At 46.4% G+C, this 123,641-nt stretch overlaps 2 protein-coding genes and 2 pseudogenes across 6 annotated transcripts; all 4 read right to left on the bottom strand.

The window, feature by feature from the left end:
* Positions 1–7,038: 7,038 nt before the first annotated feature.
* PACS1 (phosphofurin acidic cluster sorting protein 1) lies at positions 7,039–106,295 on the bottom strand. Of its 3 annotated transcripts, none has more exons than XM_016119344.2 (24): positions 105,946–106,295; positions 41,220–41,307; positions 32,953–33,042; positions 32,114–32,239; positions 29,547–29,691; positions 29,253–29,344; positions 29,080–29,160; positions 26,377–26,436; positions 25,389–25,549; positions 24,983–25,076; positions 20,550–20,630; positions 19,377–19,492; positions 19,065–19,200; positions 17,739–17,843; positions 16,933–17,039; positions 16,198–16,352; positions 15,953–16,063; positions 15,122–15,224; positions 14,652–14,694; positions 12,653–12,695; positions 12,232–12,367; positions 9,845–10,071; positions 8,523–8,642; positions 7,039–8,396 (listed from the first exon to the last, which is right to left on the bottom strand). In XM_016119344.2, exons 1-24 carry the CDS (start codon positions 106,293–106,295, stop codon positions 8,281–8,283), a joined length of 2,886 nt encoding a protein of 961 aa, XP_015974830.1. In that variant the 3' UTR covers positions 7,039–8,280. The 3 variants fall into 3 exon arrangements, with proteins under 3 accessions (XP_015974830.1, XP_015974831.2, XP_015974832.1); XM_016119345.2 differs by lacking the exon at positions 105,946–106,295 and adding an exon at positions 96,897–101,516 and having other exon boundaries at positions 8,281–8,396; XM_016119346.2 differs by lacking the exon at positions 105,946–106,295 and adding an exon at positions 98,116–101,516 and having other exon boundaries at positions 8,281–8,396.
* On the bottom strand, positions 45,292–45,410 carry LOC118603556 (annotated as a pseudogene).
* Positions 106,296–107,934: 1,639 nt separating the features above from the next.
* On the bottom strand, positions 107,935–121,714 carry SF3B2 (splicing factor 3b subunit 2). Of its 3 annotated transcripts, none has more exons than XM_016119459.2 (22): positions 121,519–121,714; positions 121,315–121,361; positions 120,925–121,002; positions 119,894–120,142; positions 119,457–119,507; positions 118,459–118,576; positions 118,065–118,165; positions 117,612–117,708; positions 117,342–117,433; positions 116,769–116,984; positions 116,485–116,622; positions 116,216–116,296; positions 115,808–116,035; positions 114,727–114,876; positions 113,963–114,052; positions 113,743–113,850; positions 112,906–113,013; positions 112,485–112,627; positions 112,296–112,397; positions 108,810–108,909; positions 108,527–108,712; positions 107,935–108,181 (listed from the first exon to the last, which is right to left on the bottom strand). In XM_016119459.2, exons 1-22 carry the CDS (start codon positions 121,649–121,651, stop codon positions 108,110–108,112), a joined length of 2,688 nt encoding a protein of 895 aa, XP_015974945.1. In that variant the 5' UTR covers positions 121,652–121,714; the 3' UTR covers positions 107,935–108,109. The 3 variants fall into 3 exon arrangements, with proteins under 3 accessions (XP_015974945.1, XP_015974946.1, XP_015974944.1); XM_016119460.2 differs by having other exon boundaries at positions 119,457–119,504; positions 121,315–121,364; positions 121,519–121,683; XM_016119458.2 differs by having other exon boundaries at positions 121,315–121,364; positions 121,519–121,682.
* LOC118603381 lies at positions 115,098–115,216 on the bottom strand (annotated as a pseudogene).
* Positions 121,715–123,641: the final 1,927 nt, after the last annotated feature.

Below are 123,641 nucleotides of genomic sequence, written 5' to 3'. Positions count from 1 at the left end.
CCAGGGAGACGGCCCGGAGTCCACAGCGAGGCATCGGGCATTTATTGACATTTATTGAGGGAGGTGTCACTTTCCGAGCGCTCGCTGTGTGTCAGGCGCTTGGTGCCTTAAGCGGGTTCACTCACGGAATGCTCGCAGAGGCCTCGCGAGGTGGGCACTGGTGTTAGCCCCTTCTCGCAGATGCGACCACCCAACTCCTTCGGAGCTGTTCTGACCCTGTAGGGGGGGTTCACGACATCTCAGGGCTGCTTCTTGGGGGGAAGGGACCGAGGCTGCTTAAGGGAGAAAGGAATGGCACGAGACAGCTGATCATCTGCCGAAACGAAGACTCAGGCTCTTGTGGCTGAGCACCACAACAAATGCTGTTGACCTGATGGTCGAGACAAGGTGATGATGTCATTCGGGGCTCAGATGAAATGTCACCTCTTCAGGGAGCCCTTCCTTGATTCCTGACTCCCCATGTAGAGCGACCCCCTCCAGTGCATCTGAGGCGCCCATTTAATGATCTCTGCGAACACTTTCCCTGTGGCTTTTCTGCCCCCTCCTTGGAATGCAGGCCCGCACCCTGCCTGGCTTGTTCACACCCAGAATAGCCCCTGGGCAGCCAGGTAGCAGCGCTCAGTAAATGTTCATTTTTAAAAACTGTCAGAAAGGGGCACCTGTTGGCCTTGTTAGGTCTCTGCCAGGTCCAGGTTCTGATCTGGTGTTCCGCAGCTCGGGATTTGTGGCTACCTTGGCACTGCCTCCACTGCTTCTAGGTCAGTGTCACTAGTGAGTGGCAGCGGGGTATCTACCCCAAAGGACAAAACGTGCAGAGCGAGACACTAGTCCCCAGGGCCCTGAGTGTTCCTCGTGAGTCAGGATGGGCCCCGCCTCAGATTCCAGCAGCCTCAGCATTCTGGTGGAGGCGAGAACCTCCTCGGCATCATCTCTGACAGAGATGGTCCAGCACCCCTAGCTCAAGTACGTCCTGTGACAGGGCATTAGAATGTTTTTTCGGAGACCCAGAAGTACCTTCCTACAGTGCTCCCCTCACCAAACTGAGGCTCCATGTTCAGGAAGAACAGTCTTCTCCCTTTTGCCAATAAAGACATTTGGAGACCATGGTGGTCTTCTTCCTGTGTAGGTGGACGGTCCCTGCCTCAGTTGCCTGGTCCTTCTCCATCCTGATTTCTCTTTTCTGGGTGTAGTTTAGTGTGTCAGTCCAGACACTGGTACTCAGCCTAGTGCCCAGGGATCCAGCAGGGCGTGAACTGTACAGATCACAGAGGGATGGGCCCCTCTTGATGAGCTTGGACAGCCACTGCACCGTGTCCGCTCAGGGTCAGCTTGTCAGCTAAGACTCCAGATTGTGTGCATCCCAGTTATATCCAGTAAAGTCCTCCTCCCCAATACTGTGTTTCCCCCCAGTGATATATATAAAGGTAGCTAATACAGTCCTTTGGTGCAAAATCAAAAGGATTCTACACGTTACAATGAAATACTGTTATTTCCCTGACCACTGTCCTCAGCCATGCAGCTCCACTGCCCAGAAGCACCTGTTACCAGTTTCCGTGTCCACCTGTTATGTCATTGCATCAGTGCAGAACTTGTGTCTATCCTTGTCAATTTCATCTGGTCCTTTTCCTCCAGGGCCTTGAAGATTGGAGTCTTTTGCCTTTGGGGTCTCTGTTTTTTTTTTTTTTTTTTCTTTTTAGCCCTGGTGCTGGCCCTGCCTCCCAGAGGCGCTCCTGGCTGTGGTGTGCTAAGACTGCCTCCGTACTCAGTCTCCATCAGCCCATGACTGCACTCCGAAAGGAAAGAGAGTCTGGAGCCCAGAGCACCTTTGTCATTCTTGATGAGGCTGGCTTTCAGAATCTCTCTTGAAGGAATTTTGTTAGAAGGCTCTCCTTTTAGAGACTGGGATTCGGTGGTACCAGGTTGTGTCCTGGGCATCTCTTATTTTCAAACTTTGGAAAATAAAAAAATAAAAAATAAAACTTTGGCAGTGCCCGTGATGTGCCCCTGCATTATTTTACAAGTAAGGAAACTGAGGTGCAGAGAAGGGAAGGCAGCTGCATGAGGTGAGAGCCTGCTATTCCTGGGGAGCCCAGGCTCCCAGTGACCACTATGTCTTTCCCTAATCTAGAGTCCAGGTCATTTTGTCCCAGTGTGTGAGGTAGACTGATGGTAAGGAGTAGAGGTCAAGAGAACCAACTCAAAATGCTTGCTTGTCACACCTACGAAAGCAGTGCTAATAGCCTTAGGCAGTTTCACCCAGGGTCACTGAACACACTAACACCTGTGTGGCACATGCACACCTACCTCCACGAGCGTGTTTGTAGGCTCGCGTAGTGCAAACCACACATGGCGAAAGGCAAACACATCCACAGCCCCTGCTTTCTCCCCTTGTGCATTCTAAGGAGCACATTCCTTTTATCGTCTTTTTCCAGGTAAATGGAAAGATCATTTTTTAATCTTCTTTTGTGACTTTTGCTGGGTTCTTGCTCTCTGTAGGCTTTGTGGTTTCTCTGAGATTCTCTTTAGGCAGCTGGCCTGGTCCTCCCTGCATGCCAGGCAGAGGGAGGGCCGGCTGGTTCTCAGGCTCTTATCTTGCTTTCAGCACTTGACCTTGCATGTGTTCAAAGCTTTTCAACCACCAGCTTTTTATCTTGTCGCTGAGGATTGTACTGTGAGCCTCCGGGAAAGACTGACTTCATCCACTCTGTTTTCCCCATCCCCCACCTTCCGGCAGCTGCTGGTCTCGTTCCAAGCTGCCGATGGGTGCTCAGTTAACAGAGTAAAGGAAGGAGCCCATGCTCAGTGGTGATTCAGCCCCTTATGCTGTTTTCTGCAGAGCTCATCAGCTTGACCCCGCCCGCCCCAAGCCCGGGGAAGTTGTTCTTGCTACTTTTAATGTTGTTTTCTCTCTGAAAATCACTCCCACTGCTCCCACTCTTCTCCTTGGATCCTCGGAAGCACACATCCCACCCAAGTCTGCTTTCTTAAATAATTCTTTTTCCCCTGGCTAGCTTCACTCATTTTCTTTGAAGCGATTGGGGTGGCGGGGGTGGGAGGAGCACTTTTCCCAAGCAGATCATCTCCCTTGGAATGTCGGCGAGTTCACCCATAAACACGGGAGTGGAGGCTCCTGAGAGAGCATTTCTCCCCAAGTGATGCACAGCTCACCCTCTTCCTGAGGGGCCCGTGGCACTGTGAACACTTCTGGCTGTCAGTTCTTTCTGCCACTGAACCACGAAGCGACTCTGCGCTGAGCTCCCCTGAGAGGCTCACGATTCCTGTCCAGCAGCCACATGGCAAAGCTGCGCCATCTTTTCCTCATGGCTTCCCAGCGGGACTAGCAGGGGCCCTGATGGCTCAGTGGGAGGGCGCGCAGGCTTTGGGGTCAGACCAAGCTCAGTTCAAGGCCATATCCCTCCACCTGCCAGGCGTGCAGACTTAGGCTTGCTGTTACTTCATCTGTTTCCTCATCTGTAGAATGAAGTTCCTAATACCTCCCTTGTTGGGTCCTCGAGAGAATGGAATAGGTAACAAAGTTCAGATCTTGACATTTTGCCTTGTACATAATGGACGCTATGGCTTAATAGTTATTTATTATCACCATCAAGCTCACTATTGGACAGATCCTGTGCTAGTGAGTGAAGAGTGGGGAGAAGAAATATGAAATATAAGGGCAATCTCTGCTTATGGTGGTGCTGGAGAGAAAACACATTCAGAATGAAAGCGAGCCACAAGCGAACGAGGCAGCAGAAGAGAAAGACGAGCCTGAACAAGACGAGTGCTGAGCTGCCTGGTGCCGGCGGTAGTTACCCTGTGTTAGCGGTCCCCAATGTTTTCGGCACCAGGGACCGGTGCTCCTACGAGAATCTAATGCCTGCCTGATGATCTGAGGTGGAGCTGAGGCGGTGCTGGTGCTGATGGCGGCCGCGAATACAGATGAGGTCTCACTCGCCTGTCACTCAGCTTTGTGGGCTGGCCCCGGGTTGGGGGGGGGTGGGGAAGGGGTGGCAGTTGGAGACTCCTGCCCTCCGTGGTCAGGATGGAGGGAGCTCAGCCCAGCAGGGGCCGATCTCATCCTCCCCCTGCAGTCAGCTCTCCATCCAGCCGGGTTCATTCTGCTAAGCTCCATCCAGACCTATATATATATTCAACTCCAGTTGGACGCCCACCTTTGAATAGCACACACACACACACACACCCCTCGCCCAAACCCACCATCTCCCACCCAGATTTCCTCTAGGGAGGTCCCTTTGACCCCCTTTCCTAACCAGCCACCTACACTTACTGATGCCACCTCCTAAGTAGGACTCCTGCCTCCATTTCCCCACCTCTTCTACCCTCGCCTCTGTCAACATCTGCACCAAAATGCCATCCCTCTGCCTTTGGAGAACATTCCTGGCAGCCCCGTGGGCAGGTCTGCTGGGTCTGGCACCCACTCTCAGTGACCAGGTGGGCGAGTGGTCCCAGGCATAAATCTTCCACATGGGTCGCCTCATGTTTGGGGCCTTTAAACCACTCCTGCACGGCCCCCTATCCCCTTCTTCCTCTTTGCTGAGTATGAGTCTTTCTTCTTCTGGGTCCTATGAGAAAACTCGGGTGTCCTTTGGGCTGTGGCCTCACAGTGTCTGAGTGGCAAGTGTGGATTAGGGACCCCCTTCCAGCCGCAGGAGGGCAATTTGTTCTCTGTCACAAACGTGTGCCGATGATGTCGAGGACATAGCAAGAGAAAAAAAAATTAAGTTCCTGTTTTCTTGGGACTTACATTCTAATGAGAAGAAACAAAGAATAATTCATGCCACGGAGTGAGAAGTGCTGAGAAAAACTAAGATGGGTGGCAGCAAAGGGAGGAGCTGGTTTGGACAGCTTGAACAGAGAAGGCCTCTTTGAGGCGACAGCTCAGCCAAGACATGAATGAGGGAATAAGCCCCGTGGACATAAGGGCAGGAGCAGGATGGGCAGGGGGAGGGTCTTGTGCAAAGGCCCTGAAGCAGAATGTGCCTGGTGTGGCAAGGCTGTGGGGGCCACCGAGTGAGAGCCGTGGACAGAGATAACCATGCAGACCTCGGGGGTCGGATCTGGGAGGCCTGGAGGATTGTGATGAGGGCTCTGGATTCTATTCCTAGCAGGATGGGAAGCCCTTGGACAGTGTGGGTCAGTAACTTAACATTTTAAAATGTGCTCGCTGGCTTTTGTGTGGACAGACTACAGGGGGAGCCGGTGGAAGCGGAGATAATGAGGAGGCTGTGGGAAAGTCCCGACGAGGAGCAGGAGTGGCGGTGAGAGCGGAGAGGGGCTGGAGTCTGGACCCGGCTGAAGGGAAAGGTGGCGGGATGTGCTGGCGGGCTGGTCCCCGGCTGAGGGAAGGTCAAGGATGATTCCAGTTTCTGGCCTCCGCGACCGAAGAACGAAGAACGGAGAGAGAAGTCCGTGCGCAGGAAGCGTTTCCCACCGCGGGGCTGAGGGGGGAGGAGGCCGGAGGCCAGGCCCCCCTCGTTGACCAGCGTCCCAAGGCTGGGCGGACGGGAGGACAGGGCAGGGAGGCAAAGAAAGAGCGGCCCGTGGAGTGGGAGGAGACAATGTGCTGTCTCAAGGCCGGGTGGAGAAGGCAGTTCCAGCGGGGAGTAGGTGCGCCCAGGGCTACTGGCGGGCCGAGCGAGCAAACAGACCCTGCGTTGGGCACCCCGGGTCATCGTGACCTTGGCAAGAGAACTTCCCACGGACTTGTGAGGAAAAAAGCCTGAAGGAGTGGGAGGAAGCGGAGACGGGGGAACGAACACCTCTTTCTCAGAGTTCAGCTCTAAGGGAAGGGAACGGAGACTCAGGGCGGCAGCCAGATGGGATCGTGGGTCGGGGATCCATTACTGGGGGTGTGTGAGAGACCCGGGAGAGAGCGGACACGTGGTGTGGGAAAGGGGGGGCAAGCGCAGGAGCGAAGCCCTGGGGGTGGGAGCCAGGGAGGGCGCCGATGGCCACAGACGATGGCCGCAGACGGGACCGGGACCCAGAGGCCCTGGAGACAGAAGCCGGAAGGCGGGCGGTCTTTTCGGTTCCGAGCTGGAACTTGAGAGGGCAAGGAGCTGGGACCCAAGTCTGCTTGCTCCAAACCCTTCCCACTCGCGATTCCCCTGCTGTCACGGCGCCGGGAAGGTTTCCGGGGTGCAGGTTCGCTCTGGCCGGGGTCACCCGCGTCCTCTCCAACCACCCAGACGCAAGCCGAGGTGCCTCCTCACCCACCAGTCTGCACGCCTCCTTCGGTAACTTTCGTGTGGCTTGCATTCTGGGACTCTTCCGCAGACCTCACTGGACTGTCCCCTTGGGAGGCAGGCATTAATTCCATTATCCTCGCTAAGAGCTGGCACAGGGCCACACCCCGGGGTCCCAGAGCCTCCCTCTGCCAGATCATCTGACCACAGGGCTTTGGGAGCCAGTGACAGCCTGCCCCACTTGGCTGCCCACCCCTCCATGGCTGTGCCCTGCAGGGTGAGAATGCCAAGCCCCACAAACCAACCCCCACCGCTGGGTCCTTCACGGGAGGCGTGGCGTGCAGGGCTTTCTCCCGGAAGCAGGTGCCAGGGCTGTCTCCCGTCTCTCAGGTTACGGGCAGACGGGGCGGCCAGCTCAGTGAGGGACCCGGCAGCCCCGCTCCCTCCACCTGCAGAGGCAGAGAGCCCTTCGGCCTCAGACCTCACCACCCTCCAGGAACTACGGCAGGACAGCAGCCTAGCAGACGGAGAGAAGCCAGGTTCTAATTTTCAATCAGAAGAGTGTCCCTAATGTGTCCCTGCCTTGGGAGGTGGGGTTTTGGGGTGGCACATCCCAAGGAAAAATGGGACTTCAGTGTGGGAATGATGATCTTTTTCTGATTCTACTTGGTTCCTACTGGGCCTGACACCTTCGTGCCTGTTCCTATGATTAAGAAAAACGGGAATTTGCTCCGTTCCAGCCAGTTCCTAACAGATGAGTGGAGCTGGCTGCGTAGCGCTGAGGGGTAGGGGCCGGACGGATCTTGTGTCAATGAGCGGCACAGAGGCCCAAGGCTTGCTGGTCGGTAAGAAATCACCAGTTTATTGAATGAAAAATCCAGCATCCACTCAGCCCCTCCCACTCCGCCCCTCTCTCCGGCCGGGACAGTAGCCCGGCCCCGAGATGCGCTGGACAGCAGGGCTGAGCCGTGGGTGAAAACTGGGAGTTTGGAGGGAGTATGGAGAATGAGAAAGACACTTTTCAAAATGAAGTTCTGTGCAAAACTTCTAGAAGGGGTGAAAGGGCAATGGAAATTTCTGGAGGTGCTGGCGGGAGGAGGGCTGCAGCCGGGATCCTGACCCAGTGTGCTTAGCCTCTCCTGAGAAGGCTGATGGTCAAGGCTGAGGAGGGGCTCAGACCCCCAAGTCCGTGGTGAGAGGAAGGGCATGGCGCCTGCAGGAGGGCGACCGGACTCCGGGCCCAGGAGTGAGGAGGGGCAGGACAGACTAGGGAGAAGGAGACGAACGGACGTGGTGGGAACAGGGGGGCAGGGGGGCGAGGGGGCTGGGGGGCCACGGACGATATACTGGTGGAGATCTGTCTCCCATCTCTCCGGAGTCCAGAGTTGCAGGAAGAGGCAGACGGTGCTGGGTGGCGGGGTGGGAGCCAGAGGGAGGGGAATCAATAACAAGGAGGAGCCACAAGGACAGGGACCGATGCCCAGACGCGTCACGTGGAACCACCGAGAGCCTGGCCGTGCAGAGAACCAACGAAACGCTCAGGACACACACGTCTACAGGGGACCTGCCGGTGGGCAGAAGCCTCGCGCGGGAGACCAGGAAGACCCCTCCGTCATAGAAGCACACAGCATGGGCACGGAAACGCTGCCCCAGGGAGGGGAGCTGCCCCCAGGACCGTGGAGCGGAGGGGGTCCTGAGGGCTGTAGAAAACGGGAGGGGGAGGGCCAGGATTCCAGCTTGCCCATTTCCAGGAAGGGAACCAGCGCCACGTGGGAGAGAGGTTGGAAGTCGGGTGACGGAAGGCCCGGAGGACTCCGTTCCAGGGACTGGTGCCAGCAGGCAACATCAACATGCCCCACGCCTGGATCGGGAGGGAGGGGGCTGCCCAGTGATGGGACTGAGCAGTGGGGAGGGGACGTGTCCCCAGCGGCAGTGTCCTTCAGGACTGGGCGAGGGAGATGCAGGCCCCAGGGCCAGGAAAGGGGATGCTGGGCCCGGGCCTGCTGGCCTCCCCCTGCCTGCAGGCGGTGAGGCTGGTGGCAGTGCCAGGAGGGAGAGTGGCCAGGAGACGGTGCCCTCAGGTGGCCTTGCTGCCACTGAACAGTCCCACTGGAAAGTGCTTGACATGGGTGGGCCACTGGGCCGCTAGCTGGAAGAACTTGATGTCACTCCACTCGACTCCATCGATGGACACTGGGGAAGACGGGAAGGGGAGGGCATGACCAGGACCGCTAAGGCCACCTTTCCAGGGTCCCTGGGGGGGCATGGCCTCCCTGCCCCCATAGTCCCTTGTCCCCTCCCCCCTGCCCGTGCCCGCACCTCTCAGCATGGTCTGCTGCTGCTTGGCAGAGCAGATGAGGCGGCTGATGCCTTCGATGACCTGGCTCTTAGAATCCACCTCCTTTTCTCGAGGTTTCTTGCTCAGGAAGATGGTGGGAACTGAAAAGCAAGCAGGAATGCCATCTGTTCCGGCCCCTGGTAAAGCGGCCATCCCTCTCCCCCCCCAGCCCACTGCTCCCTCTTCCTGCGGGCGGGGGAGGTGATCTGCAGAAGCTGACCCTTCCTCCTGATCCCAGGGGCTTCGAGTTCCTGCCCTGCCAGCACTGCTCCCCCCACCCCCTGGGCCTCCACATCTTCATTTGTGTAACAAGGGCCAGGGACCAGAGGGTCTCTGAGGTCCCTTCTGGCAGCCCGTGGGGCGCTCGCGGGCCATGGGGGGATGTGCCTGCTGCCGCCAGGAGGCGGGCGCGCAGCGTGTGTCCCAGCTCTCCCCGAGGGGCACTCCTGTTCCACGCCCGCTTGGGGAGAGGCAAGGACGGAGGGCACCGCCCCGGGCCAGTCTCTGGGGTGCAGCTGCAGGTTTTGGTTGCGGGCCTGGCACAAGGGATGACCATAAAGCGGCCCAGCTGCCTTGGGAGAGCAGAGGAGGGAGGGTCCGCAGTCAAAGGAAGCCCCCTTCCTGAGGGCTGGGGAGCTGGTGGTGCTGCGAGGGCCCTGGGGCGCCCCAGCTGGCCGCTGCAGGCACCCTGCCAGATCTGCGTGTTTACAACCCGAACCGAGAGCAGCGAGTGCGGCCCCTGCCTGGGCCTGGTGGCGGGGGACTCCTGCCAGAGCGCAGGCCCCAGGGCCCCCCGCAACTCCACCTCTGGTCCTGAAGCTGCTCCTCTTATCTGGAATGGGCTGTATTGCCCTCAATTCTTAGAAAACAACTATGCCCTTTTGCTCACGAAGGCCTGAGTGGCCTCCAGGGCTGGGTGTGAATGTGCTGCTCCATGCGGCCAGAGTGACCATGGGCTGTGGCATGGAGATGTCCTCTTCCATCAGTCCATCCCTGAGGGCAGCAACCAGAAAGGGCCCCTTCCTGACAGCAGCACTAACTGCCTCGGTCCCTGAGGTGCCGCTGCTCACAGGCAGGGACCAGTGACTCGCTGGGGACCCCGGTTTCCTCTGTTACAGGAGGAATGGCCTCGTCCCACAAGGTGAGGCAGGACCCCCACGGGACCCCAAGCTGGACCACATGATGCTTGTGCTGTCTCACCCTCATCCGAGGTCCCCCAGCAGCAGATTCCATCCCAGACCCTGAGAGAGGAAGCGGGGAGGTCCGGTGGCCCCGACCGTCCCTGGCCTCAGATGTCAGTTACCTTTCTTGTTCTTCTCTTTGGTGACCACGGTCATTGCCATGGTGCCGGAAAGCTGGGCCTCCCCACCGTGGGGCAGGCGGGAAACCTGCACCGAGCGGAACACGCTCTTGAGGGTGTTCTTGGAGCTGGCGTCTCTCTTGTCGCCTTCCCTCCTCCGCTCCCCGGGGTGGCCTAGCCAGTAGTCCACCTGGAGGCCAATCACGTCCCCATAGGGACTGCTGGGGCTCCTGGAAAGGGGCAACAAGAACGGAGAGTCGGCTCTGCCCTCAGCCCCCAGCTACAGGGCCAGAGACGGGTGGTGGAGTGGGGACCGCCAGGCTCTGGGAGGGGCGAGGAGAGGTGGCGGGCTAAGTGGCCCCAGGTTCCTGCTCGTCTCACAGGATTGGTTTGAGTTAAGACTGAGAGTCCGGCTGATCTGAGGACAAAGCCAGGGGCAGGAAAAGACCCGAATCACTGTGAGGGAACCAAATAGTCACAGGAGACAAGGGAAAACGAGCAGCTTTATGAGGGAAAGGATAGCAGTATGCGTCTGCACACGCGTCCACGCACACGCGCGCACACGCGTCCACACACACGCACATGAGTCCGCACACACGCACACACGAGTCTGCACACGCGCGCGCACACACACCCAGCAAGCAGGGCCAAAGCGAAAGGCAGCAGAGGGGCGGGGGGCGGGGCGGAGCTGGCAGCTCCTCGGCTGGCTGACCTGCGACTTTCCCTTATTCATGGCACTTCTAGCTCGGGGATAATTTTAGCTCCGAGGGGAAAAAGAGTGGATGTTTTCTTGAAAGGAGGTGTCAGACACAATAGGTACACAGGCTACAGAAGTCATGTGACGTTGCGCTTTCTGCCTGGTTCAGCGGTTCCATGAACTACCAGCTTAAACCGGCTGAGAATGGAGGTTGAGGTGAGGGCTGGTGCCCGGGCCCCCAGGGAGCCTGGAACCCAAGGCGCAGGGGCCACGCCTGGCTGTGCGGGCTTTCCTCCTTTCCCTGCACGGCCCTTAGAGAAGGGGAAGCGAACAGGAGGAGAGAGGGCAGGGAGGACAAGGGCGGGGACCCCAGCTCTAAGGCAGGCTTCTCGCCGCCCTGGAATACTTCGCCATATTCTCTAGGAACCACGACGACGTCACTGTCGGTTCTGGCGAAGCCCCAGCCAGGGAGAGAGGCGAAGGCAGCAGACACGGAGGGAGGGGACGCGGGAGCTCCCGCCTGTCCCTGCCCCACCGCGGTCCCTTCCGCCTTCCGGCCTCGGTGGGACAGCTGCCTCTAGACGCCTCCCCGCCCACCTGATCTCACCTTTGGATACTTCAGATCTTAAACAGCTCCCCTCCCCCTCACACTGCCTGACACTACCTTCCACAGCACCTCCCGCCGTCTACGGTTCCACCTTCTGTGTTGCTTCGGCCTTGCCCGGGCCCCGGAGGCTGAGCGCCAGCACGGGGCACGGCCCGTCTCATTCGCGGCGACGGCTCCGCTGCGCTGAGGGCAGACTGGATGCGGGAACCGGGCGGCGCCGTCTGCGCGCCCCGCACCAACAAGCACAACACGCCCATCTAAGCCTCGCGACAAAACCGACCCGGCCGCTTCACCTCGGCTTTCACAGAGTGAAAAATCAAGCTGGGTGGCGTGTCCAAGGGACAGACTCTTTGACTGACCCAACTTCAGTCAGGCTCCTGAACCTTCTTCAGGCTCGTCTGTGAACTTCCTTATAAATTCCAGTTTTGGCAAGAACCCAGCTAAGACAGCTAGCGAGACCCCCCACCCCCCTAATCTGATCACCCTGGACATCTATCTGATCAGGTTCCTCCTCCTCCAGCACCCCCAGGATGTCTGACACCCTGGCTTGCCTTCGGCACGAGTCCTACTGGGCTAGCTTAGCCAGACCCCCCCTCCCCCGTGATGCTTTCTCGCAGTGACTTTCCATCCACTGAATCCCACCACTCCTTGGCTGTAAATCCCCACTTGCTTATGCTGTATTTGGAGTTGAGCCCCAAATACCTATCGCGATAGCCCCCCCACCCCCCGGAATAAAGCCTCCCTTACTGTGCCTTAACAAGTGTCACTGTCACACAGAACCTCGGCTCAGACTCAGGTGTGCCTCCCACACTCCTGCCTCCTGCCATGCCGGGCAGTCCCACGACAAGACACACACACGGCACGTTCCAGGTCACCGACGGCCCCTCATTCAACCTTCTAGCTCTGTGAGGCAGGGCGGACGGGGCTGTTCGATGACTTGCCCGGCTAGTGGCCTAAGTCTCTGAGCTCTAACCACCACGCGACCACCTAAACCCAGGGCACTGTGCTCTGCGGTGCCACAGGCGGCAGGGAAATGAGTCGGGTGCTGGGCCCTGATGGAAAGACAGGTCCTGGGGACAGTCTTACCCCACGACGGCGAGGGCACTGCTCATGGACGGGGAGGACGGAGGGGTGGCCATGGCATCTCGGCTCAGCCCTGAGCTGGAAGGCGGTGATGTGGAGGGCACAGTAAGGCTGACCACAGGCGAGTCATCTCCATCACCTGTCAGGGGACAGTCAGCCAGAGGAGGCAGAGGACCCACTGGTGGCGAGGAGTCGAGGCATCCCTCTGTCTCGGCAGCAGCCTGCTCTCTGCTGGGTCTCAGATGCCCACTCTCGGCCCCTGCCACCACTTGGCCCAGGGAGTGAGGGCGCCCACAGTCGCCCTGCCCAGACTCTGACTTAACCTAGGACACCCAAAGTCTTTGCTTTCTGGCTGGCTGGACTGGAGGAGAGATCGGGGAGGCACCGCCCTCAGTCTACGGAAGCAAAGGGGCCGCGGTCTCACCTGTAGCGGAAGGAGAGTCTTCGACCAGACCCACCTTCACCACCTGGGAGGAAAGAAGAGCCGGCATTAGGTCCTCGCACCGAAGCTGCACAACTAGAAGCAGACGGCCGGGTGCAGCAGCCGTCGCCGCACGTTGCTTGGGCGGAGGCTTTTGAAACCTCTGTGAATCCAGTCAGCCCAGATCTTTGACAGACGGAAAAATAAACGAAGTTCCAAAAAAAGAGGTGAGGGCACAGGAGACCCTGTGGCCCTTCGCGCGGGATGAGGGCACGGCCACCTCAAAGGCAGGAACTTCCATGTCCTGATCTCCTTTCTTCTAAGATCACACGGCAGGAGGCCAACTTCTCATGTCGGAGAGAAAAATGAGGAGCCGCTGTGGGAAAGCGCGGGACACGGGTGTGGCAGGGAGGAGCTCTGTGCCGAGCGGACGCACAGCTGGAGGACACCAGCGAGGCAGGGGCCCACGCACACCCCCTGTGAGGCAGTGGCGTGGACTCCAGCTCCCCGAGGAACTTTAAATGTCTCAGAGAATTCTGGGAAGGACAGAGGGTGCCCTCGAGTGGCCAGCAAAGGGCACGGCTAGACAGACTATTTGAAAGTCACGGCTGTGGCAAGTGAAGTCCTGCGATCGGGCAGGCCCACGGCCTAGCACCTGGCAGAGGCTCGGCAGAGCTGGAGGGTCAGGGAAGGTGGGCCCTGGGGACTGGTGTGAAGTGGGGATCATGCGCAGACAGTCCCCTTAAGGCTGACTGCTCAGGGTACAAACTGCTGTTCCCTGAAATTTGTCCCAAGTTTTCTAGGCATCCTGAGTTTCGATGCCGGGAAGCAACACGTTGACGCTGAGCGTCCTGGATGCGCCCCCTTGCTCCCCTGGCGTTCCATGAGGCTGCCGGCTGCTTTGTTCCTTTAAATTAAGTTTTTATTTTTTTTTCTCTCTCTCTCGGCTGTGAGGCCAGAGTAGGCAATGATCCACGGCTCCGTAAAGATGTTAGCCCCATTTGGCTAATGCGGACTAACTGAACCAGCCAGATGGCAGGCTCTGCAAAGCATGTACAAGAAGGGGCAAGAGAATTTCCCCAGGCTCAGGCATCTCTCAAGATCACTCAAGATATCCAGAATCTGGGACAAGCAGAACACAGGGCCAGGGAAAGCTGGGCTCCTCACTCGCACATGCCCTTCCCCCCAAAAGCTAGGAGGGATCCTTGAGATTATAGGAAAAGACACAAGCTCATTTGGAAAGAAAATCTGCTCATCTCACACATGGGAATCTGAGGTTTGGCCACATTTCCATGGTGTGATCTGGCCCCAGCAGGGTGTCAGCCCTGTCCCCTTGGGGCTTCCTCTCTTGGTCAGTCTCTGTCTTGTGGCCCAGCTACCGCCAAAAGAAACAAAGGCCAGCACCACCAAACACCAAGGACATCCACAAGGCGTCCCCTTCATTTTCAAAATCCACTAGTATAGTGACTGTTCCTTGTCTAAATAGAAGGAGAAAAAACAGACCCTTATTCTCAGCGGTCTGACCCTAAAGATGGAAACAGATACTTCTCTCCACAGTATCACCAGCCATTATTTCTGAGCAGCTTTCTTTTTCCCTGGCGCCTGCAGAAGCCATGCTCTGGACACCACTCCCTAGGCCAAGGCACCGGGTTCAGGTGAGATGCCGGCGATGATCTGGGAAGGGGCCATAACTCGGCAAAGGGGGACACTCAAAGGAGCAACCCAGCACGCCTCTGGGCGCAGCGTTTCGTCACCTCGGCGCTACTGACATGTGGGGCCAAATCCTCCTCTGTGGTGGGGGCCGTCCTGTGCGCAGCGGGATGTTTAGCAGCGCCCCCGGTCTCTACCCACTAGATGCCAGGAGCACCCCCACTCCAGACAGTGCCAGATGTCCCCTGGGGGAGAATCGCCTCGGGATGAGAACCGCTGTCTGGATGAGTCTTTCACGCGTGTGGCGGGGAGGACAGGACGGGTGGGGCAGAGGACGAGGGTCAGTACTCACGCCAATGAAGGGGATGAACTTCTGATAGGAGTCTTCATCAGGGCTGTTGGGAGATAGGAAAGTTTCACGGTGGGCGAGACAGTGTGGAGAGCTGGGGACGCGGGTTTTTCATATTTTATTGTGGCTTTAAGGGAGTCCAGGTACTAAATGACACCTTCTCGTCACGTCACCTCATCATGTCATGTTTCAGGGTGACATGAAGAGCCACAGAATCAAGCAAAAGACCCGATTCTGCACACTACGTCCCCTGCTCCCGAGTCTGCACTTCGGGCCCTGGGATGGGCGCCTCCGTACTGAGGCCCCGGGCGACAGGGCGGGCCTGGATGGGAGGCAGGAGAAGCACGGTCTCCCTGCCTCCCGTATTCTCCTAGGTCTCCGCGCAGGGAAAGGGGGAGGAAGGACAAGGCGAAAAGCAAGAGTGACCAGCCCACCCCGCCTAGTTTTATGCCATCTGCCCAAGTCAGACTTACAACTTGTGCCTGCAGGTCAGCATGGCCTCAGCCACCGGAAGCTGGTGTGTCACGCCCGCCCCGTTGACATACTGCATCACCCGCCCCACCACGTCCAGTTGCTCTGCAGAAAAACGAGACGACTGCTGATTGATGCCAGCAGGCAAACCTGGCAACCTGCTTAGAGACCCGCGGGAAGACCCGAAAGTGGAGGCGGAGAGAGGGTTCTACAGATCGGCTGGTTCTGAACGCACCACGTCACGAACCAAAGCGTTGTCCACCCCCTTCCGCCTCTGCTGGCAGCGCCTCCCGGCCCCGCTCTTTGCCAGGCTAACCACACCTGTTGCTGACACTGACTTCGGAACCTAGGGGAACCCGTCTACTCCACCGGTCTGTGCCCATCTCTTCCTTCAAGGTCTGAGGAAGTACCTGCTACCTCTCAGCCCTGCAGAGCTCAAGCTGGCTCCAAAGCCTGCCACTTTCCTCTGTATTTCAGAAGACACGGCCAGCGTAGTCTGGTTCGTTTATCAACAGATTACTTAGGAACGACTGCCTGCTTCTTACATGTGATCTGAATTAGGCATGGCCTCCGCAGCGCCCCCTCGTGGCTCTCCTCCTTCCCACACGTACGGGAGCAGAGCACAGGGCAGACGGAAAAGATCCAGCGCGGAAGGCTGAACTTAACGGCCTCCTCTTAACAAACACCGATGCGATGAACACGCGCGGTGGGTGCGGGAGCTGGCGGCACAGGGCGGAAGAGCAGCATGCGCCCCCCGCCCCCTCCTTCAGCCGGGACCGGCTCTCCACGAACCGGGCGGCACTCTGTCTCAGCCCCCTCCCAGGGCTCATTACCTGACACTGGGGGCTCCGAGCGGCTGAACAGGTCTCTCCAGCCAGAATCAAGGAAGTTGCTGCTGTATCTACTGTCCACGGAGCCCAAGTATTTGGCCACAGGGTGAGAACCTGGTAGGGGGGAACCAGAAAAGGCACACTGCTTAAGGGACGGACTGACGGCCAGGCCTTGGTCTCCCCGACTGTGCCGTCCGAGGACCTAACCCCGCCACCCTGCGTCAGCGGTGGGATCTGCGCATCTTTACCGAGGGGGATGATGAGGAAGCGCATGTAGCCAAGCCAGTCGGAGGTTTTGCTGGCCAGCGACTTGACGAAGAACCGGAGGATGGAGCTCAGGTATGTCTGGCCGCCCAGTGCCGCCACCTTCACTGGCCTTGGCATGGAAGAGTTGCAGTTGCAGCTGGGGAGCAAAGGGACAGTCACAACCACTTTCAGGAGGTTCGCCAGCAGCCTGCTCGGAGGAAGGCCCCAAGCTCAGTCTTGATCTCAACAACCCGCAGGGGAAAAACAAACTAATCAAATAACACAGAGAGAGGCAATAATGCACAGTGCTTCTGCAGTCCGGAGAGAAATGCAGGACCGGACGGGGCAGGCCACGGTCCAGAGGAGGGAGCTGGCTAAGGCTCAGGGGGGACGACCCGCACAGTACGGCTAGAGGAACAGCAGTGAAAGGACTTTGTCACACCCTGGGTTCTCTCTTCCCAGCTTTCTTCATCATAGGTTTAAGAAGTTGAGGCAAGTGACGGTGTGACAGAATCCAGGCGGGGAGCCAAGGAGGGCAGGAAGCTGACATTTTCTAAGCCCTGACCCCCTGGGGCCAGCAGGGATACCCGAGCACCACGGCCTGCCACAGTGTGACTGCGCACTGACTGCAGACCCTTGGTCTGACGAGGTCAGGAGGTCCTGTCACCGTTTGGAAGTCAAGGTGAGAGGATGAGGTGAGAGGAATCCCAGAGGGAAGAGAGAAGCCGAGCTCTTACTAGCGCTGGATACGCGTGAGCAGGGCGGACAGCACGGCCTGGACCTCCACGGTGGAGCAGGTGCACACGACAGGCTTCCGCTGGTCTTGCAGCAGCTCCGCCACATACTGGAAGCGGCGAAGAAAGGGGCAGGGACACAGGTGAGGCCGCACGGCAGGGACTCTGCTCCCCCAAAGATGCCAAGAGGGCAGGCAGGGTCCAGCTCAAACTGCAGGGCCCCATCCTGTCCTTCAGGCCACAGCTGAGCAAAGGCCAGGTTACTGGCTGGACCCTGTGAAATGTGCTAACCAGGAAATGGGGGAGGCTGAGGAACCTTTAGATTCTCACGTCGCCGCTGTAGCCCACGCTGGAGAAGAGCGACTCTGGCACCAGGACCTAACTGAGTGGATAGCAGTGAGTGGGGCAGGCGGGGCATTGCTCTGTCCCTTCCGAACTGTCTATGTGGAAACTACGGGCAGGCACTGGATTTCCCAGCCCTCTGTGCTTCTCAAGGTGCCTTCCTTCTGTGATGCTGCCTGACACACAAAACCACCCTGCAAAGGGGTAGGACAGATGAACTGTTGCTTTTCTACAGATGAGGAAACTGAGATGCAGAAAGGTAGTGACTGAAGGTCGCATAGGCTGGAAAATCACAGATCTGGGACTAGAGCCCACAGGTACGGGCTTCTTTCAGGGTGGAAGGGGCTTGAGGCCAGGGGATCATTTTCCTTCTATTTCCCCACGCCCCACTTCTCGAATCGCCCACCCTGGGGGTCTCTTGCTCTCCAGAACCTCTCCTCCCTCGCCCCGCCATCTCCGATGTTTACCTGGCCCTGCCAATCAGTGGTGTTCACAAGAATGACGTTTTCTGGGAGGGCTGCATCTGATACCAGGATCTGATTCAGCTGGTCGTATACTACCTTTCTCGGAATCTGCAGGGACAAAGGGGCTGTTAGGCAGTCCCTAGGAAGCTGGAGGGTGGGGCTGGGTGGGCTAGCGAGTAGGGAATTCCTGGAGCAGCGGTATACGGAGAGCGATGAGGAATCTGGGGCGGAGACCGAGCATCCCGTTGGCAGGCCAAACTGGAGAGGAGGACAAAGAGAAAGCAGAGTCCTTGGAGAATGCACACATCCCCCCGAGAACAAAGCCACAGCAGTCGTCCTGTAGGGGAGGGCAGACAAAGCTAGAGACGCAGCAAGCATCTCATGAAGGGTATGAGGCAGGGCACAGCGGGAGAGGCGGCATGGAAGGACCAGGAGAGGAGGAGGGAGAGAACGGTGAGCAGGTGCTCGCAGGAGCGAAAATGAGGGCAACGGGGAGAGAACTAATGAGAATGGCAGCGAGCACGGCGCGGGGGGGGGGGGGGCTGCTGTACAGGGAAGGAGGCATTCCAGGAATGGTGATTAACAAGAAGGACAATGCCTCGCCCCAGGCTCTGGGCTATTCTAGTCTCTGGTTCATTTTCAGCTAGGTAATAGCGTCAAACTCAGGAAGCCACACTGACACAAACTTTCTTCCCGATGATATTTATCAGGAAATGAACAGGCTTGCTGTTAACTCTAGAACAGTAGCTGCGCGAGGTGTGTCAGTTCAGGGAAAGTCCCTCCCCTAACCCCTGGTACCACTGGCCTTCAGAATGAAGACTCAGTCCCCCAGGTCCCGTTTCCTCTGCACCTCTCTCTAGGACACTGAGATCTTTCAATCAGATATGTTACTGCTGCTGATGTGCCAGCCTGAAATGGGAACAGCAGCAGGCCCACGGCGGCACGAGAGGTGTCAGAGCGCAGGCTGGGGACGTCCAGTGAGACTCTGATGGCTGCTGTCCCCCAGAACCAGCCACTGCACAGTCCCCGCACTAACACCTAACGGAGGCAGAGGAAGCAAAACCAACCAGAAGGCATGGAATTGCCACCTGGGGTTGACGGCAGGCCAGGACAACGCTGGCATTCCTCACTCCCTCCCCGGGTCCCCACAGATCAGCCCCACAGCCAAGGCCACGTGAGTGGTAAATAACAAGCGCGCTAGACTGCGCCATCGAGGCTGCTTTCAAGACTTTGAGTCATAGCATTTCCGAGCATCCTCCTTTCCTCCCACCTGACTGCCCAAGGAAGACAACAACCCGGAAGCCGAGGCCCAGGGCCGCTCAGAGGTACCTGCGCGCTGTGGCCCAGGTCGGGCGAGCGCTCGCTGTCCGAGCTGTTGGTCCTCTCGCTCAGGGGCTTGGAGAGCTGCCGCTCCTTCAGGGGTGTGCTCCGCTTCTGCCGTGGGGTGTGCGCCCCTTCCACCTTGCTGCGGATGTGTGCGGAGGGGGTGGTGAGACAGCCCCTCGGACCCCAAGCTCCGCCGGCCCACTCTTCCCTGCCAAGAGCCTCTGCTAGGCGTGGTCGCCGCCTTGTACCGTCTACTTGGCTTCCTTCGCTCCAGTCCCCCGCCCTGTGTTTGGAGTTTCTCCCCGTCTGGAGTACCTGGGCGAGGCGGAGCCTTGGAGATCCGTTTTGCTGGACTTCATGGGAGTTTTGACTTTCTCTGGCACAACCAGACTTGTGCTCCCATCTCCAAACATGTCCTGGTCGGTGATCTCCTGCCACGGAGGGAAGGAAGCAGTGCGGTTACTGCTCAGGTTACTGCTCACTCGGTGCCGCCAGGAGCCCTGCAGAGCCCTGCTGGGGCCGCCGCCACCATGAGGCGAGTCAGCCACGCGCGCTCCCTGGAGCTCCTGTCTCGCCCGGCGAGGACAGTCACTTTAACTGAGCGCGCCCACCGTCCACACTGTCTCTCGCTGTTCAGTCTGTTCGCTGCATTTATGAACTCTGTCAACACACAGACCTGATGATCTGGCTTGTCTTAGGCGGGAAGGGGAGAGTGTTGGTCAGGAAATAACGTGACTGAACTTCATTTTGAAACGGCCACTGTGCAGTATGGACAGAAATGGGTTCATCCGGTTCCACTGGATGAACTTCGACATATCCCACAGAGCCCAGCTCAGATGCCCCGCTGTCAGAATCGCTCTGCCCCTCCCTGGGCCTCTAGACGGGGCGTGCGCAGGCTTCCTTTCCCCTGGAGGGCGCCACCTGGGTGGCAGAGACCTCTGCTCTCACGTGTGCATCTTTAGGGCTCGGCGCACACAGCCAGCTGCCCAGTGTATGTGTGTGGAGTTCACTGCAATTAAACTGGCACCCCAGCCAGTCCGTTCCACGTCACCAGGGTTTGGCCCGCGCTCCTGGGCCGCTCCAGCACCTCTGAGAGGAAGGAGTTGCCCGGTAATCCCTCGGACACTGACCGCTGTGGCTGACTGGCCAGGGTAAGAGCAACATGGGGAGATAAGGGTCCTCATCTCTCAGAAGTAAATGAGGGTGACAGATAGTGAGCAATTACCCAAATTAGCATTTAAACAGTTCTAACCAAAGGGCAGAATGGGGACATTTCTGGTTTGCTAATTTGGGGGAATAATCTGGTCTTCGGAGTAGGTTACATTCCACAGGTAAGGATTTCAAGAGAAAGAGAACACAGGGCCTTCACAAATCTACAAATTTAGGCAAAATTTCCAGTGTGGTCCTGAGGGTCTTTTTGCCTTTATTTCTAATAAAGGTACAGAAGCTATTTTAAACGGCTGAAACAGGAGACTGAACCATACATACCAGAGTGTCTGTTTCAGTCAAGCTGTCATCTTGATTTTTAATCCAAGCAGATTTGACTTTTTCTAGAGCAGCCAATTCCATCTGCAAAAATTATAATAATTAGTCATCACTAATCTAAATAACTACCACTAACTTGTTTTCTAGGTCCCTAAGAAACTTAAAATACTAATCTGCAGATGTAATATAGTATTTGGGATTTTCATCTTATTTTTGTGAAAACTAAGCATCAGAGGGATCACTTATTTTTGCAGTGATTAAATCACTATAGGGACAAGAAGCTCAAAGTTTAGAAGACTTCGCTACGGGATCCACGAAGTCTCGTCCTGACTCCAGAAACCCCCCTGCCCGGGAGGTTCCTCTGCTTGTTCACAGTTGCTGAGAAGGAAGCAGGAGCTTATAGTTCAGGTCTTCGATTTTGAGACTAAAGACATCTATGGTAGCCAAATGCTTTTTGCTTGGCAAAAACATCTAGAAAACCCTCAAACAAAAGACACCCAAAGTTAAGCAATTCAGGTGTGAATTAATTCTCCCTTTGTCTCCAACTCTTATGAGTGTTTCTCATAAATATTAAAAATTTATTTTGCAAATAGAGATACATAGCCAGGTTTTTCATATTTGCTAATGTTGCTGCTGGCTGTGCATATACCAACGTCAAAGCCATAAGCAGTTGAGGTTTGTGGGACTTAGAATAGAGGAACGGTTTTAGCCTTGGTGAATCTCTTTTGGTTCTTTTGGGGAATGAGGAAGTCGGAAAAGATCAAGGATATTCCAGTTCCTCCTAATTACTCCAAGTCCTTCCTCTGAGTAAATATCACTGAGAAACATCAGGCTAATAAGCTCATGGGGTCACTTGGCAAACTAATGAACCAGGATCATAAAAGTAGGCTCCTGTGTCATACTCTGAGCCAGGGTTTCTCCATCTCGGCCCTACTGACGTTTTGGGCCAGATCCTTCTGTCGTGGGGGACTGTCCTGTGCCACGGGGTGTTTAGCAGCATCCTTGGCCTCTACCCACTAGATGCCAGTAGGAGTCTCTCGTCCCTACCCCACTCCCATTGTGACAGCCAAAAATATCTGCAGTCATTGCCAATGTTCCTTGGGAGGTAAAAATCATCTTGGTTGAGATCCACTGCTCAAGGCCGTCTGCAAGATGAACCCAATGTACTTTGGCCAGCGCCTGTGACCCAGGTCCTAAGATGGTTTGGCTCAGAGCCACACACAACAGGACACCTCCAGACTGCACGGCTACTTCATCTGCACACTGTCTAGATGAATAACCAATGTTAACAGAGCCTAGAATCACGATGAGTTTCTGGCCAGACTTAAGACTGAAGAGGATTTCACTCGGTTTTGGATCTCAGCATGACAAATGAACGGGGGCAATAACTCCATTCTGCTGGAAGGTTTGAAAGCAGCATGCCCTGCGGTCAAGTGTACGACAGCTCCAGCATGTGTCCACGGCACAGCTGCCACATCTGACAGGATCTTTAACTCGGGTTGGGTCTGGAGGGCACCTGCCGGCTATTTACTGACTCTTCTAGATGTTCCCGACAAGCCCGTGAGGAGCAAGCTCCGACTCTCCAAGTTCCTATCCCTATTCCTATAAATGCTAAGGGCTTTTCTCACGGCAGGACCTTGGGACACCAGCAGTGCAGGAGCTATGTCTAATTGTGTGGCACTGGAGACAGATGCCAGCAGCCCGAAGCACTGTGCCCATGGGGCAATGCTGGCCACCACAGAGGGCGCACGCACTCCTGGGTGTGTGTGTGTGGGGGGGGGGGTTACGTGGGGGGGGCCGGCAGAGCGGGGTGATATTTGCAGCTATCGTTTTACGAAGCACTAGTCTTCGACACCATTGTCTACAATGCCACGGGAACAGCGACTCGCAGCAGCAGGCGGTGAGAGTCTGCACCTCCGGCTGCCCTGAGCTACGCGCAGTCAGGGCTTGCTGTTATCGGCTTGGAGAACCAAATCTTGCTTCTGTGTGCTCAAGCCTTGAGGAAACTCAACAACTGTAGTAATAATCTGGATCAGCAGAAATTCTTAGTGATAAACTAAATCCTTTGAAATTTAGGGAACAAACAGGAAAATTTAGAAAAATTAATAAGAATGCTAGGAGATCAGGGAGAGAGGATAAATGCTGGCAGCATGTGCACGCCTGCCTACGTATGCACAATCTCAGTTTTCTCCTAATACATTTAGAAGCTATCTGCGCGAGAGCACAGCCTCGCTCTGCAGTTCCTTCCCGAAGTGCCTTTCGTACTAAAGGATTCCAAAGTTCCACGCCCACATCAAGACATATGGGGTTTTTCAAAATAGAAATATCACAGAGAATCAGCAAAACAAGTCTGAAATGTGTCCAAGGGAATGAGAATTTGAAGGACTCACTAAAAAGACATCTAGATTCAATCAGTCTCAGGAGTCCAGACCGGAAATGGCTCTAAGGAACTACAATAACAACAGCGACAGCAGCTTACCCTCCTTGCGTGCTGCCCATGCGGTTAATCAACCCATGCATGCGGGCACCCTGTGCTGGCGGCTTTACCTGCATTCTCCCATGGTGTCTCCACGCTACCTTGTGAGGCATGTGCTTTTCTCTGCTACAGAACTCGTGGATGAGGACACGAGGGCTTCGTGACTGCCCCAGAGCGCGCGGACCGTGGAGTGATGGAGTCCAGAGCCAAACTCAGAAGTCTGACTCCAGGGCGCACGCTCTCAAATCCGGCACTACCCAGTCCTAAATAAATGTTTTTCCTAAACAGGGGCCCTTAGGCCATCGTATTGTAAAGATACTCAAGTGACTTTTGAACAAACTAGGCTCCTATGCCAAAGCCTCTACTCACAAATAAGACACCTGAGGCTCAGAGCACTGGGATTTTTCTCTTCAAATTTTGTTAGCCACGTAACTGAGACTGAAGGACACCTACAGACAAATTCTATCACCCCAGAAACACCTTTGTTAGTATAGAAGTTTCCCTTAGTGATTTAATACCAATGAGCCCCAGAATTTACTGGTGTTTGCACGCCATGCTAGGTACTGTGCTAGTCGGTGCTTCAGCAGCGTTGTCTCAGTTAACCATTTAACTGCTTTCTGTCACAGCAGAGCCCTGTTCTGCATTCCTAGGACACTGTGAAACAGTCCTCTCCGGCCACGTCCCAGGCTTCTCTCTAGAAGAATCATCCCTTCTATTTCTATTTAAGATGGAATCTGGCTCTGGTGACCAAGGATCTGTCCACATGGCCAGTGACAATTCAGCAGGACCATTCAGCAGCCCCAGGACAAACAGCAGTTACAAGCCACGTCCCGACATAGGAGAGTGAGGCCTGCTCAGCTCCGGACCACAGGGACCTGGGCTGGGCAGCTGCTGGGAGTGCAGGGTCTGCAAGTGACAGGCCGGACATTCTCTGGCGGGATTCTCCCATGTGGGCTGCAGTTTTCCATCCTGCATTTCCTCACTAACGCCACCTTACGCCAGACTGACTGTCTGCAGCGCCTTCGCCAGGAAGCCGGATTAGGTAGGAGACAGCCCCACCTGGTGGCAGCAGGCAGTAAGGTAGCCCACAAGCTGCCTGACGGTTTGTAGACACTTGTACAGGTGGCGGCCCTTCTGCAGACAGAACTTTTCAGGGGATGGAACACCTCACATGCTTCATCTCTTTCCCCATGATTCCTACCTATTTGCAAGATGACTTCTGTATTCCCTCTGCTAAAGAGGCAAGAATAGGAGGACTTAAAGGATTGTTTCTTTAACCTAAGATAAGACACTTGGCTTCCAACAACTATAAGCTGCACTAAAATCATGCAGAGCATCTTGCCTTTAGTCATAAACGGAAAGAACAGCTTCCCAGGGCCTGAGGCAGGGCCAGCATCTCCCCGGGCTCCTGCCTCTGATCCCCTGTCAGGAGGACCTTGGTGGGGGGCTCCTGGGGTGCCACGGCAGTGAGCTTTCTCCTCTTGCTCAGTAGGCAAAGTGGAAACCTGTCCACTACATTATGAATTCTTCGAGGGCACTGCGCCCTCTGTGAATAACCCTACACGTGTCAGTGTCCCTGAACAGACCCGCGGGCTTTCTGCCCCCTTTACAGCTGCTTTTTCTCCAGCCTGGATGGCAGAGCCGCTTGCCGTGGGCCGGATGCCACGCTCCCAGCCCCCCTGTGACGAATGCTGAGGGAGAGGTTTGGAGGCGCTGTGAGTTCTGGGAGGGAAGGCTCCAAGCACGGTGGGGAGAGACCAAAAAGAACACCCGACTGGCCACAGCGGCGCCCTCAGAGAACTAAGCTCCCATCCAGGACTGAAGAGGGCCACCGAGGCTGAAACGAGATGAGCTTGCTCTTCCAGGCCACAGAATGAGCCCGGGGCAGAGGGCCCCGAGTGCTGAGCCCAGACACTCCCCAGGTCCCTCTCCTCTACCCCACAGCCATGGTTGTGCTCACAGGGTTGGTGGTGTCTTTGCCGAGGCTGCCCTTGCTGTTGAGGCTGCCAATCTCCGTCTGTGAGCTGGACTGCGACATCCCCTCAAAGAAGGGCCTGTGGCGAAGAAGCACAGCCAGGGTCAGTGCCACCAGGGCCCAGAGCAGCTGCAAGGAGGGTCAACGACCTAGGCTTCAAGGACACTGGTGGGGAAGGTCACAGCAGAGGCTGGGCAAGTAGGGGCCCGGACCGAAGGACTTCAGGAGAGTCCTGTGAGGACTTCTGTCAGTTAGAGGCTAAAAGAACGATCTTTATCCCGCTAGCTGGAGGCTCAGCGAGAACAAGATTCCTGAGTAATGGGAAGAAGTGAGGCAGGGGGTCTGGGAAGGAGCGTGGGGAGACAATCTGCTAGAGGAGGCTGGGGCTCACCTGAGCTTGGGCTTTGGAGTGCTAAGGATGCTCTCCGTCTCCTCCATTTCGGGGCCACTGTCGCTGGGGTTGTACATCTCCAGACTATCATACAGTTCGTCCAGGTCCTCCTCCACCTCTCGAATCTGCTCGCGGGACACATGTTCCAGCCCGAAGCCCACCTGCAGGGGAAAGAAACCTTTGAGTCTGGGGTAACGCCTACTAACAGTTACGGTACACCTGCTGCCCCTTCCTCCCGGACAGGTACCAACTGGCCTCCCTAACCAGTGCCTCTTAGGGGACAGGCCACAGCTTCGCTCTCATGGAGGTGGTCCTGCTGTCCTTGCTGTGACACAGTCCGGAGTGCCTCCCGAACATGCCACACTATGGGCCTGGCGTCAGGAAGAGGAGCGAAGCCCCGACGCACCTCTGCCAGAGGACAGGCACAAGGAAACCCGTGACCCTGTGCGCGCCCGTTCTACCTTCCTCTGCGGCCCGCAGGACAGAGAAATCTCCCAACCATTTTCACTTCATCCTTTTATCAGTCCACTGAGAAGAGAGAAGCCTGTGAAAGCGGGCGACAGGCCCACCCGAGCCCAGGGAAGAAACTGCTTCTCTATTAATGGCAAATTCTTGGTTTTAAGAGCTGACCGACCACTGAGGACACTCCCACCTCACAGGCTGTCGCTCACAATGTTCCCCTGGGGATGGGAGAAAAGTTAACCAACACCCACAACGGGATCTGTCCCTGCAGCACACAGCAGGGGCCTGGCGCTGGCCGAGGCCTGGGGTGCCCGCACTGCTCTCGTCTCTGAACCCCAGGAAGCCCAGGGGCTGCGTGTGAAGCTTCCTTTCTTATTTCAAGTACTTAAAGCCTCTGGTTAGCTGCCCTCTCACTTGGGGGGTCCTGGAATCTTGACTCCCAGTGGCAACAGAGTGCACCTCAGGAATGAGGGTGAATCTCGGGGAAATCCACTCGCCATCGGCCTCAGGAATAAGGGGGTCGTACCTCATCGGAAACTTTGAACCGCTTCAGGAGGGCCACGAACTTCTGCTTGATGTTAGGTTGCTGTGGGGACAAATTGCACAAGAGCTCTCAGACACCCACCTGTGGCGCGAGCCAAGTCAACAGTGACCGAGAGCCCACTTTCCGGGAGAACTGTGGGGCAACGCAAGGATGGGAGGAGGCGGGTTCCACGCCCGGGCCCTGAGCCTGGGAGGGAACACAGGCACGCGCACGACCAACTCCGGGGCACAGCTGGATGGACGAAGTCTCGGGGGCCCCCAGGCCCGGCACCACGCTTGCCCTGGCAGCACCCACATGTGCACCTGTGGCTCGCCGCTTTCTCTCGTCCTTCAGATCCACGCTGCCGACTGGTGCCTTCCACCTGCGCATACACAGGTGCCTCCAACTCAACATTTCCCAAACAGAACTCATCAGCACCCCCGTTCCGGTTCCCGACATCGGCACCCCGCCCAGCCGCCTGGCTCTGGCCACGGCCCGGTGCTCCCTAACTCCGGCCCCCTCCATCCGGACACCACTGCTTCCATCCAGGCCTTTCTCCTCGCGTCTCTGGGACCGCCGCAAGGGCCTTCAGCCGGCACCCCCACCTGCCCGCTTCCGGCCGGTTCCCAGTCCCGCTCCCTCCGAAGGCCACAGCGATCACTCCAAATGCAAACCTCATCACGTAACTCTCTACTCCAGAGGTCTTGGTGGTGTCAACCCAACGTCTGGCCGAGGGCTGGTTGCCTGTCCTTAGCCTCATCCCCCCAGTCGGCCCCTCGCAGCCCATACGCGAACAGAAACGAACCGCTGCGAGTTCTGTGAAAAGCTGCGTGCTGGGTCCGCTGCCGGCCTCGCTCCGCAGCGTCTTCTGCCTTGACTAAACGCCGCCCCCAAATCCACCTGGTGAAGTTCTACTTATGCTCAGAAACCTAGGCCTCAGCATGTCGTCGGCGGAGCTCTCCCGACACTCCCGCGCATCGGTCACTTCCGCTCAGTGCCGCCTCCGTCCTTTACGCGAAGCTCTGTCTCCAGCACCCGTCTCGCCACGCTGCAGTCACTTGTTCAGACATGTCTGTGTGCCCAGACACTCTGAGCTCCCAAGCGGCGTGCACTGAGCCTTCCTTATCTCTGTCTCCCCGACTCTGGGCACAATGCCTAGCTTGTGGCCATAAGTACTTCCTGCCTGAGTCACCGACTCACTGTTTGGGGATGGAAAAGACCAAATGGCAAGTAAGACCCTATGCCTTCAAGAAAGGGCAGGGCTTCCAAAGGTGGAAAGGTCATCCACAGCAGAGAGAAAACCGGGAGTTCACGGTGACGGGGAAGCATTAAACATACTCGGGGGACAGCGCGTCAATCGGTGCGTCTAGAACGGAGTGTTCTGGGGTGGGGAGAGAATACAGAATGTGCACAGAAACCAGAGAACAATTGCCAAGTCTCCGGAAACCTGACCGAACCGTGCCTGGAGCTAATAAACAAAAACCTCTGGGGGAGTGGATATTAACAGGAGGACTGAACTCTGGGTGAAGCCATGGAGGAGGCCACAGAGGAGGTGACTCATAACGCGCCGGGGCGGGGGGCGCCCCATGACACCAGCACGGGGCCTTCGCAGTTACGGGGCAGGAACACGACAGAAGGAAGCCCCGCCGAGCGATCCTCTCGCCTCTCCCCCCATCCGAGGGCGCTGTGACAGGGCGCTGGAGGCTCTGGCCACGTGCCTTATCCGGGCTGTTTGAAGTGCCAATCAAGGACTCGCTATCTGAGGACAAAGACACGGTTCTCACGCTCCCTAGCCAGTCACTGTCCAGCGGGGGAAAATGAAAGCCACAGTCTCGAGGCTTTACACGTGAGCCCCGTGACACCTCGGGAGGGCTAGGCTGGAGGGGTGACTGTCGTGTCGCGGTGGACGGCCAGGCTCAGACGCGATGCATTTGGAAGGTCTGGACTATGATATTTCACTCCTGAAGGTGATGAGAATCTCTGCTTGGGGTCCCTAGACTGGCTCTGCACTAGAGAGAATTGGGGTGCCTCTGGGGGAAAATGGAACTGTGAATTTCTCTTCTAAAAAGCTCCTAGCACTTCTGACTCTCCCACACTTTAGCACAGGAATTTGAGAATCAAAGTTAACCTAGAAATTCAGGTTTAAAGCGTCTCAGTCTAGGACTTTAATTTCACCCAAAATAGTGACTCCTGACAAAATCATATGCAGGAGATAAATAATCCAATGGCATTTGGTCTCTAAGGTTATGGATCCATTAAGGCAGGAACTATATCTAATATAATTAAACCTCATCCAACCCACAGTTCCAAGCATTAGCCTTGTTCTTTCTGGGTAAGTTCAACAAATGATTGAAATGGTGACCCTCTTGGAGAGGACAGTTTCTCTCCACGCAGTGGACAGTACACGATGTGAGGTCATTGCCTGGGGAGGGAGGTGGGGAGTCTGAGGTGCCCTGTTCCAAAGTCTAAAACAAAGGTACTCAATGTTTTTTCTATCCTAAAACAACCTGAAGAAATAACGCGCCGCTATCAGTAACGCGGGTTCCCAATCAGGCGGTGGTGGAGGAGACAGAAGGTGTGTTGGAACCTTGAGGGCATGGGCACGTGCAGGCTGAAAAACGCCCCCAGAGAGTCTGGACAGACCACTCCCGTCCTACCCCGAAACTGGAAATCTCAGCCGAATGTCGCCAGACCTTCGAGGCTCACCCTGGTGATGGCGGAGGTCGAGGTGAGCTTCCTCCGGGTCTTCTTCACTTTCCGCAGATCCTCATCCTCGTAGAACAGGTCCTAGGTGGGGAGGAGGCGACAACGAGGCTGGGAAAGCCCAGGAGGGTCTGGCCCCTCCTTGGACAGTCAGGCGAGCGGCTGGTGACTGTTACCTGTCCGTGCAGTGGGTCGTCGCTGCCCTCCTGCTCTGAGGAGAAGCTCTCCTCCTCTTCCTCGGAGTAATTGTCGATATCAGGGGAGCGATCTGGAAAGAGACGCCCCAGCGTGACCACCTCGCGGTGGGCAGGTGCACCACGAGGCCGACGGGCGGGGATCGGGGCTCTCCTCCGATGGAAACCCGGCTGGGGTCGACGTGGACACTCTCTTGTCCAGCTCTCCTAGGACGGGGAATAGGGGATGGGCTGCTCCTGGGCCTGCAGGGGCCCCAGACACCGAAAACCTCTCACCGGACAGCTTGGATTTGATTCCTTCGTGGTCGATGGGCTGGCTGGACAGGGAGTAGATCTTTATCTCGGCCACGGGCACGGACACGTCCTTGGCGTTGCTGTGCAGGCCCAGCACCAGCGCGCCCTCGTTCGGGTGCTGCATCACCTGCGGCGGGGCGGCAGAGGGGGGCGCCTTACCGCAGAGGGCCGCAGGGCCGTGCGCCTCCACGAGCCCAAGGGGGCGTGCGAGCCGGCGTACCAGCACCCGTCCTTCCTCACTGCCTCCCCGGTCCGCGGCTCCCCCTCTCCTCCTGCTGTCAAGCTCTCACTTTCAAACTGTCCCCCCAGCAGCACCAGCCACTGGTCAGGCCGTGTGCTTCAAGACGAAAACCAAGGGCTCAGATTGAAAGTGACAGACAACCCAGCTAAAAAGACTACAGTTTAGTTTAAGCCCCCCCGGGGAAACTAGTTCGCCAGGCTGGGTGGCGCTGGCCTGCCGAGAGTGGCCGCCTGGGCGCCCCTCACAGTGAAGAAAAGGACCTGCGGTACGTGAGCAAAGGGAAGGGCCTGACGCAGCTGGAAGAGGTGGCGTCCACACCCGCCACTAACCCCGGCCCCTCGCGCCGACAGCGGGCCTGAAGAGGACAGGAAGATGGCTGGGGATTACCCCAATTATGGCCACAAAATGTTCCCATTTAAAGCAGAGAGATAAGTTTTAAAACTGATTTTTGGCCCCTTTGGGAGGGCTGAGAGGATCCGGCTGGCATACAGGGGAAATGCACAAATGGGCAAATACATCGAAGGCAACGGGAGCCTGGTTTCTTACTGCTGGCGAAGGGAAACAAATCCGGAAAGGCTAGACTAAGCCCTATTGTGCTGGACTGGAATATATGGAATGTGAGCTCATGATGTAATTAGACGGATGTCAGTATAGAAACAGATTTGACTGCGTGTACATGTAAGTGCACATGCAAGTACATACATATATTTCCTGGCTCTGTCTAGAAGCACTGATACCCCGGTTGGAAAAATGAGCACTCCTGGTACACAGATCTTGGTTTCTAAATACCATTTTCCACTAAAAGGAATCAGGGCTCTTGAAAGAACCAGTTCATTCCAAGGCTGGGTCAGGGAAAGTACAAGATGAGAATAATATATCAGAGTAAAGAAGTGTGTAAAAAATGATGGGACATAAAGGATACTGGAGGATACAGGAGCCAACTTGAAGGGGCTCCCACTGGCCAAATTTGAGATAATTTGAGCATCAAAACAGATAATGACAGTAGCAGATTAAATTCCATTGAATAAAGCAGAGATCCATAGGTCCATAACTGATAAAAATGAGGGGTTGCTCCATAGTGTAGTGCTTAGCACGTCTGCTTTGCACACAGAAGGTCCTGGGTTCACGGCCCAGCTGGAGCCATGGACCATACCCTGGGTGCGGCAGGCCCCGGGTGCACCAAGCCCCGGGTGCGCGCTGCGAGCGTGTGGGAGATGTCCCACCTTCAGAGATCCAGTTCTTAAGGGGAAATGGCAACATCCAAGGGTCAGGAGTGGGAGTGTGTGTGGGGGAATTAAAGGGGAGAAAAATTTAAAAAATAAAAGTAAATGAACTAAGAAGGGAAAGCTCAATCTTACCACAGAAAGGCAACTAACAAACATTGACGATATGGCGAGATTAGAAATGCACCGTTTGGCAAGCATCAAAGTAATAACCGATGCAGGTGAGAACTATTAACAGATGCTCCAACTAGCTGGTGAAGATGAGGAGGAAAGAGATAGTTACATAGTGTCTAAACACTTATTTCCCTATAAAATATTTTTCTAGAGGTAAATGCAACATATTTATTACCCTAATGTTGGAAACTTTGGCAGGTACCATCTTAACCAAGTGACAAAAGGGACCCCCAGCAGGGGAACACACCGACGAGGAGGCGGCGTGCTGTGCTGAGAACGCGGCATTGCTCTGTGGTCATTCTGCCAAAACCGTATAAGCTGAATCGAATCTTCAGAAAACATCAGACAAACCCACGTGAGGAACACTTCATAACGTAACCAGCCTGCACTCTTGACGCCATCCTAGATTAAATCACGGGCCCGCACAGATCTTTGAGACACAGGCACAATCTGAATGGGGACCGCGGGCTGACCGGCATCCTGCAGTCGGGGTGATGTCATCTTTGTGGAGGCAGACTGCTCACACAGGACAGTATTTTGATTTTTAGGACAGTAACGCAGTGCAGTCTTAATGTGTAATGGGCATCCTGTCTGCGACTCGTTCTCGGTGGTTCAGAAAAGAATGTGCATAAATTTACACACACAATGATAAAATAACAAGGCAAGTGTTCACGCTGAAGAATCTCAGTGAACAGTGCATGAGAATTCTTTATACTATTCTCACAACTTTTTGTGAGGGAGAAAGTACTTGAAAAAAGAGGTATATTCTGAATTTCCAATATAAGAATTAACTTATAAAATCAAATACCCGGCCAGGAGGCTAGAAAAGTTACTCGCTGGGCTTCAGTGGCTGGGCCTGTTGTCTCAGACTCTGTCAAAGGCCGACAGCCCGGACATGGCGTTCTGCTCACCTCTGCCATGTTGATGAGTCCCACGGCCAGGGTCTTATAGCCCAAGATGGTCCGGTTCTTGTAACGCTTTCTCCTTTGCAACATGATCTGCAGCTTGTTGGCATCTCGCTTCAGGAAATGAGGGTACTGCCAAGTGACAAACAGAGTCAGGCACGGTTAGAGTGGCTGGACCCTTGGTGGGCTCTGGTCCTGCAGGAGGACACCCAATCTCTTAGTGCTTTACCATCTCCCGTCTAGTCAAAGAGAAATCGGGGTGAAGGAAGTGACATTAAGTTGCTGCTGAAGGACTAATTCTGTTTGGTGTCTGGCTTCCTCTTTGCAGCTCTGTGGTCCATGCAGGTTTAGCAAACCCCCTCTCCTTACCATATGATCATTGTGTGTTCTCTCCATGCACCTGGTTTAGGCTACTGGGATTATGATGAGAGATGGACATACTAAGAGGGATAAAAAGGGGAGGGAAGGGACAGAGATTACAGTACGGGGGCAAAACGAGATGAACAGGGCCACACTCTGCTGGGTGCTGTGGTTTCCTAAGAGGTGACAGGGCTGAGTGTGGTAGGACAGGTGGGCTAACAGCCTTATCCAGGTAAAGGGAAGAGAAGAATGAGGCGTGATTTATTTTTCAGCAGTTCACCTGGGTCTCGGCACCTTTACTGTGGCGGGCTAACTGATTGCTTTGGCCTCGCAGGCTAGCCACAGAAGCTCTGGGTGACTTTAATTCGTTCCTGCTATGGCTAATTCATTGGGTGACCTTAACTGGCCTGTGTCTGCTCTTGGATAAGTCTCCAGGTTGCAGGGGATATGGCATATTGGTGTTCCAAGATGGAGTTGATGCTCACCTGGAGAGAGAAGGTTAATTGGAGCTCTGTTTCCACCAGCCCACTAGCTGGAAGGATGATCTCATTGGAGCGAAGAATCCTTTTCGAACCCTGAAACCAAGGAAAGAATGTCACCAAAGCTGTGTCACCAAAAATCAGACCAAAAGGAACACTACATTTGTAAACGACTTTTAAACACTAGATTCTTACCAGGCCCACTATTTCACCAGTCTGCTTTGTACGTGTTAGAATCGAGGCACCACCATATCACGCTGTACGAACGTTCAGAAAGGGTTTGCACATACAAATGATTCTGCATTTGAATTCTCCCAACACTCCGGAGGAAGAGGCAGGCGGGTACGAGCACCCCAGGGTGTGGCACGACCTCCCCGTGCTCCCCTCGGCCTTGCTTCTTCCTCTCTGATGGACTCTTCGGCTGCACTGTCTCATCCTGGGCCTTTTCAAACGCTTTCTTTCTCTTCTCAGATGCTCTTTCATGTTTCTGTACACAGCTAACCAACTCGTCTTTTAGGTCTCAGCTCAGATGCAATTTTTTTCCAGGAACCTTTCCTTCTGGTCCCTCCTCCCCCACCAACTTCAACCGGGCTAGACAGAGCAGTGTTTTCAGCCCTTGCCAAAAATGAAGTGAGGCTAAGCTATCCCTAAACTATAAAAATAGATCAGTGAGGAGGGTCTGAGAAATGCCAGTAAATTTGTATAAACTATTTTTTTTTTTTTAAAGATAGTGTTTGACTTATTTTTTCTTCTCCTTAATTCCCCTCCCTCCCCCACCACTTCCGCTCCTGACCTATGGATGTTGCCATTTCCCCTTAAGAACTGGATCTCTGAAGTCAGGGCGTCTCCTCCCACACGCTCGGGGTGCACCTGGGGTGCAAACCCAGGACCTTCTGCGTGTAAAGCAGACGTGCTAACCACCACACTATGGAGCCACCCATTGTTTGATTTTAATACCGTGACGTGTCCAGCTCTCCTGTACTGCCTGATGGGTTGATAAATGCATACACTCGCGGGCCCCACATCAAGATGAAGACCATTTGTATTGTTCCAGAAAAATCCCTTGCGGACCTTCCCAGTCTTGCACCTCTCAGAGGCGAGCACTATTCTCATTTCCTCCACTGTGTGTTAGTTTTGCCTGCTCTGAACTTCCATAGAAACGGAGCCATCTCATACGTGCTGATCCGATAGGGCTTTTTGCCCAGCACGACGCGTTTGGGGTTCACACCAGTTGCCGCGTGCGTCTACAGTTCATTCCTTTCACTGCTCGGCAGAATCTCACTCTGTGGATGTCACACCAGACTGTTTACCCACCTTCCTGTCGCTGCTGAGCGTTCACACTTGGGTCGTTTCTAGTTTTGGCCACTACGGCTTAAGCTGCCGTTCTTGTAAAAGGCTGTGCAGATATATGTTTTGCTTCTTCTTGGGCAAACGCCCAGGAGAGCAATGGCTGGTTCTCAGGGCAGATGGATGCTGAACTCTATGAGAAACTGGCGGACCGAGCTGCGAAGTGCTGCTGCCATCTTGCGCCCCCAGTAACAGAGGCGTGAGGGCTCCGGGCGCCCTATGTCTTCCCCAGCGCACATTCTGCCTGGTCGGTCCTGGGTTCCTGGTTTATCCAGTGAAACAGCACTGCGGCTGCAACATGCAGTTCCCTGATGACTAACGACATCGAGCACCTTTTCATTAGTTTGTTGGTCATCTGTAAAGCTCCATTTATGAAGTACGTGCCGAATCGAACGTCTTCGCCCACACTGCTTATCTTGTTATTCAGTTGTTTTATTTAGACACAACGCTGTCGGATGTATGTGCTGTAAATATTTTCTTGCCTATTCATTTTTTAAATATCTTTTGATGAAGTATTTAATTTTGAACTAGTCAACTTATTATTTTTTCTCTCATGGTTAATGTATTCTGGGTCCTAGCTAAGAAATCTGCCTACTTCAAGGCTGTGAAGCTATTCTGCTGTATTGGAGCAGATGTTCTGCTATTTTTTTTTTTTTTTGAGAAATTAAAATTTTTTTAGTTTTTACTTTTAGATTTCTTATCCATTTCTAATTTTTTTTATAAAATGCAAATTTTGTTTAATGCAGGAAGGAAAATCTCCTAACTGCATTTCAAAATGTTTTGTAATTAGATAATAAAGGAGACCGCTTCATCTGTTAGATCGTGTTTTTTGTAGTAACCTCTATTACAAACGAGAATCTGGACAAGTTTTCACCTGAGTTTATTTAGGCTCTTGATTTAAAACACCTCTGTAAAAGGAATCTCAGAAATGCTTGAAGAATCCAACAGGTGGTTTATATATGGCAGTGATTTCAAACAGGGGTAGAAGACATTTGGCAGTACTTAGAGATTGTTTGGCTGTTACCGCTGGCTGTGTGTGTGTGAAAGAGAGAGACAGACAGAGAAACAGGGAGAGGGAGGGAGAGGGGGATCTCTCAAGGGCAGAGGCCAGGGTTGCTGCTGACTGTCCGGCAATACAGGAAACAGTCCCCACAGCTGAAACCGGATCTCCCCCGACGACCTGCTTCCGACTTTGCTGAGAAAACTGAAGCAAGAGGTAAAGAGCTCCCACAACTCCCGCCACACTTACCTACGTACCACGTTGGTGCCCACCCCGCCCCGCCACCTGCGACACAGAGGAAGCCCTGCTCTTGGCCTGCACCCTGGACCTCGCCCCTTCTCACCTGCTCAGAGACTGCTCTAGCCGTTCTTCCCTCTCCCGCATCACCCACTTTCTTCCCTATCCTGGATCATTTCCATTAGCAAACATGCTGTTATCTATCTCATTAAAAAAAAAAAACAAAAAAAAACAAAACCCTCTCTTGTCCGCACATGCCCTGCTGGCTACCACCCCGGACCCCTCAAGGGTCGTCTGTCTTCACTCTCTTGAAGACGTCTCTCATTTCCTCCTCGAAGCACCCGGGCCAGCCTTCCTATGCCAGCATTCCACCCGAACGGCTACTGACGAGGTCTCAACCAGCCTCCACTTGGAGGGGTCTGATGATCGGTCTCATGTCCCTCGACCCACCTGCAGCTCTGACGGGGCCGATCACTCTCCTGCCAGCAACACTCCTTCCACTTGGCTTCCAGAATGGCACAGCTCCCCCCACCCCTCCACATCTGCTCAGGCCCCTCCCCTCCTCCCTCACTCCCTGACCCTCAGGCCCGTTCTCTTCTCTGTATCCACTCCTCCACTCCTGGTGACCTCACCCAATCTTATGGTCTCAAATACACTGATGACCCTCCAAATGATTTCTCTCGCCCAGACCTCTCTCCTGAACTCCAGACTCCTATATTCAACTCTCTATTCAACATCCCCGCCTGGATGTCTAATAGGCATCTCGAACATAATACGATAAGCTAAATTCTGGATCCCTCCCTCCGAACCTGCTTCGCCCACAGTCTTCCCCATCTCACTTGGCGGCATTTTCACCTTACCAGTTGCTTAAGCCAAAACTCTGGCGCTGCCCTCATCTCTTGGCCAGAAGCTTTGTCGTTGTCGATTAACTCGTCTTCCGGATTCCTCTTTCCTATCGACAGTCTATCCTTCACGCAACAGCCAGTATGGTCCTCTCGCTTCTGTCAAAACCCTCCAACTCACACAGAACGAAAGCCGGAGGGAGCCCTGGCAATCACCCGCACACATCCCGTCTTCAACCGCGCCTCCTACCCTCTCACTCCTCTCCAGCCTCACTCGCCGCCGCCTCCTCCCTCTCGTTCTGCCAGACAGGACAGACACAAACATCCCAGACATACTCCTTGGCTAGTCTCTCCGCCTGGAATGCTCTCCCTCCAGGTATCTGCATGGGTCCCTCCCTCGCCTTCTTCAGTCTTTGCATGAAATGTCACCTTCTCCAGGAGGCCTACCCTGACCGCCACCATGTATAATTTGTGACTTCCTCAGCTCTGGCATGCTCCATCCTCTCTTATTCATTTGTTTCTCCACAGGACAAACCATCGTCCAAAAGCAGTGACTCTCCTTCTCTGAACTGTCACTATCCAAATATGTGCTATCAATACCTGGGAATATTTCTATCCCAAACGCATTATCTGAACTGCAAACCTGTAAAAATGAATCTGCAAGTGTAGTAACAGGAGTGAGTGCAGTTCCAGGACCACAGCTAGTCTGGGCACTTTGAAAGCATGGCGCGCTGCTGTTCTCGACTTTCCCACCCTTCTGCAAAGATTACGTCTTCATCGGCCCCAGTATTTGCTTCTTCCAGGGGCCTGGGGCACTACCAACTTGGGTCCAATTTCGAAATTATCTTTAGTATTTAACATACCATTTAGTATCTATATAACAGTGTATCTTCATCTGAAGTATAGAAGCAAACTAATATATATCTAATACTACAGTATCATTACTAACAGCACAAAATATACACATTAATGATTATTAATTTATTCAAAATTAGGTCACTGGTGTTTTAAATGCTTCTTTTTTAAATTAAAAAAAAATTCTCAGTGGATGGTCATATAGATATTTGAGAGTGTTGTAGTGATATTTGAGAAACTAGGTTGAGGTTTTGGGATGTCTGAGATTGCACTGTTATTTTTCTCATTTAGATAATGGAAGATAGACTTCTGCCATTCAAAATGTTTTCAGCAATGAATTCAAATACACAATTCATTCATTTAAAGTATATAGTTCAATGGCTTTTAATACATCAGAGTTATTCAACCATCGATGCAATCAATTTTAGAACATTTTCATCACCCCAGAAACACACGCCCATTAGCTGTCACTCTGCCAATTTTCTCATCTCCCCCACCCCTAGCCCTACGCTGCCGCTAATTTACTTTCTTACTCCATGGATTTGCCTATTCTGGACATTTCATATAAATGGGATCATACGATATGTGGCCTTTTCTGACTGGCTTCTTTCCTTAGTGTCATGTTTTCCAGGTTCACCAGTGTTACAGCGTGGATGCACTTTATTCTTTTTTATCGCCAAATAATATTCCATTGTATGGCTAGACCACATTTATTTATTCAGTCATCAGTTAATGGACTTGGGTTGTTCCCACTTTTTAGCTATTATGCTACCATGAACATTTGTATGTAGTTTTGTGTGGAAATGTTTTCATTTTCCTTGGGTAATATTCAGGAGTGGAATTGCTAGGTCATATGGTAACTTTATGTTCAACCTTTTGAGGAACTACCAGGCTGTTTAGCGAAGTCTGGAAACTGCACCATTTTACATTCCCAATAGCAATGTATGAGGGAGATGGCATACTTTTACATTTCTGCAAATCTCTTTCATTTCTGGCTTAGTAGAAGATAGCTGGATTCTCGTACCTGCTTCTGTATTCAGTCTGTTGCAAAATATTGTTTTGTTTGAATATATATATATAAAAAATATATAAACTCAAAGAGATATGGAGTAAAAAAAAAAAAAAGGCACATTTAGCAGCCTTGTGGAATATTCTTCTTTGATACTAAACCACAACTCCACAAGTGGTAGTCTCTAAGTAGAATATCAATAAGGCTTTTTATACGCTGATATATATTAAAATCCAATAAATTAACAGAAAAAGAATGTAAGTGGGAAGAATGAGACACCTGAATAAAGTTGGTAATTTGTTAATAGGGTTGTACAGTGACCATTTCTTAGTTTCGATCAATGCACCGTGGCTAAGAAAGATGCTGACGCTGGCAGAAGCTGGGTGAGGGGCACGTGGGAGCTCCATCAACTACTCCTGCATCTCTCCCGTAAACTTAAAATTATTCCAAATAAAAAGTTAAAAATAAAACTCAATCTGCTGGCCTGTTTTGTGCTTTGAATGGCTCTTTTACCCAGAATAATTTTGTAACCTCGTGCATTGGTCATTTGAAAAATACTGGTTCACTGATATGCGGATCTTTCAACTGTTACACATTTCATTATATAATATCAAAAAAAAAAAAAACCATGATCGTTACTGTTGCCACTGAGGTCTTCAGAAAAGTCTTTAAGAATTAGGAAGCTGTGAAGCTTACAGTGTCAAAGACAAGTTTTCCAAAATTCCGATTTTCATTTGAAAGCTCAAATTTTATTTACCACTGAGCAAAAATATTCTCAGTTGTTTCCCTTGAGGTGACCGGTTCTCTGTTTATTTTCAAGAAAACACCCAAGTCTGAATAACCAGTCTGCCTGTAAGCCCTTCTTTCTAGAAAAAATGGCGTTCCCCAAAAAAAGCAGCTACTTCAATTCACAACTGCACTGTACCAGTACTTATCCTCGAGACACAGGATGCTTCGAGAGGAAGCACAAGGGCTTCATGAACACTTCCCACTTCGTCACACAGAATATTAAAAAGGCCTGGACTGCAGGCCTGGACTGTAATAAATTAACCATTTTTACTGCTTCTTCGAGGACATTCTTAAGCAAAACTGGCCTTTCTTCCTCTTCCTTCGGGTGTGATAGTAAACAACACAATGACACTGGTAGCACCTGGGGCAGTGGCCTCCCTGTGCTCTAAGGACCTGCTGCTTCGTCCACCACATCCTGTGTCTTCAGTGCAAGTATCACCACAGAGGAAAAGGCAAATGCCACCACAGTATTATCATGCAAATCGATGGTGACCTCGCGTACCTCCAGGAAGGGATTTAGGGGGCCCAGGGTCTGCAGACCTCATTCTGCGAGCTGCTGCCCTACGGGCAATGCAAAGGTCCTTAAAGGCAGCGATTTTGGTCTGTTTTGTCCACCGCCATATCCCCTGTGCCTAGAACAATGCTTGGCCTATAACGAATGCTCAATATTTATTAAATGAATGAATAAATAAGTGACTGGATAAATGAATGTGATAACATCTGTAATTACTTTCAGCTGCTTGGAAGTAAAGCAATAAAAAATTCAGGATATTTGTAGTTTGGGTATAATTTTAAATTTTATAGAATGTTAAATATTTAATCAGGAAATAAAAGAAACTCTTTCTTTTGGCAAAGGCATTTAACTGCGGGGATGGCAAGAGCAGCAGGGAACTTTCCAAACCGTACCAACAGCGTCTGCACTGGAAAGCAACAGCTTTCAGCAAAGGAAATAAGTCCCCCAAACTGGAACACTGCCTGTGACCTAGAAACAGGGCGCGAAACCAGGAGAGGAGGGAAAGACACTGAAAGCTTCCACTGGCGTGTAGTTGTTCCGCACTTGCTTTAACCGGCAGTGTCTGCGAAGGTTTCACAAGTGGGAAGAACTCTGCACAAAACGAACAGGGAGTCCGTGCAGTGGGGCATCAGGGGTTCATAAGGGGCAATCCGACTGTTTTAAGTTTTGAGGACTAAATTAAGATAACGTGTTTATCTCAGAAACAGGGCTGAGGGTCTCAATGTATGGCTCACATACCGTGAGTGCCAAAGATGTGGATTAAAATGAAGCCAATATTAGTATAAGCAATTACTGCATAATAGCTGATCTGGTTAACAAGACATTCCGGTGAGTAGGGAGCTACTATTAGAGTTCACTACTTTTCAGTGAAAAAAAATTCAATAAATACAGCATTCTTAAGCTGAAGAATTCAATAATTATTCAGTGACTAATGAGAAAGGGCTTATCAGTAAAGGAAGGTCTGATAATAGAGTTTAATGATGACATCAATGACCGGGCTCTTGAGTTTCTGATCACACTTTGGCCACTTGAGAATTAGCTGGCAACAGATAAATTCCTTAAGTTTTCTGTAGTTCAGTTTCTCCCTTCTTTGCAGAAATTCAGGAATGCTTAAGAATATGACTATGTAAAATATTTTGGGTTCCTTAAGGATACTTAGTCAAGTATTAGGAGTTAAATGTGAGGATTACCCAGAAGATAAAATATCCCAGTAAAATTTTAATTTCCAATTCTGAAATAATAATCTATAAACTTCCTCTACCCTACAGAAAGCCTCTAAAGTGCTTCCCCAACCCACACATCGCATCAGCTTGGCCCTAGAAATCCTGGGAATAAGGCTGAAACTGACACGAGCCACCCTCGTAATTTCTGAATAGTTTACCAAACACGTTAACATCTACATCGCTTGATCTTCATACTAGTCCTGTTAGATAGACAGGGCAGAAAAATAACATTTTTATTCTTCAGATAAAGAAACAGGTTTAAACAAACTGAGTGCTTTAAGTAGAAGGCAGAACTGGGACTTGGTAGGTCTCATGAGCACAATCAGCTTTCCCCTATTCCACTTGCCCTGGCTGAGTGAAGGAACACAGGGGTCCCCATCAGTATGTCTGAAGCCCCAACAATGAGCAAGTTATCCAGCCTCCCTGAACACTGAACAAACAATCCTGCTCAACTCACCTGTAGCTTCACAGCAATGACCACTGAGTTAAGATCTTTGTCCATTTCTTTCAACATGACGAGTTTCTTCAGGGTCAGGCTGAACAGCCTAGAAAAATTTAGAGCAAGGATATCCAGTCAAACATAAGGAACTTATGAGAAAAGTGACTGACAGTCTGTTGGGGAAACACGGCTTTATCTCAAGTAAGAATGTCAGAATGCCATTCTCAGTCCAAACTGGATCTTCCTTCAGTAAAAGAGCATCCCTCTTATTTAACTTTTGTACTTGAAAAATCTCAAAAAGGTACCTTATTCCATGAACCTCAAGCCAAAACCAATATGAATGGTATTAGACCAGAACACCCAGAAACAATCTTACAATTAATTAATTACAATTAATTATATAGGAACGTGACATAACGGCAGTATTTCAATAACTGGATAAAGAATTAATGATGAAATGGGGAAAAAAATTGGATTCATACCTCACACTATATATAAAAATAATCTCTAGGTGGAGTAAATATTTAATTGTGAAAGATGACATTTTAGAAGAAATATGAGAAATATCTTTGAGGTAAGAAGGGATATCTTAAATAAGACTAAAAACACTGAAAATTTTAATTATATTAAAATTAAGAATTTCAGTTCTACAAGAGACACCATAAGGAGAGTTAAAACCCAAATCATGAACTTGGAAAAGATATCTGAAACTCGTAACACTGACAAAGGGTCTGAATATAAAGAACTGTAATTCAATAAGAAAAAGACTGACAAATCAATAGGAAAGTAGGCAAAAGACATGAACAGACGTTTCACGTTTCCAGAAGAGGAAACGCTAATGGCTAATAAATATACAAAAATATGCTCAACCTCATTAGGAATCAGGGAAATGCAAATAGAAATCAAAATATCATTTTACACCCACAAAATTGGCAAAACGAAGTGTGGGTGAAGATGTGGCGCAATGGGAACTCATCTGCTGCTGGCGGGAGCGTCGACTGGAGCTCAGGCACTCCGAAAACGGTCGCGCGTCACCCCCCGAGGCTGAGCACGTGCGAAGCCCAGGAGCCAGCAACTTCACTTGGAGAAACCCCTGCCCTGTGCACCAGGAGACACACGCAAAGTGTCCGCAGCCTTCACCAGCGATGTGACCGGGGATACGCTACTTCATCTTCCCATGCCTCTGTTTCCTTGTCTGTATGAGGATTCTAATAATACTAACTCGGAGGGTTGTTGTGAGGATTCATATAGAAGCCCCATAGTAAGCGCTCTCTAAACTAGATTCTTGTGTTACGCTCGCCAGAACCCAAATGGACACTGTCGGAAGGGTAGACAAATGAACTGTGGAACAGTCACACAATCGAGTGCTATGCAGCGGTAAACTGAACGACCTAAGCGTACACATCAACATGCATTACTCTCAAAACATAATGTGAGTGGAAAAACAAGCCGCAGTAGACTATGCACAGTACGATACTGTATCAAACTCAAAACCAAGCGAAAAGAAGCTATTAACTGTTTGGAGGACAGACATATAGGGAAATCTGTAAAGAGCATAAGGATGAGACGTAACATGAGGTTGGGATGTGTGAAGGAAACAAAGAAGACAAGTGCGTCTGCGGCACAGCGATGAGGGGACAGCAAGATGCGAGGCCAGAAAGGCAGACGGAGGCGGGACTTGCAGAAGAGCCCTTTACGCTATGACGGGGCGACAGTGAAGAGTTATAAACTGATTTGTGTAAGGTCATGTGATTTCTATGTGCATCACGGACCACGAAAGGAGAGGGTGGAAATGGGAAGACCGGTTTGGGGGCTGCTGCAGGGGCCCAGGTAAGACGGGAAGAAGGTCTGAGCTTGAGCAGTAACAGTGGCGATGGACAGAAGGGTGGAAAACCGGAACATTCTGGTGGACCTGATAGAACTTGCTGATAAACTGAATGCAGGCTGTAGGGAAAAAGAAAGCCAAAGGCATTTCTGGGTTTTTGGCTTGAGCAACTGATGGGGTAGATGGTGGTACTGTTTACTGAAATAAGGACATTGTGGGGTGAACAGGACAGAAAAGTCAGCTCGTTATTAAGTCTAAGACAGCTTAACTGGCCGAATGAAAAAATGAAAGCCGGCAGCTGGCTATGAGTCTTGAGCTCCAGGGAAAGATGAGGCTAGAGATACAGAATCAGGCGTCATGGCATAAAGATGATATTGACAGCAATGAGAATGGTTGAGGTATTTTTCAAACAAAAAAGACAAAAAGCCAAAAATGGAGCCCTGGGTGTTCCGGTGCTCAGAAGTCTGGCAGAGGAGAAGCTGCCAGGGAGAGATGTGCCCCCACGAACCTAGAGAAGAAAGTGCTTAGGAAGATGTGTCAAACGCTGCCGAGAAGTAGAACAAACCAAGGCCAGAAAACCGACCATTAGACTTGGCAAAATGGAGCACAGTGGTGACCACAATTGCCAGGCATTTCAGTGGAGCAGTAGGAACAAAAGCCCCGAGTGAAGAAGCGTTTCCCTTAGAAATGTCAGCAGCTGCAGATGAAGCTGAGGCTGGAGAACAAGAAGTCAAGCTGGAAAAAAAGGGCAGCGTGGCACAGAGAAACCTAGTCTCGATGCCGCCTGGCGTGGGTCTAACAACCCGCATTTTGTAGCATCAGCTGCTTGTTAAGATGTTGGGACCGAATGGTCTTATCTAAGGTCCCTGTGGTTCTCAGTGTTCCCTGGGGAAGAGAGAAATTAAATTTCATCTGGGAATGTAGGAAGAGGTGACTCAGGACATGAACGGAATAAATCACCAAAATATAAAAGATTTTTAAAAAGTAGCCCTGGTGTCACTCCAGAATTATATACAAGAAAAATGATATAACATACTAGTCCCCAGAGAGTTTCAATTACATCCTACTGTACCATTATCCCAGGGTCGCTGTACTACTTTTGAAATCACATAGGTGAGGAGGTGATCCATACCTCCTCTGTAACGAGACTTGACTGATAAACTGAGTAACTCACAGGAAAAAAATCATTACTCTGTAAAGTTCAAAAGAATCACAGTAACGGCAAGAGGCTAAGAACGAAGATCTTTGCTCTTATTTCCAATCGCGGAGGAGTCACAGGCGTCCAGATGCCGCTGCCTCGCTGCCTCGCTGCCCCCCCCCCCCACGCACACGGAAGGCCCCGTAGGAAGCACCAATCTCAGTGTCAGCTCATTTGCGTTTTCTTCCTGTTATTTCCCACTCCCAACATTCAGCCTCTGACAGATTCTTAGATTGTTTAAGCAAACAAAACAAGTAACTGCATATTTGGACTCGAGATGTCTTTTTCCCAAAGACTATTAAAAATGTTTTAAAAGTAGGTCACTCTGGGGGTGAAACAGCTTGCCATTTTACCCTTAAATGATACATTTTTAAGTATTGTATAACCAGCTGGCTTCTTTTTTTCCAGAGATAATTCCATCGTTCTCCGATCCCCCTGCCCATCCCACCTTAAGGCAGGACCCACATGTCATTTCCAGAAACAAACAGCTACTCTCAGGGGTGGCATAATTTAAGCATTCTTGATAAAGAACTCCACCATCTTCTTACTGTTTATCTTACTGTCTGAAACCCTAGGGCTTCAAATAAGAATATGCTCCATATAATAGCTATCTATTCAAAGATCGTCCACCTTGAAAAGAAAAGGCTAAGATATGAATGAGCATCTTTAGAGTCCATTTATTGGGGCCGCATACATGAAGTACCAATTTTAGACCTAAGATCTGAAAAATCCTTTAGCTTTAGAGCATAAATGTTAGAGACAATAAACTAAAAAATAAAATAAAATCAGCCTGGTCACAAAGTAATTATAAATATGGCATGGGCCTGAGGTCCTGGGATAAGAAAAGCATCAGGTCAGGCTCTACCAAGAACTATTTTCAAAGAAAGAATTGTAATCTTTTTTTGGTATTAAGATTAAATAAAACTAACTTGTATCATTTTTAAAATTATTACCTTACAGAAAATTTATTTTTATTTAATTTTAGTTTTTTAGGCAAGGCATCCCTTGGTTGACCTCACAGATTGCAAGGACTTTGTCAGCTTACAATCCCTTATTTTTTACTTTTATGTCTATAGCACCTGGTCTTCCCAAGTGGTCTCCCATCCAAGTACTAACCAGGCCTGAACCTGCTTAGCTTCCGAGATCAGACAGGATCGGGCTTGTTCAGAGTGGCATGGTCATAGTGGAAATTTTAAATTTTATAAATCTGACTGATACAGATACATAGTCTATCTCTGTGTCTCTTCAACTTTTCTCAGGGCTTCAGATAAATAGGGACATTTATTTGTAAGTTTTTAAGATTCCTTACTTGGCTTTACATAATAAATGCACAAGTCTTATAAAATATACTTTCATGAGTCTGTATAACATAAATTGTCCATTGACAACTTCAAATATACCTTACTGTCATCTCCTACTGTATCGACTTCCAAAGGCTGACACACAAATTACCACAAACTAGGTGACTTAAAACAACAGAAATCTATTCTTCTGACTTGAAGTCCAAAATCAAGATGTCAGCAGGGCTGCATTTCACCTGAGGCCTCTAGGGCGGAACCCTTCCTTGCCTCTTACGCGTCTGGCGGCTGCAGGCTGTCCCTGGCACTCCTGGGCTTGCCGACTCCTAATCCCAACCTCCGCCCCGTCTTTACGCGACCTTCTCCTTGTGTCTCTCCTCTGTTTCTGTGTCTCAAATCTCCCTTTCAGGGGCCGCTATTCAGCCCGCTACATGGATTGCCATCTATCTGGGGGGCTCCTAAAATAAAGTGTGCTTGCCTCCCATGACACTCATCGAATTCTTCCTAGAGCCCAACTTGACCTGAGAAAAGCTGTTATTTAGAGGAAGTCAATAGTGAATCCCCGATGCTGTGAATGCTCACTTCCTAATTTATTTTTAAATTCAAACAAGGGTTTTTCTGTGGGAAGAAAACACAGTCAATTCAATCTCTACTTTCTTATCTGGCTGAGATTTCAAGTGGGCATTTATTCACTGTCCCAACAGAATTAAAGGATCTTTTTATAACCCACACTATACCATTCCTACTTTCTACCTTAGTTTAAAACCATGGATTTATTCACTCCCCCCGCCCCAAACTGCCCAGGAAGAAATTACTTTCCAATAGGGAGAACTAAGATTCTATCCATAGTAGCCCCCCTCGTCTGCAGGGTAAACGTTCCAAGACCCCAGTGGATGCCTGAAACTGCAGATAATACCTAGATCGCCTATGTTTGCCCCTATGCCTACACACCTGTGATAGTTTAATTTATAAATTAGGCACAGTAAGAGATTAACAACAATAACTAATAATAAAGCAATTATAACAACAGACTACAATAAAAGTTATAAAAACGTGGTCTCTCTCTCGCTCTCAAAATACCTTATTGTACTGTACTCACCCCCTTCCTTGTAATGATGTTAGATGATAAAATCCTTAAAGAACTTTCACCTTTTCACTTAAAGGAAACACAGCTTCTCTTTGGCACATCCAAATTGTCAGCAGCATCATCATTAAGTAAAGTAAGGGTGACGTGAACACAAGCGCTGCCTTATGCTGACCGCCCATCTGGTAAGTGTGACAGCCACTAAGTGGCTAATGGGCAGGCAGTGTCTACAGAGTGGATACACTGGACAAAGGGATGATTCATGTCCCTGGCGGGATGGAGCAGGATGGCACGAGATTTAATACTCATGAATGGTTTATCTCTTGAATTTTCCATTTAATATTTTCAGACCACAGCTGACAGTGGGTAACCAAACCACAGAAAGCAAAACCGTGGCTGGACCACCGTCATCAAGCTATGACCTCCTCTTGGCGAGTCGTAACCACGTTAGCTCCCTTCCTCCACTGCAGTGCCCTTCCTGAAGCCATCGTTTACTCTCAGTCACGTAATTGTGTGCGTGCGCGCACGTGCGAGTACACGCGCATGTGTGTATTTACTCTGTAGCACCTCTTTCTTGATCACCTGCTCCGCCACCATCAATCCTACTTATTTGTATTCTCCATTTCAGAGGCTGATGCGATTCTTTACATCTTGGCCACACAGAGAGAACAGCGGAAAGACGCTCGCACAGCACTTGCTCCGCCTTGCACTACTCTAAATGCTTCATATATATTGATTTATTTAACTCTCGCTCTAGGAACAGCATTATCATCCACAACTGAGCAAACGGAGAGAGATTCAGAGAGCTCACTAATGGTGAGCCAGAATATGAACCCAGCAGGTGGGTCCCAGAGCCCCTGTTCTTAACCACGACGTGAGATGGCTTCTGAGGAAGATGCCACAACGCTCTATAGTGGTGAGGTTACAGGCGAGTTTTTTAAAAATGCTTTTCTACCTATCCTACATTTCTTACAATGATCATATATTAATTCTGTAACAAGAAAAAATTTTAAAGTATCAATTTGTGAAGGTACAATATAATAATAGCAAGCATTTAACACGACCAGCCAGGCACTACAGTATGTAATCTACATACACTAACTTAATCCTTGAAACAATTATAATTATTTTACAGATGCGAACGCAGGCCAGAGAAGTAGCCTGGCCCAGGTCATACCCAGCTAGAGGTGGCAGCCAGGACTGTCTAGCGTGAGTCTCTGTTCCTAACTAGGTTACTCTGCCCAAATTAGACAGAAAACATCACTGCTGAACTCCAATCTGACTCTCTGCCAGGACGTACTAATGTCAAGAAAATACGTGTTTCACGTCCTGTCACCCAAACCAGCTAAAAAGGCAATTAAAAAGCCTTCCTTTGCCTCTAAATCTGTGTCTGCTGTGTCTGCTGCTCCTCACTATTTTAGGTCACCCTAAATACCACCTCCTCTGCTGGTTTCCCTGCCCCTGCTGAGCTTTCTCCCTTCTCCTAGGCCACCTGCTCCTCCCGCCCAAGGCGCTCAGCTCACCCTGTTCTTCCCTCCACTGCAGTCGCCCCACACTAAGTGTGTCTGGCGGCCAAGGGCTGCTTTATTCTCAGCACTTGAGTCCCTCCAACTCCTAGCACAGTGGTTTGAAAAGAAACAGGAAATATTGTTTAATTAAACTGTAATCTTTACCATTCAATGTAAATATATTTAAAAGGACAATTTTAAGGGAAGAAAAAAAAAATCTGCTTCACCATACTAAGTATAAAAAACCCAAGTGTTTTCATTCTAACAGACTTCTTAATTGGACACTACTAGCCCAGATTAGAGGGCATTTAAATTACCCCTTTCTAAACAGTGTCACAAATACAGAATATTTTCTCCTTTTGCCACTGGATGAACTGGGCATGTTGCCAGATTTTTTTCTAATTAAGTCCTGTGGTTAATTTCTTAATCTGTTAGCATTTCTTTCCATCTGGTAAAATGTAAAGAGAACTAGACATTTTTCATTGTTTTTGTGAAGGAGGGGTAACTTCTGTGTCAGCCTCATAGGGGTAGACTCAACGTTAAACAACTGCCACCCTTTACCTATCAGATTAGTGAATACCACCTCCACTCCCCTAAACAAAATAAAAATAAAAGGAAAGAAAAACCTATAACTGAGGGCAAGGCTGTGTAGAAATGGGCACTCATATACTGCCCGTGGGAACCTAAGTTGGTATACTCCTACAGAGGGCAATTAGTAATTCCTACCCACCTTGCAAATGTATACGGTCTTTGACTCAGCATTTTTACTCTAGGAATTTATTCTACAGAATAAATACGTTGTTTCTGATAGCAGTAGCTTAGAAAACCTAAAATATCCATCGACGGGAAACTAGTTCAATAAATTATGGTACATCCACAAGATGGCCAATGATGTAGCCGTAAAAACAAAAGAAGTCCCTATCAAAACACCAATGATGTTTTTCACAGAACTTGAACAAATAATCTTGAAATTTACATGGAACCACAAAAGACCCTGAATAGCCAAAGTGTAGGTCCCGGGTCTGGCTGTGACCCAGGCTGGTGGCTACGAACAAGGCCCCGGATTTAGAATGCTGCATTAGTGCAGCAGGGCGCCCGCGTCCAGCTCGGCGGGCACAATTCCGCTTACTGCACCCGCGCGGCAGAACGCCGCTACTGTTCCCCGACACGTGTGCGGCCCACGCGGTCTGCTGGCGCAGAAGCGCAATGAAATCGGTGCCTGCGCTTCATTCTCACGCCAGCCCCTCGTGCGTGCTTTCAACTGGGCGTCTCACCACCCAAACCCCTTCTCAGTCAGCTCAGCACTGACACCAAAGCAATCTTGAAAAGGAAGAAAAAAGTTGGAGGTATATCACGCTCCCTGATTTCAAACTATACTGCAAAGCTGCAGTAATCAACGTAGTATGGTACTGGCACAGAAACAGACACAGATCCATGGAACAGAACAGAACGCCAAGAAGTGACTCCACTCCTCTGTGGACAATTAATCTATGACAAAGGGGGCAAGAATATACAATGGGGAAAAGACAGTCTCTTCAATAAACAATGTTGGGAAAACTGGGCAGCTATATGCAAAAAAATGAAATTAGACCAGTTTCGTATATCATACACAAAAATAAACTCAATAGATTAAAGACTTAAATGTAAGACCAGAAACCATCAAACTCCTAGAAGAAAACATAGGCAGTAAACTTTCTGACATTAGCCTCAGTGATATTTTTTTTTGGATATATCTCCCCAGGCAAGAACAAAAGTGAAAATTTATAAGTGGAATTACATCAAATTAAAAAGCTTTTGCACAGCAAAGAAAACCAGCAACAAAATCAAAAGGCAACCCACTGAATGGAAGCAGATATTCGCAAATGATCCGTCTGATAAGGGGTATCATTTAATATCTAAAATATATAAGGAACTTATACAACTTAACACCAACAAAACAGTCCAATTTAAAAATGTTTAAAAAACCCGAAGAGACGTTTTTCCAAAGAAAACATGCAGATGGCCAACAGACACATGAAAAGATGCTCAACATCATTAATCATCTGGGAAATGCAAATCAAAACAATGAGATTTCACTTCACACCTGTCAGATTAGCTATTATCGAAAAGACAACAAACAAGTGTCAGTAAGGATGTGGAGAAAAACGAACCCTTGTGTACTGCTGGTGGGATTGCAAACTGGTGCAGCCGTTATGGAAAACAGTATGGAGGTTCCTCAAAAATATACAAATAGGACTATCACAATTCCACTTTTGGGTATTTATCAGAAGAAAGCGAAAATACTAATTAGAAAAGATACATGCACCCTTATGTTCACTGCGGCATGACAATGACCAAGATATGGAAATAACCTAAGTGTTCATCATCAGATGAATGGATAAAGATGATGTGGCATATTTTTACAATGGAATATTACTCAGCCATAAAACAGAACGAAATCTTGTCATTTGTGACATGGATGGATCTAGAGGGCAGTGTGCTAAATGAAATAAATCAGAGAAAGTCAAATACTGTATTTTATTTACATGTGGAGTCTAAAACAACAAAACACAAGAACAAACAAACAAACAAAAAAAGAGTCATAGATCTAGAGAACAAACTGATGATTGCCAGAGGGGAGGGGGATGGGGAGATGGGTGGAAAAGGTAAAGGGGAAGGGGAATAAGAAGTGTAAACTTCCAGTTATAAAATGAGTGAGTCATGGAGACATAATGAAAAGCTGAGGGAACATAGTCAACAGTATCACAATAACTGTAGAGTGACAATGTTACTAGACTTACCATGATTATTCACTAGTAAGGAACATGAATGTTGAATAACTATGCTGTACATTGGAAATTCAAAATGGTATGTCAACTATACTTTAATAAAAACAAATTAATAAAAACAAAAGCAGCAGCTCTCTTTGTACTGATATGAAAAGATCTTTCATTTAACAACATGGTGTTAATAAACTGTCAAGTGAAAAGGATACAGATCAGTATATAGCATGTTGGCATCTATGTTCAGCCGAAGAAAAGTTAAAATACACGTTTATGTTTGCTTATATATTCATAAAGTAACTCTGGAAGATTAACAAACTAGCAGTGATTGCCAGAATGGGGTAGGGATGAGAGCTGGAAATGTACAGGATGGAAATTTTAGAAATCTTATGATAGTTGTACAGCAGGCTCATATACCAAATGGTCTGGATTAGGAGGGAGAGGACTATAAGAATGAAATTTCTGGATAAAAAAGGGGAACTCTGTGCAATAAATGGTATAAATGAGAGATGAAAAAAACCTGACAATATCATAAAGGCCTATTACTCTGCCAAGAAAAAAACAAAAACAATGAGAAATCCTAAAGTTAAAACCAAAAAGCCATAAAATAAATGATGCAAATGAGGCAAGGTAAAATATGACAATTTTAAATAACCAGTAAAATTTATGAAAAAAGCTATAAGATCTTTATCCTAGAAACACTCTTTTAAATAAAGAAAATATAATCTTAGTACCGTAAATACTTAGATTTATAAATACTTACATTGTATAAACATTATATCATGTTTATACAATGATAACTGTTATCATTTTTCAACTTTTAGACAGGAGAAAAACTAAAGGTGGAACCAGAAATAGAAGTATAATTAAGACATTTAAAGTTACAAAAGTTAGCAAGAATAAAAAATTGAAAATATAGTTTCCAGATATAGAAAGGAGGAGGAAGAAAATAAAGGATTGTGTCTTAAATTCTCACCTTTCACATAAAAAATCAACAGATCTTTAAAAATCAACAAAAAGGGGTATAAACAAAAGTGTAGTCCTGTCTCATAGGAGAAGTCCTCCCTAGCTCAAGGGGTGATTCTTGGTTGGTTTAAGCCAAAGATGTTATTATTAATCCAAAGAACCACAAAGGCATCTCAGTCTGTAACAGGTAATCACACTGCTAGTAACAACATGGCATTATTCAAAAACTATTGTATATAGTGTACGATAAAGTAAGTAATTATAATAATGTTACTTAATTTCCCAGGATAAAAGAAATGCAAATAAAAGCCAAAAAAGTTAACCCTGAAATTGAAATTATAGATATGAAATCATAATTTTTTTAAAAAAGGAAAAAAAAAAAAAAACATTCCTTAGTTCTGACCTCTGAAAAGGCCTAGAAGCAAAGATCACTGCGGTGGGAATAAGCACCCCTAGTACCCAGACGGTGGTCTCTAAATACCATCTCTCATTAAAAGGAAAGTGACTCTAGGTCTGGGACAGGAACTGTAAAAGATGAGCCTAGTAAACCTGTCATACTAGAAAGCAAGGAAAATATCAGACTACTGACATATCAAAATGACAAACAAGTCACCTTTAAAGAGACCTCAATGGCCAAAGTTGTGACAATTTGAACATCCATAAGAATATCGATGACGACAGATAAAAAAAAACATCAAATACATAAAAAAACTCTCTCTCTCTCTCTCTCTCACACACACACTCTCTCCCTCTCTCTCACTCTCTCTCTCTCTCTCTCTCTCTCTCTCTGAAGGTAGCCAGGGAACTAACTCATCTTCTGAAAATGGAAATAAAGGGAAAGTCAAGCCCTTAGCATGGTGGCTAATTCTACTCAAGGTCACACAGTGAGTGCTACAGCTCCTGTCACCACGTCCTCAACATCCATCACACGCCAACATCCAGAGGTGAAAAAGAAGGACTCTCTTAGGTCTCTCTTTTATTAAATTTAATTTGTACTTGTATCAAAATAATAGGTGCACAGTATTCAAAGACCAAATGGTACTACAAAGCTTAATCCCGCCTCACTTCCCCGTTGTCAGGAATGGAGGACAGGCAGTCACCAGAAAGTGCGGTAGGGATCTGGGTGCTAACCCTGCCACATTTCAGGCATTCAACTAATACTTCTGTATTCAGGGGGATAAAATGTACCCCAGAACACTGCCTGCTTGTGGCTGAAAATCACCTTGCTTCCCATTAGTATTTGCACTGCAAATACTTAGTAGATCAAGGAAAGCTGAAACCTAAGTTACATATGCATCTACTTTTCACCTTTCAAAATCCTGTGAGTAAAACTCTGGCCCACAGCCATCTCCTCTCCCTTTCTCTTCATCCTCACCTATGTTTCTGGCTCCTTTCACACAGCGGCACACCGTTACTGAGACTGCTCCGTGTGGTGGTGCGCATCAGCAGTTCCTTCTTACTGTTGACATCTCACTGCACTGGCGTACCGCCATTTGTTTGTCCATTCACCTGCTGATGGACGCTTGGGTTGTTTCCGGTCTTTGGCCGTGATGAACAAAGCTGTTATGAACATCTGTTAAGTGTTCGTGCATGCCTTTGTTTTCCCCTCTCTTGCGTAAACATCTAGGAATGGAATTACTGGGTTCTATAGTAAGTATACACTTAATATGAAAAGAAACTGTCGACTGCTTTGCAAACGAGCTGTACCACTTTACATTTTCAACCGAAGAGGATGAAACTTCAACTTATGCCACATATTTGCCAACATTTACCCGTCTTTTAAATTTTAGCTCTGTTAGCGGATATACGACGCTAGTTCATTATGGTTTTAAATTGTTTCTCCCTGATTAATAATTAAAGAATCTTTTCAGTAACTCCTGGCTATTGGTAGCTTATCCTGTGAAGTCTCATTCACATGGGACTTCATTTTTAAAAATGAGGTTAGTGTCTTATTACTGGATAAGAATTCTTTATATTGTCAGATACATATAGTGAATATGTTTTCTCCCATACTGTGGCTTGCCTTCTCCTTTTCTTAATGATGTTTTCAAAGAGTGGCGTTTTAAATTCTGATAAAGTCCAATTTAGCATTCATTTATTTTATGGCTTGTGCTTTTGTGTCTTATTAAGTCTTTTCATACCCAAAGTTCAAAATATTTTCTATATTTTCTTCTAAAAGCTTTATAGGTTTAACTCTTCCTTTTAGCCCTCTGATGCATTTTGAGGTGTGTAGGTGTGTAGGGGTGTGTGTGTTAAAAAGACTAGTGTTCATTTTCTCCAGTACAGATATTGAATTGTTCTCGCACTTTTTGTTGAAAAGACTTTCCTTTTTTCATTGAATGGCCTTGACGCCACCGCTGAAAATCAACTGTCTATACATGTGTGGGTCCACACGTGTGTGGATCTATTTCTGGACTCTCTATTCTGTCTCATTTTCTTTCTTTTGCCAATACTATAGCTTTATGGTACTGCAAGTAAGTCCTCCGTTTTGTTGTTCTTTTAAATATTGTCTTTGCCTATTCTAGGTCTTTTGCATTTCTATATGTATTTTAGAATTGGCCTGTCAATTTCTACAACAAAAATAGACATTTTTGAGATTGTAATGATTCTACAAATCAATTTGTAGAAAATAAATATCTTAATGATATAGAGATTTTTCAACCCATGAGCCCATTTAGGGCTTTTTTTGTAGTTTTCACTATATAGGTTTTACACTTTTAACATTTCAGTAAATTTATCCCTAAGTATTTCACATATTTGGATAAGGTAAATGCAACTATATGTTTTTCACTTTCTAATTATTTATTGCTAGTATATAAATGCAAATGATTTGGTTTTGGATAGACGGATCTTGTATCCTATAACTTTGCTAAATTAACTTACTAGTCCTAGTAGCTTTTTTTGTAATTTCTTTAAAAATTTTAACATACGTGATCATTTCATTTCCAACTAATAGCCATTTTCTTTTACAAATCTTAGGGTTTTTTTCTTCTTTTTCTTGCCTTATTGCACTGACTACAACTTCTAGTACAATGTTGAATAGATGTGATTAAAGGAGATATCGATGCTTTGTTACTAATCCTAGGAATAAAGCATTGAGATCATATGGCTTTTCACTCATTATTCTGTTAATACAGTGAGTTACACTGATTGATTTTTGGTTATCTAATCAACTTTGCATTAATGGATGAACCCTACTTGGTCACAATGTGTTATACGCTTGTATAGATTGGTATTATGTTCAATACAATAAACCTGTGAATTCATCTTTGCCTGGAGTTTTATTTGTGAAATGGTTGTTAACTTTTTCTTGACCAATCTAAATAGAGGATTATTGATTTTATCTTTTCCAACAGTCAACTTTTGGTTCGAATGATTTTTTCTATATGTTTATATTCTCTTTCAATAATTTGTTTGAATATTTCATCCTCCTTTCTACTTATTTTAGGTTTATTTTCTTTTTCTAGTATTCTAAGGAAAAAGTTTATATAATTATGGATCTTTCTTCTTTTCTAATAAGTACTTAACCCTGTAAGCTTCTCTCGGAGCAATTTTCATTATTTTCCAGTTCAAAATATTTTCTAATATTCCTCATGGTTTCAACTTTGATCCCTAGTTTGTTTAAAAATGAGTTAATTTGCAAATATTTGGAGTTTTTCTAGATGTCTTTATAATTCGTGATTTCTAATTTAATTCTCTTGGGGTCAGAGAATATGCTCTATAATACGATACTTTTTAATTCTACTGAGATTTGTTTTATGGCCCAGCATATGGTTAATGTCTTGGTTAATGTTTCGTATGCATGTAAAAATGGAATGTATTCTGTATAGCGTTCTATTGATGACAATTAGGTTAAGCTGGTTTAGTGTCATTCAGATCTTTTATGTCCTTATTGATGTCTGTTTAGTTTTTCAATCAATTACCAAGAAAAGAATGTTAAAATCTCCAATTATGATTGTGGATTTGTCCACATTTCTCTTTAATTACATCAGGTTTTGCTTCAGTATTTTAAAGCTCTGTTATTATGGGTATACACATTGAAGATTTTTATATCTCCTTGTCTTTCATCTCTAGTAATATTCCTCGAAGTCTGTTTGGTTGGGTGTTAACATAGCCACTTCAGCTTTCTTATGCTTACTGTTTACATAGTATATTTTTCCGTCTTTTATTTCTCAAGCTGTGTCTTTATATTTAAGGTTTGTCTCCTGTAAGCAGGTGAAACATAAGAACCTTACAATAGTAAATTTCTGTTTACTCTGTTCCATCTTAGTGCTATTTGGTGTTATTGTGCAATCTCTCTATACACATTATAAACCCAGTAATATAGCACTATGTTTACTTTAAAGTCATATGACTTTTAAAGATATTAGAAAAGAAAAAATACACAGTCTTTTACATTTACCCACGAGTTAACCATTTTCAGTGCTCCTCATCTCTTCCTCTAGATCTGAGTTACCATCTGGTGTCACTTCCCTTCATTCCAAAAACTTCCTTTAGTGCAAGTCTGCTGGCGATGGATTTTCTTAGCTTTTGTTTATCTGGAAATGTCTTTATATTTTCTCTGGATATTGAATTCTCGGTTGATAGTTTTTTTTCAATATTTGAATATATTGTTCTAGTGTTATCTGGCCCTCCACTGCTTCTGGTAAGTGAGCGGTATCTGTAATACTGATCGTTTGTATGTAATGTGTCATTTTTCTCTATCCGCTTTCAAGATTCTCTTTGGCCTTTGGTTTCAGCAGTTTGCCTATGATGTTCCTACAAGCGCCTTCCTCTGTGTCTATTCTGCTTATTAATATACAGCTACATCAGACTACTTCATACTGTCCTACAAGTCTTGAGGGCTTTGTTCACTTTTCTTGAATCGCTTTCTTCTTCTTTGAATTGGATAACTTCTACTGTTCTGTTTTCAAGTGCAGATTCTTTTGTCTGTTACTTCAAAGACACTGTTGAGCACAACCTAGTGAGTTTTTACTTTTTATTTTAGCCTTAAAACTTCCATTTTTTCATAGCTTCCATTTCATTCTTGCAATCTCTCTATCTGTTCACTTATTTCCCCTTTAATTCTCTGATATTTTAACTCTTTGATCATAGCACGTAGCTCCTCTGCAGTCTTTACCTGCAAAATCCGACACATCTACCCGCTTAGACAAAGTCACTTTATATAGATTGCCTTTCTCCTAAGTATGAGTTACATCTGTTTCTTTATATGTCTAGTAATTGCAGGTTGAAAACTAGACATTGTAAATAAAATGCTGTAGCAACTGTGGATTCCTCTCCGTCCTAAGGATTGCATTTTATTATATTTTTATTTTAGCAGGCAGTTAACTTGCCTTGATGCAAACTATAAATTTGTCACTCCTGTGGTATGTAGCAGCTGATATATCTCAGTTCTTACAGCTTCTAGCTATGGCTTTTTAAGCCGGGCTCACTGGGGGGTCTCCCCTGCACCTGTGTATTTTGGAAGACAGCCAAAGGTTTGGGCAGCTAATACTCAGATTTGATGGCTCACACTCTGTGATTTTTGTGTTTCTGTGATTTCCCTCTAATTTTCCAGCTGCTCTGCTAGTCTCAGCATCTGTCTGCTGATACTCCAAGCCAACAAGGCTTCAGCTCTCTACTGGTTGAGCTGTGCAGAGTTTAGGAATGTACTTAAACAAAGATAGGCCTATACAGTCTCTGCTAGTATAGGCCTATCTTTCAAGTATGGACTCCTCTTTTGCCTCTGCCTGTTTTTTGTTTGTTACATTGTTTGGTTTTTAGTTTTTTGTTCTGCTGAGTCCCTTGGGGTTTCCCCTGCACACTTGTAGTTTCACAGTGGTGATGGTTAATTTTATGTGTCAACTTGACTGGGCTGGGGGATGCCCAGATAGCCAGTCGAACATTATTTCTGGTTGTGTTTGTGAAGGTATTTCTGGAAGAAATTAGCATTTAAATTGGTGAACAGCGTAAAGTAGATGTATCATCCAATCCACTGTACATCTAAATAGAAACAGAAGCGGAGGAAGAATTTGTGCTCTCTTTGCTTGAGCTGAAACATCCATCTTTTCCTACCCTCGACCACTCCTGGTTCTTGGGCTCTTGAACTCAGCTGAGACTTATAACATCAGCCCTCTAATCCTCAGCCCTTGGGACTCGGACCGAATCATACCACCAGCTTTCCTGGTTCTCCAACTTGCAGATTCCAGATCATTGAACTTCTCGACCTCCATAATCACATGAGCCAATTCTTATAATAAATTTCCTCCTATACATCTACCTATCTATATATATATCCTGTTGGTTCTATTTCTCTGTAGAACTCTAATACAACAGCCAACCACGGATTTGGGCAGAGTTTTTACTCAGATGCTGAGCTTTGCTCACCCTTTCTGTAGCTCTCTCCTGCTTCCAGGATTTCCCTCTTAAAAATTCTAGCTGCTCTTCTACCCCTGACCTTTGTTCTCTGTCACCTTTTACCTGTAAGGATGTAGTTTTCCACTGTCATCTCATTCCATATATACCCACCATGGGCAATGGAGCAGATCTTTTGGTAAAAAAAACAAACAAACAAAAAACGCCATAAACTTTCAAGTCTTGCTCCTTCCAATTACAATTTCTTAGGAGTCAATTCTCCTCCAGCTTCTTTCTGGTTTGGGTTGCTTTTATACGTTTGTCATATTTTGTCCAGACTTCCTACTTGTTATCTGTGGGAGGGTTTAAGCAACCACTTCAATCTACTTCTTTATTGAGAACTTCCTCTAACCCAACTGAGAATAATTTACAATTAAATATACTTTAAAGACTTTTTATAACACCTTACCTTTAAAAGCACAGTGCTATATACAAAAACATTTTTAAGTAAAAAAGTTTTAAAATAATGAACAATAACATCTCAACGGTAAAGTGTTGATTGTCCTTTGCAATTTATTAAGTCAAGCAGTCTATGTGCCACATGAAATAAGGTCAAAGGTAGAAAGGGCTAGGGACTGTTTCTTTTTCTATTTTAATAAAAAGGAAACAACATAAAATTAAAGAGAAATAGCCCGGATCCCAAATTAAGAAGCTTGAAATTAGAATTCTGATCATAGAAAATGAATCTTATTCCTGCCTAGGAGTTACCATAACTCAGTCTGTTCTATATTTAGTAACTAGAGGACATGGGAAAATAGAGCTCTTCTTTGTTTTTGTTTTGTTTTGATAGTTTCAATGGTTATTTTTTTTTTTGGTGGGGAGGAGAAAGAAACAATGTGGATTGAATAAGGTACTATAGATTACTGTATTGAATTCCAACTGCTGTATGGGATAATTACTATTTTATATGTCTCTAATAAAGCAAAAATGTTTACAGATGGTCTGCTATGTACAATGCATAACTGGAACAGAGAAATGAGATGGGGAGAAGTTTGAATAAATATGAATAAGATCAGTTTCACTCCAAAGATTTTTATAATGTAGTAAATAGACATGTTAAAAAAAGAAAACAGAAGAGGAAGAACACAGGAAGAGGAATGGAGGCAGAAAGCTAAGTGCTGCGTATGGGCTGACCACCTGACTGAGTACACCTCACAATTCCAAGTCAGAGTTAGTGTCATGCTATGAGTAACTTTTTAAAAGATGTCTGTGTGTGTGTGTGTGTGTGTGTGTGTGTGTGTGTGCGCGCGCGCACGCCTATAAACTGCTGGAGAAGATCACTGTTAAAAACTCTGGGGGAAAAATCTGTGTATGTGGGTCCACCACCTTTTGAATATATACACCTGTGCTTCTCTTTTTAACCCCAAGGATCACCTTATTCATATTTTACACCTCCACTGATTAAGTGGACATCTTTCTGTGTTGATACTGTTCCTGGACTAAATCTGCCCAACCTGTCTCCCCCATGCTGTGTTGCCCATGTCTCTGCTCAGTTGCCTTTTTCAAAATCCTTTCTATTTTTAAACCTGGCTTCCTAGGGGCTGCCCCGTGTCTGCACAGTCTAGTGATCAGCCAGTGACTGGCTAAAGGTCGTGCTCACACATCGTGAGCCCGCTAGGCTTCCGATCTCTGCCACGGATCTGCGTCGGCGTTGTGAAACACAAGTTCAGGTCTGCCCCAGCTTTTACTTTCTGCTGGGCCCTCTTGCCTCTCCTCTGTACACTGATTCAGCTTCCCAGCCAATCCACGATATGTGGACAGCTTGGGACCTGTCCAGTCTTGCCTACATGTGTGTACGGGCTTCTGGTCATTCAGGGATGCGTGGAGAGCTCGTCATGCCTTCCTATGTGTGTGTCATTTCCAGGAACTGTGTTATGTTTTTGGCTAGCCTACCAGTCTGCTGTCTGACCAACTGGAACAGCTATTAAGACTACCAGAACTGCCTTGTTCAGTTGCCACTGAGATCATTACTTTTACTGACAATGCCAGTGGGCATGGGCTTCGCACCTGCCCCCAATCAAATGGGCTTCCTCTGGTAGCCAAGCTGCTAGTTTTGATGGTCGGCCCCACTCTGAGACAACGACTACACTAATGTGGTGGGAGGGGGAGTGGTCCCTGGCAAGGACAGCAAACTCTCACAGTTTTTATCTGAAGTTCAGCAGTTTCTTATGATAAATGCTTCTCAATTTGCTATTTGTATTGATTCTATATTCAGAGCCCTGAAATCGTTTTTTGACAACTTTATTCAGTTTATTGTTTTTTGAGGAGACATTTGCTGACTTATTCACTGCACCTGCCAAAGTCCTGCTTCTATCCTCAACTACTTTTAAATATTCTTTCATCGTCAAGTGTGCCACTCAGCCACATGACAAAACGACATTATAAGTTAAATATGAGATTAAAAAATGAACATTCTTCATGTCCAGTTGTCCTCCTATGCTACTACACCACGAACTAGGTGGTGAGAAAGCAAAATCTAATTTTTTAAAAGATGGCTAATAGATGGTTTTAAAAGAACTCTACCAGGAAAAAGTAACCAAATGACTGTTTCTTTCAAGTCTTATCTAGGTATCTGGAGCAGGTTTCGCCTTGATTCTTTCACGAAAGAAAGCTGCTTGGCTAGTTTTTGTTTTACTTTCCTGTAAGTCATGCATTCTCTCTACTGGCTGGCATCTGAAGTCACCCTCAAGCCACTGAAAGCTGGTTACCTGAGTTCTAGTAAGACAAATAGCCCCTATAGCCTTCTAAGTTTATCTGCACAAAAATAAACCCGGGATTTATTTTCCCTTGCTCTAAAAAAACTTGTTCTCTCCTCGACACGATACAGTTCCCTTTTGTAAAAGAAATGGCTCATGTTGCTGTACCTTATCCTACTAAAACTACAAAACATCACATGCCTGCTCTCATCATTCAGCAAACAGGTATTACTGTTACTATTTGTTAGTCTTCCCATCTTTGATAAGAACCCAACTCAAGAAAAAGCTAAATATAGTCAGTTATCAGTAAGCAGTAAATAGAAATCAAAGTTCAAGAATTTCTGACTCAGTTCTGTGATTATACGTTTCTCAGAATTAAAGTATTGTTCGATATTGTTGTTACGTTGATACTGTAAGTTTGTGACAAAGCATTTCTTTTAGGCAACTCATCCTAAATTAATTGAACGATGCTTTTGAAACTTCTTAAAATGCTTCCCTACCTCGCTCCACAAAAGTCTTCAAAAGCGAATGACTTCCCAAATGGAGTATTTTACATTAAATCCAGGCAAACTTCACGGCAAATGAAATTTCCATTCGTCCCTTCCCCTGGGTTGGCGGTACAATCTGGTGGCACTCACGAAAAGGAGCGAATGGGCACTGACAAAGACTCCGAGGCAAACAGACCCAGGCGGGCCGAGGGCGACCGAACATGCGGCACCGCCCCAGAACGCCTTCCCCGCGCAAGTCAGCCTCACGAGTGTCCCAACAAGGAATGTGCCACCAGAGGAGGGTGGACGTGCCACAGAGGATGTCTCTTCCAGACTGCAAGAAGTTTTAAAGGATCCACACAGAGTCCCTGGAAGCCAGCAGTCCATTACAAGCAGTGTTAACTGATAAGGTGAGATTGATTACAAGAAGGTAATTCAGTTGCAAGCTCTTGACGACACCATAATCTAATACTGTGTGGAAGGGAAATCACTGTTCGTTGGACATTTTCATTAAAGGAGCCACCTGGCTGCAGTTTAAAAAGCTGTATCGGGAAAATCGGCCTCTTTTACTGCCTTTACTAGACAGATGGACCTGATCCATCTGTAAATACGAGAAATGCTAGTCAAGCCACATAGCTGGAGTCAATGTTGGTGACGCCTTCTGTTTTCTCCGTGATGGCACGCCAGGCACGAAAGTCACTTGTGGACCTGGGGGATTCTAGGAGAGGCGGCTGACGTGTAAGGGAAGGAAAGACAACCCTGGACATTGCTCGGATCCACACACGTCTCGGCGCCGACGAGATCAGCAGGGTCCCAGGGCCGCTTAAACCTCTCCCCCTCTCTTTTCTCAGAAGTTCCGTTTGATTTGGTTTGAACCGACAGCTCTGAATTATAGAAAGATCAGGTTTACATGTGACAGAAATTATTTCCTTCCTCTTTTTTTCTATAATGATTCTCAAAAAAAAAAAAAAAGATGCTGATTCTCTAAAGAGATTAACACATTCTACCTGGATTATAGAAAAAAATCTGTGTGTGTGTGTGTGTGTGTGTGTGTAAATATATATGCATACATATGTGTTTACCTGTTCAATGCTAATAATAAGGGATGAGGAAAACACTTTCCAAACCCATCAAAAGAATTTCAAGATATAAAAATAATATTGCATTAAATATATAAAGTTTAAGGTGAATAAATTTTAAGGCTTTATAAAATGGAATAATATACTTCATTAGACAACAGAATGTATAATGTACATAAAATATTGAATGTGACAAAGTTATTCTTTGCAACATTATTTGTAATGTTGAAATTGAAAACAAGTTTCTTTCCTTGCTGCCTGATGTAAAATCCATGAGAGACTTCTCCATTCTTAACCAAAACCCTCTCATATGTTAAGGAAAAACCTCCTCGTTTTTGTGATCTGTAGCTGTGGCTCAGAAGCTTCAGCATCACTTCAGAGGTGACTAAAAATGTAGAATCCCAGGTCTTATTCCAGACCTGCTAGATCAGAATCTCCATTTTAACAAAATACCCAGTTCATGTCCATACATAGTAAAGTCTGAGAAGCACTGACGCGTAGTGCAGTTGCAATTAAGCTTCTCACTACATGTAAGAGTTTGATTTTGAGCAAAAACCAAGTTACAAGAGTCATCAATACATGGAGTGAAGGTTTTGTCAAATTCAAGAAGGCGTTCATCCGTGGTCTGGCACTACTTACTTGAGTAATCACTGTCAGCACCTGGGGCTTAGCTACTCCTATCTCAAGTGAATCATAAACAGCAAAGGTAACTGGTGCCATGATGTTCTCAGGTTATAAGCAACGGTGTCACAACAGGATTTAAGAAATTAAGTCCTCAAATCAGAACTTTTAAATCTCTTTTTCAGTGCTTCTCAAACCTCGAAGCCTCGCTGCACCTAAGAATGACCTGGAGAACTTGTTTAAAAATGCAGATAGCAAGGTCTCACCTCTCAGGAGTCCTATTTAGTAGGTTCATCACTAGTGCTTCTAACAATTCCAAGAAACATGATAACGGGACAGGATTAGGAGGCACCCAGAGCACAAAACTTAAGGAAGCACTCTCTCTGAGGACTGTAGGAGTGCATGGTTGGCACCTGTGCAAACCTGAGAGTAAGTGCCTCCTTAAATACTGCATCCAGGGCATCTTGCTTGACTCACCCTAGCCTGGGGTCCTGCATCACACAGGTGGTCCATGGACCAGCTACACCAGCATGGTCTGGGGCCTTATTAGAAATGCAGACTCTCAGCCCAACCTCAGACCTACTGAATCAGAATCTGCATTTTAATGAGATTCTCAGGTTATTCCTATACACATTAAGGTCTGAAGAACAATGAATAGAAAAGATGCCCAAATAGAGTCTTGCAACTGACACTACAATCCTAAGCTCTTTGAACATACCACGTTGCATCTCGAATGTTAGAAAGGGTAGTGTCTCTCCACTGATGTCCAAAAGAGCCCTACAGTGGCCAACATTTTTGTCATTCTTTTAATCAATGGCCTGGATAACGACATAAAAGAGAGGCTTATTAAGCGGCAGGTGGCACAAAGAAAGAGGCTGCGATGCAAGAAGTAAGAGTCCAACCATCCTTACAGGGCAGATGACGGGAGGAACACTCAACTTTATGTATATAAAAAGTTTTGTATTTAGGCTTAAAATTTCAATAACAAGGTATAAGATGTGTGATGGTTCGCGTGGCAGTAAATCATATGAAAAACCCTGGGAACAGATCCCAAACTAGACCATGATTTAATATAATGGCCTTTCGAGCCAGAGGGAAAAAATAAATTAATGAATAGTGTTGGAGTAACTAGGTGGTAGCTGGAAAAATAAAATTAATTTTAACCCCTACCTCACATCAAAATAAATATCAAAATAAATTCCAGATCAAAGATTTAAACATAACAAATTCATTAAAGTTCTGAAGTAGATATGAGGAAAATATTTTTTTAAAAACCTCCAAGTAGGTGAAATCCTTTCTAAGAATGAAAAAAAATCCAAAAGCATATAAAATCCAGAGGCTGTTTTAAAAAATTGATAAATTTTACCACATTAAGAAAAAATCTTCATGGTAAACACCATGTAAACAAAGCCCAAAGACAAATGATAAAATAGGGAGAAATTTTACAACTTATTTCAAAGACACAGGGCTATTTTCTTCAGTGCACAATAAAGCCCAAAATCATTAAGAAAAAAGACCAACAAGCTAAGGAAAGCTGGCCTAGAGACCAAGGAGGATGAGAACTATCCAATAGCTGAAGGGCCTTCTTATGTTAGAGTGAAAAAAATGAGTCATTTGTTGCTGTAAATGCTGAATCAGGACTGATGGTGGGAACTTCCATGAGTTAAATATTAGCTGAACACAGACCTTTCTAAGAATTAGGAGAGTCCTTAAATGGATTCTGGTCCCAGTTTTTGGAAGGAAGGACCACATTAGACAGGAAACCAAATTATATAAGCACTGAGGTTCCGTCAAATTCTAAAATTACGCAATTCTACCCCAAAGAGTACATCAGCTCTAGAAAATTTAAGAGTATGAAATCAAATTATGACAGCTCTCCAACTCCAAAAAGACCGGAAACCAGGGCACTCATCACTCTTAACCCTTTATCATAAGTACAGTGTTCGGGGGTGGCACGGGGGTCGGGTTTGAATGATTTGTTGAATCATGACTCCTGTCCTCGGCAGATTTTGAGTTTATCTGTGGTGGTGGGTTGGGACAATCCTGCTTCATTCACGCGCCCTGTCGCACCCTGTCGTCCCCCAGCTCTGTCATTAGTAAAAGCAAAAGCAGAGTTTAGAAAGAGAGTGAATTAGGGTCGGAGGATTAAGTACGAGCCTGTAGATGGTTCTTTGTTGTATAAACACCCACGGGAGATATTTAAAGATATCAATGTCACTTTCACCACAATCTGATTATGAGCTAAAAGCACAAACAAATATTATAAAGAACGAATTACAAATGGGCTGTATTCCAGAGGCTAGTTTGCAAGTTACTTGGGTAGAAATGAAATAGCACTGAAGACATGCAAAGCGGGAGAGGAGGAAGACCTGCCCGCCCGTGCATGCTGAACCCACGACGTGTCCGATACCGAGCATCAGCGCTTTTCCAAGCGGAAAGTACCACCGGACTACCAGTAATTTATAAAGTAAGGTAAAACTGAAGAAATGTTTTACTTACCTTGAATTCTAACGCTTAAGGCAAAGCAAATTTCGTTGGAGCCGGTTAACAAAGGTTCTGAAGAGAACTCACTCCTTACGCATCTCGAAAACTCCTAAAGTTGGCAACAGCGAATCTGCTTTGGCATCTAATTTCACTTCAAAATCTAGTGCTTCTTTTTGCCTTAATAACGGCATGCCACTAAATACTTTTAGCCATTACCGGGGAAAAGCTTTTAGTTTAAAAGTTTGTAACGAAAAGAATGAGAAGAAATAAGACATGTTTCAGGTAAGAGAGCAACAAATAAGAAATAAGACCAAAGAGGAGATAACAGGAATCACCTCGAGCTTAACTACCTAAAAGGCAAGACAGAAGAAAGTATGTACAGGTTGGGGTAGGGAGAAAAGTCCCCATGAGGGTGGGAGAAAAGGGGAAGAGGAAGTGACCAAGTTTCTACAGGGCCATCAGGGGGCACCATCAGCTTAGGACAATCCAACTATTGCCAAGGGACAGGGATCTAACCGGACCTCCATATCTATAGGATGTTCCCAACTTGGAAATACTATACTGAACTCTAAACTATTAGAAACACTTTCACAGCCAGGTTAATGGAGAAAAAAAAACAAAACAAAACATTAAAAACAAGCAAAACCAGTTATCCTCCATCTGTTTCTATATTTGTTTATCCAAATTAGAAAGGACAATGATAAATAGTGTCATTTGGCATCCAGAAGTAAGGAAGTCCAGGGAAAGATGAAGAATTTCCTTCACTGGAGTTCTTGCTTCTCTGATCTCAGCAAAGTCAGGATGGGCGAGGGCAGCACACGGTGTGGCGGAGACCCCTCGGGCCCAGGCCGGAGCAACGTATAACGCCCCTTAGCAACAAACGTGTGTGTAGACATGTTGAAGATGCCTTTGCATACCGCTGAGCAATTAGAATAAACATGGAGCAATCAGAATAAACAATCACAGGCATCTGAAAAAGGAGGAAGTTAAAGGTCTTGTTCAATATCATACTTAACCAGGACATGGATTGCTGGCTTAACTCTCTTACTGGCCCAGTTTTTTTCCATTAGACATTTTTGTAAATAATTAGATTCATAATGAAAAAAAAAAAAAAGGAAGAAAGCATTGTTTTAAGCTACAGATACTAAAAAGATCTGTCAAATATCTGAGCCTGGACAATACATATAAGCAAATCTGTTTCTTCAGAAGCTACTTTGTGTGGCCCTCAGACCTCAAACTCACTGGCAGGCAAACTCTTTCTAAGATGTCTCTTGACCTATGTTGTATTATAAACCATGAGCATTACTGGCTGTTCCAATGGTGTGTACTGGGGTTGGTGACATCCTTAGCCATAAGTGTCAATCGACAGTGAGGCCTCCAGCAGCCACTCGTGAAACCAGCGAGGAGACAGAGAGGACAGAAGGCTGAAGCGAGAAGGAAGAGGCTAAAAATGGAGAGCACACGAAGCGAGCAGGAAGGGCAAAAACTGGGTGAGCACTTCCGACTACACAGAGTGCCACCTGAATTATCGTTAAGTGATGGAACCCTGGTTGCTAGTCGTTTTCATCTGCGCCCGCGGTGGACGAGAATGGTTATTCATCTGTGCCATTTAATAATACTGCCTCGAAACACACGTAACATAACCAAACACGTTTAGGAGGCGGTCCAGAGGCGGTCATCGGCTTTCGGAATCAGGGAGGCAGCTCTGACATGGAGGGCTCTGAGGAGGAGAAAGGACACACACTGCTGGGGGGACCGGCGGGAGGCGGGTGTGTGTCCGCCAGGTGTTTTCATCAGTTATCTCGCGCACTCCTTACAAAACACCAGCAGGAGCTGTGTTATCTCCACTCTCTACGTGACAAGACATTCCTAGGGAAGATAAGTGACTCGCCCCAGGTCTCAAAATGAGCAAGTGGCAGAACTAGATCCGAATCTCAGGCTCTGAAAGGGCGGGTGCCTTCCCCTCTCCTCTGGCCGCCAGCATGCGGCCCTCTGTGACTCTCCCACAGCAAGGGACAGGGCCCCCTGGCGCCAGGGCACTGCAGCAAACGCCAGGCCAACCATGAAGAGAGAACCCGGCGCCCTGCTCCGCGAAGCCTGCTGTAATGTCGGGGCGAGGCGGCGACGAAATGAATAAACCACCCCACGCCACAGAGTGATCATGACGACCCAAACACACGAAGGAAAGGAGAGTGGGGCGAAGGTCCTAATTCCAACTGAGTGATTAGGGAAGGCGGCACTGAGCCCTGCTGTAGCAGAATGCTGGGAGCTGACAGATAAGAACCAGCCCTGCGCACGGCCAGGGGCCCACCCAGGTAAGGGAGCTAATGTCCCGAGAAGAAACAGTCTGCTTGTGAAACAAAAAGTGGATTTATTGACTGGAGCAGCAGAAAAGGAGACTAAGAGAGGCAGTTAGACTGATAACACAAGGATAGGTCTCTGTGTTGAGGCAAGGGTAAAGAGGTTGCATTTTATTCTGTGATTAGAAATTATCAGAGCGTTCTGTGTGTGTGTGTGTGTGTGTGTGTATGCGCGTGCACGCATGTGTCTGTTTAAGCAGGGAAGCCACATGCTCTGACTGACAAGTAGATAAGAAGATATATATGAGGACCTTCATCAGAGCATTGTTTGTAGTACAGGGTTGAAGAAAAAACATGGTGTCCATCACTAATGGAAGAGAAAAATAAAATGTGGATACTAGTGATAAACTACAATAAAGCAGCTAACATGAATATAACCTGACAATATAGTTTTAAATAAAAAAGATCAGAGTGAAAATTATGATGTGATATTTATCTAAATTTCCAAAAAGCACCCCATGTAAGGATACGAACATATCCCAGGGAAAATACTAGACACACTGGAGAAGCCGTTACCATTAGAAGGGATGGGAATGACAGGAGAGATGGCAAGTGACAGTGGTGGGGAACAGAACAGGAGCGAGGCCTTGCGAAGCCAACGTGATGCTCCACGAACTGAAGACTATGGTAAACTCGACTCTGCACTTGAGAGCTACGAGAAAAAATAACAACTCTATGGGGTAAAAGGGATGTTCCTTCTGTTCCAAGCGCCCTCCCCAAACTGCCTGACATTCTGTCAGCTGACATAATGGGCAAAGAAGGGAGCTCGGAGGGCCAGTACTAAGTTTCTCAATACCGTCAAATAATTAGTCAGTATCCCCACTTCTCCAACTGCCTCACATTTTTTTCGTTTTGTTTCTCTAATCAGATCCACATATTACTATTGGTACATTCATTTCTCACGTCTTTTTTTAATCTACAGGTTCCCCCTCCACCCTTTCCCCCCACTCCTTATCATTTGTTTGTTGAAGGATCTGGCTTCTTTTCCTATAAAACACCTGCTGTCGGGAATTTGCTGATTGCATATCCCTCCCAAAATTTACCATTCTTCTGTCCCTTATATTCTCTTTAAATGTGTAGTAAGATCTAGGGGATTTAATAAATTCAGGTTCTATTTTAGTTGGCAAGGCTACTTTACAGGTGATCGTCTTTTTGTCTCTCTTTTTGAAAAATAGTCTTTTCCTCAACTAATTGAAAATGAAAGCATTTGTTGTAGCGTATAAGACTCATTTAATCTAGAAAAGTGTAAAAGTATCGGATATCAATCCCATTTAACAGACTGATTCTGGACTATGGTGTCCCCACAAAGGAAAAAGTACACCTGGAGTCACGGCCTAAAATTCTTCGGCAGTTCCAGCCATGACATCTGCATATCACTGACTTATTACCCGCTGAACATACACTGCCATGGTCATCTTTTCGTGGATGTCGCCTCTCCTCAATCAGATTTTAGCTCATGAGAGGAGGGATGCAGTCCCGCCCCTCTCCTCGATCCCTACCGCAGCCTGCTCTGCACGGACGGCACCCGGTGAATTAATTCTCCGACGACCGCGCAGTCCTCTGCTAAGGACGTGGCCCTTCTCTAGCCTTGATGCAGTCCAGCCTCTTTTATTAGTTCTTCGCAACCCTCCTCCAGAGTCAGCAACGTCCACATTTTACCATCCAGAAAATGAAGGTACACAGAAGAAATACGAATAGTGACTCAGTGGGAAGTTACCATGAGAACTCAAAAATCACTGGTCGTTTGGAAAAACCTGCTAAGTGTGGTTCTACTTTAATGTCTCCTCCTTCCCTTCAGGGAGATACATGAGTCTAAACAATATGAGCCTTTGAGAGAAAGGGCTGTAGACATTGCCCAGACAAGGAACCAGAGGGGCCAGTAAAGTGACCTTCCTGCTCTCTTTGACAGGACAAGTCCCTGCCTGACAAGAGCTAAGTTATCACAAAAGAGAACAAGAATCAGTTAAAGGGATAACCCATGAAGTTTGGGATAGGGAATAAGGGAATGGCGGCTGACATTCTAAGCCGGGTTAGTCCGGGGAGAGGCCAGGGAGAGGCCTTGTTACTGAGCTACGCATGGGAAGCAGAGACAGTAGCAGAGCACCCAAGATTCTCTCTCTTCCTACTTTGATGAAACCCTCTGCCACCTGCAGCAACCCACTGCTCTCACAGCTACTGTCACCTCCCACTCACCTCTGCGCTTGGCTGGTTCTTCATGGCCTCCAGAAACAAAAGTTAGGCTCTGATACTTATTACGCCAACATCACTACCTGGTAACATAAGTCCCAGAAGCACAGGCCTCCACTTACAAAAAGCATAACCTTCAACACTAAGGACAGAGCACCCCCTTGTCCCTACCCCCACCCCCTCCTCTGGACCAGCACAGATTAAATTAAGAATTCTCAAAATTCCCAATGGTGTCAAAAGCATTTAAAGTTGCCAGGTCAAAGATTCATTTTTGCAGCAGACAACCACAAAGGATTTCAGTGTTACATACTGTGGAAATGATTGCAAGAAATTCTAAATATGGACAGACAGTAATTTAAATTCTTTTTCTAATGGCGAATACTTTTTTTTTCCTTTCCAGTTCAATATCTGATCTAAGTCAGGCTCCAATTAAGGAAAGCAAGACCCAGTTTTCTGGCTCCACCGGGATTTATTCTTCGGGGATTATCTGGTCTGCCAGTTGTGAATCTTTCCCGTCCGGGCTCTGCTGGAAACCCTGCTGTGACTAACCTGCTTCAGGACAAGGAAACACCCTTCCAGGAGTCAAGGGCGAAGCAAAGCCCAAAACAAGGAACTCTCACTCCTGGGCTGGGGCTTCCCCAGCAGGCCGCTGCCGCCTGTGTCAACCAGCTGGCGAAGCTGGCAAATCAACGTGCCCAGGTTCTGATTTCCTTCCCTCTAGCCGCATTACTCACAATAGCTAAAAGGTGGAATCGACCCAAATGTCTATGATAAAGAAACACAGGGGGAGAACAAAGTCCTTCTTCAGACTGATATTCTGGTGTCTATCTCTGACACCTGGAATTACAACAGACTACTGAGGACTGCAGAGCAGGAAGATAAAACACACTTGGATAAAACAAGCTGCTGAATCAACCAGCAAGGGAGTCGCCCTACCTCCAGACCTCTTGTCTGAAATGCTGTGTGTGTTTAACTGATAACACTTATTGACCTAATAAGTCTGGCACATCAGGAGACTCACGCACGCAGTAATGAAAGGAAGAGTTGGACCTCTATAATTAAAACAAACAAAAGCAAAAATGAATACCCTGATCTTGTTATTAAAACACGAAAAAGGCTTTAGTACAGGTAAAGAACAAGGTCACAAGGAGAAGTGCAGTCAGTGGCTCCACACATTAAGCAATTCAATAAATAAACTAACCTAAGATGAACTGATTGTATTTCATTTCAGCAATATTAATTAGAAGGCGAAGACTTTAAAGACAGCCTCTACATTCACAACGCTATGAGGCAGTTACACTAGTTTCTTTACAAACGGGAGAACCAAAGCGCGGAGGAGCTAAGTAACTTGCCCTGAGTCACAGGTCTAAGCACTTGTCTCCACCGGGATCTCTCCCGTTTTCACTTAGATGACTGCTGCACGGCATTACGGTTCCAACTAAACTGACCATCATTCCTTCTAACAAGGTTTCTCCGATGTGTCCAGACAAGGTCCAAAGCTCCTGTTACACTCCACCGCGTTCTGTTCTCTACTGCCGCACTGCTTACACCCATGACTACTTACATGTCTGTCCTCCCCCGCGGGAGGTACGGGCCCTGGGCATGCTCTCTCTGGCCCACCACCTTAGGGGTTTCCAAAGCTGAGCACAATGGCTGCCCTTAAGAGGCTTGCAGTCTGAGAGAGAGACAGCAAGCAGACAGTACCTGCCAGTGCCATGTGGGAGGCAGAGGGGCATGCACAGGACTCTGGGAGCACAGGACAGGGCTGAGCGTAGGCTTCATGGATGAGATGCTTCTTGTACTGTGCTCTGAAGGATAAGTTAGGAGAACAGGAAGTGAGAAGAAAGGTGTTCTATGCAGACAGAGCTAAGGTATATGTCTAGAGAAGAGGCCGTGAAACTTCTGCGAATTACCACCAGCTCACTAAGACTGGACTTTGATATCAGGCAGCAAAAAATGAAGCTTGATAGGAAGATTCGGTCCTATATTCAAAGTCACCAATATGTTGCACAGACCTCTAAAAAAACCCTAATAATAAGGGATATGATGAAAGCGCTTACTCTCCATCAGACACCATGCTAAGCACTTCACCTGGATTATTTCGTTTCATCTTCACAACCACCCTGAGTATTACTATTCCCATGAGAAAGTAAGATCACACATGGCTAGTACGTAAATGACAAAGCCAGGCTTTCCACTGTAGCTGTATTACATAACTCCAAAGCTTGTGCTCTTAACTACGGCCTAATACCTGTCTAGCTTACTGTGCACTGATAAGATCTTACATACTTGTGTGTAATTCCAATAATAATTATCTTGATTCTACTAGTAAAGTTGGCTATTTTAAGGAAGCCCGTATCTTTTTCATTAAGCAAATCATAAACACAAATATTTCATACACTGAACTTAATTAAAATGTACAATTAGTATTCAATAGACAGTTATGAATGAAAGTCAAAGGGAAATTATTCTGAGAGAAAATGTAGCATCCTGACTGATAATCTAGTACTGTCCCTAGAACGATGTTACCTCCAAACCATCAAAAATAATGCTAAATAAACATTAGAACTCCTCAGTTTAAGTCTCCTCATCAAAAGTAACCTTGCTAAGAGGCATTAAAATTACTCAGTAAACAACTCAATTACTGAGAATAAATGGAAAGGTAAGAAAATAGTTCATATAGAAGAAAGATGATACAATATAAGAAATCTTTTTTCTGTTATCATTTACTTTAAGGATGGTAAAATGATAATGTGATTAAATGTGTTCACAAGACTAGACATACACTTTATGTGCCAAATCAAGTTAAAACATGAGCTAGAAAATTTACCAGTTAGGGAAAGTCTTGGTTCAAAGAACTGTGTTTTAAGAAGACAGGTAGCAGCAAAAACACAAATGTACTAAGTCGCAGCTGGCAGGCTGTTAATAAATCATTAAAACGAACTACTGGGAGATCTTTTCTGCTTTTATAATGTCACATAATATATAGTAAGAGTTCACAGACTGATAATTATCATAGTTACACTGGATTAAATACTTATTAGGGCCAGGAGCTTTCAGAACACGATCTCATTTAGTGCTTACAAGGTTACTGCCATAGCCACACTTTCGGATGAGTTAACTAAGGCACAGAGTTTAGGTAAGTTGCCCAAGGTCACCTGCATAGGAAGTGACAGAGCCAGTAGTCACACAAAACCAAAGCACATACTCCTTCTATCACAGGGCAATGTCTCCAACTAAGCTGAAAGGTATCTGGGAATCACCTAGTTTACTCACCAATCAGCCCTATCCTTCAAAGTCCTGTAGGGAGGTTAACGGACTTTCCTGTTGTCCTTTGGCTAGTTTACAGCACAGCTGGGAGTGAACCCCGTATTTCCTCCTCTTCAGGCAAGCACAGTCTGTAATCACTTTGGCTCATACCAGACACTCTCTTTTTGAGAAATTTAAAAAATATCCCCATAACTAAATTCAAAACAGACAAAATGAGAATGATGTAAATGCCTTTTACTGTGTACTGAGAAGCGTATGCACTAGGTTTTGGGGGCGGAGAGAGGTCTCCAACACCTCCTGTGTGCAAAGAGCAGCTAACAGACGAGAACAGGGTTTCAAGCATTCCTTTTGACTACCAACATGTTTTCAGCCTCTAACATTTCAGTAGGGCATTAAAAGCATTAAAGTGGAGTCTGCAGACTTGTTCTGTAAAGGTCCTAAATGTTTAAGGCCCTGTAGGCCACATGGTCCCTATCACAAATACCCAACTGTACCATCCTTTTAGGGAGAAAAAAAGGAAATATAGACAATACATAAATGAATGTGGGTGTGTTCCAATAAAGCTTAATTTATGAACACAGAAATCTGAATTCCATGTCATTTTCACATCATGAAATAATACATATTTTTTATTTGTTTCAACAACTTAAAAAGGCCCAGCTTGCGGGCTATAGAAAAGCAGGTTGTGGGCTGGGGGCATCTGCTCACCCTGCATGAAACCAAAGCAAGACTTTCAGTCAGATGGAAGGAAAAGCAGTGAGCAACAAAGCAAGGCCATGGCCTTTCTCGTGACTCAGTTCTGGTGCTGATTCTGCAGGCCTTCCTGGACCATCCCCCACTCCCACTTGGAGGAGGTGTCCCACTTTTGTGTTCTCACTGAAACCTGGGCCTACCTCTATCTTAATGCTTACCAGAATATATTCTGTGGATTATTCAATTGTCTGTATCTCTCCAAATCAAGGGTAAGAATGTTTTTTGTTTGCTTTTCAACCTATATTTCTAGCTGACATAATGCTCAAAAACAAACAACAACAACAACAAAAAACTGGGGCATAGTGAGAAGGAAAATAAAAGAGGAATTAGCTCAGAAATTCTTACCTTTATAAAGATAATAAATATCAGTACAAGGTCTTGACAGAGGTTCAGTGACATACACCTAAAGAGTTAAATTACTGATTCACCTCACTTTTGCATCTGTTAACAATCTATGTTGTTTATGTCCCATGAATATGCACCAACCCCTCAATTTATTCTCTTTTGCCTCCCTCAAGGCGAGGCATCTGACTAACTTGTTTAGACTAATCTGGATGAGAAAGACCCAGGCACTAATTTAAAATGACCGCTGGGTCTCCAGAAAGGCTTCAGAGTACCCGGGGTTCTGCAGGACACAGATGGAAAAACTACTGTCCTACAACGCTGGCCTCAAAAATGAAAGATGGCTTCAAATCGTTTAAAGAAAACCTGAAAAGCCACAATGACCAAATATAATCAACATGGAAAAGTCTACCTTATCATTATCACGTCAATCATAAAAGAGAAATAAACACAGGACCCTCTGCTGCCGGGTCCTTAACCTGCCATGGCTCCCTTTGGCAGTCTGGGGAAGCCAGTGGATCCCTTCTCAGAATGTTACTGAATATATAAAATAATATGCATAGTTTTAAAAAAGAAACCAGTTACAATAATAATTAACCCCCAGTACCTCCGCTGTCACTTTGTTTTCTTTCCCTGCTTTATTTTTTCTGCTTAGCATTTGTCCCCATCTAACACACTATATAAGGTCTTTTACTTGTGTTCTCTCAGCTAGTACATGTTTCCCCAATTAAAACCTAATTTCCACGAGGGCAGGGAAGTTTACTTTGTTCACCACTCTATTCCCAAAAGCTCCAAAATGCTGGTATATAACAGATGCCCAATAAATATTTGTTGAATTATGAAATAAACTTCCTGTCTCCTAAGAGCTACTCTCTAAGATGAATCGAAGGCAGTTCTATTAGGATGTGTCATCCTCAGGAAAGATAGCATGCGACATATATACAAACAACTTCTTGGCAGACACTGGAATCCTTTTATAAACACAATCTCATCCATCCACAATAAATGTTAATATCTAATGACTGAAGGCAAAGAAACAATGTGAGGTAGAGAAGTTAATGCCCCAAGAATAAGATCCATGCGCCAGGTCTCCTGCTTATCGACTCTGCCCCTTCACTTTACCTGTTGCCCTCTGAAGCCTTCGCTGCATCGCCTTGAAGTGAGTTTATTTCCTATTGACGATAATCTAATTGCGCACTAACAATACGAGATGTTTTCATGGAATCTGAGCAGGCTCATTCATAACAAATGAATACACACTCCTTTGCAAGAAAGTTCTAGGATTTCCAGCCCATGCCCAGGCAATTCTTGAGTAGAGGAAATGGTTTTCTCTTAAAATTCATCTTAATCACAATAAAGTAAAAGGTTAACAAGAATTTAAACCTCAGGCGTGACAGGCTGTCTCGTATAGTCGCAAGAGGAAGGATGCTTAAAGCCAAGACAACTCAAACCACCAGAGAAATGTAATAATTTCTACCTACTGCAATGCCTTCTTCACTCTAGAGTGTCATAACGAATTGGAAAGGCAAACCAGAAACCAACAAAAAAGAGGGGAGGGGAGATGAGGTTAAGAATGAGGTCACATATGAAAGAAAACTGTCCTCAGACTGTTTCATAACTTAGCGAGCAGACAAAACCGAACAGGAAGGTAGTTTGGCCCTTCTTGGGTGGCTAAGACAAACATACGCCTGCCCTCCGCCACCATTATTTGCCAGAAAGCAGAGCTGAGGAAATGTGCTTATATCATGAGGGTTTTTGAGATGCTCAAACCCCTCTGCTTAAAATGTAACTTTCCGATTCTGCCTCAACATCAGAATTTTCCATGTTTGTGCTTCTTCCTTTGCACAGAACAAGAAAATGTGAAGAAAGTTTTTTTGTCTATTTAATATTTCGAGCTTTAATAAACCAGCAATAGCTGGTCATCAACAGAGGATAAGAGAAAGTTCCGCAGCAATGATATATATTAACAGGATTTCAAATTGGAAAAAAAAAAAAGGGAGAAAACATTATATGCTCGACTCCAGCTCAATGGGAAAACATTAACCTAGAGCAACCAGTATAACCAACCTCTGATTTCTTATATGGTTCTAGTTTTAACTCTTAGAGATGCATGCTTATTTTGAACTAACCAGGTAAAAACCAAGATAAATTTCTAACTACATATAGTGCAGTGGCTTTGTAATCACACCTAAGAGAAAGTCTTGAAGACACAATGATAAAGGTCATGTCCACAGAGAACTTACAGTCGATCTTTCCTCCTAAAGCAAAGATTTTCAAACAATGTTGTTTCAACATTACAATACTAGTGAGGTACTTCTCACTCCAATATGCTTTTTAAAAAATGTACTATAAACAATTATATAATCGAATAAAAGTAAAAAACTCTAAAAACAAATTATTTACATTATTGTAAATTCACTTATTGACTGATTGTTAAGAGTGAAAATTAGAAACTAAATATCCATTTAGTGAGATTATTTAAATAAACTGTGCTTTGTCCATTCTATGGAATACTACGCGGCCATTTAAAAAGAATGAGAGAAACTTCTAAGTATGGAAATGGAAAAATCTCCAGGATGCCTTGTTATAGGAAATGAGCAGCTTTTGCAAAATATTTATGGGAATCTGTACATATATTGTATTTAAATGCTTAGGGAAAGATCTAGAAGAATATATGCCAATGCTTGATAGTGATTTAGTCTGGGGAGGGCCAGAGAAGTGAGAGGGTTTTAGGAGGGTTTTCATGTCATATTCTACATATGGCTTAAACATATGGTTTGACAAAGGTGCATTCATATGTTATTACTTGTGTATAAAAAAGTCTTTATGAAGGAAGAAAGGACTAGATGATTCTATAAAGGGAAGAAAGCAAAAGATGAAAAGGTGCTTGATAGAAACTCAAGTATATTAATGTCAGAGCATGAGATTTTCTTTTTTTCAACTTTGAAAAATTTTATAATTTTTTTCAATTACAGTTGACATTCAGTATTATTTTATATTAGTTTCAGGTGTACAGCACAGTGGTTAGACATTTATATACCTTACGAACTGATCCCCTTGATAAGTCTAGTACTCACCTGGCACCATACATAGTTAAAATATTATTGTGTAGGGATTAAGGAGTACAATTGGCAGCTGAAAGACAGTCACATGATATAGAGTACAGCATGGGGAATACAGTCAATAACACTGCGACAACTATGTATGGTGCTAGGAGCGTCCTAGACTTACTGCGGGGGGGGGGGGTCACTTCAAAAGGCTTCCTTTCACTGAGTATGTTTTCAAGGTTCATCCATGTTACACCACATATCAATACTTCGTTCCCTTTTAAGACTAAATAATATTCCTTCGTATGGACCACAATTCATCCATTCATCTGCTGATGGACCTTTGGGTTGTTTCCTGTTTTGGGTTATTATTACTAAATCTGCTATGAACTTGCAAGGCACCAGAGGCTTCCGGCTGCTTTCATTTCTAATTCAACACTGACCACTCTCGGTTCACTATGACTCCAACCCTTACGTTGGCCCGATGCACAATGGGAAAAGCAACCACTTATTCAACAAATATATATGCACGGACCTACTGTATGCCAGGAACATTCAGGCACCAAGGATACAGTAATGAATAAGACTGTATAATCCCTCTTCTATAAAACATACAGTCTTTGGGGGGGGTGGTGCAGAAGCGGAGAGAGACAAAAATAAACAAGGTGATTTTAGACAGGATATGTGATAGAAAAAAAGTTAAAAGTTATATATATTAAGAAAGTAACTAGGGGCATGTGTGCCTAATTCAGATTCAGCAGCCAGGGAAGACTTATCTGAACTGAGCTCTGAATGACACACCAAAGAGCCACCTAACTACCTGACGTTCCAAGCAGAGAGAACAGCAAGCGCAGAGGCCCTAAGGAGAGAATAAGCTCCTATTCGAGGGGCAGAAAGAAGGTCAGTGTGATAGAAATGTAGTGAATCAAGTGAAGGGCGGTGACAGATGAGCTGGAACGGCAGGCAGAAATCAAGCCAAACGGAATCTGGTAGCCTGCGACAAGAAGTCTGGATTTCATTGAAGAGGATTAAGCAGGAGAATAAAATAATCAGGTCTGCATTTCGGAATGATCACTCTGGCTGTGCAGAGAACTGGAAAGGGAAAGAGTAGAAGCAGATCAGGTAGGTGGCCACGCAGGTGGTGAAGGCTTGGACTACAAGGAAAGCAAACACGAAAAAATGGGAATAGTTTCAAGATATCTTAGAAGTAGCATCAACAGATCTTACTAATGGATTACATGTGGCAGGTATATCAAAAAGAATCTTGGATAATTCCTAGATGTTGGTGGGTAATGGCATGGGGACCACTTACTAGGATGGGGAAAATTGGAGGAAAAAAGTCTGGAGTTGTGGGGAGAATCCAGAGTTCTATTCTGGTCATGTTAATTTTGTGAAGCCGATCGAACATCCAAATGCAGATGCCAAATAGGCACCTGGATAGATGAGTCTGGAGCTAAGAGGAAAACTCAATGTTGGATATGTATACAGAATAGTACCTGAAACTAAGCAGATTATACAGTTTTGCTTCTGAAAATCATGTACATACACCTCAGTGTACCAGGATCACACCAGATAAATAGGATTCCAAGGACAGTTTTACTTGGAATCAGGGTCAGGAAGAGGGAGGGATAAATTTTATATTTGAACACATATACATAAAGAGAAAAATGTTGAATTTACACAATTTTTCAAGATTAACCATAGGATACCAAAGAAATTTTGAGTTAGTATCAATCAATCTTTGGATTATATAAGACCCCTATTGAAACATTTTTATCTGTCTCTTGAAGTGTTCAGGAAAAAAGCTGGGGAAGCATCAGAATACACAACAATTAACTAGCTAATATTTAACGTATAGACAGGGACCACCAGGCCCACAGCTGTGGAGAGTCAAAAAGACCGAGCAGTATATCTAGTTAACGACATGGACTTGAGTCAAACAGACCTAGGTTCAAACCCTCGCCTTGATGCTTCCTAGCTGTGGAGGCAGGAACCTTACAGGGGGACCTGACAGATAGATGACATGCGATGCACTTAAGCACTGCCTCTAACTAACCGTTAACCTCCAGCATGTTCTCCCTCCAGGGTCTCATTGTACAAGTACATCTATAAGACCTAAATGTGTAAAAGGATATTGTAAGTTACATATAAAAATTGCTGAATGTGACTGGTCGGGAAAGCACTGAAATTCGGGCTGAAGATTAATACAGAGAAAAAGAAAGGTTTTTAGCTTTCATTTCTTTTATTTTTATTTGAAGGGGAATAGCTGAAGAAAGCAAAGAAGGTAAAACCCATGTGGAGAGGAGAACTACCTGCTGCGAACTCTTAACGGTCAGAACTCTTGCCTCTCAACTGCCTGCAGACAATCCATATGCTATGCAAGCCATCCACGTAAAGCGTACAATTCGGCTGTTGCTACTGTATTCAGAGTTGTGTAACCAGCACTACCATCCACTTTAGAACATTTTCATCATCACGAGAAGAAATCCCATACCCATTAGCTGGCCGTCACTCCCTAGTTCCCCTCAATCCTGCGAGCCCAGGGCAGCCACTAAGCTGCTTTCTGTCTCTGTGGATTTGCCTCTTCTGGACATTTCACAGAACAGAATCATAAAGGATGTGACTGGCTTGTTTCACTCAGCATAATGTTTTCAAACTTTAACCGTGCTGTAGCACGAACCAGCACTTCATTCTATTTTATTGCCAAACAATATTCTACTGTATGGATACACCACACTTTATTTGTCCATCCATCAGTCGATGGACCTGTGTTGTTTCCGCTTTTTTTTTTTTAAATCTATTATGAGTAACGCTATGAACATTCACATTTAAGTTTTTATATGGCCATGTGTTTTCATTTCTCTTAGGTATATACCAGTTCTAGGTATATACCTAAGAGAAATGGTTAAACTCTGTGTAATCTTTTAAGGAAGTGCCAGACTATTTTTTAAGAGTCAATACAGTTAGCTCCAAATAGTCAAATGATGGTCATTAATTTCCCGACCAACATCTTTGGGCACCTGAAGTTACTTTCACATCTCATCCTTACTAGTTATCTAATGATTTTAACGTTTGTAGTAAAAAGTCTATAGTGAGCATGCAGAATATAGAGAGCACATTAAAAGGCCAGAAAAAGAACACTATAACTTTATTTGCTCCCTGAAAACACTGAAAAGCTTCATGGGACAAACTAGATACAAAGCCAAAATTACAGTTATTTGCAAAAAAAAAAGAGAAAAAGAGGTGCTTCACATCAATCAAGTGCATCCAGGTACTGAGGATGGGCGTGTAGAAAGGGAAGAGTTTTAAGATCAAGTGAAGTTTCTGGCCAACTGTTCCATTCTCCGAGTAACTGTGGAAAAGGCTCTCTTCTGCCTGTTCCGTCCTTTGTCACTGTCCACTGTCAGTTCCCGTCGGCCAAGTGATTGTGATTCATGGTCCAAAACAGCCTTATTACCAAAGAGTTAGAAAATGTGCATTTTCAATAAATATTACAATTGCCTGAGGCAGAGTATCTTGCAACAAGACTGTCCTTCTGGGGCTCCATGGTTTGATGCAACCACTGACCATACGTGGTTACTAAGCACTTAAAATGTGGCCAGTGCAACTAAGAAACTACATTTAAAATTTTAATTTATTTTAATGAATTTAAATTTAAAAACTGAAACAGTAGAAATCCTTTTATGTTGATTACATTTACTTTATAGCGGGTTAAATAAAATGTATTTTTAAAATTAAAAATTTCACATTTCTATTTCTATTGTTAATGTGGCTATTAGAAAATTTAAAAGTTCATGTCTGTAAAAATACTAAAAACCAATGGATTGTACACTCTCAGTGAGTGAAATTAAATGAATGATGGTATGCAAATCACATCTTAACAAAGCTGTTTTTTAAAAAGTACATATGTGGTTCGCACTGCATTTCTATTTGACAGTGACAGTTTCTCCATTTCTGAAGCTACCATGAGTCAGTTACAATAATAATGAGAAAGAAGAGAAAAGGAGAAAAATCACATTTATGTCCTGTTTGTCTAACAGCCTTTGTGACAGACCTATTTACTAAACAAGGCAAGTAAAATTCTAAAACTAATAAAAAAGACAATCACCTTTTAAGAAATTAACTTCACTAATTACAACTGACAGTTATGAGTAACAGAAAATATTCCATGTGTGGATGGAAAAGAAAAATGGTATAAGAAGATTTAAAAATATATGTTAAGGCCAGGTATACAGTCAAGAGGACCAAGAAAGTTCCACAACAACCAAACACCTAGAAAATGTTCAATAAAGGTCACATGGAAAAACAGAAGAATAGATGGATGAATGAACAGCAAATTCAGAATAAAGAATGAAGGATAATAGGAAAGAAAAAAGATATTTAAAAACTTTTTTAAAAGCCTCTACTATGTAATTATAAAAGCTACTGAAAATAAGTGCAACTTATATATCAACAGATCACCTGTCTGGGGAAGTTATAATCCAAGGACAAGAAATATCACAGACAAAGATTTGGGAACAGAATCAACAGAAAAGAGATGGATCACAGGGAACATCCATCAGACTTTTAGTGTGTTGTGAAGTAAATGCATGCCATTAAAATGAGGAGGCATTTGGTAAGAACGTTGGTAATTTATCAAAGGATTGTGAAACAATAAGGCATTTGATAAGTGCTTTTTGATTATTTTAAGACCGTATATCATCAGTGACATGAAGGTAGGAAAAGGCTGCTCCCTCTATCTCCATACTATCAGAGAAATCAGTTAAACTCTCACGAATGTGTCTGAACACGGGCAGGAAAACCGGCTCAGTTTAAAGTGTATGGCAACCAAGGCAAACTTAACTGAATGTTATGTGTACCCTCCTGAGAAGAAAAAAGAAATGCTGGCTTACTAGGTAAGGAATTCTCTGGAGTCATAACTTACCAAATCACTTGTGCCTTTTATATAGTAAGAACTTCACAAAATGAAGCATCAGTAATTGCAATTGTATTAATGCTGGCTGACGACCTCCTTCATCATTTATTAATGGCAAACAGTAGGCTCTGTTAGGAACAGTTTTCACTTAACACCAGGAATTGCCTTTGAGAAAGCTAGGTTCAACTCAAGGAAAAGAGATAAGGAAAAAAGTCAGTAACTTTCAATAGAGTATGAAAAGTCATCGGTTGTTAAACAACACAGTAAAATGTCTGGGAAGCAAAGGCCGGGGAGAGGGGCTGAACAACTGCAGCTGGTCTAAAGCCAGGTGAAGACAAAGGAAGAGGGCTTCAGCTAGGGCTGGACGGAAGCGCCTTCTTGTTACTGTATGTGTGGGTCCTTATTATATAAACTACGAATGTTTACTGAAAGATGTGCAAGAATACACATGATCTTCCCAAGGAAGCTTTCCCTGACGCATATGTACGCCCTCACAGTACCTGTCACCCTTCTCCGTCTGAACTGTGAGCTTCATGATGGCATGATACAGGGTACCCCCTGAATCCAGCATGGAGCTTGGCACGTGGTGAGTCTTCAGTAAATATCAGTTAAACAAATGAAGGCCATACCACCTGTATGAGATCTCAGGACAGCAGCCATAGACGAATATGATGGAATGGATGTGGCTGTGTGCCAATAAAACTTTATTTACACATGCTTGCTGAGGGTGGGACTTGGTTTGCTGACCCTGTTCTAGTTGGCTCAAAATGACTAAAGACTATAAACCAGAAACCCTAGGAAGGTACACATGCCGTCCTCAACTGGAAAAGCCCACTGGCTTCCCCTGCAGTGATCGTATTTGCCATTTCCTTTCCACTCCCATCGTCATAGTCCAAATCAGACTCGCGTAACCTTTCACTTACTCACATCTCTGTTTTTGCAGATGCTGTTCCCTTAACCTGAATTCCCTTCCTCCCACTCACCAACCTTTTAAAGTCTCTGTAAAGTTTTGCTCAACTGACTGCAAATCAGAAAATATTAAGGACCTACTGCTAATTACTTTAGGAGGGATAATTGTTGTTATGTATTTTTAAAAGTGTCCCTATCTCTTAGAGACGCATATTGAAATTGTTATTGAAGAAATCCTATGGTGTCGGGGATTTGCTTCAAAATAATACAGGGGTGAAAGTGGGGAAGGGGCGAGGACATAGATGAAACCCCCTTGAGCTGATGAAACTGGGTAATGAGCTCATACGAACTCATTACACGTTTTTCCCTATTTTTGTATATTATATAAAAATTCTTCAACGGAAAGTTGAAGACAAAAATTCCTGTTCCAGTGGCAGATTCTACAGGAGAATTCACACCTTCTCCCCTGTACTACCTCAGCAGGTACCTCTGTTTCTTACTGACTTCAATCTGCTCTGTACTGCTGTGAGCTCTTTACACAGTGGCAGTGAGCTCCTTCAGGAGAGGCTCCTTCGGGAGAGGCCTGCGCAGTATTCATTTTCACAGCTTTCTCAGCCGACTTCACATATAACTGACGTCTAATATTGCCTGTCATCTGAAAAAAAGACTAGAATCAAGGAAACTAGAGGAGAAAACAATCATAGGAGCACCTCTCACTCCCCATCCCCCTGATCAAAATTAAATCAAAAGGCCTTTCATCATTTCAACTGTGCCATTTACCATGGAGCTCGCGAGCTATCTCTAAGCTTCGAGCTTCAGTAATCCAATCTAAAGGCAGAAAATAACAACCATTCCCCTTAACTTTCCTGGACTGGAGGGTGGGGAGGGCTAAATTTTTGTTCCTAAAAAGGAAATGGCATTAATGATTTTCCACTACTGACCTGGAGGCCACCAGTATTTTAACCATCGTCCTCCTCATCATCCCGACAGAATCAGTGTGGTTATCAAGGCTGAAGAGTCTCAATAGAATCATGTGTCTGTCCTCGTCGTCAGGCATCCATTACTTAGCTGTACTACAAAACCCTCTCTAACACAAAAGAAGAGAATTCAATGACACTAATTACCACACGCAGCCTATCGGAAGTTCCAATCAGGTACTGGTTTCAAATTTTCAAACTTTCAAATTTTTAATTTTTCAAGCTCTGGTTTCAAATTTTCAATGAGTGCCTCCCAAAGACTAGCAAACTCACAGTGCTTGCCATAGTTAGCAACAGGTTCTCTCAGCCCATCTTCTATAAAATGAAAACAAAAACCCTGCTTCTGAAAAGTGGACAGCTCTTTACAGAGCAGAACTTAATGCACCAAGCGTAACTACACAGGATCCTTGCCCAGCAGGAGGAAACCTCGGCCATTTCTGGGTCTGCCGCTAACAGCACACACTGGCCAGCTAGCTCCCTCCTAAGTGACCATCTACGTCACAGCTTTGTCTATCAGCTCCAACTCCGATCCTACCCTCGGGCTTGTGCGCTCATTCTGTGTCTTCAGGTGTCTGGTAAGCAATTTTCACGCACGCAAAAACATCCATTTCCTGGATAAAACCAACACCCACCACCACCACCACCACCACCACCACCACCACCACCACCACATTTTTCCAACTTTCCTGTCTCCTGCGAAAGCTCATCCGGTCCAAGACCCCAGCAATAGCAAGTGCTCCTTTCTCTCCCTCACGTCCAACTACCTTTTCTTTAAAGACTCTCCCTCTCCACTCCTATTCCCTGAGTCCAATCTCCTATCCCTTCATGAACAAACCACCAAATCAGAAAATAGAGTATGTGCAGCTACTAAAAAAACAATCCAGGGATTTCTCCAAGGTGTTCAGTGAGAAAAGCGAGATATAAAAATCAGGTTTTTTAAGTCCATCCTGTGAGGACCCAGCAAGAAAGCAGCAGTGGCGAACCAAGAAGAGGACCCTCACCCAAAGGCAACCAGGCTGATGCCTTGATCTTGGACTTCCCAAACTCCGGCCCTGAGCAGACTACATCCATTGAGATAGTCGTTTTCTGAGGAGAATATATGATCGTCACAGAACGTATAGAACGCTTTCCTCTTCTGTAATACAAGTTGATCACCAGTACCTTTTTCATTCTGATTTTGTGATAACTGAATGACTTTAATCTCAGAGGCTCAGTTTCTTCATCCGTAGATTAGGAAATAATATCAGTATCTACTATGTAATATGAATTGTTTAGAATATTAAATTTTTTAAATTGGTTTTAATACAATTCCTTTTTTAAAAAAGGATATTCCCAATTCACTCTATGTGTATGTATATACATTTACGCATTTTATGAGAATGGAAAAAAATATGGAAGGATACATACATACCTGGTAAGAGGTGGTGCAAAATGAAAGTGAAGGGAAAGGGTGAAATAAAACAAGCAAAACAGAAAAACAATAGACTTCCCTAAGCAATACATACATATACACTATGATCTTTTTGATGTATCCATATAAAAGTATATATAAATATATTCTAAAACGTTTAAACAAAAGTACTAAACAAATTCAACTGTACAAATGAAAAAATCTTCCATTCATTCAGAAACTATTTTAAATACTACTCCAGTTTTAAAATAAGTTCTCTGACAGTCCTTTCATGCACAGGTAGAAACTAAGTCCCCTGCCCTTGAATATGGGCTGAGCTTAGTGATAGAGGAAATGACAGTGTGACTCCCCAGGCTAAGTGAGAAAAGGCAATATGGCTTCCACCTGGCTCTCTGATGCTTGCCCTGGGAACCCAGCCACCACGATGTGAGGAAGCCAGGCAGCTAGCTACACGGAAAAGCCACCTACAGGTGTTCCAGCAGCAGCCCTAGCTGCCAAACATGTGAATGAAAGAGCCTGCAGATGATTCCAGCCCCCAGCCTTTGAGCCACCAACTGACCTGGAGTGGAGCAGAGCTCTTCCTAAATTGCAGATTTGTGTGCAAAAGAACATTATCTATATGCCGATGTGGCAGAGAGAGACAATCAGGGTGGTTGGGAGATGGCTTATAATAAACAAATAAACAAATACACTGAAGATAATGAAAGCCAGATTTTTCACTCTTGGAAAGGTACTTACAAACATGGAAAGGATACAGTATGGCTGGAAAAAACCCTGAGGTATTATATTAGAATTGAAGATATTAGTTTGAAATAACATGTTTTTCTTATGGTTTAAAAACTATATGATTTATCTACAGAAACGGATATAGAAAGAGGGAGAGGGAGAGGAAGAAGAAAAGGAGAGGGAAGGAGGGAGGGAGGGAGAGAGAGGGAGAGATGGGGAGAGAGGGAAGGGGGCGGGGAGGGAGAGAGGTGCTGTATAATATACTTACCTCTCCTGGCTCTGTACCTGCTGAGAGCACTTAGAAGCAACAACATCCTGTACCAATGGGCACACAACAAACTCCCAAATCTTGGTTTCTAAAAACCATCCTTTACTAGAAGAACCAAGACTTTAGAGAAATGGCTGATTCCAGGTCCGGGGCAACACAGCAGGGAAAATACAAGATGAACCTGGAATATATCTTCGTTCTAGAAAATTAGGAAGTGTTCGAATAATGCTAAAAATACAAAAGCCAAACAGCCTGAAAGCGCTTCCACTGGCCAAATCTAGTTACTTGAGCATCAAAATAAATAATACTAACAAAGTACAATCTGATGAATAAATTACAAATCCATGAGTCTATATTGAAAGGAAGGAAGGAAGGAAGGGAGGGAGGGAGGGAGATGAGAAAGCTCATCCTTACAAGAGAAAGCCAATTTATAAATGTGGAATAATAGACACGAAAAAAATCATTTGGCGACCACACAGTCGTTGCTGATTTAGGCAGGACAAAAATGCTGGTAGTTTGAACTTTGATGAGGAACAGGATATTGGCATAGTCTCAAGCTGTCTCCACACAAAACACCATTTACGAAAAGAAAAACAATGATGTTATAGTGAAGAAAAGTCCAGCCACCTACCTGGCAGACACCGACATGACTGGAAGATGAAGGTTAACATCGCCAGTAACGGGACCGGTTAATATCGCGTGCCCCTTGATGCGATGTACAGAGAATACTACAGCATCGTTCCCATGACATTTTTGCCAAGAAAGTACAACCTAAGTCTGGTCATGAGGAAATATGAATGCATTCGGCTTGCGGATCATCCGCCTAAATATAAGACTGTTGAGGACGTGAATGACAGGGCGAGACTAAGGGACTATTCTAGACTGGAGAATATGAAGAGACACCACAGCTGAATCCACCCGACGTTCCTAAGTGGGATCTTAGACCAAAACCGCAAAGGAAGACGCTGCTGGGGCGGCTGGCAGGGCGGGCCGGGGCGCCGGGCCGGCTGCCTGACTGAGCCGGACGCGGCGACTGCAGTGCCCATGATGGGCAGGGGCGAGCGGGCACCATGCACGGAACGCAGTCTCGGCTGGCTCAGAAAAAGTAACTTAGAGAAAGGTGGTGTAAACCAATAACATGGGAAAATGGTAGCGGTTTGGGATTCCGGGTGAGGCGAGAGGGATGTGGGAGTTCGCCCGGCGCAGACGGGGACAGTTTATATCAGATACACACGTGTGCACACAACACACACACGGTCACATACACATGTATGTATGTGTGCATGTGCATGTGTCTGAAAGGGCTCATCCATGATACATAAAGAACTGCTACAAACAAATTAGAAGGCAAACATACCAATTTATAAAGCAGGCAAGACGTGCACGGATGCTTCACTGAAGAAGACATCCAAATGGCCCCTCGGCAGGTGTCCAATGGCATCAGTCATTAGGGGAATGCAAATTAAAACCACAAGGAGCGAACATTTCATACCCACCAACGAGGCTAAACTTTAGAAGGCTGACAAAACAAAACGCTGGTGGAAACGTGGAGCTACAGGCACATCCGCAGGCGGCGTGCGCGGGCGTCAGTCACCACCGCTGCAGGCGACCCAGCTCCGCAACTACCGCGGCCTGGCGGCGCGCGCCCTCGCTCCCGGCGCACGGGCCTGCCGCAAGGCTCCACGCAGTCGTCTGCCGCCACCGTGCTCCCACCTGTCTCACCGTCTCACCTGAAGCCTGAGCTGGGGAGGATCTGTTTCCTGGTTGCTGGCGGCATTCGGTTCTGTATGAGCTACCAGCTTGAGGGCCACACTCCTCGCTGCCTAAGGACCTGAAGCCGCTCTCGGTCCCCAACCACGTGTCCCTCTCCATGGGCAGCTTACAACATGGCAACTTGCTTCTCAAAAACCAGCAAGCGAGAGTCTCTTCACGAGATGGGCATTACAATCTGGTGTAACATAACCATGTGCTTCCTTGTCACCTTGCTATTTTCTGTTAGGCAGGATAGAGTCACAGGTCCCACCCACACTCAAGGGGTGGGGGGTTACACTAGGACATAAACACCGGGAGCCAGAGATCACGGGGGCCACCTTAGAATCTGCCACAATCAGTGGGAATGTAAACTCACACAACCATTTTTGGTAACTCGACAGTTACCAAAGTTAAACATATACCTACGCTAAGATCTATGATTCCATTCCTACATGTTTACCTCTAAAGAAATGAAATGTATGTCCATAAAAAGACTTGTACATGAATATTCATAGCAGCTTTATTCATAACATCCAAAAATCATGAACAATGCATATGTCCATCAGCAGGAGAATGGAGAAACAAACTGTAGTATCTGTTTCAATGAAATATTACTTGGCAATAAAAAGGAAAGAACTAACACACCCAGCATGGATGAAATCCGGCAAAAGGCGGCCAACACAAGAATACAGACTATAGGACTATATTCAAAACCAAACAAAACTGATCTGTGGTGATACAAACCAGAACAGTAACTGCCTACGAGAGGTGGGGGTTGACTAGAAGTGGTAAGAATGTTCTATATCTTTATTAAGGTGTTGATTACATAAATGAATGTCGAAACTCATCACGCTATAAACCCAAATTTCACCGCAATTTAAACTTTACTTCAATTAAAAAAAAAAATGTTCAAGCACTTATTAATAGAAAAAGAACTGAGCACAGTAAAGAGCACAGATTCTGAGGCCAGACAGCCAGGGCTGGACCTCAGACTCTGCCACTTTCTCGGGCACCTTCCTAACCTCTGTGCCTCTCTTCCTATCTGCTAATTAAATGAATCAACACATGGACAGCAATTAGCGTAGCACCCAGTATGTATCATGTGCCCAATTCACATTAGCTGCTATTAAACAAAACTAAAAAGACAATTATGAATGCTACAAAAAACTAAAGGTTGACCAAGAAAGGAAAATCACAGTTTACTACATAGCTCAACAGTAATAAAATCCTGAATAATACCTAACCAAAATTACACTTTTATTGGGAGAATGAGGCGATGGTTAAATAGCCAATCTTCCACATTCGGAATTCACCAGATAACATCCAAAGATTGTTTCTGAAACGAGCTTTGTAAAACAATTTGACTCTCTAAAATATATGTCTAACTTTGATTAAAAATAAATACGAGGTAAAAACTACTAGTGGGATGTGGACTACTAAAAAAGCAAAACCAGGGAAGAAGATAATCAAATGCTGAAATTTCAAATCAAACCAAAATGCAATTAAAAGGAGCATCTGTCTGCACAGGAAGCGGTGTTCTAGAGGTAAAACTAACTACAGAGACCTCAGGTTACTGGGGGTGATCACACCAAAATTCAGTACCTTACGAGTACTGGGTATATTCTCTGTTAAAATTGCATAGACAGTATCCCTCCTCCCCTACAACTCACAGTCCAGAATGTTATCAATTTTTCATCCAGTAATAGGCCAGGTATTTCTCAATCCACTGGCTGGAAGTCCAAGGTTATAGTGAATTAATATGAATGAGAATTTAATTATAATAATGTATCACCAATATTCACACAGAAACTTTCAATGAGGAACATGAAACTTGCTTAGATTTTACTGTAATCCTCTAAGCTAAGCTAAGCAGTAAGATGATGAAAGAAATGGAAAGTGAGTAGTTTGACTACTTTCATTTGAAAACCAGAATTAAGACAAGAATCCCAATAGAGTAGTACTCTTGCTGCCTTCCTATAAACACACAAGCTTTTAGTAAATCGACGCCATGTTCCATAAATGAGTTTGCTCTATAGAGACCATGCTCGAAGAACCCCAAACTGGGCAGAGCCAGACTGTTTAGGAGGCTTCATCTGAGTAATTAATTAGGCCTCCAGTCCCTGCAAAAAGAACAGTGAGCAAATTCATGAATCAACACCAACGGCACTTCTATAGCACTCTAAGACCTGGAAAGTATCTATAAATTGTTTCATCTTTTCTTCCCCATAACCCTGAGTAGTCATCTAGCCAGTTATTTTTATTTCTTTCCATTCTGAGAAGACCGAAGATCAAACGGTAACTAACTCCAAATCACAGAATTGTTGTTAAAGGAAGGGTTTCATTCTTCTAGCTCCAAGTCCAGTGTTCAATGCACTCTATCAGCATGTCTGTGTAACCAGAAGTCTGAGAAGATGAATCATTTGCCGATCTCTAAAGTCTTGATTATAGATAGCAACATTTGATGGCAATGACTGTTGACTTACTTTGGGTCTCTTCCAAAAACAAACGAAAAGTCAAAGGTACCTGAGGACATTCAAGCACACTTATATCTATGGACCATACAATATCTGTAACGAATGCAAAATGTCTTTAACAGTGCACTTGGACAGAGTAATGGCGGGGGTGGGAATGCCTCCAAGGTGCTTTCCGGATTGTCACAATGGTGGGGACTTCACTGACATTCAGTGGTGGAAAAACCAAGAATGCCCAACATCCTACAACCCTCAGTTCCTTTGGGTCCTGCCCATTTAAGAAAGGACCAGCTTCCTACATGATTTCCAACTTTCTCGTAAGTGAAAACATTCTGCCCAGAGGCAGAACCAGGTCTTGTAGGGCCTATAGCTTATACAAGCCGGAGGGTCCTCCACAAGAAAAAGCGTGCAAAATTACAGTTACAAAATGAGCTCTAGGATTTAAAAATATTAAATACATAGGAATATATCTTAAGAAAGATGTACAGTTCTTCTTTGCTAAAAAGCACAAAATCAATTAAAGATCTAAATAAATGGATGGACATATCACATCCATGAACTGAAAGACAATAAAGATTTCAATTCTCTCCAAATCCACAGTCAATGCAATCCTAAAAAATTCTCAAAAAACTTTTAAGAAAGTTGATTCTAAAACTTCTAAAGAACTGCAAAGACTAGCCAGGGCAATCATGAAGAAGCAGAGTTGAAGACTCAGCCCCCCAGGGAACAGACCTATTATAAAGATGCGGCAGTAGCGACAGGGAGACATTAGTGCAAACACTGACAAACGGACCTGTGGTACAGAACAGAAAGTCTAAAAATAGACCCACACGTACACTGTCACGTGATTTATGATCAAGGTAACAATGCGGAGTAGTGGAAACAGATCATCTTTTAAATACATGGTGCAAGGCTAACTGAATGTCCACATGGAGCCCTCACACCACACACAAACATCAGTCCCGATGGACTGTAGATCTAAATGTGAAAGGTAAAACAGTACGGCTTTTATAATAAAATATTAGAGAATATCGTCAAAATCTAGAAGTAGACTAAGATTTCTCTAACAAGACATAAAAGGCACTAAATATACAAAATGACAAATTGGACTAAATTAAGATTAAGAATTTCTATTCATCATAAGACACCATTAAGAGAGTAAAAAGGCAACCCACAGAGCATGAGAAGATATTTGTAAGAAAAAGAACTACAAATCAATAAGAAACACAGACGACCAGCAAAATGGGCAGATGACCTGAACAGATACTTCATATAAGAGGATATCCAGATGGCCAATGAGATTATGAAAAGGCATTCAACATCATGAAGGAAATGCAAATGAAAACCTCTGGAGAAACCACTTCACTGACAAGCAGAAGGACTAAAATGAAAAAGACGAAGAATACCAACCCCTGCTGGAGATGCGGCACAGCGGGAGCTCTCAGCCGCGGTCGGGCTGAACATAGGCATCCCCCACCCCCGGCCAGTCCTGCAGTTCCACTCCTGGTTATAAACGCTAGGGACATGAAACGAAACACGTGCGCGTGCTCACACCCACCAACAGACAAGCGTGATGAGCACGTTCAGAGTAGCACTGGTCGCAACACCCCCAAACAGGAAATCTCCCAAACGACCACCGCCAGCAGAACCATTTAATAAACTGCGATGTGTTCACACATGAAACAAGAATACATGAGCTGCGACTACACGCAACCAGTGGACGAATCACACAGACAACAGGTTGAACAAAAGAAGTTAGATACAAGAGTGTACACTGTGTGAAGCACAAAACCAGGCACAACTAACTTCCACTTTCAGAAGTTAGGATACCAGTCATCTTTGGTGGGGGAAGAGGTAGTGATCAGAAAGGAGCAAGGTAATGTTTTGGGGTGTTGGTTAAAGTTCTGCTTCCTGACATGGGTGTTTGTTATGTGGGTATGTTCGGTTTGTAAAAATTCATCAACTGTACTTGGTATGTGTGTATTTTTCTAAGTATTATACTTCAATAAAACATTTTCTTAAAAAATTAGGTACAGGGCCATAGAAGCAGCCTGTGCACGTGAAGGGCCTTGAGGCTTAAGCTTTATTAGCTTCATAATAAATACGTCCTTGGTGATGCTGGACTCATACATATATATATACATAAAAAGCGGTTTATACTTATCTAAGCCTAGAACTAGATTTTACATAGAGACAACTATATTTTTCACCACTTAATAGACACTGAATTTCCCATTAATGCAACTATTGTGAGAGGAAAGACTGCATGTTTTGTGTAGAACTCGAAGATTTACTCACCGTTCTAGAAAATCATATCACCAATGGCATTGCCACATATCATGAGTCACTCACGCAATACACCTTGTCAGTCCCTATTTATGGGTGTCACAGTCATAAAGATAAGCTAAGTGTACCTGCAAGCACCTGACGGCTATGATTTCTAATGTGCTGAGAACATTTACAAACAAATGTCATCTGAGAATTTACATTTAGAAATAAATACTGTATTATGAAAAGCCCTTTTATTTTTTCTTTATATTACAATTAAGACGTAGATATGCTGGTAAGCTTTCCTGTCTGGGAATTTCATCTCAGGATAGGTGAGGGGCCGTAAAGTCTGACTGTTGAGAACAAGAAACAAACCATCAGCCTATCAAAAGAACTATAAAGAGAATTCTAATTCCTGATCTTGGTAACTGTTTTTTATGCTATTCACATTATCTAAATCATAAGTTAAGTAATATACTTATCTAAAATATAAAAAAGAAAAAGAAAGAAAAGAAAAACCCAGTTGTCATTTTCAAGAGCAATTACCTAAATATATCATAAACTTGATCTAGACATGGTAAGCAGAATAAGGGGGAAATAAGGGTTCAAACTACGAGATCTAACTGAGCCCTTTTCCTTCTGGATCAGTTAGACCCAATTTGGCATTCACAAGCAAAGGGCTCCATTATTTTTCTGTTCTCTTTCAAAAATAGCTCCACCTTCAAGACTACACAAATTAGATCATTCTGCAGCAGGATTCCTCCTTACAGAGCAGCTCCTAGGAAGCACAGACAGGCTGTCTGCTATAGCAAACCAGTCATTTAAAAACAAAAAACAAAAAAACAAACAAAAAAAAACACACAGATGTTTTTTACTTTTAAGTTTCACTGTGTTAGTGACAAAGGATATGTGCTATACTTGTTAATGGCTTCTGCAATAGATCTCGCTCCCCAAAAACCACCAAATAAGCAAGGGTCACAGAGGGACACCAGACCAAGCAATTACGACAGCAGAATCATTAGGGATATTGAGACTCAGCTGATCCAATAGCTTCAATATGGCCTACAGCATAAATGGAATTTATCTAAATTTTTAACACGATTAGTTGCCAACTTATCCAGTAAATTCCCAAGGAAATTTCTTACCAATTACTTACACATGGCAAAAGTAAAAACAAACTTCCTCAAGATCTTTAAAGAGTTCTGCTACACAGTTCTTATTCTGACATAATGTCATTTAAGAGAGACATGACAATAAAAATTAATTTTTTGGTAAAAAACAAAACAGATACACGGAAGTTAGAGGGAAGTCATCCTTGAATCCTTTTCTTCTATCACACCTCTGAATCCAATCTATAAGCAAATTCTTTAGTCTTGAAAACAGACCCAGAATCTGAAGTCTTCTCAACTCCTCCACCTCTACCACCCTGGCCCAAGCCAACATCAGCTCCCACTACATCAAAATAATACTTCTAACTGGACTCCCTGCTTCCAGCCCCACCCTTCTTTACAGGCTATTCTACACCTGTGACCAGTGGTTTATTTTCATACAGAAGTCACTCTCATGCCCCTTCTCTGGCTCAAACCCTCAACAGCTTCCCATCTCACTCAAGGTCAAAGCCAGAGTCCTACAATGGCCTTCAAGATTTGGTCCTGTTTACTTTTCTGATTTTCTCTCCATTACGCTCTGCCTCTCTCTCACTTGGCTCCAGTCCACAGTACTTGCTGTTTCCTCCACTGGCTTGCCTGAATGTGTCTTCCATCAGGGCTGCTCACCTTCTCTGAGGTCTAGATTGGCTTATTTAAGACTAATGCTCTCTCCGCCCTCCCCCACCCCGAACTCCCTTTCCCACTTTAACTTTCCCCACCCGAGGTCCTCTATCATTCGCTCACTCATTGGCTGTTCACCGTACCCCTGGAAGGTAACCCCCAGGAGAGCTGGGATGTTGTCTTTTACTGACCGCTCTCTCCTCAGTGTCTAAAATGGAGACTGGCAATATGATGCGTGCACAGTAAGTATCTGCTGACTGAATGGAGTTACTATTAGATAGAGGAAGAGACTTATCCAAATCTATATAGTGACATAAAGTCAAATAAGAGACCAAATTCTAAAGCCAAAGCATTTGGGGCATATGGTTTTAAAGAAATTAGAGCAACTTGCTGACATTTTTCCTCTAGATGTAAGAAGAGGAGGAAATACTTGAATGGGAATCAAATCCAAACACAAACAGAGAATCATCCCATTTTTCTATAAAATCTTTTCTTAAATGGACTCAAATAAGATGACGCCTCACCATACTGAGCCACGGCATTCGTTTATCAGTGAGGCTGCCTGAGAACTAGGCTCTTCTGGAACCTAAGTAAACATATCACTTGGCCTAAATCCAAAGCATGCCAAACTAACCTTATGCCAAATTTTAGTTTTGGAGACAATCTCCCATTTCCAGCCTAAGTTTTTGTTTCTCTAATGAGATGATTCTTCCTTTTTTCTCCATGGAGAGAAAAATCAATCAAAAAAAATAATGGGCAATGTTTAATAATATTATAGCTATTCCTTTTTATAAGTTTTTTTAAAGAAAGGATAGAGAGGATTATCTACAAGTAATAAAAACAAAGCCATAATGATATTACATACAGTTAATGAACAATTCTCCCCATTAACGGTGAGGGAATAAACAATTTATTGCACATTTTGGTGGCAGAGAGGAAATACAATTAAATCCATTAATAGCCACAAGAGTTTTTATGTCCCCAGAGGGCCTTGGTTTCCAGAATTGCTTATTCATTTTCATCCACAGCAAACATGGTGCATGCAGAGATGACAGAATGCTGCAGACTACTTTCCACATCTTTTAATTTTGATGAAACAATTATATTAAACAACAGACTTAATGTAGATAACACTGCAACATTGCATTGGATATGAGCTGAAAGTTCCAGAAACCTACCTGTGAAGACAATGTAAATGATCACCAATAAAAATCAGGTCTACCACAGGTTTACAAATATTATATCATCAAGTTCACAGTTTCACTGAAGTTACCCAAAGATGGGAAGGTAATATAATTCCTATGAATACAGATAGATGCTCAGTTTACAAATATTTTGTTTCTCTTCGTAACAAAAGGCAAAAATGGGTATCCTTGCTTTTAAAAATCGGAAAGAAAAGTGACTTGCCCAGAAGTAATCAAAACAAATTTAACCGAGTGCTAGACATAGAACTTTACTTACTAATCCGTAATACCCCAACCCAAACTTAAAATCTGACTTGTATCTCTAACTGAATCTTCAATAGGGTTTCTGACTCCTAAGATTTTAGATTAAAATCCAACCCTAAACCCCAGCAATCCTCCCTTTTGAGCACAATCTAGACCAAGAGGTAAGCAAAATGTTTCTTTCTCCCCACTAACACATCCCAGCTGTGACTCTCATGTTCTCAGATTATCCTACCCCATTACTCTTGGCCTGATATCCACAGCCCATGCACTCTTCACATATTTGATTATCTGGTTCTTCAGCCCATGGTGTGTTAGAAGCAACAAAGCAGAAAGGAAGCATATGATAGCCACAGAGAGAAACAAAGACAAAAACAAAACTAGAACAGCAAACACCAGTTAAAAAAAGTTATCGCCACGTACCGGTCCATACTCTTCGAGCCCCGATGTTCCCATGAAGACCCCACTCATCATGATGCCCACACTTGAGAAGAGGTTAATATGTTTTATACAATCTTGAAGAACCAGAAACATGTCAATATATTTGCAGATTTCCAACCAAAATGGGAAAATAAAGTCTTGGTGCTTATAAAAGGGGAAAGTCGATATATACACTCAGATGCAAAAGTTTCATGACAGGCCTTCAATGCATTACTAAGTTTCTCCTGTAAAAGTAGAGTACGGTTTTTCTACAGTTTGAGATGTAAAAAGGAAAACTTAAGGAGACCAGAGAAAAATATCAACTCTATTTAAACCCTCGATTTTCCTTGGAGTTACTCCACTTCCATTGGTGATAGGTGACTGTAAACCGGTTTAGTGGCTCTTCTGGCTGCCAAGGCAGAGCTAAAGAAGGCAGCAGGTACAATAGGGAAGCTGTCAAGTCGAGCTGGCTCAAAACAAACTTGTGGTTTGCAGGCGGGGCCGGCATCATCTCTTCCGCTCAAATACGCGGCAGGATGTAGAAACAGGATCCCGAACCAGCCACTGCTTCAGAGAGTCAAAATATTTTGCTTTGACTTTCTAGTCTATTAAGCTGGGGGTTTGGCAGGATCTATGCCTAAAGTGAACTCAGACCTTGTGATGATCCCACTGAGGAAACTGGAATACCGAAAGAGTTGCCCTAATTCTAGAAAGCAAGCAGGTTTTTGGAGGGGTATGGAGGAGAGACAGAGAACTGGACTGGCGATAAAGATGGCAACAGTAACAGTAACAGCTAATATTTTAAAGTATTTTCTATATGCCACATATGCACTGAACTTGTATTAATCTCATTTAATCCTCATAATAAATGATGGGTCGGGACAATTACTATGTCCATTTTACAGGTGAGAAAACTGAAGCATTAGAAGTTAAAGAATTTGCCCAAGGCACTCAAATGGTAATCAACATAATCAGGGTTAAAATCCTGGTTATTGGCTCCGGAACCGATACCCGCAGCCAGTAGGTCACAAAGCCTCTCACAGTCTATAGTTTGGTAAGAGAGCAGCATTCTGTAATTCAAACATGATAAAGTCTAAAGCATTAAATGTCATTTGTCAACTACAAGGCCCAGAAAGGACTTGGGGGACACCATGTTTAAGCAGGGAAACAGCTATGGTGTCAGACAATCATGAGTCATGAGACAAATCCCAGCTCCACCTACCTCTAAACTGCATAGCCTTGCAAAGCCTCGCAGAAATGCCTTCATTTCGCTGGGCCTCGATTTTCCTTTCTTGGACAGAAATCTCAGGACCTGCCTCTGATGGTTACGGTGGCACACGGTAAGCGCTCAGCTGGTCAGGCTCACTTCCTTCAGGCATCAGCTCAAGCGTCACCTCACCAGCGGCCTTCTCTGAGCTCCCCCAATCTAAAACAGCCCTCCTCCAACACTCTCCATTCCCCGCTGTGCCTGAGTTTTCATTTCACTACCTGACTGTTCATCAAAGATCTAATTATTTGTTTATTATGTCTCCTTCCACTAGAACGTACACTCTAGGAGAGAATGGATTTTGTCAATGTTTGCTGTCGTGTCCTCAGTACCTACAGAAGTACTTGGCACACAGAAATATTCAGTAAATATTTATTGAATGAATGAATTGTGTATAACAGATGTTCACTCAATAAATATTACGGATAAACAGGCACTGTTCATTTGACAAACGCTTTTATTGAGCACCTATAAAGCGACTACATAAATGAACAGGATTATTTCAGAAGATGATAATTAGCTGTGAAGAAGCATGGACTGGGCAGGCGAGGGCAGCTTCCAAGGTGACAGGTCAACTGAATGATCCCCAAGAGCCAGCCGCACGATAATCTGAGGACAGAGTATCCCACAGAGAACGGCAAGGGCAAAAGCCCAAAGGGGTGCCGGTGCCCAGGCCCAGCTTGCCCAGGGCCGAGTGAGCATGGGAGGAAGGGGTAGAAGGTTAAAGACACAGGAAGGGGCCGCATCATGAAGTATCTCCTAAACCACAAAAAGGGGATTTTCTCCTAAGTCTGATGAAAGTTACAGTGTCTCTCATCTTCACCCACTAGAATGTATACTTTATGAGACCAAGGATTTTGTGGTACATACCAGCTGGTCTACAAACATTTGCTAAATGAATGAGCTGGGAAGTTTATAAAGGGAGGAGTGACATGATTTGATTTTCATTTTAAACTATCACTCTGAACCGCTACCAGTTGCTTCCTTCCGAGAGGAGACCAGGGTGGCAGAGGAGGGGTGCAATAACAAAGAGCGGAGTGCAATGAATTTGAGAGGTACCGTGACACAGAAGAGGAGGAGAAAAAAGCTACTTTCTAAATCTCGAAGCCACTGGTGTCTTTAAACAAGACACAGGAAAAGGTAAGTGAGTAGGGGGGATCAAATAAATGACAACTGATGTCCTAAGCCTTTTGTATTTTCTGAACTATTTCTAAACACTGCTATAAAGAATCTCTATTACACCTATGAAAAGAAGAACAAAAGGAAATCCGCAGACAGACACACCTATACAAAATGCTTTGGAGAATAACTATAAAGAAAAAACACCCCCTATATCTAAGCACAATAACCAACCCACATTTTCTCAGGGACAATTAATATGCCAATTATGTCCAGACTGTTCCCTGGGGGAAATCTTGCTCACAACAAGGTTTTGGGATGCAGAATCATTTGGAGAGGTTTCAAGTATTGCAGTAGAAACCAAGTTTTAAAACAACACTTCTTCATATCTACCTGTACCTATATCAAGTCACTAAAAACAAAAAAAGCATACAGGGTAAATTACAGTGTCATTTCTAAAATGCACAACACAGTTCTAAAATTGTTTTGCCAAAATAACCTATGGATACTCCCTGGTGTGTATGTTCACAGAACCAAAAGCACTGAGATGAAAGGATGCATGACAGGTTTAGCTGGGAGTACACAGGATCGCGACCCCCACAGCGAAAAGAGGAACGACAGTGTCTAGGGCCAGACCCACTGATGACGCTGGAACTAACCCCAGGCACTCCGGCCTAAAGTGCATGCTGAAAATGTTACCGTCCAAAAAAACTCTACCCAAACATGAAATAAATAAATGTGCCATTATCAATATTGCCTTACCGCTTGTGCCCCACACTCCACCCACAAGGAAGCAGTGGTCTAGAACATTCTCCAGTCACCATTTTATGCTATCAGTGAACATAAACGAACAACTCTAGAACCAAGAAAGGAAAGTGATGAGTGGGGTGAAACTTCAGTCCCCCGTGCCGTCACTCTTTCAATATGTACTTTTTTACGGCTTTACTGTGATATAAAATTCAAAACGTGCACTCCTTTGAGGCATATGATTGAGGAAAATCGGTATGCATTTTTAAATATCTATTTTTTAAGTGACATTTACTGGTCTTTTCTATAATACGTGTTCATTGTATAAAGTTTAGAAATCACCAAGTAATATATAAGGATAAAAATTAATATCACGCATAATCAATCCTACCATCTAAACACCACTTTGAGGTTACTGCTTCCAGGCAGTTTTTTCAACAGATACTGAGACCTAAAACTGCACCCAGAAGCTAATTCCAAGAAATGAGCAGACTAGAAGGCAACACATTTAAAGGGCAAAAACTAACAAAGAAAACTAACAAAGAAAACCCTTGAAATAACAAAGAAAGGAGGATTTTTAAATAATTTTGAAAGGAACGAAATTATTCAGTTTAGTTTTAAATGAAAAGAAACCACAAATATTAATACTAAAAATGCCATACATAGGCAATTTTCTCTCCAAAACTAAAACTTTCTGTGCTCCTGAAAAAGTTCTAGATCTGCCCTGTCCAACATGGAAGCCACCAGCTGCATGTGACTAGTGTGATGTGAAATGTAGGTAGTGCAACTACGAAATTTTAAATTTTATTCAATTGTAATTAATATTAATTTTACTTTTAATAGTCACATGGGGCAGTGGCTACTGTATTGGACAACACAGCTTTAAAGATAAAACAGCTTATGACCTTAAGACATAATTAAATATCAAATGCAACGTTTTAAGGAAACGTTTTCTAGAAGATATATAAACTAAGTAACAACAAATCATCATTTACTGGCCTTCTCTACCGTGCTACCCAAGGTAGAGGCCAGGTCTGCCTAGGTGGCTCCCTGGGCTGTGACTACAGCTATTGTTTGGTTTGTAATAAGATGAAAGGGAGCGCAGGTCCAGCAGGCTTTCTAACCAGACAATTGCCCTTGCAATGGCCTAAAAGGGAGACTGTAGAATTGGTTTCTAGGCACAATATCTTGGCTTTCTAAAGTCCTCAGAAGTTGTGCTGGTTATTGTTCTAACTAGGCCTAGAGAAGGCGGATTCTGTCAGTGCTGGCCAATCTAGAACCAAACCACCTTGCTCAATTCCAGCCCAATGGGCCTCTGAAAGATGTTCTAAGGTCAACTTCAAACTCATTTCTCAGGAGTGCTTAATACCACTCAGAACCCATGCTGGAAAAAAGACCAGCTCCAGCAATCATTCCCACAGCTACCGTGGGTTCCTAAAGCACTCCCAGAATGTGACGCCATGGATGCAAACCAACCTGACTCCAAATTTCAGTGAGCCTTCAAATCCAGGCCAAAACAAAACGAGGCCTCCTAGGGTAAAGTTGTGAAAAGACACAGCACAAACATTTTCTGACTTGTACCTCCCTAATGCACACTGATGCAAGCACTAACAGTAGCAGAGGCAACTTATTGGTTCAGCTAAGAAAGTGGAAAACTAGTTTAAAAAGAAATCACATAACCACTAATGTGTCCAAAATATCTGTAAATCAATACATGTAAAACGAACTGTGAAAGTCATTCTCTTTCTGCCTTAAGAAATCTGAGCTTCCACAGGGACGACAGATAATAATACCCCGCCAGATAGGATATTCTATTACAATACTCACAATGTGAAATTCAAATCTTTGGAAGTATCAATTAATGCTTTTAAGACTTTTAATGCTAGAGAAATAGAAATTTCACCAGGTCTTTCTTATTTGATCAATTACATTTACTTTAAATCTATCATTTAACCACTTTCTCCTGTGGAACTACAGGTCTTATATTTATTTCACCCACATCTTAGAATCGATAGTAAGTAAAAGTATTCCCAATCAATGGATGAAAAAACTAAAGTGTGAAAGAATTTGCCCTGTATACAATAAGAATAAAGAGCAATACATCCTGGCTTGTCTAGTGCCTTTGTGGTCGGCGAGGCAACTGCCCCACGTGCCTTCTTGAAACACCTGTATTACAGGCTGGTCATGCCAACTTAGCCATGGCCACCTCTTTCCACTCTAACACTTTTGTACAATAAGGCTTAACTTTAGCACCCACTTTTTTTTTAATGTGGTCTAGGGAGAAATGTGAGTGATGACCACTGAACTCCCTCCATAAGCAAGCGTACAGATAAGAATATGCAAATGTGCTCTGTACTCAAAGACAAATGTGATGCAGTTTCCAAGTGGTACGGCACAGCACATTTTGTCTCCTAATAATCAGTTTTACATCACCAAGGAAATGTTGTACACTTGTGAAATTTAATAATTTTTCTGCCTCTCCTACTTAAGCAATTCGAAAAGAGAAAAGAACACGAGGGGAAACCTCACCACTCGACGACCTAAGAGGAGGGGATCGGCATGAGACTAAAATCCTCTGCCACCTGGTGCCTACGATGGTGCCACACCACTATCCTTACCATGGACCACAGCAGAGGAACTACGGCTTAGTGTGGAGGGAAAATGATGCCAGCCTCAAAAGCTGCGAATTTCATACAGGAGCTACAACAGACCTATCTGCTCCCAACTGAATCACGAAAGCCAACTGGACTTCCCAGTGATTACCTCTGGGGACTGAGAAGAGAGCGAGGACTGGGGCTTTTTCCTTACAATTTCCATTTTTCTGTGCTAGTGGAATTTCTAATCATGGACATGTATTTTATCTTTTAATTTTTTAAAAAAATTGCCATTTTAAAGCCAACGACATTTATCCTCTTCATCCACAAAAAAATTTTAAAAGATTACTATGGATTGAGGAAACCTAGTGGATGTTTATAAGATCAGACTCCACACCTAAGAAACAAATACAATGATCACCTTTACTTAAATATCCAATAAAAGGAAAGAGAATTTCTTCAAAAGCAAACTATATTTCTATAGGGACCAAAAAAGAAGCATGACTTCCTTAACACTTAACTTCCTAACCCTCTTCTCTGCACTAGGTGGAGGAGCACATTCCACAAGACGGAATCCCACAACATTCTCATGCACAGCTACTTAGATCCACAATCACCTTTACATTTCTTAAGCGCATATGTCTCATGTTTGCATCCTGTTACATGAGACAATAATGTTAATCCTAGACTATATATAAAGTGCTGCATACAGATTACATGCTGCCAACATATTCTAAACAACACGAACAAGTACACCAAGGAGACCTCAAATTAACCAGATGACTCTAATAATTTGAAGGGCCAAGACAAGGCCATTTTCTCCCCACAGGGTGTTATTTTCTATTCTGTGGATAAAACAGCACGCTCCAAAGAGCACAAGTATTCTACATGGAGCCGGGGGGCACAGGGGTGATTGCTGAAAAACAAAGTCAGAGCAGGGCAGCTGACAATCTCAAGGACCGGTCAGCAGCCATGACACACTGCATGCTCCTGCAGGTGAAAACGAGCCAGCCCAGGCCTCTGGCACGGAGTTAGCCAAATAATTACTGCTTTGATCAGGATGCCTGGCTGTTCCTTGGGCTAATAACTAACTATGTGGACTTTTCGGTGACTAATGGGACAGACCAAAAATCGACAGCAATCGGTGATTTTATTTATCCCCCTCTGTTGCACAGCAGTTTCTTGCCAGTCGGCTCAGGCTAACAGGCTAGAGAAGGCAGCTGTCCGAATGTCACCAAACACAGTGACAGATGTGAAAGAAGAACAGGCAAGCATGTGTTAGTAACACTGGAGCCATGTGAGAATGGGCACCGTGCTTTTATGTTTGAAAGAAGTAGATTAGAATACTTTAGCTAGAGATGGGCCTATATAAAAAGAGAGGCCCACTGAGGATCCAGAGAGGAACAGCATCACATACTAAACTCCCGCTTGAGTTTGGTGTTGTGCTAGGGTGCTGGCCAAAGCAAACTAAACTAACATGGCTCCAGGTGACCCTAAAGGAAGGACAGAGAAAAAAAAGGTGAAAGTGAAGTGAATGTTGAAACATAAACGACATGAAGGGGGGCGGACAATAGAAAACAATCTAGCATTGTCTAAAGAAGTTCCAGATGTAAACCCTACAAACGGCAATTCCATCCCTACATATCAGGACAACTGAAAGAAACTTTTGCAAGGAGCATCAGGAGTCCTGAACAAAAATATTTACAGCATGACTGTTCATGTTAACAAACAGGAAACAACGCAAATGTTCACCAAAAGGAAAATTATGACATACCCATACAATGAAATTTTATCCATTAGTGAAAATATTTACTACAGCTGCAACAGTAATGACTCTCATGACCTTAATGCTGTTAAAAAAAAAGAAACCTGCACTAAAATAGTTCACAGAACACATAGAGTATGATAGTATTTCCATAAACTTCAAAAACCTTCAAAATCTTAAAATACTGTTTAGAGATACGTATATGTAATAAAACTGTAGTTTCAAAAGACCAGGGAAATGATAAACACACAATTTGGAATAGCGTTTATTTTACCTTTGTGGGGAAAGAAGGGGATGAGGTCAGGAAGGGGCATTCTGACAGCTTCGACATAATTGTACTGCTCTAGTTCTCAGGCTGAGTCAAGCATAGAGATGCACTTCTCATCGTTCTTTAGCCTAAGAGTGTGTGTGTGTGTGTGTGTGTGTGTGTGTGTATACACACACACACACACACACATATGTGTATGTATATATATATATATGTAGGTACATATAAAATTTTGTATGCATGAAATAATTCATGATAAAAGAGGGAAAAAGAGAAATAAATAGAGTTGAAGGGAAAACCAGACAATGGTCCCTAACCCTCACTTACCGCATCCATCTGCCCAAGGCTGCCTAACAGAATAAAAAGTGAGCCCAAGACTCCAAAGCAACAGAATCAACTCAGAAGTGACAAAAGGATCACCTCCAGGCACTTCTCTGGGCTTACTGGGCAAAACCAGCTCCACTGTCTGTTCAGGGGGGATAAACCGTTAAGACACTGCACACTGTCCCAGAGCTGGAGAAAGACTGCCTTGCCAATTCAGAAACAGAAAACATCCTAAACTCGAGCAAATTTTACCAACGGAAGGAAAGTCCCCGATGATTCCAAAAAACAGGAATGGATTGAATTTAGGAACAAAGCGGTAATTTTATGTAGCCCTGCAGGGCTGGAGAATTTGTGACCAGTTGCTGCGGGGAAAGAGGGAGATGAAGACACACTAAATAGGACTTTTACAAGAGCACAGAGAATGTAATTTTGAAGTACAAATGAACATGAGTACTGAAGACGAAGTGGAAGCCCCAAGGGCTGCTATATGGGCTTTACCTGGCAGAAGGTGAGAGCCGAGTTTGGCACATGCCGAGTACATTAGGAAATAATATCAAGAGAGATCTATACCACATCTGTGTGACATATGTACAGCCCACGGGCGCCGGCGAGGCAGGGCACAGAGTCTGACCTACGCGGGGAAACTGACCGTCCCGAAGGCCGGACTCGGTCACACCGACCAGAGGAGGCCCAGGGCGGAAAATCCAGAAGGCCCCGCTCCGGGAGGGGAAGAGGGTGGTCCCGGCCCGAGACCGAAGGCGGGGCTGCCAGGAGAGGGCGGGGACCCCGCTGGAGGAGTCCTGGGAGGCCAGGCGAGGCCAGGCCCAGCAGCCTGGCAGCCAGGGGGAGTCTAGGGAGGGGGCGTCCCCACGGACGACGGGACGGGGGGGGGGATGGGAAGGCGGGGGCCTGTCACAGCCCGGGCCGGGCAGTCCCTTGAGGGCCCGGTCTCCTCGCCCGCCGCTCACCTGGGCACGCAGCTGGACGAGCTCCGGTCCACCTCCCAGGTGGCGTACAGGTTCATCTGCACGGGGGCGGGGGTGCGGCCTGGCCCCGGGCCGCCGGGAGGCGCGGAGCCCGAGGCCACAGCGACGGCCATGGAGGTGGAGGTGGACGAGGACGAGGAGGAAGCGGCCGCCGCCGAGGTGGACGAGGACGACGAGGTGGCCTGGGCCAGCTTGGGGGGCGTTGGCTGCTGCGGCGTCGGCTGCTGCGGCGTCGGCTGCTGCTGCGGGGACTGGGCGACCCCAGAGCTCCGCTGGCCGCTGCCCCCCGCGGCGCCTCCAGGACCACCGCCCGTCCCTCCGCGTTCCGCCATGGCCCGGCCGGGAGCGCGGGGCGCGGGGGCTACGGCGATCGAGGCGGCGCCGAGCGGACGCCCGGGCTTCTCCGCCGGCGGCGGCGGGGGCTCGCCTCGTCGCCTCAGCCCGCCCGCCCGAGCGCGCGAGCGAGCGGCAGGCTGCACGCAGGCGCGGGGCCTCGCGGCGCGCGGTCCTCACGCTCGCCCGCCGCTGCCTGTTGCGGCTCGCGCCGCGAGACACTGGGTGGGCGTGCCCGGGGAGGGGGCGGGGAGCCCGGCGCCCGCCGGCCCCACCCAGCGCCGAGAGGCGGGGCGCGGGCGCGCGGGCGCGCGGGCGCGGCCCCGGGGGCCTGTGGGCGCGCGCCACTCGCTCCTCGGGACCGGGGTCTGCAGCCCGCGCGCGCTCGGCCGCCCCCTCCCCTAACCCTTCCTCGCTCGCGGCGGCCGGCCCGTCCCGGCTTCCCCTCCCCCGTCGTCCTCTGGGCGCCAGCGTCCGGGCCAGCGGAAACCCTGCTTTTCCGGGGCGCGGCCCCGGCCCGAGGGGGCTGCCGCGGGAGCGCGCCTTGGCCTCAGGTCCACGGAGTCCCGGCAGAACCCGCCGTCCGCCCAAACCCGCTTTCCAACCGCGGACGTGGCGCCCGCCTTGCAGACCCGGAGTTTCTTCGCCAAGAGCACGGGAAGATCTGGCGTCAGCCGCCACAGGGAACCCAAAAACAGTGAAGTTCCTGCCCCCCGCTTCTCTCCAGTGTAGGCGGCGGGCTCAAGGACCTAGAGTCCAAAGGCCCTTGGCAGGGGTAATTACAAAGCTAAACCCTGGCCCATCTGGAGCCTACCCTTTTTTGTCCCTACAGCCCCGCTCTCCCAAAGAACCATTAGAGCCCCAAGCCCGCCACCCCTGCCCTCAACTTCTACTTGGAATGTTTTTTTCTGCTTCATCACTTTCGAAGTATCTAAAACTCTTCCTTCCAAAGCCAGGCTCAAGTGTCACGTCCTCTGTGAGATCTCCCACACCCCCCTCCAGAAACCATCTTGAAGCCTGCACATCCTCCACCTCAGTTGCTGCACTTAGACCAACAGTGGTACAGCAGCAGTATGTCACATTTCCCCAGGGCTCTGCAAATAAATGCCTTTTGGACCCAGCTATCCTCAACCTAGTCTAGCCTGTCAGGAAGACTTTGCACAGGGTACGAGAACCTGGAGAAAGGAAGACGCCACGCACACGTGGAGACTGGTTGACTGAAACCACCCACGGGCTCACTCGGACTCAGGAGTCTAGATTTTGAGCTATGTTCTCTCCTGGGTTAGGACTTGGACTCTCCTGACCACAAGGTCTATTAGGGAGGCCTGACCTGGCCTACTTCCCAAGCCCACTGTACTTCCTCAGCCAGCCAGGGCGCTAAGCTGTTTATTTTTAGTCCCCAAGGACAAAGTGGGAAGGTCAAACCAGCCCTTCAGGTACTTCTCCCAGAGCCTTCAGACAAAGGGTAGGCGGTGGTAAAACAGTTTCTGCAAGGCTGTGGCTTCGTCACCAGTCTGAACTATTATGATCCACGTGTGCATCCCTGGTCACTGGGGCAGCACAGAAGGTGTAGAAAAAAGCTGTTTTAAGTCTTTTTGCAGGAGGGGACTAAAAGGAGACGAGGGATGATCAGCAGTATTACATATTCATCTCTTTCCTTGGGAAGCAGCTTTATTTACAAAACAGGTCTAAAATAAGAACATGAAATGACAAGCCCTTGGGAATGTGGGAAAGCTGGCTCTTGGGGACCCATGTGTAAAGCCCAAGCGTCCAGGCAGAGGGCCTAAAGGAAGGCTGGGTGTGTGAGGGGGACCTAAAATTTGAACTCCTTATATTTCTTGCTGCCCCCACGGCTGTCCTGGGGCTGAGCTTTCCGTTTCTTTTGCTGAAGGAGAGAAAGAGAAACAAGTTACAACGGGTTAAAACAATCAACTGATCCCCAAAACAAGGGTGGGCAGCCTGACATGGCCACATACATCTGTGAAAAAAATGCCAAAACTGGATTCTCAGACTTAGGTGAGTTCTTCCCCTCTCTGTGCCTCAGTTTCATCATCCTTAAAGACAGCGGCCCACTTCTAAGATTTCCCACACCAAGGAGGCTCAGGGCAGCAGGCAGAGTCCTCCCTCACTTTCACCACTAGAGGACACCACTCTGCTGCAAAAGGAGTCCCAGGTCCCAGGTCCCAGGTCCCTGGCTCCCACCCAGCCTGGTTCTGGTGTGAGCTCCTACCTTCTGTTTGGCAGCATGCTCAGCCACCATGTCACTAAAGTCTTCCTTCTCCACTTGTGCCTGCTGCTCCCGCACATGTTCCTCATACTTCTGGGTCATGGCCATGGGGTCCAGCTCCAACTCTTCAGGTGCCAGGGCCACTTCTACACCTTGCAGCTCGGGCGCCGGGCCCTTCCGGCTCATAACCTAAAAGGATCAGAACCTTGTCATCTCCAAAGAGAGGCTTAGAAGCCCTAGCTTCCGTCCCCTCGCCAGCCCTTCAAAGTATCCTCCAAGCGCTCACTGTGGACATGTCGTAGATGTGGGTTGAGCCCATTATGGCTCCCCCAACGGTGGCCGTCCTCTTTTCTGGTAACACAGTGAACAGCTGAGGCGTCTCACTTCTGCAAAAAACAAGGGAGTCAAGCCCAAAAGGAACAGACACCACCTCCACCCAGCTCCCTGGAGAGATTCTAAGGCACCCAGGGGGAAAAGTGATGCCCACGCTGCCTCTGCAGATCATGGAGGCCCGTGAGACGAGAGAACTGGGTCAGTGCCGATTCCAGGGATTACGGCCTGGAAGGATTAAGAGACGGAGTTAAAGAATCCCCTGAACCAAGTGCAGGGGATCAGAAATCAAGATTTTCACCTGCAAAGAAAGGCTAAGGGTCAGAGGCTGAAGTTTCCAGAAGATCTCTGGTAGAGAAGCGAGCCAGAGAGAAGAGGCTACAGCAGTTCCTGCCCAACCTGGGCCTGGAGTTCTAACATAACAAAATCCCAACCCTTCCACTGCTGTGAGAGCCGTCCACAGCCAGTCTCGCCACCAAGTCAAGGATTCCACTCAAAACACAAGAGGAAATCTACCAGTATCAGCCCAGACGTGGCTTCATCCCCACCTCTCCCCCTGGAAGAAGTGACAATCTGTTCTCACGTAGCAGCTAGAACAAGCGCGTTAAAACAATTCAGATCCTGTCCTTCCTTTGCTCAAAACTGTGGCTTCTGATTGTCATTAGAATAACATTCAAACTCTGTACCATAACCTAAAGGATTTAGAATCTGGTCCCTTACCTAATTCCTGTTCACTATACTCAGTCATAGTACCCTGCTTTTTTTTCTTTCTTGAACATGCAACACTTGAGACTTCTGCTTCCCGAAAGGGAGCACTAGGGACTAGATATACCCTCCCACCTGAAACCGCCCCCCAAAATGGGCAAAATAGATGAAACAGTGGTTTTCAAGTCACTGGACATGGGGCAACAGAGGACAGGGATTCCTGAGACAAGTAACAAATGAGGTGAGTTCTTTAACTGAACAGCCTACTGCACAGAGTCTGCAGACCACACGTGGAGCCCAGAAAATTCCATGAGTCGAAGGGATGAAGCTGAAAGTGCAGGGAGACCAAGGCAGCTAGAAGTCACAGGAGAAGAGAAAGCAGCCCGGAGATTCGAGAACTCAACACACCTGCGGAGGACCCGCCCTCAAGTCCTCAGGTGAGTACTTCACGTGAGGTAACTACCCAGGCCGGGGAGAGAACCACCCGAAAAGATCAATGGGGACAGTACCTGCCACTCACTCGAGACTGGGAATAGTGCCTAGTCCCACTGGCAGACTGAAAAACCTTCTAACAGGGCACCAGGTAGAGCAGGGGTGCCCAACCCCCAGGTCACAGACCAGTACCAGTTGTGGCCTGTTAGGAACTGGGCCACACAGCAGGAGGTGAGCAGTGGGCAAGCGAGCAAAGCTTCATCTGTGTTTGTAGCCGCTCCCCAGCACCAGCATCACCGCCTCAGCTCCGCCTCAGATCAGCAGGCATTAGATTCTCATAGGAGCACCAGTCCCTGGTGCCAGAAAAGTTGGGAACCACGGGGTGAAGGACACAGAATGTCTTGTGCCTCCATAGTGGAGAGGTCTGAGCACTGCTCTGGTCCTGCCTAAGGACGCTAACAAGCAAGACCTGAAAGAATCAAACTGTTTCCAAGTACCTTAACTGAATCCTGAAACAAAGCTGAAGGAGACTGACTAGAATACAAAAGTATCCTGGACCTAACAAAGTACATTCCACAAGTTTGGCATCTAGTCAAAAATTAACAGGCGTGCAAAGAAGCAGGAAAATACAGTCCTTAATGAGGAAGGCAATCAATTTAAATCAACCCAGAACTGGGACAGATGTTGGTATTAACAAGCAAGTACACTAAAATATTGTTATAACTGCATTCCACATGTTCCAAAAAGTTAAATAAAAACACAGAAGATATGAAAAGACCCAAATCACACTGATTAGAGATGACAACTACATTGAATGAGATTAATGAGGTTATAAATTGCAGAAACTATATTTGCAAACAGAAACAGAAATTTTCTAAAATGAAATATAAAAAGATTTTAAAAAATGAACAGAGCATCAGTGAACAGTGGGACAACTTTTAAAAATCTAACGGATATATAATAGGAGTTCCCAATGGAGAAGATAAAGATAAGGGAACAAAAATATATATTTGGAAAAATGATTGCCCAAACTCCATGCAAAGAAACATGAAGAAAAGTACACCAATACAATGCCCTATACTGCATAGCATAATCGAATTGTTCAAAACTAATAAAATCTTAAAAGCAGCCAGAGAAAAATGACACATATTTACCGAGAAACAAAAGGAGGACAGACTTCTTGTCAGAAACAATAAAAGACACTAGCGACATCTTTAAAGTACTTGAAAGACAAAAACACTGTCAATCTAGACTCCTGTACCTGACAAAATCTTTCAAAAGTCAGATCAAATGAAGACAATTTTAGACAGCAAAAGCTGAAAATTCATTACCCACAACAGCAGTGTTGAAGGAAGACTTTCAGGCAGAAGGAAAGTGATACCAGATAGAAACCTAGATACGCACAAAGAAATGAAAGAACACTGGAAATAGCAATTACGTAGGTTAATATATGATTCTTATGATTTATAAATAAATTAAAAATAAATCTCTCAAAGATAATTGGCCATTGCAACAAAACTAATAACCATGTAGTGTGAGATTTATAACGTATGTAAAAGTAAAATGTATGACAAGAGTGCAAAAGTTGGGAGGGAAAAATCCAAGTATACTTTGTAAGGTTCTCAATATGATCCAGAAGTGGTATCGCCTGAAGGTAGATTGTGATAAAGACAGATATTCTAAACCCTAAAGCAATCACTGAAATAGTAAAACAAAGACTTAACAGTTAATAAGTCAACAGAGATAAAATGGAATCATAAAAATGTTTGATTAATCCAAAAAATGAGAAACCAGGAAAAAGGGAACATAACTGAGATCATTTCATGAAAAAAGAAGTCAATTCACCAAAAAGATTCAACATCCCACACATTTATTATGTACCTGATAATAGAGCTTCAAAATGCATGACTATGCAAAACCTGTGCCTGTCTCAGGGCCTCTGGACTGCCTGCCTGTACAGCTCCTTCTGCCCCAGACAGTCCTATGCCTGCTCTTTCCTAACACTCAGCTCTCATACCCGCTCTTCAATGAGCCTCCCAGAGGCCTTCGCATTACCCAAATCCCTCTATGTCCCATTACCCAGCTTCCTTTGCTTCACTGTCCTATCCACTTCTGAAATTACCTTGTTCTCTGATGACCTGTTTATCTTGCCTGTTTTTTTCAATGCTGACTCTCCACTAAAGCAGTGCCTGGCACCAAGTTGCTGTTCAATAATTGTTAAACAGGGGGACAAAAGTCAGCCAGTAGCCGAGAGGCCAAAGGAAAGAGAAAGTCCTCTCCTCTCGGCCCTGCCTGGTTCCCTTACCCATCCATCGCCTCCTCAATCTTCTTCTTCCTCAGCTCAATGAGTTCAGGGGTTTCCATTCCAGCTGGCACTGACGAGAACCCTCCAGGAGTGATGAGTCCACTGTGAAGAAAGGAGCAAGCCTTGGAGTAAAGAGAAGGCCCCAAAGACAGAAAGACTACATCAGAGAGGCAGACTCTGCTTCCTCACCTGTCTGCAGGGGTGATAAAGCCTGTCTCATCTGGCTTGTCTTCATCACTTTCCTCCTCTTCCTCTTCTTCTGAAGACTCTTCATCCGATGGCTCCAGCTCCCCCCAAGGGGTCCGATCAATCTCTTCTTCCTCGGTCTTGGTCTGAAAGAGATCATTCATTCAACAACCGTTTACTAAGTACCCATTATGTATCAAGTTGTTATAAACGGAAACTGATATTGATACAAGAGTAAACAATCTCGGCCAACAAGAGCTCACATTTTAGTGGGGGGTTTGCATCACAGCCCAGGAAAAGGTATGCCCCTTTTCAGACTTTGAAAATTCACAACGCCCAGCTCCTTGATAATGAAACTATAAACTAACTATCTCTAAATTTCACAACCGTACCTAAGACTAAGCTTGCCAGCCATGACCCATACCTGAAATTCAGCAGCATTGGTTCCAAACACATCCCCATAGAGTGGTTTTCCAGTCTCATCTACTGGAGGTTTGCCCCAGCCACCGGCATGGTACCCAAAGGAACAGCTCTGCAAGAGAGGGAATGCAAGTCAGTTCCACTGAGCTCCAAAAGAAACACTGAAGTCTAGGAAAAAAGTCACGCTCCAAAGTATAAAACGAACCCTTGGGAACTCTGGCAGTTATGATTTTCGAAAAGAAATAAATGTTACAAAGCAAAACTAATAAGCAACAAAACTCCAGAGACAACAGGATGGGGAGCTGGGAGGCAGAAAGTATGTGAATAACCTCAGCCTTCATGGTAGAGTCCAGACTGTCTGAAACTGAAACATGTACTTTAAAAAACATGACTTACTTCTTACCGACTTTTTCCTAACTTTTGGAAAGCTTTTAGGACCTATTCAAGGGACAGAAACTCCGGAGGTTAACAATTACTTCCTTTTCATGTCAATGACGTTAGGCTATTAACTTTTTTTTTAATTTAATGCTTTTTATTTAAAAATAAGAATTTAATGTCATTTCTGACAAAAAAATTGTTCATCCGTGTATATACCAGAGAGCTATCCAGAAACACATTCACCGAATCTTAAATCCAGTTATTTCTGAGTGCTGAAATTGTGGGTGATCTTTCACTTGTCAATTTTGATTGACTATTTTATATGAGCATGTCAGGCTTTAAAAAAAAAAAAAAAAAAAACCTGTTACTTTATTTTTTTAAAGACACCTGCTGGAATGAGAAAAGGAAAAAAAAATCACCGACTGATTAAAACCAGGAGCAGCTAAGAAAAGACAGTGCTCACCTCAGGGATGGGTGAGTTCAGCCCAGGGATTTTCAAGTTCGGGTACGACGGGGGTGGTCCGTATCGCTGCATGGCAATCAGCCACGGGGGAGGGACCTTGTGGGCATTCTGCAGGAAGAAGAGAACAGGATACCACCTGCCCAGCCCTATCCTTCGGTCTCCCTTCCGCTCCAATTCCCACCCGCTTCTCTGCTTCCCCAGTCAGGTAACTGGCACTCACTGGTCCTACTGGCATCCCCAAGGAAATCCTTAGCTCATCAGACAGATCTCCCGGCTTCTTCTCCTTCAGTCTTGTCTCGAACTCCTTCCCCTGAGGAGAAAGCAGAGCATGCTGTATTGTGGACACCAGACACACACTGGGAGCTCAATGGCCAGGGCCCATGAGAACAAAGATGAGAAATCCCAATCCGCATCAGATACACAATCCCACTGGGGAGGTTGCCTAGTTCCCAGATTCTCATCGCTTCTTTCCTGGCGAGAGTAGGGAAAGGAATAAAGGCCAGGAAGGAGGGGGAAAGGCAAGACTCCTAGTCCTGCCATTAACCACCATGAGAACACGGCCAAACTCGGGACCTGCTTTCTCATCTGCGAAATGACGGCATTCAACAGAAAGACCACCAAGATCCTTCCGCCTCAAAAGTGTCAGGATATCATGGTCATTAATTTTTAAAAATCAGAAAACAAAGAAAACCCCTTTCCTTCTACCCCCAATGTTAAATGTTTCCTAAAAGCATCTGCCCCTTGGCCCCTCTGTCCCTAAGCCACCCACTATAAACAATTATCACTTCAAAGACATGGTCTGTGCCTCTCCAGAAAACCATCTCATTTGAAGATTTCCCAGTCCATCCCATTCAAGGAGAGTTACTGGCCAACTCGGAGGCTGAGGGGACGGGCCACTGCACCAGCTTCAAAAGCCCTTCCAACCAAGGGTTACACAGCTGTGACCAAGGGCCCAGCCTTGCTCCCCAGGCCCCACTGCCAAACCTCATAGTACAGGTCCCCGTGGATGGTCAGCTTTGGCTTGGTCTGCCACTTGAAGAAAGCATCGTGCAGTTTCTGGTAGTCAATGTCAATCTTCCCCATCTTGGGCCGAACTTTCTCTCGCATTTTTGACTTCATGGTCTTCTGTTCCTCCTGTGGACAACGGCAGAAGCCCCGCGGAATGATTCAGCGAGGGCAACTCTTAGCAGACCTGTCTCCCCACTCCCAAAAGGGAGGAAGTGAACCCTCGTTCACTTCATGGCTGAAAGTCACCCAAATCCTTCCTGGTCAAACCCCTCAAAATCACATAACCCATATTAAACAAAGTGTATCATATGAAGTCATCTTTATGTCAATAATTTTTTTTTTTTTAATGCCTACAGCACCAAGTCTTCCTAGGTGGTCTCCCATCTAAGTACTAACCAGGCTTGACCTTGCTTAGCTTCCGAGATCAGACAAGATTGGGTGCGTTCAGGGTAGCATGGCCGCAGGCTCAATAAATATATTTTTAAGCCATCTGATCGAGACTGAGCTCATTAGCTGCCTCTGGAGGGACAGGGGATCTAGACTCTAACAGGGAGTGTTCACCGTTGTACTTTTGTTCCTCCTGAAGTTTTGCACACCATGCAAAGTATTACCTACTCGAAGTATTTAATTAAATATTTTGAATTTAAGAACACACGACCACCACGAATCACTAGCTACAAAGTGTATCAGGATCACAATGGGTGCAGAGAAGTAAAGACACAGCCAAAAGCCACCTGCAGGCAAGGGGGTGACCATGTGCAGATCGAAGAGAGCTGGCAAAGTGCAGACAGAAGGGATGAGGAGACAAAGAGACAAGGGAGGAAATGGAGCCACTCAGAACCAGAAGTGTCCAGGTGGGACAGAACTAGCTCTGAACACAGAGGTGAGGACTGTCCTTCCTGCCACGTGTTACGTACCATGCTGACTTCTAAAATGAAGAACAGATAATCAAATGATTAGCAAGTAGCGGGTTCTGGGAAGGAGACCTCAATTTTGCAGCAGGCTGCTCTTAAGGATGTGGCCCCGGGGCCAAGCTGAGCCCCGGCCAGGCCCTCACCTTCTCCTGCAGGGCCTCCCGCATCTCCTGGATGCCTGTGCGTTTGATGAAGTCTGGCAGCTCGAAGGGGGGCTTTTCAATGCCTCGTTTGCCCTGCAGGTACTTGCGCTTAAAACACCAATGGCGTGGCACAGGCACGGAATTCCGAGTGGCCTTGAGATGAACCAAAAGCTTGGGGTCCTGTGCTGTCACATCGTGCATCTCCACAACATCGGGACGAGCCACGAGCTAAAAAAAATGGCAACACGCCTCAATAAAGCCCAATCTCTCTGGCCTAAAGCTTTTTCTTTCTCATCCTCAAAGGACCCACACCTAAGCCACACAGGCCACCTACAAAGCTCTCCCCTGAAAGCAAAACCCGCCACAGGGGTCAGGAGCCCCAGGCCCGCGGGATCGGCTTGGTCTCACCTGCTTAAGTTCAGCCACAGTGAAGCGATTCATTCGGCGCAACTTCTTCTTAGATAGCTTGGGGGCTTCCGGCTTCTTTTCCTAAAACAGAACAATCACCTCATTTGAGCAAGACTCTTAGATGTCAATCAGATTGCCCAGGTGACCCCAAACCTTCAGCCACCAAAGGGATTCTTCTGCGCCACAGTTCACCACAGTCCCGCACTGGATGCCTCTTGGCCAGCCATGCCCGGAGTCCCTGTCTCCCAACAGGAGAGCGTGCACCGCACCTGTTCATCGTCGCTGCTATCGTCGTCACTGTCCTTGTGCTCCTCCTCAAAGCCCTTCTTCTTGGGGGCCGCAGAGTTCTCCAGCTTGTCGAGTTTCTCCGGCTCCTTCTCCTTCTCCTTCTTCACATCATCGGTGAGCTGAGGAGGAAGACAACGTGAAAATGCCATCCCTGAGCCCTCCCTGGCTCCGGAAGCCAGCGCTGACAGATGCCCTCCCCACATCTCTTCGCGTTCCTGCCCCTCCCCTGCTCAGCTCTGCCCCTTCAGGGGGCTGCTCGTTGTACCTTGAAAGCCTCAAAAATCCTCTTGAAGAAAATGAAGTTGGGCTCATAAATTTCTGGTTCTTCCGTCACATACTCAATTTCAACATCAGCGGCTGGGGAGTCAGAGCCACGGGACCGGGATGACTCTTTCTCTCGTTCCCCAGAGCTCTCAGATGATGCCCCCCGCACTCGCTGGGGCTTTTTCTTCTTCTTTCGATTCCGACGCTTCCGGTTTTTCTGCCAAAACAAGGAAAACCAATTATGTCAGAGAACACAAGCACCACGTCTGCCCCCAGCCCTTAATCTTCCCCAAGGTCTTGAAGTCAGACTCCACAGTTCTTCCCCTCTTGAGCTATGTGTCTTTGGGTAAATTACTATACCTCTCAGAACCTCCATTTTTTAGCTGTAAAATGTAGGCATGCATTGTACTCAGAACTCAAAGGACTTATGGCGAGTGAATGAAAATGTATACAAAATGATTAAGATGGGAACCAGCACGAAACAGCAGTGCCGCTTACTGAACATTTTAGAAGTTATGTTAGTGCCCAGAACACGTCTCCCCCCGCTCTGTCCAGACCCAGTTCCACCCCATACCTCTTTTTTGGATGTGGACACTGTGTCCTCCTCTGTCTCTGATGCTGATTGGCCCAGGGATGAGCGTGCATCTGTTTCCATTTCCTCTTCCTCTGCAAGGGAGGAAGGTGGCCGTCAGTCTCCGCCAGGGCCGCTGCTGGCCACTTGCTCGTAGAACCCCCCTTTACCAAGAGCCAGTTTCTCTCTCGAACCCTCCTCAGGAAAGAGATCAAGGAATGCGGACCCTCCAAGTCCTATCCTTGCAACACTCGGAGGCGATGACACACTCACCCTGCTGAGAGTTCATCTCTTCCTGGCGGCTCTCCTTTAGCTGCAGGATCTTTTCCAAAGCCTGGGGGATCTTGGGGCCCACAGAGGGGTCGTCCATCTGCCAGAGATAACCCAGGCAGAGGGGGTAATCTCAGTGCCCCTTGCCCACTGATTTCTGCCTCTTACACTAAAAAGGCTGCTGGACAGATGGTGTGAACAGCAGCTAGTGGACAACACCAACTGGGCTCAAACATCCCTCTGCATCCCTCTGAGCGAGCCCCAGACCCTGCCCAGAAATGTCTTCCTGCCCCACCTACATATGTCTGAACTAAGTACAGCTCCTCCCACCACCCACCCTCCCCCCCAGCCCTAGAAGTCCTCCCATTTTCTCAAAAAATCCTTCTCTGAGAACCCAGAAATGCTCCCATTCTAAATCACACTCTCCTGTCCCTAGATAGAAATCGCCAATCTCACCTCTCTGTTCTCATCTCCAGGAGGTGGTGGGGGACCACGAGGCCGGGGAACTGGGGCTCCCATGGGCAAAACAGTGGGAGTGGGGCCCACTGGAGCAGCAACTAAGAGAAAGAAATCTAACGTCAGAGAGAGAAAACGCTCATTTTAAAAATTACCTTCCTTGCTAAAAGTCGGGGTGATGGTTACTCTTAAGGGCCAGAAGTGGCTGGAAGGGAGCTGGGAGGTGCTGGTAACGTTTTGGTTCTTGGTCCAGGTGCTGGCTGTATGGGTGGGTTCAGTTTCTGAACTCACTGAACTGCGCATTTACGATACATGCATCTTTTTAATGTGATATCTACTTCAATAAAACGTTCATCATTTTCCTTGCACTTCCATTCCATTTATGAGGTCTTACCTCGAGGACCCAGAGGAGTTCGAACACCAATCTGGCCCATGTCTTGCGGGGGCCGAGGGACTGGGGTGCCCATCTTGGCAATTTCCTGCTGCCGTTCTTGCTCCAGTAACACAGCTGCCTGTAAGACGGGAGCAGGGAGACTGCTTGGAAATGTACGGAGCAGGCTCTGGCAAATGCATTCTTTCAGCCAGGAAACAGGCCCAAGGAGAACAATCTGGTATCAATGGAATTCTGATACCCCCTTGACCGCCACACTTCCAGACTACTGATCCAAATGGAGGAGCCCTCTCATCGCCAAAGAAAACCCATAGAAATAACACCAAGAAAAACCCCGGAAGACTTCTAGTTCTTAGTAGAGAATTTAACATTAGCGAGACACTGACTTCTAAGAACAGTGAATTCTTCTCTTGTACCTCCACCTCAATCGGGACAAAGAGAGTTAAATGTATTTCCATATCTGGTGCTGATGCCTTATTTTCGAATACTCCTAAGTAACTCAGTAGGTAACAACTGATACAAGTACCTACAGGGCTAAATGTCTTAAGTATCATTCCCTAACTTCCATCACTTTTACTCTAAATCTGAAGCAAAAGACTACATTAGCCCAGAGTTCTCTCCAAAATACCTAAGATAATATCATTTAAGACTAGTAGGAATCAGTAAACGTTTTCTGTGATAGACCAGACAATAAACATTTTAGGCTTTACAGGCCATTGTATGGACTCTGTTATATGTTATATAGGGTTATTGGGGTTTTTTAAATAATCCTTTAAAAATACAAAATCCATTCTTAGCTTTCAGACTATACAGAAAAATTGGCTACAATCTGTACTTAAGCAAGCACTCTGCTGCAAGAAAAATGGATTATTCGGAAGATACTGGAACTTAGTTGAGGACGAGGTAACCTCTGTAGTGCATCTCATTTTAGACACTATGCACTAGAAGTAACAGCCGACAAATTGGAACATGGGATTGAAGAGTAAGATAAGGGGCATTACCCGCTTCTGCTGCTCCAAGAGCTCATGTTCCTTCAGTGAATGATCTCCCTGCTTAAGAAAGAAAACAAACCAATTATATAAGCGTCTAACCATTTTGCGGTATATCTGAAACTAAAATAATATTGAATGTCAACTGTAATTAAAATAGAGAGAAAAAGAGAAAAAGAAAGATGAAGGGAAGAAGGTGGGGGGAAGGAAGGGAAGAGGAGATAGAGAAGGGAAGAAATAAAAAGCAAACTCATAACAGCATCAATACCCCACAGCCCAGGCTGCCAGAACTCTGCTTCTTGGGGTCCTCTTCTAGCCTAAGTCCTAAGTTGTAGTCTTTGGTCCAGACCTTCCCAGAAGGCATGGCCCCAGAATCCAGCTCTCTTTGAGGCTCCACTCCCCCTTCAGGTCTCCGGTAAGACCCAGGCCCAGGCTGCCAGCTGCCCTACCTGCTTGGCACGCTCCTCTTGCTGCATTAACAACGCCGCCTGCTGCTGTGCCAACTTCAGCCGCTCCTCCTCTGACAGCGCCACAGGCTCACCCACCCGGAGAGGAGGCGGGGGCCCCAAGTTTGGTGGGCGGGGTCCAACTGCCATAGGAAAGCCAAGGCCAAGGCCTGGTGGAGGTGGTGGGGGTGGTGGAGGAGGTTGCAGGGGTGGGAGTCCCATGGGTGGTGGTGGCATGGGAATGCCAGATAGCTGTGGAAAAAAGTATGATCATGAACCAGAAAACATTTCCCTACTGGAAACATTTGCTGGGGATCTACTATGAGCCAGGTGCTGGGATTCAAAGTCAAACAACAAATACTTATTGCATTCAAGAGAATACTTTGCAGCGACATCAAGAAAAGATGTTAACTTTGGGGCACCCATCAACGAAAACTATCGACTCCCTCCCTCCAAAATATCATGAACACAGATTTTACATACAATTTCAAGAGATCTAAGAACACCTCTAAAGGCCATCTAGGACCTCTTTATCCCACACGCAGAAGTCAATGAACCCCAGATCAGAGTACTGCTCTAAAGAAAAGATTAAATCCTAAATCAGAAAAGACAAAGAAGTTGAGAGAACTTAAACATTAGGAGCCAGTGTCCCCCCATGACTCACTAAATGTAGAAAGTATGAAATCAAATCAAGGGGCCTTAATGCCTCAATGAGTAAAACAGAAACTGTGCCCTGGAAGGATAAAGAAGAGGGTGATTACTTCCAGCTGGGGGGGGGGGGAGGGGGGCCTTGAGGGAGGGAGGCAGGATCAAATCAGGCTTCCAGGTATTTAAGCTGAATCTCAAACAACAGAATTTGAAGGAGACATGAAGGTAGGACACAAAGATCAGAACCAAAGAATTGAAGAGCTCCCAGTTTTGTCACTGCAGGACCTCCCTGCCCAATTTGCTAGTTGCATCCCCAATACACTGTATGTGAGGAGAGGGGCCACCCTGAGCAAAAGGGATCTTATAAAGTAGAACAATCTCCTTACCTGCGCTGACATGGGAGGGGGGGCAGCTTTGTCCCCATCTTCACCTCTCAGAACTGGCCGATTCAGTACGATGCCAGTCTGCAAAAATAAAGGACTTTAGGTCAACCCAAGAAAAGCTAAACGACGTTCACTCGCATTCATTCAACAAAAATTTACGCAATGCCGATCCATCAAAGATCAAGCTAGGCACTGGGGGAGGGCCGGTGTGCACAGCAGCCATTACAACAGCGCAGACAAAGGCAAGAACAGACAAAAGGGGCAAGCCCCAACTGCTGTTTCGAGGTACAAAAAGAACGAGGGCCGTGTCATGAGGGGTCGTGAAAGCTTCCTCCAGAGGCTGTGGCTATCCTGAAGCTAGGCCTATCCTGACATCCCGCCAACACCACTTACCTGGCGGGTGTAGCTCTGCAGACGTTCCACAAGCTCCTCGCGACTCCCTGCTGGGCAAACCACAGAACCAAAGCGGTAGGTCAGGCCGAGCAGGCCAGCGGCCCAAGTCTGACCCCAGCGGCCCGCCCCCGGGTCTCCGGGGTAACCAGGCTCCGCTTCCCCGCGGGCCTGCGCTGCCGGCTATCGACCTCCCACGCTCCTCACCCTGGATCGGAGCTCCGATCTCTGCCAATTTTGCCTGAAGCTCCTGGGCAGCCCAGGCGCCATAGTGCCCAGGAGGTGGCGGCGGCGGCAGCTGCAATTCGCCTTTGGGAGGCTCGGGATGCTCCGTCGCCATCTTAGCCGCAGAGAGGCGCGCGACCAACCCGGAAGCTCGGCCCAGACTCGGGACCCGCTTCCCGGAACTTCCGGCAGAGCCGCACGGCGAGTCCCCTCAGGGGTTGGAAAGCTGTTCAGATAAAGGCCCACCCCCAACCGTTCTCCAATGGTTTCTTGGTGGCCTGGCAGCAAAGCCTTCTGGGAGTTGTAGTACGCCGGTCCCGGTCTCCGTGGGTCCAATCCCCGGAGGACTGTGTCCCGACACTGCACCGTGAACAGTGAGGCTGCAGCGGGGCGGGACTGCGGGGCAAGCTGGTCGCGCCCGGAGGGCGTGCTGTCTGCGTGTGACCTGCCGGAGCGCAGACCGCCGAACCTTCCGGCCCGACTCCCTGACCAGGCGTGAGAGGCCCGGACGCTTACGTTCCCAAAGAGTCCCGAAGGACTCGTCCCCCGGCGGCCGCACGTTGCTGGCGCCAAGCGGGAAGTTGCAGCCGATGCCTATGATAAAACAGTATCAGATTGTCTGCCTGCCGCCGGCCCAGGCGTCGGTGAATGCACTGAATGGGGATCGGAGCCGGGAGAGAAGCGGACCCGCGGAGGCTGAGCTCCAGCAGCCGACCTGGGGGAAGGGCCGCACTAAAGCCCCTTTTTCCACCTTCGAGGCTGGCTCAAATGTCTCCGCTAAGCCTTCTCCCGTTTTCCTTTCCTTCCTTGGAGCTCCCATAACACGTTTAAAACTCCACCATTTGTTTTGAAGTCTGTCTTTCCCCTTCTCCCAACTCTAAACTACGAACGTGAGCAGGAACCTAGCATTTAAGAGCTCAGTATATAATGGGGGGGGGGGGGGATGGAACAGTCCTTGCAGCGAACAAGATTTGTGTCTTTTTTAGTCTCCAAAATAAACTCAGGCTCATTTTCCCCTTCATCCCCACCAGCCTACTGGTGGGCTGACCGTGCCTCGTGTCCCTCTACCCCAACCAGGGTGGCCTGTGTGCTTGACGGAGAAATGGGCGACTTCCATCTCTCCTTGTCCTGACTAGTCAATTCATTCTCTCCCCCCACCTCAGCCACTAGCTCTGAGGTCTCTCTCCCATTCCAGCTCTGTCCTGAGGGGAGGCTTGTTGCCTGTGCAAGTGTGTGTGTTGCGTGAGAGCCAAGAAACTCAAGTGAAATGGTCTCATTTCCCCCACACACTCGCACCCTTCAGAGCTTGCTAGCATGCTCCATTTCACCGGCTGCCTCCAACAGAGAAGTGGCTGGGAGCAATGAAAACAGAATGGGGTGCCAGGTCCAGGGAAGGTGAGGTTTAGAAAAGACAGGAAAGGACTAGGCCAGGAGGGTTGCTCGCATCCTAACCCTGGCTAGGAAATCTCTTCGCTCCTGCCCACACCTTGACACTTCTCCCATCACCACCACCATCCCAGTCTCCTGACCTTCCCCGGGAAGCCAAACGCAGAAAGGACGAAAGAAAGAACAGAAGTGTCCTCCCCTCCAGCTTAGCTCGTCAGCCCACTCAAGCAAAACCATTCCCGACACAAAGTAAGCGCCTTTCTGCTCCCCAACTGGAGAGTGATGGCAGGTCATCTAAGGCTGGAGGCCCCAAGGCAGGCGCATGTGCTGGGCAAGGGGACGGGCGTCTCTGAAGCAGGATAAACTAAGGGCTGATGGGTGAGGCGGTAGTACAGCTTAGGCCAGAAAGGGACAGGACAAATGGGGCCCTGTTTTATCCTGATGGCCCTGGGACCTGGGCAAGGTAGGACCCCCACCGTGCACATAGGAAGACGGGGCAGAGAGAAGCCAAAAAGCCCAAGGAGCGAAACTAAACACAAGCAGTTCTCCTGACTCTGAATGTCCTCATTCGCAAGGACTCTCCTTAGCAAGGACTCTCGTACGACAACCTACCCGTGCGGGTCTAGAGTGGAAGCCAGTCCCTTCCAGCCCCAGCTTTGAGTGGCTGCCCCAGCTCCAGGATCCTTGCCATACCAGGCCAAGAGGACAGGAGAAAGCAG

The sequence above is a fragment of the Rousettus aegyptiacus genome, unplaced genomic scaffold (genome assembly GCF_014176215.1).
Source record: "Rousettus aegyptiacus isolate mRouAeg1 unplaced genomic scaffold, mRouAeg1.p scaffold_m13_p_5, whole genome shotgun sequence".
In the NCBI taxonomy this organism is placed as follows: Eukaryota; Metazoa; Chordata; class Mammalia; order Chiroptera; family Pteropodidae; genus Rousettus; species Rousettus aegyptiacus.
The sequence above is the reverse complement of the archived record's forward strand: the minus strand, read 5'-3'. Positions and strand labels throughout refer to the sequence as shown.

Bases quoted from the DNA above. Each gene is read 5' to 3' on its own strand.
- SF3B2 (XM_016119458.2), bottom strand. From the start codon at position 121,651: ATGGCGACGGAGCATCCCGAGCCTCCCAAAGGCGAATTGCAGCTGCCG. The intron at 121,003-121,314 runs GTAAGTGGTGTT...TTATTTTTGCAG, and splicing joins TGCAGAGCTACACCCGCCAG to ACTGGCATCGTACTGAATCG. The intron at 117,709-118,064 runs GTGAGATTGGCG...TATCTCTGGCAG, and splicing joins CTGGAGATGAGAACAGAGAG to ATGGACGACCCCTCTGTGGG.
- PACS1 (XM_016119344.2), bottom strand. From the start codon at position 106,295: ATGGCGGAACGCGGAGGGACGGGCGGTGGTCCTGGAGGCGCCGCGGGG. The intron at 41,308-105,945 runs GTGAGCGGCGGG...AAATTTTTCTAG, and splicing joins TCGTCCAGCTGCGTGCCCAG to GCTGTTCAGCCTGACCCTGA. The intron at 8,643-9,844 runs GTAACTGACATC...CTTGCTTTTCAG, and splicing joins CAAAGAGAAGAACAAGAAAG to TTCCCACCATCTTCCTGAGC.